At 41.1% G+C, this 121,896-nt stretch overlaps 1 protein-coding gene across 1 annotated transcript; it reads left to right on the top strand.

The window, feature by feature from the left end:
- Positions 1-32,025: 32,025 nt before the first annotated feature.
- On the top strand, positions 32,026-112,882 carry fgf11a (fibroblast growth factor 11a). The gene is made up of 5 exons (XM_072688781.1): positions 32,026-32,218; positions 73,112-73,222; positions 84,542-84,645; positions 111,482-111,680; positions 112,746-112,882. Exons 1-5 carry the CDS (start codon positions 32,026-32,028, stop codon positions 112,880-112,882), a joined length of 744 nt encoding a protein of 247 aa, XP_072544882.1.
- Positions 112,883-121,896: the final 9,014 nt, after the last annotated feature.

The raw sequence follows: 121,896 nt of genomic DNA on the forward strand, positions 1-121,896 counted from the left end.
CAGATTTTAGATGATTTCATAGTGCAAGCAGAATCAGCAGTGTTTCTGTATCTAAAAAGTTCTTTGCAAGTTGTTCTATAAGATCTGAACTTTGAGAGGAACCTTCCCGGTGAAATACAAAAGAAAAGTACATTGTATCCATATCTCTTCAGAACACATTATCTTTTCATTCCAAATAATGCATTCATAGACAAGTGGCACACTAGCCAGATAAGGCCCTGAAGCAGTTGTAAATACAGTCTGCATGCTTTATTTAGAGAGGAAAGCTAACGTTCATGTCTGACTGTCTTCTCTCTGACCTCTGCTCAGAGATCCAGCCCAACTGACATGAAAACTGACATCACTTGGCTCCATATTGATTTATTTAAGCACTGGTGGATGTAGAGGGCATGGCTGCATCCCAAAATGCCTCCCTTGTGCCCTTGTCTCCTGTAAGTGTGCATCACCCAAACTGCAGTTATCGTCTATGTAGTTAATACTGCAATAGCCAGTGAGCATAGACCCACTGAAGGAGACATCGGAAAGAAATGAACTTCCTCCTTGGCTGTTAGGGCTGAGCTGATCACAGCAGATTAGAAAACACTTACAGGTGACAAAGGAGACAAGGAGAAGTTAACTTTGTTGTCTTTTTTTTCTTGGAAGAGCAATGGTATATAAAGCTAGCCTTCAGAAAAAGAATGCTGGTCTATTTTATCAGCGTTCAAGTCTAGAGTTAGGAGCAAGGTTGTTTATATAGAGTTTATATAGTATTAAATTGTAATAACTGCAGAGTTAATTACAAAATTACATATATTTCATTTCCAATTGTGTATTTGCCCTTGAAGACTGGAATGTAGAGGAGAACTCAGACTCTGAATTTGCCTCTCCGTTCCAGTCTTCAAGGACAAATACACAATTGGAAATTGAATATGCAACTTTTTGCGCTGGAGATTGAAGTGCCATCTAGGTAGGTGCATGTAGTCCCTCTGCGAGAGGGGGGAAAAATGAAGGGAGGAGACGGGAAACAGGGGGTGCAAAGTTTTTCATGATGGAGTGATGATGGAGTGAGACTGAGGGTTCATATAGGGTTGAGTGGAAGTAGTTTGGGGTGAAAGAAATGTTAATTATGTCATAGCTCCACATAACATAGTAACATAATTACTTACTAACACAAACACTGATTACAGACTAACATCTAAAATCAGTCTATAATCTAAAATCTAAACCTCTGAAATGATTGCTTCACCTGAAGAACTCCACATAAATACATTGTTTTTGTCAATGCTGGCTGTGATGATTTGGGACATTACAACAGTTTACAGTGATTTTCTGTAGTAGACAGGCTACATAAAAGCACTATGTAGAGGAATCTGTGTCTCAACAATGGACTTCCGGACCTTATGGATCTTTATTACTGAAACCCAAGGGAAGTGGAACAGCATGTAGAGCCAGAAAATGAAGCTTAAATAAGACCACCTAAATCTGTCTGATACATCCAGCTCCCTGGGCTGTTAAGTTTTGCACAAACTGATGATGGATTTTCGATCCTTAAGCTGAGCCATAGACATAGAGTTGTGCTTCCTGAAGAGTTATGGGCCACATATCCTCATAATGAAAATGGTAAATGTGAGGAAAAGGTCAGAATGAGTTTGCTTTGATTGACAGTTTTGACTCAAATGCTGAACACTTGCTGAATTTGAAACGAGGGTCTTTTAGCAAACTAAAAGAAGCTGAATTTACTTGACTCTAATATTTGAATCTATTTCATGTTCATTAAAAAACATATATATTACATAAAACATTGTTTTGGTGTAATGAAGTTAATTTCTATGGAAAGTATGTGCATGTTTCAATCAAATATATAGTGTGCAAAGGTTGTATACACTGTGCATCCAGTGTTTCATCTTAAATCAAGGGTATTCAAAATTAGCTAACCCTTCCATTGCAGTACCAGCCTTTACTAGTCTGAGAAGATTTTCCATTAGATGTTGAAACATTTCGGTGAGGATTTGATTGTATATAGCCATAAGAGCATTAAACAGGTCAGGTGCTGATGTTGGATGATTATTTCTGGATCACAAACTCCTCTCCAAGTCATTCCAGAAGTAGTGGATGGAGCTTCATTACGCTAGAGAACTAGTAACACTGATCCACAACCCAATGCTGAGGGTGTTTTATCACCCTTTCCAATTCATCCCACAATTAGTGGCTAGAGCTCAGTAACTCCAGAGATCTCCACTGACCTCCACTGATCCACAACCCAAAGCTGGGGGACTTTATAACCCTCTCCAATCCATCCTGAAAGAAGTGAATGGAGCTTAGTAACTCCAGAGAACTCCACTAAACCTCCACTCATCTACAACCCAATGCTAGGGGGTCCTTATAAACCTCAGCTTGTCTCCAGAACTTCCCATTCCACTGGCATCACTTTTCTAGGGAGATTATACAAGCTGCGTGTTTGCGATTGAGCACTTGCATCATCAACGGTCACACCTTCAAGTAGCTACATTACAAGGGCTGTTGGGATACTTTTAGACATAAAGTGCCAATGCATGAACTATGAATACAAAACAATATGAAAACAATGCAGAAACAGAGATGAAGTACTCAACCACGATCTAAGGAAAAGGATTCTTGTGTTTTTTATTTTCTCCTGCGACACTCCAGACTCCTCAAACACAGAAGACAGAGCTCGCTGACATTTGTTCTTTGTACACTTTGTTAAACACTGTCTGTTGGTTTTAAATATTTGCCATGCCTGTCTCGCATATTTTCTGAGGTAAAGCTGGCAGCCACGTCCTTTCAGAGCGCTTGAGATAAAAGTGTCACCTCGGTTAGTTGCAAGAAAGTTGCATCTCAAATTGGCTGTAACGGCTAGACCTTGCATCATTTCCAAGCATTTCACAGCTTTCACATTTTATAACTTCGTCCGCAGCTAATGCTGCGTCTTAGCCTTGGGTAATGCTGGTCTGCGTTCTATAGCACTTTAAAAGACGTCTCTCCAAAACAGATACGGTTCATTTACTCCTGACCTTACTCAAAAAATGACTATATTTTGTTTTCTTGCTTCAGAGTTTTCATGCATCACTTTGACCAATCATTGTCAGCCAGAGTGTGCTGAGAGTGTGTATGGAGAGAATTAGAGAGAGAGATGCTTTGGCAATATTGTATCAGTGGTGCTTTAACCTGCCCATGGGACCTGGGGCTACAGGTGGTTGTGAGCCCTGGGGGTCAACGTAACCCCTTAAAAAGCCCATGACTCACTGAAGTTTGTGTTATTACAAACTTACTCTACCAAAGAAAAGTCCCAACAGTTTACACAGCAGTCCCGGTGGTTACTAAATAATACATATAATACAAGCCTTAGACTTAAGGAGTTAAAATCCATAAAACCAGTCTAACGCAGCTCCCTCTTGACTGATGTGGACTAACATTACTAACATTATCAGATCACACATTTCTTGAAAAACTAGCCTTTTTTCTTGAATGGAGTCGGAAGTCACCAGTAAATGACCTAAGTTACTTTTACCTAACCAGTAAATTAACTAACCACTAATTCTTTGACTTGGCTACTTGGGTTTTAGCAAAGCACTTGACATGGCTGGTGGAAGCCCTAGGCTAGTCATATGTGTATTTCTGAGGACAAGAAGACACTGTTCCACCTTCTTCATCTTGGACTGTTTGGATTATTCTTTCTGCTATTCTATTTGATTTCAGAAAGCCCAAACTTGAAAAAGTCTAGGTGATGCCCTCTTACCTATTCTACAAGAAATAGAAAGAACAGAAATTGATCACTGACTACTTCTCTTGGAATGGCATGCCTGGCAAACACAGCTTTTATCTTTACAGTCCCTGTGTGAGTGAATCTTTCCCCTAGTGCCTCTGTAGCCTTGTAGCCTCCACTGCATAGATAAAATCCATTTGCATGGATGTGGTCTTTCACGACCTCTGCCTTGTCGTAAGCTGGTGTTACAGTGTCTGCCATAAGCATTTCTTTTCCAGGAGTGTTCTTGATGTGAAGGTCATAACATTGTAAATGCAAAAGCATTCCTTAGAGCCTTTCAGGTGCCTTCTCAATGAGCTCTATAAAAATGGCTTCGAATGGTTTGCGATTTGACTGTCCCTGGAACTGGGACACCAAAAACACAACTTGCAGATTTCTCTTTTACAACATCCAGAAAATTTGACCCTTGGTCTCACAGTTCTTGATCAGTCCCTTGTCATTTCAAGACTTGACTACTGCTATGCACTTCTGGCTGATCCTCTGTGTACCATCAACTGCCCTTGCAACTGATTCAGAACATGGCAGCATGACTTGACCTTCTTGCCATGTAACTCTTGCTTCTAGAGCTGGCCTACAAAGCCAAAAATGGACCAGCACATCCCTATGTGGTGGCAATGGTCAAAACCTGTACCCATACCAAAAGCACTTTGAGCTTTAAGTGCGTCTCTGCCTGACTCAGTATCTCTCCTAAATGTATGTTAAACAAAGACGTCCCCTAGGTGTCTGACTGAAGTCCTACTTGCTAGCCACTGCAGACCTTCGATCAGCTGGAGATGGCATATAGTGTATGTGATTGCTTTCACTCTGTCAAGCAGCACACCCTCAGGACCCATCACATGACCCATGTACGGTATGTTTTACAGTGTGAACCTTGAACTGCACTGCACTGAATTTCACATCCGTTTCTCTTGCTCTCTGCATCACCTTGAGCACAATCTCAGCATGTTCAGCAATGATCATGCCATCTGCTATGACATACACACCCGGAATGTCTTCAGAAGCCTCACTGTTTTGCCTGGAGCACTTTGTTGGCTGATTATAAGCCAAATGGAAGATATTTGAATCTGCGGTTTGGTCAAGTATGTTCAGTATCATCCTACCCTCAAGCTTACTCTGAACAGTTGTCCAGTTACCACTTAACTGAACCCAGCTGGTTGGCTCGCCACTGGAGTTATGACTTCTGCCTGATCAATAGTGGTTACTGTCTTCCTCTATTTATGCATGACTGCAAGCCGAATCTTTTAACAACCATGAATAATTGGAGTTACATCAGGGTCAACGTGAATGTGATGTTCTCCTGGGAACTCACCAAGTCCATGAGCCATATCAGGATACTGCTTCACAGGTTCCTCCTTTGTTGATGGTTAGTTCCTGAGTTCCTCTTTTGTGGCTGGTGAGTTCACTGTTATGTCTTCAATGCATCTAATGAGGTTTAGCTCCTGACATGCTGCTCTCCCTAGTGCTGGAGATTCTGTCGGCCTAGAGATGAAAAACAGCAACCTTGCTTCTGAGCATTCGGTGGTGCATTTTAAGCAGGCACACCCTGCTGGAGTGATTTTTGTCCCTCCATAAACAATGAGCTTTGTGCTAGTGGATGCTAGATGCACAGTTTCTGAATGCTTTCTCACCTATGGGTAGAAGACCAACGCTCTGAACATCACACCATACGTTTGATCAGGCTTTTAGTCTATGTGCTTTCCCTTCTCCTGCTGGGAATGACTTCCCTTTGCAAACTTTGACTTGCTTGGCTTTCATGGTTTCATTTTCTTTCTATAGGGCAGCAATTGCACTAATTTGCTCTCTGACAATCTTTGCTGCTTTGCAAATGTCGATGGCTTTGGTCAGAATTAGCTTGGTTTCCCTAAGCAGCTTTTCTTTGATGTCTTGAATCATCTCCCTTTCTGCAATCCTAAACCCACACTCTTTAATCTTTAGTTTCAACTGTTTGACAAACTTAACAATATGCATGGGCGCCTGCATCTCATAACCAGACATCCCACCTCTCCAACAATTTGCGGGATTCTCTCACATACTAATAGCTGCTTCCTGATGACTGCAATTTACATACAATGGGAACAAGAAAGTGAAAGAGAGTTAGTAAAGATGTAGAGAGAGAGTGACATAGAGAGATTGATTGGTATCTCTATTTGCTCAGTAGACCTATCAGTGTTCTCTGTGCGTGGGATTTACAGTTGACCGCTCTCATTCATTGTGAATCAGTTCAGGTTGGTGTCCTGCAGCTCCGTGGCAGAGTGTTCAAATCATAAAATAATGCATTAGCCCTGCCTATAGGGTTAAGAAACGGACATATCATGTGTTGCTGCCATTCTATCATTAGCATAGCTGATGTTATATACTAATTAGCTAGCGTCTAGCTGCACCATTGATGTCTTTCATTTTGCAGGGAGGGATGTCTGCATAAGACCAAAAAACAGTCTCAAAAACATGTTCTTTGGGAAATAGTAATAATTTCTGAATGCTGCCAATATTCCTCTACAGCTGGATCACATGGCAATTGCAATTTCAGTTGTGTTGCACACTTATGTATCTTAACTTAATGCATGCCATAAATTGACAACCTGAACTTTCCGTGATCTTTCTTTTTGAGTTCGTCTGCGGCTCTGACTATTTGCTACTTTCATTATTATTATCACCATTAACCATCATTATTTTCATTATTCTTACTGTTCTCTTGTATGTTCTCTCTATATGATTATATTAGTTAAATAATATTATGCTTATATCAGCACACCTGAGCAGAAGTCTTATGTGGGACTACAGTGACTTTTTATCAGAGCTGGGGATTCTTCCCCCAGCTCTAAGGGAGTTTCCTTGCCACAAATACAAAAAATTGAATTTGATGGCTCCATGTAGGTAAGTTTAAAGGTCAGCACACAAACAAAAATTGGCAAAATGAGAAGCAAACTACAAGCTGACTACAAGCAGTACAAGCAGTAATAGAATCCTAGACCGCAAGATCATAGAACTCTCCACACCATACCTAGCTCTACCCCAAACCCTCTGCTCCCTCTCAAAATGAGGTAAGTAACTACACTAATTTTACCCCACTAAACCTTTCCTATCCCTCTCATAGGACAAACCCCATCCCCTTACCTGATGGATCAAACCATTCCATTTAACAGGGAATCTTATCTAATCTATGCCTTTTTCCTTCGGTTTTAGGTACATATCTATAGCTATAGCTGAGGACCCTTTGGCTAACCCCAAAGTGAATGCTGCCTATTCTGCTTCCCTGTTAGAACTACAATAGGGCACAGATCACAGATAGGTATGACAGGTAAGTATCACATTGTCCCTTACCACATGACACTCTCATTGTCCTCATCATAGATGTCAATGTCGAAATGTAAACAATGTAGAAATGTAAACAATGTAAAGAACAACTGCCTTAAAACTGAACAGTACTCAAATGATGTTAAAAAAAGAGAAAGTAGTGGTTTTGCAGGACAGTGACAAAATACAGCCAAACTAGTAAGTTAATGGCAACTAACCAAGCTAACAATATCTAGAACACTGGGAAGACTATAACAACTAGAATGTGAATGCTCCCTATCTTCTACAGTATCTAGAACAGTTTCTCTCTATGCACTGCCAATAGAATAGGACTCTCTGGATCATACAAACATGAATCTGTTGGCTCCATGCCTATTGCCAGGCATGGTGTGGAATGGTGGAGCTCAATCCAATACTTTTGGGATGAGTTGGGGAGTTGAGGATGAGGTAGGGCTGTGATTGTCCAACATCCTCACTTGACTAATGCAGAATGTAGAAGCTTTCCCTGGGAAGTAGAGACAGTTACTCCTACAATAACATGATAAACTGAAAGCTGAGACGGAGTAATACTTTCTCCTTCACTTTCTCCTTAACTCAACAGCCGATCTCTAGACTGAACAAATGCTTACATAACTGGAAAAACTATGCTTTATTCTTGGAAAGGGGCAAACAGCTTTACTCACTGGCAAATATTTATCATTATTCCATACCCAGAGGGACAGTGGGTAGCTACTTTTACACCACTGACCTGTAACACACTCATCATTATGCTTTGGCAACGTTATACTGGATAGTGGATATTGTCATGCTAATAAAGCTATCGTGAACTGAACGGAGAGACAGGGACAGAGCTGGCAACTAGTGTGAACAGTTCTCTATGGAGCCATCTTCTTCATTTCACTGAAGGGTGAACCAATTAAATATCCCACCATCCTAAAAGCCTGCACATCTCTCTCTCTCTCTCTCTCTCTCTCTCTTTCTCTCTGTTTGGATCATATGCAGTTAATCTCAATCTGTTTCAGAGCGATAGGACAACAGCGCTATTGTTACTGTTCTGCCAGCTGATTGGTCGAGCAGCCCAGCAGCTCTGCACCAGAAAGCTCAGCTCCAGCACTTGAGCCACTTAATTGCTATTGGAGGTTTCCACTTAAACATCCAGTTATCCTTTTCTCTCTCTTTCATCTCAGTCTCTTGATATATCTTTCTTTCTCCCCCCTTCAAACCTTCACTCAGAAATACTGTGACCTGTACTGCACACACACTCTATATTAAAAAGGGATTACACCATATGCAATATTTCTACATACAGTCATACCATGTCTGTTACTTTATTATTTGCAGTTTTTCACTGTCTCTGGTTGTAAAATGTGCTATACAACCCAATTATGACAATTTCTTATTATGTTATTATTATTATTATTATTATTATTATTATTATTATTAGTAGTAGTAGTAGTAGTAGTAGTATTACACTGTAAAAAATGTAAAGATGTTATAATTTAAGGTAAATTTTTAGATTAATTGTAGAAAACATTGATGCTGTGGTTTGTCAAGTAAGTATAGTGTTTCTACAGTAAAAGTGCAGCTCATGTAAGTTCCACTACAACTCAGCTACTCCATGTACTGAACAGAAAGGGCGCCATGCAGGTCCTGCAGACAGCCAAGCCAAGACTGCCAATCATTTCATTCCTAAGTGTAAACCCGCCTTCTTACAATATAGCAGAGTAACAGTTGGATAATGTGAATGTAATGATTTAAGGTCATTTTTTAAGTTGAACCAATAACTGGAGAAAACATGGACACCATGGTTCCATTCCTTTCCGTTCTATAGAAATGAAGCCAAAATTGTCTGCCATGGTGTCAAATTTGCAACCAGAGTTTGTGTAGTCGAGACCAGAGGCGGAGCTAGACTGGCCTACTCATTTGGTAGACCCGCCCCCTTCTCCCAGACCAGGTGTGTCTCAGAACGCCTTCACTGAGCTTACAGTGCAGAAGCAAAGTGGATTTTCCCCCTGGATTCCCAGTTTGTCCAGTTAGTGGAATGCTTAGTGCAAGCATTCCACTTTATTTCTAAGTGTAACCCCACCTTCTTAAGATACAGCAGAGTAATGTTTGAAAAACATTCAAGAAGAGAATAAAAAATTGCCAATATTAGCACAATGAAAACAGTTGGAATTACACATTGGAGATGGATAGTGGGCTGTTTTGAAACAACAGCCGTTACATTTAACTGAATGGTGCAGAGGGGTTAACACATATTTAGGTTCAATACAGTCTTGATTCTACAGCCTAAATACTACACATATTGATTTGGTAAAAAAATATTGATTTTTTAAAATATTATTATTTAAAATAATATAATCACCAATAATTCCATATTGAAATCATGTATGTTAGCGTAATTTTGGCATTGATTCAACACCCACATTTACAAGATGAACATAATAAACATATTTAAAGCAGCATTATGTGAGAATTTCTTGCTGCCATTCTATCCATGCCACTCTATTCTACACTGCCATAAATACAAATCCCGCTTTAAGCTTCCCCTCATGGCACACATACATTTGTGCCAATCTGAGAGATTCAGAACCAGTATTGAAAGTGAAAGGAGCATATGGACTGACTCCACCAGTATGTATTCCAGGCAGGAGTGGCAATGACAGAGACACTATTCTTCTTATTACAGTCAGTAGAGCTGCTTTTATTATGGTTTGCTTTTATCATGTTTATATTTGTAATCTAAAGTACATCTTCTGGCTTCTGATTCTTGTGCTGCTTCACAGGTCACGTCTGAACTCACCTTAACTTTAGCTTCCGAAGTATTCATCACCTTGGCCAAAGTTCACCCTATGCCTCAGCATTGCCCTGAACATATTACTGTTCTCTCTTTCCTTCCAACTCTCTCTCTCTCTTTGTCTCTCTCTTTTATCCATGTGACAGACACACTGTCTTGCAAGCAGCTTCGAGCTGGCCTCGTGCTCCTGAGGTGGGATTCATCTTCTGGACCCACAGTCAAATGCATGACCAGTATGAGTGTTTTGTTTGCTAGCTGGAGTATAATAATGAATGTATAGAGGTCACCATGCTCTCTTTGCTGGCATCCAGGCGTGCAGACAGGCTCTCGCTGTCCACTCTTTCTCTCAGCATGCCGTCTGTTTATTTCCACATTCATCCGTCGTCATCCCTTCATCTCCACGTGCTGCTGGGGTTGCTGTGACTGCCTCTCTTTTTAATCGCCGCCTGAAAAGCCCATTCCTGCTAAGCCTGCACCAAAATTAAGCTTTTATGTAACGCCTTTGGATGGCTTTAATTAAAAATAAAGAAATAAATCAAATTTTTAAATGCTTCCTACTCAACAGCTCATGGCCGGGGCTTTTTGGAAATAGAGTATAGCTTGGGAAGGCGGTTCAAAGAGGGAGAGGAAACTCAGCTTTTTCTTTTTTTCCACTTAGACCCTCTTTCCTCTGTGTTTTTCTCTCTTTCCTGTTCTTGGAGTAAATATTCAAAGGAATTTTCGCTGTTATCCCAGAGGCTGCATCGAGTCAAAGCACTGCTCAGTATCAGATGTGTGTAGAAAGTAAAAGTTACTTCTTTTAAATATTGACTCAGGTAAAAGTACAAGTCACTTTCCAAAATCTAATTCAGTAGGAGTACATCTTTCAAAAAAGGTGTTACAAAGGGTAGCCGGAGAGCACAGCCTATTCTGCTCTCTCAGACTCTGGCTGCTGATGGCAAAGCGGCATGGCTTGTGAATCCAACTAGTGCCCCCTGGGCCATGGTGGTAACCACTGAGCCAGGCCATAGCGGTTGCCACTGAACATGAGACTGCCGAGCCACTCTGAGCCCCCAACCAGGTTTGTAGGTGATATTCTTTACTGTGGTCAAGCACAGAGCAGTACAGATTCAGCTTTTACTTATCTAACAAAATGAACATGAACGCAAGAAAGCAGCACTGCATGGTGCATCCTTGTGGATTCATAACTAATAATAATGACTAATGTGAAAAATAACTTTTGAGTAATATAATAACACTTGAATAAAAGTATTGTGAAAATCTGAAAATATTCTGGAAAGTGCAAATTCATTAAAACTTTCCACCTGAGTTCATGTAACTGAATATAACTAATTACTCCCCTCCTCTGTTCAGCATGGCAGATATGCTTCCTACAGCTGGGATTCAGGTGTGGGTCCAAGTGCCGCTGCTGGCTAGAGGTCAGTGAGGACGCACTACAGTGCTGCGTTCTCACTGTAGAAAAGACATAATGTAGGCTTGAGCATCCCTCTCTTACTAGTCATTATCTGCCCCACTCTCCCCAGTCATTAGCGGAGTCAGTCATCAGCCCTGGAGGGGAAAACTCTAATGACTCCCTTTAACCCATAGAAGTCAGTGTTATCATCATCATTTTAAAATAAAAGGGGTTGTTTTTTAATGGGATGACTAAAAACAAAAGTATTTTTAATCTAACAGTGAAAAACAAGAAGTAAAAGGATTTTGTTAATGTAAAATAACAGTATTTAATAGTAAAATGCTGAAAATGCTAAAATCACTTTTCACACACTTTTAACTTGAATTTATACATTTTAATTAAGAACATATTAGTATCTTTCTACGATGATTTTTATTTTAATATTTCTATCATGTGTATTGTGAATTTTCAAAATGTACTTAAATAGAAAAAAAACATGAAAAAATTAAAAATTTGTGGTCTTTGTTATCAAAATCAACACCATCATGTGCTTATATCAATGGAAGACTCCTTATCTAAGTTTTGCCCTCCTAACAAAAGCATTTTGAAGCTTGATGTCTTTAGCTCAAGTTATTGTCTTATTGCAAGAAAAATCAGGAATTCCTGTTCAGGGCAATTGACCAATTACAGGTTTGACTCGTTCGCTCGTTATTTTATGACAAATTATATAGATAAAAGAGTTGATGGAGTTGATTGCAAGTGTTGAATTTGCATTTGGTATCCATTCAGAGGAACTTAATATGCAGTCCAAAAAGGGAAAACAGGCGATCATTAGACTGAAAAACAAAACCATTTAGAGAAATAGCAGAAACATTCATGTCCAAATGCACAATTTGGTTCATTTTTAAAATGAAGAACTACACTGATGAGCTCAGCAACACAGAAATAATGCAAACTATGCGTAAGGTCAGATTACAGTGATAGTGACATCTATGAAGGCAGCAGCATTAAAAAACAGGGATTGAATTCTTTATTTGGTGATGTCCATGGGTTATAGACTTCAGAGTCATTCACTGCAAAGCATTTGCATCCAGGTATTGAACAAAATCCTTATATTTATACTTATACTTATGTTTGTTTGTGTCACTGTCCAAATACTAATAGATTGACTATAATTACATTTACATACGTTCTTAAAAAGTGGTTCCTTGAAGGTTCTTTAGTCAAAGCAATGGTTAGAATTATGATTATCCAGTTATTAATCATAATTCAATGTCAATTTTGATGTGGATGTGTCTTGTGTTGTCCCACAGGGTTCAAATTTGGTACCTATGAAACTGATGTTACTTATGGCAGTAATGGAGAAAATGATGAAGTGTGGGCTTACATGCAGGGTCTAAGGGGATAAAGGGTTTCAGGGATGGAATGGCTATTTGGAAAACCAAAAGAAATTGAGCTCTGTGTGTCTGGGCTGCTGAGCTAGCGGAAAAGAGAGAACCGCATCCTCAGTGTGTGACCATCAGCCAATCATGCAAATGCCACTGACAAGAGTTGAATTCTAAAAAGCCTTTGGTACTCAGCACACCAAAACAAAATACCCCTGTGAGTAAAACCTGGTTTAAAGCCTGTGTTGTTACAGTACAGTGGTTGCCACACTCACACTCTTGACACTTGCTGTGTAGAGAGAGATTTTTAAGGGTCTTTGTGTTTGTGTTTTGAAGAGAAGAGCTCATCCACTGCCTTGGGAGATTTCTGTACATGCACACACACTCTCAGACAGCTAAAGGGCCCTCAGCTGTCTGCCCTTTCCCTCTGTCTGTTTGAGTGTCTGCGCTTCTGTTTGAGTGTATCTGTCTCTTTCCCTTTCCAGCCAGCTGACGTCCTGTCCTGCCTTTCCACTCCTGTCCTCCTCATCTGCTCTTCTTAGGGTGGGCAAAAGGGTAAAAATATAACATCAAAATCTTTAAGGACAATGGTGTAAAACCGCTATCCCTTTAGTTGTGAAGGATTTGAAGAATATCAGGACTTGAGATGTCAAGTAAGTGTTGGCATCATTAGGGATTGAGTGTTTCCCTGATAGGCCAACACAACACCTCTAGAGGGTTCAGCAGTAATTCCTGGCACCCCCTGGATAACCCCTTTGATGCCATCTATACATGTGGGTAGTCAATCCTCTTCATCTAAAATAATAAAGTCCACTCATTTTTTTAGACGCTCCAGGAATCTCCTTTCACTGGTTGCCAGCATGATGGGCTGTAGTTACAAAGCCCCTACAGCTTACCTTCACTGGCCAGATCTTGACTTTTCAAGTTATTGAGCAACAGCTATTAGCTATTAAGGGTCCTGTATTCATAGACCTTCTCTACTGCATCCTAGATTTAATTATGTAGGTATGGGGGAATTTTTCAGAAATGTCAGTATTGTATGTAGATTATTTTCATTTCATTTGTTTTAGTTTTAACACATGTTATTACATATGATCGAGTTGATTCTTTAAGCACGAAGAAGCAAAAACGACTACCACATAGGCGAGAAGTAATGAGGTGGACCATAGGACGAGGTGTTGTCTAAGGTTGACAGAGACAATATCCACTGGAACAAAAAGTCTCTGGCCCAAGTCTACCACCATTTTCCAGTCCCGTGCCCCACTTAGGTGCCTGGTGTCCCGTCTTGTTATGAGGAGCCTGGCTTGGCCCTTACCTTCCCAGATGAATGTTATTTGCAGGCCATTGATTCTTGTCCTTCAACTTTCCAACACTGCTCCAAGACGCTGTACCTACCACAAGCCCACATTGCTGAGATACTGAAGCCTTGTTCCAGGCTGGCATACTGGTACTGAGGCCAATGCGGCTCCTGGCTTACTGCGCTTGGCCAACAATGTCTATGCCTAAGTGCGTCCTTTGCTAGCAGGGCTAATCCTGATGAGGTACACTTCGTCCCAGTAACAAATGCGCAACAAATGAATCTCAAGGCTGTCATTTCCAGTCTTACTTTGGCACAATTATATTCCTCTGAGCAAATGGAGAAAGGTAGCCCTTTGGCATAGAGTCCTATAGTGCTCAAGCATCTAGGAAGGCCAAGCCATTTCTTTCTGTATGAGCTGATTAGCATAATGATATCAGTGCTTTTTAATCCATTTCACTTGCACCCATTTGTGACACAGATGTGCAAATGCACACATTCAGCTTGTGTAATTTCTGTAGAGAGGTACTGCCAATAGAATAGGACTCTCTGGAGTAGATAAACATGAAGCTATTGGCACCATGCCTAATGCCAGGCATGGGCTAGAGGGGTACCCCCCCCAAGTATTGAGCTGTGGATCAGTGAAACTGTTGGATAGTTGAAGATGAGCTGGGGTGGTGATTGTCCAACATCCTGACCTCACTAACGCTCTTGTCACTGAATGCAATTAAATCCTCACAGCAATGCTCCAAAATCTTGTAGAAAGCCTTCCCTGGACAGTAGATACAGTTCATCTTTATATTTTTAATACACTTGACTTTAGAAGAAACAATGAATGAGCGGGTGTCCCATAACTTTTGTCCATGTACTGTATGTAAGAAGGAACAAAGAAGGAACAAAGAACCCAATTGGAAAGCACTGTTGTTTACTTTGTCTTTATGATCCATAAAGTTGCTCAGTGCTGTAAAAATACAGATGATACTCATGATACCATATTGTCCATTTAATCGTTCTCTGTTCCACTGAGTTGCTCCTACTCACAAGGTATTCACCACCCTTCTGCAATCCTCATGGTTTCTAGTAAGGGCAATGATTGTATATAGAACCACGGCATCTCAAAGACCCTTTGTGTTATTATTATTATTATTATTATTATTATTATTATTATTTATCCTCCCTGTCATTGTCATCCCTCTTTTCATTCTGTTCTTTCACATTCCATTGTCTCTGTGACACACATTTATGTGGTTGAACTGAGCTGAACTTTGTTTAACAGGGGCTCTTAGATTGCTGAATTCTTTGGAGTGACAGTTCAACAGATGGGATTTGCATTAACCCAACACTCAGGGACTGTAATTGCAACAGCTGGAGCTCACACACACTCACACACGTGTAAACAGCTGGAGAGCAGGACTGGAGGTGCTCTGTGATCCGTGCAGAGTTTCTGTAGTTTGCCGTAAGGCTGTAAAAAATGACCCTCCTCTCCTCTCCTCTCCTCTCCTCTCCTCTCCTGTCCTGTCCTGTAGGCCTGAGCAGAATTGAGTTGTGTGCTGGTTGCTGACCTGTAACACTCAGTGCTGATGGTCCCCCCAGTAAGACTAAAATATCACTTCCATAGTAATATCTCTGCTTTTACAGTGCCTCTGAAACCCCTGTTTTCCGGGTGACTTCAGTCACTAATGCTATCTTACACCATTGCCTTGTGAGCCAATGTGCTTTCTTCCTGCTCAAGGGCAGAATGCATAAGGCACACACAGATGCTTCTGTGTAGGTCATCACATCAGAGGAGCACTTCCACTTCTGGGAACTGGGAACAGCGGCCATTTGGGGGCATATAGCTACAGTCTTAAAAATAAAGGGGGTCTTCAAGTGATGCCGGAAAAAAAACACCTTTGTTTCCATAAAGAAACATGTTTGTGGGTGTGAAACGTGTAAAGGTTTAAAGAACTTTAACTTGATCTAAAGGTTCTTTACCAATTTAAAGGTTCTTCCAGAGATCAGAAGTTTTTTTCTGGTGATGCCAAGTTCTACCTCTCAAACCCTTACACTCAAGGCGATGCAAGCCAAAGTGGGCATGCACACACACAGAATGCTGGCATAACTGTGTGAATGAACCTCAGACGTACCAAACACACAGATAGCTGGATGGCTAGCTAGCTTATTAAGATGCTTACTAGGTTAGGTTTAGCTAGCCAGGTTATCCTTGTGGTTTGTCAGGGTGATGCTGATGTAAACCCGACCCCTTTTAGGAGAGCAATACTGGTAAAAAGCAGCATATATTTAGTAGACTTTGGGAAGGTCCTTATAAGACATGCTTTGTACATTGACACTGGGGGTGCTGAGAAGCCAGATTATCTTAATTAGAAAGAAAACTCAGATTTAGATGCCCATGGGCTTTAAAGAGCCATCCATTTGCTAAGCTAAGCTAAGTCAAAGGTTTGAAACAAGTGGCTTCTCAAAGCAGAGACGGGCAACTCATCAAACACATCCACTAATCCTAATAGTTCAATAATGAGTTGATTCAGGTGTGCTTGAGCACAGACATCACCAAACTGAGCTGGACACTGGCCTTCAAAGAGCAGAATTGCCCTTGCCTGCTCTATGGCACTATTCCAAAGAATTCTTCTCAGCACCTTTTTTATTTTTAAGGGTCCACATTTCCAATTGGTGGTAAGCTACTCTGTTCTCATAACTCCAGTTCAAAACTAAAGAAGCAATTTGTTCTCTTTAGAGCAGCAAGGCTAGCTCAAGACCCCTGTCTGTGTGCTGAGCTGAGCCAGCAGTGTCGGGAATAGCAAAGGAGCAGTTCCTACTGAAACTTTCATGCTGTTTTTATTTCATTCAGTGGATCTTGTGTTCTGTATTAGAAGACAATAAACAGGAGTCAGGTCCTTGTTCCCCTGAGGCTGACACTTTACAAAGCAAAACCAAGTCCAAGGCTTGGTCACACTGAGAAATAGCTTTATTTAAGCTGTATGTGAAATACAAGCAAGAAAAGAACTCCACTTACACAGACATAATCCAAACCTACTTAGCCCACTCAGTGACAAAGATATTGTATAATGTCGCTGTCCAATGAAAAACATGTACCTTCAAAACAGTTTCTTTACAAGAGAAGGCAAAATCTTCTTAAGGAAGTCAATGTACAATAAGAGTTTTTAATAGTTTTAATAAGCATTTCTATTGGTCTATTCATCCAGAACAATGTACACAGCTACATGCAACTCATCCAGAATGCAGCGGCACGGGTCGTCTTCAATGTCCCTAAATTCAGCCATGTCACTCCACTGCTGCGTTCTCTTCACTGGCTTCCAGTAGCTGCCCGCATCAGATTCAAAACCCTGACTCTGGCCTACAAAGCCAAGAACGGACCAGCCCCTCCATATCTGATGGCAATGGTCAAAAGCCGATCCGCACCAAGGGCCCTTCGAGCTTCAAGTACGGCTCGGCTCGACCCGCCATCCCTCAAAATCCGCGGAAGACAAGCGTCCAGGCTTTTTTCTGTCCTGGCACCAAAGTGGTGGAACGAGCTGCCCCTGGGTGTCCGAACGGCCGAGTCGCTCGCTGTCTTCAAGCGCAAACTGAAGACCCACCTCTTCTGAGAGTACTTGGACGAATAGTTCTATGGTCGCCTTATTGTATTGTGTTTAGTAATGTCTAAGCTTAGAGGTATCTTTTGAATTATTAGTCTATTCTAACTAGCTAAGGCTTTTCTTGGGTAAATAGCAAAGCACTTTGTAAGTCGCTCTGGATAAGAGTGTCTGCTAAATGCCGTAAATGTAAATGTAAATGTACACAGCAGCTACAGGGTTTAAATCATGGAGAAAACTGAAAATGGACAAAAACAGAGATACTTGTTTTTTATTGGACCGCAGTGATATACTATATTGCCAAAAGTATTTGCTTGCTTGCCTTCATACACATGAACTTGAGTGACATCCCATTCCTAACCACAGGGTTTAATATGATTTGCAGCTATAACAGCTTCAACTCTTCTGGGAAGGCTTTCCACAAAGTTTTAGGAGTGTTTTGGGGAATTTTTTACCATTCTTGCAGAAGCACATTTGTGAAGTGATGTTGGACGAGAAGGCCTGGCTTGCAGTCTCTGCTCCAATTCATCCAAAAGGTGTTCTATTGGGTTGAGGTCAGGACCATGAAGGGGCCATCTCCAAACTGTTCCCGCAAAGGGGCCAAACCCAACTCCTGAAAAACAACCCCACACCATAATCCCCCCCTCCACCAAACTTTACACTTGGCACAATGCAGTCAGACAAGTATGTTCTCCTGGCAACTGCCAAACCCAGACTTGTCCATTAGATTGCCTGACGGAGAAATGTGATTCGTCACTCCAGAGAACATATTTCCACTGCTCTAAAGTCCAGTGGCGACATGCGCTCTGTCATGAGTTGCTGTTGTTCCCAATCGCTTCCATGCTATAATGCTATAATACCACTGACAGTTGACTTTGGGATTATTTAGTAAGGAGGAAATTTCATGACTGGACAAGTGGCATCCTATCACGGTACCACGCTGGAATTTACTGAGCTTTGGATGGATGAGTGAATACTTAGCGTAATATAGCGTATGTATTTTTTTGTGGCAGTGTGTCAGTGACTGTGACATTGTGTACACTGGTGTCTTACCAAGACAGTATTGCTATGCTACTCCTGCCATCTCAATGTCTAAAACATGGATAACTTATAACGAGTATAAGACAGCTTTTTGAATTAACTGCAGAACAGAGCAGCCAATCCAAACAGCGATCATTTACACACTTGTGTCTTAAATGAACACTGTAAATCTGAGGTTGGAAAATACACATGTAAAAACCTATTACGACTATGGGCAGTGGTGGCCCGGTGGTTAGAGCTCTGTGCTATTGATGACAGGGTTGTGGGTTCGATACTTGGGCTTGGCAAGTTGCCACTCTTGGGATCTTGAGCAAGGCTCTTCACCCTCTCTGCCCCCTGGGCACTTGAGTTGGCTGCCCACCACTGTGTGTGTGTGTGTGCTCACTGCCCCTGCTTCACTTGTGTGTGTTCACTATCACAGATGGGCAAAATACAGAGGATACATTTCGCTGTACATAGTACAGTGACAAAATGGGCACCACTTTTAACTTATATTTAACATAAACCAACAGAAACATCATAATTGGCCCACAGACAAAATGGGCCACTTAAATGTGAAACACCGTCTGTTTAGTCATCATATTTAATTGATTAACATTTATCATTATTATTATTAAGAGAAAAAAGATTTTGCCTTATCTACTGTTAACCCCTTCAAGGTTTATTATTTAGTTATTAATCCTAAATGCAGAAACTATTGTGAATTATTTGGTAACCGGTTTGGTTTAGCATATCTTGCAGAGTCCAACAGGGTTCTATTTTGGGGCCTATGAAACTAATGCTTCATTTGGCAGTAACGTAGAGAGAGATGAAGTGTGGGCATTACATGCAGGGTCCAAGGGGTTAAGTGTATTTGATTGGCCCAAAAGTATAACTCACCAAACCTCAGCTCTGACATAGCACACTCTGCCAGATGTTGTATCATGTAGTTGAGATGTAAACTACTCTTTCTATCTCCCGTTGCTTGTGTGTGTGTGAGAGAGTGTGAGTAATGGAAAACGCATGGCACGTCTTCACTGAGTTATGCAGTTATTAAACGCTCCCTGGAGGGCTGTTTGCAGTATCAATCCTCGTTCCCTAGTGATTCATATAGACTGGTCGCCAGTTAACAAGCTCTGACTGACACCCAGTCTAATGCACTAGTAGCAGATTTGAGCTTGCAGAGTGTCTGGGAGCTGTAATTTACAGAGCCCTGTGTGGAACTAAAGTGCTGTGAAAAGGTATTTGCCTGATTTCCTCTATTTTTGCACACATTTGTCACACTGAATGGTTTCAAAACCATCATACAAAATGTGATATAATACAAAGAGAACATAAGGAGATTTCTAAACGTTTACAGCAATTACATCATTATTACTCATGTGATGAAGTATCTGTCCCCTACCCCTGATAACTGGCAGTGCCTTGTTTGGAAGAAAAAACTGCAACCAAACTAGAGATTAATTCATCTTGGTGGGGCTGATGTTCTTTGGCAGAAAACTAAGGCACGTTTTTCAGCCCCTGAAGCATAAAAGCATCATTGCACAACCACCACCATGTTTTACTGTTGGTATAATGTTGCTGAGATCTTTATATTAGATATAATGAGGATAATATAATATCCAACGTCCACTTGCAATTCATTTGTCTCTTTGTCCAGAACATTATTCCCAAGGGCTTGGGGCAGTTTTATAAGTGCCTTTATGTTACTCTTGGCTAGCAGGGGATTTCCCCTTACAACTCTCCCATGCCCAGTCTCTATATAATGATGTTATCACGAATGCTGACCATGTCTGAGGCAAGCAAGGCTGTGGTTCCTTGTGTTTGGAGTTCTTTTGAGACTTTCTGGATGCTAGCGTAAGGTTTAGGGTTTAGGTCAAAGTTAAGCATTGGATTAGGGTTGGCTTGACAGCTAGATTGATGGTCTATCCATCCATCTTCTTATCTGCATTTTTCTGGTTAGGGTCACCATGGGCTCTGGACCTACGTCGAATTGTTGGGTGCAAAACAGAAACACCTGCTTATTTGCTTCAAAACATGATCACCTCTTTTCAAATATGAACATTATTCTAAAAGGATTGGGGCATCATCAAAAAAAGTAATACAGCTTTCTGAATTGTTATGGTGTTGCAAGTTGGATTGGAGCAAAAATCTGGACATTGTGGTGTGAGAACCACTGCTCTACGGCATGTCTACTTTTACACATGTAGATGCAACATGTCTGGTTTTATAACATTGAAATATGGATAAAATGTGTGAACATGCATGTACAGTGTTTAAGTTTCTCACTTAGTAGCTCAAGTGCTTTAATAACTAGGTTTGTAAGTGTATGTGAGTGTGCGTTCACTTGATGCTGGAAGCTGAGTGCAGCATTTCCAGAAAAACACAGGAAGTTTGTAGACTTGAGGCGATTCGCAGACCCACTCGCTCTCTCCCTGCTCCATCTTTCTTCCTTCCTCTCAACCCACTGTGTTATTCCCCTTGAGCTTTCATCAGCTCTGTCAGCCTGGTGCCCTATCCACCTCCGTTCCCATCCCTCGCTTTCACAACACTCGTTTAGGGCTAAATCGCAGACTTCCAATGGCTCAGCACTTTCTCTCTCTCTCTCTCTCTCTCTCTCTCTCTCTCTCTCTCTCTCTCTTTCTCTCTCTCTCTCTCTCTCTCTCTCTCTCTCTCTCTTTCTTTTTCTCTCTCTCTCTCTTTCTCTCTCTCCATTGGCTGTAAATCCCAGAGATGTGTTAAGATGAAAAATTATGCTAATCACTCCCAACCAACCTTCCCTATCCTCTTCTCCTCTTTCCTCTCTCTATCACTACTCTTCCTCTTTGCCTCATTTGCCCTCTCTCCTCCTGGAGTAGGTTAGCTCCTACACTCCTACTGAGATGGCGAGTGGCTAATGACAGACAGAAAACAGATCTGAACATTTATGAGGTTATAACTGTGCTCCGTTGTTCTGAAACTTGTGGATTTAATGTGTTAAGCATCTAAATGGCCTCGATTTATGTTGGTTTCTATTTAAGCTCTCTGTGTCCTTGGGGTTCAAGGCCTGTAACAAACCATGACTTGTAATTTGAAGGTCAAGGTTTTTCTGTGAAAATCCTTAAACCTTAAATGCATTCACCAACTATATATATATATATATATATATATATATATATATATATATATATATACAGCTCATATATAAACCTGGCAATACAGTTTATATACAAATAAAATACAGTTTCCACAATAAAAGTATATCTTTACTATTTTCTTTTAATAATAGGAGCTGATTATTATTATTGTTAATAATAATAATAATAGTAATAATAATAATAATAATAATATAGTGAATAATATATATTTAATAATATATTGAATAATAGTATAATAAAAATAGGCCAAGAGCAGCATCTGAGCAAGGGTGGCAAAATGGTCCAAATAATTCTGTCACCTATAAGAAACTTGACCATAGTACATCATTTTACCAAGCTCTCTGAGAGTACGCTCTGAGAATGGACTGACTGACTCCGGAATGGGTCAGCTGGTGTTTAGTAACACCTCCTAGTGGATTTCCTTAAGGGAAAATAGAGACACAGTCAAATAGGGACATTTCAAGAGCAGAAAAATTTTTACAAGCCTACCTTTTAGACAATAAGCAAGTACGCTTATGACCCCTGCATAAATGCGTGGGAAACATTAGTGTGTTGATGTGCACACTTGTGATCCAAAAGTAACCCCAAACTGAGGACACACTCATAACATTCTAATCCTAAGTCACCCTTAGGGTGTGTGTGTGTGTGTGTGTATGTAAGCGTGCTGTAGGGATTTAAAAGGGGAAATGAACCTGGATGTAGTCTGTGTTGGTTGAAATGAGGTTTTTGGCTGAACAGCTTCTCCTCTCTAATCTCGCAGACAGACACGGAATCTGCGCTTCTACACACAGCTCTGAAGACCTCTAACACAGGCAGCAATGTTTGTGTGTGTGTGTGTGTTTACATGTGTAAGACATTCAAATCCCAGTATTTGAATGAATTTCAAGCAAACAAATTTTGAATTTCACGTGAGGAGTGAGCGAGAGAGTAACTGCATGGTGTGTGTGTGTGTGTGTGTGTGTTATTGAGTGTGTATCTCAGCAGGAGTTTGTGGCTGCACGGTACACACTCTGAAGGCTTCCTGATTAAAATGGAGCAGCTCCTTTCCTCTGCAGCCCGCACACACCTTTTCCTTTACTCACATTATTCACACACTCACTTCACCTACACTGCTGCTCGCCCTCGTCAGCAGCCTCGCTTAAAATTCATTCAGAGACAGCTCAGGGGTTTTAACCTCTTACACATGCATGCACTCTCTCTCACACACACATACACACACACACACACACACACACACACACTGGAAATTCAATTGGTTTGAAACGCATTTAAAGACAGTTCAGGGGTTTTAAACTCTCTCTTTCTCTATCTACTTTACATGCACACACACACACATACACTTGAAAAAAATCAATTTGCTAAAATGTATTCAAAGACCCTTTAGGGCATGGGTGCTGTCCTGGTCCTGAAGATGTACCACCCAGGAGAGTTCAGACCCAACACGCCTGCAACTATGGCCCTGTTCATACATGTCCAGATAGTTTTGTCCACAAATCCTTACAAAAATGCAATTTTTGGCCAAATGGAGTTTTTTCGGAAATGCAGTCCAGTTTATACATTTTAAAGACTTTTTGTACAATTAACATTCTCTGCACAGTAAATAAAATAAAAAAAAACACAAAAAAGACTTGGGGACTTGGGGAAAATGGACTCCTTAAGCATCTACACAGAGACAGCACTAGATTTCAGATCTCCACATATGAATAGATGTAAATGCTGTTCTATTACAGATCTGTAATTTTAACATTTACATAGAACACCACATAGAGGGTAGTGTGTAATTTGGGAATAAACTTCTGTGTTTTATTCCTTCTTCATGGTGTTTCAATGTCCTTATGATGGTATCTTTATGGGGTGCTATGGCCCTGTACAGGGCTAGAATGCTCATGCATTCATTCCACATGTCTCTGTGTGGACAGAAATTGACAATCAGATGCTTTAGGGACTTCAGGTGTATTAGATTAGGGATGGACCTAACTGTGTGTTGTGGTAGACCACCAGGACCAGAATTTGCCACTTTTAGTTTAGGGGGTTTAACCTTATACATCTGAACGCAAAAAGTGAGCATTTGGTTATACTGGCTATACTGGTTATTGGTTATACTGTATATAACATAAAATTGTATTGTAAACAATGGGGGGGGGGGGGTCATTCACAGCTAGTAAATATTAATTTATATATTTGGAGACAGCAGAGAAATATCATACTAGATTTTTTTATTTTAGGCAAGTGACTTTCTTTTGCTCTTGAGCCTGCTAACGGATCCATCATAGAATTTGATTAGTGAGATGAGATGAGAACTATAAATAATACTAGATGTTCTAATGAGCACAGTGATGTTAAATCAGTGTTTTCTGTATTAGTATTATATTTTATTTACTTTTCAGTTTTACAGTTTTTCCCAAATGTTAAAACACATTTCTACCAGACGATTCTCGAGACATTGGGACTCTTGCAGATCCTGCCAAACTTAGAGTCAGGGGACGGAGCCTACCTCCGGGCAGCCATCGGGACCCAAGTGGTGGTGGTCGGGAGGAAGGAGAGACATGATGTCACTTCTGAAAGCAACAACAAAAAAAAGCATGTAAGTAGAGGTCTTTTAACACAGATGGAGGCTGATGATTGGTGAAGAAACTGAGTTTCCTGGTAGAACCATCGGTAGAGCTTTCATTTCCAGAAACTTTGTCTAGTTTCTTAAAACATTTTATAACAGAGCTGGCCAAGTAGTTGGGACAGATTTAAAATAGAATTGAATTACTTAAATCACATATTATACAGAAAATAGATATTCTATACAACTGATTTCATAACTTTTATACATATTTTTAATAACCTATAACTTAATACTTAACTTTATATCCATAAAAAAATCAAGTTGAATGTATGAATCAGGGGGCAATTAATGTGTGAGTCACAAGGTAATATTGGGTGTATTAACTGTGTCTAAAATATACACCAAATATTATTAATAGTGAAAGTTTACTTTGATTGATTTCATTTCAAACTAAACATTGATTTTAAATATTTTTAAACTTTTTAAACTTTTTCATATAATATAAATCTGGCAGTTCTTCTTTACATTGTGTCAGTATTTTATGATGAATGGACCAATAGAAATGCTCTAAGGTCATTTAACATGACTTCCATTGAAAGTTAAGAAGGATTTTCCTTTTTTCTGTGAAGTTCCCATTTGGGAGATTCAAGCTTTTTGCGTGGCATAGACGATATTTTCCCGCGCTCTATCCGTACTTTAATATTTTTCAAATGTGTGGTGTTAGGCTAACCCTCTTAGTGTGGCGTGCTTATCATAGAGGTCACTGGGTGAAAAAAACCCTCTGCTCCCGCCTTCGTGCAAAGTACCATTACAGTATTGCAGTCCAAAAACAGAAGGACACTTCACACCATTACATAATGAGTAAGGGATTAAATGCAAAAAGCCTGTTACCTCAGCGGGGTGTTAAACGGAGCGAGAGAACGAGGGAGAGAGAGAGAGAGAGAGAGAAAAAGAGAGTGAAATACATGGACACTTGTGCTGAGTTGTAGCGGGTTCGATAAGAGCAGAGGTGGATGAGCGAGAGAGAGAGGGGAAATAACTGAACACACACACACACACACACACACACACACACACACACACTCACACAGCAGGGTCTCAGGGGTCCTGGGATGAGTGTAATCTCTTTAGACGGACAGTACGACCCGGTCACATCATGTCTGGGGGTTTTGACGATAAAGAATGCAGCTCATGTAAGCGTTTACGTCATTATTATATCATACAGACTGTCCTCTACACTAAGATCTAAGATCCAGCCGTCAGCTCGCTCAGATCATTTCAGGCAGTGTTGAACATTACGTCTCTGTAACACGTGCAGCACATCCAGGAGAAATATGTGCCAAACTTACTGTACTGTCCACAAAATACCTGATTTAACATTATTAAGCACTGATTTACCAAACCATGTGTTGGATGATAATACTAGACTAGACTAGACTCCCATGAGGAGACCTTTGGAAATGTTTCAGTGAACACAGTGATGTAAGACCACTACTTTTTGTGTTATCCTTCTCTGTGTTTTACTAAAAGGTTATTTAGTGAATTTTTCACAGGTGCCTACATTTTTTTTTAATTATTTTACCAATTTGTCTACCAAATTTGGATAGCCAATTACCCAATGCCCATTCATGTGAACTCCCCCTATCACTAGCAATGCCCCTACACCAGGGACAGAAAGACTAGCACATCTCTCCTTAGACACATGTGAAGCCAGCCACCTCCTCTTACTCTTTGGACGTGTCAGTGGAAGAAAGCATAGTTCTCCAGTTCTGATACTACAGACACCTGTACTGACCAACATCACACTAGGAGGAAGTGCTATCAACCCACCCCCAAAAGAGGAAGGCCACCAATCGTATTTTCTCTGAATCCGACAAGCAGCATGACCAAGGATTCAAACCAGCCATCTTTGAATCACAGTGGCAGCACCTTAATCTGCTGGACCACCTGGAGCCCAGGTGCCTTAAATGTTTGCACAGTACTGTATGTACTGAATTTGTTCCATCCTATTAAACATGATGTAGCAAATCTAAACTCTGACTTAAATGTTTCAGGTGGAATGAGATTTATTTCCGGCGCTCCCCCAATCTCTAAACATTCACCACTAAAGGACACATTCATGGATGGAGCATGGATAGGTTGATTCTGTCTCATGGAGCCCAAGTTTTGGGTCTTGCAATATACATGACTTTAGCATCTTTTAGCCCTGCACATGTGCTGCCTCTGTTTCAGGACTGGATGTCTCAATCTCTGAGAAGCTGTCTGGGCCTCTGTGCTGTGTGGGTGTAATAAAAGCTCATCCACACTAGTCGGGCTGCCAGAGGCAGAGCAGTGCATGAACAGCTTCTGACTGTCTGTGCCTGATGAAAGCTCACTAAGGCCTGCAGAATGAGCCTGACGGACATGAGGAAGTGTAGTACTCTACATTAGTGTTTTTCTGAGTGCTGGCGGCCTCATATCTAAATGTCAACACATCGCATTGAGACAAAAGAGCGAACTGGGAGAGACGTGAATGTCAGGACTGGTCTGGCAGCGGTTTAAGAGCAGATTTCCAAGCCATACTGTCCTTTTAAAGTGCAGTACAAAGCAGCCTGGCAAGTTTACTACACTCTCTTGTCAGTCTGAGAGATTATCTGTGAGTGTATGTGCATATCCCACTGATGATGCTTATGTTGCTTTAATGTCCCATTGATGTCATTGATGTGTGAGTCAAACTAATTCAGTTGTGTTGTTTTAATGAAGCACAGTAGGCCACATTTACCTCAATATCTTACATTCTAAATTTGTTCTTGAGTCCTAAAAAAAAAAAGTCCTAAGTGCTAGTCCGCAGCGTTAGGTTCTGTTCTCAGTTAGTCGGTTGTTTGCGGCTCTGCACTCTGCATGCTGGCTTCTATGGCCTCACAAATTGAACAAATCCAAAATTTGTGAATGTCAGAAATTTGTGAATGTCAGAAACAGCTTTGTGAAAACTGCTCAAGAAGAAATTTCTTCCTAAGAACAGTTGGTGAATAAGGCCTTTTCTTACCAGATTTCCCAGAGTTTAAAATTCTGTTAACTGCCTAGTCATGCTGTTGTTGTCAAGGTACCATCTATAATGCTGCTTACCATGACCACTTTTCCACTACAGTGCCAAACGGTCACGAGCACAGAGTGTAACCGGTAGCTTTGGCTCCACATGGTTCAATGGACATGTTTCGACAAATGCTTAAAAACTCAGCTGAGTGCGATTTTCTCAGCACAGCCAGCTAACCGTACTTGGAGCCACAGAACCATTCAGTGGGACGGCTTAATGACGTAGCGAAGAATAGTTGTTCCATTGTAGCACTTTAGTGCACTGTAGTTTAGAATACTTAGTTCAGCTACAGGCCTCCTCCAACAACACTAACGTGGCGTTTGCACAGTTAGGCTACAGGGCTCGTCCAAAATTGCTACTGCTGTGTTAGCATGGCCTGGCTACTGGGCTCCTCCAATATCGCAAGTGGAAACCAGCATTCCCAGATTACACAATGCTAAAAGATGAATTATGGCTTCGGTTAGTTAGCTAGTGTTAGATAGCTACATTTACATTAGCCTTGTAGTTGTAGTACGAACAAAAGGGTGGAATAATTATTAATTGGAATATCATTGGATATTAATAATGGAAAAAGAAACTGGAACCGGTCAAATGTGTCCACACCGGTATGGAACGGTATGGCATGGTCTTAGTAACCATTTGGCTCTGCAGTAGAAAACAGGCCCATGTTTTTACAATGGCTATGTGAGGAAATGATTTATGTAGGACTACATACAACCAGTCCTGTTTCTCAGAATTCTTAAATCACTTTGTGTAATTTATTAAAATTCATTAAATAAATGGCTGAACACTGTATCTGGAACATTACAAATACACGGTAAGGCCTCCCTTTGCTCTTTAAACATAATTCTTCATGGCATGATGATTCCACAAACTGTTGGACCACTTCCACCAGCCTAGACTGTCAAGCCAGGTTGGGTCTGGTTGGACTCATGCTGTTGGTGCCAAATTCTGACCTTACCATCTGTGTGCCTCAGACCATCAGACCAGGCTACATTTTCTATTCTTCAACTGCCTGTGCTCACTGCAGCCTCAGCTTTCTGTTCTGCTGTTAGCGTAGGTTTGTATTTCTAAATAACCTTGAAATAACCTTGTGTCAAGTAACCATAAGAGGCATTTCTGCTCAACGTTACATACGGATACTGACAGAATGTTCAGTGCGAACTCTGCGTTCAGTTCTTCCCATGCTCTGTGAAAGCTTACGAGTACAGCTGGAACAGAGTAGTGCCACCTAGCTAATAGTTCAAGTGCCGTTTACACCTGCATCTTTCATCTGTAATGTACTAACACTCCACCGTCACCGCGCTTGCTACTGTCAGAAATCTTAGACTCTAAACTGCCTTCTAATGGCTGTATTGCTTAACATCAATGCCAACGTAAAGGACGCGTAGAAGTATGTGGGCAGTGAAATGGACATGTTTACTTTCGTGCATAAAGGGAGTATAAATGATAACTGGTGTCTGGACTACACCTTAATAATGTGTGATCTTATGTGAACTTATAACTGTACATAAATCATATGGACAAAAGTATTGGGACACCTGCTCATTCATGGTTCTTCTGAAATCAAGGGTTTTAAAAAGAGTTTATCCTGCTTTTGTTGGAGTAACTGTCTAACTGTTTCTACTAGATTTTGGAACATTGCTGTGAGGATTTGATTGCAGTCAGCGATAAAAACGTTTATGAGCTCAGGATGATGTTGGATGAACTGCACTCCCCATCTTATCCCATCATTTCAGAGAACACATTTACACTCCTCCACAGCTCAGTGCCGGTGGGGCTTAACACCCCTCTAGCCCATACCTGGCATTAGGCATAGTGCCAATTGATTCATGTTCATCTTGTGCAGAGAGTCCTATTCTATTGGCAGTACTTCTCTATAGGAGCTGGACAAGCTTTGTGTTTTTGCATTTGCACATCTCCTGTCACCAGTGGGTAACCCATGAAGTAGCTGAAAACATTCATTACAGAAGGGGTGTCCACAAATATTTGTAAATGTATGGAATGCTTGTGAATGTGTGTGTGTGTGTGTGTGTGTGTGTGTGTGTGTGTGTGTGCGTGCGTGTGTGTGTGCCCGTGTCAATGTGTGTGACTCTCCCTCTTGTATGCGGGGCGGTTTGTCAGTATAAGGACTACAGAGAACACAGCAGCTGCTGACAGTGTCTCTTTCTCTGTCCCTTTAAGCCAACATCAGGAGGCTTTAATTTTTAACGCTCCACTCCGCACCACAGAGCAGCCAGAGAGAGAGAGAGAGAGAGAGAAGGAGAGGGAGGGAAGGAGGAGAAGAGGAATGTGGAATAAGAGGACTGGAGTGAGGACAGTGGGAGAAGGAGGGATTGTGAGCAATCAACAGAAAAACGAAGGATATGAGTGACGGAGAGGGAGGAAACAGGGGAGGGAGGAAAGAAGGGGGGAGGGTTTTAAGAGAGAGGGAGGAGGAGAGACAGAGCAGCATGTTTCCTCGATCATACAGGAAAGAAGGAGAGAGGGGGAGAGAGGAGACAGTGGGAGTCACACGCTCACACATTCCCTCAGTCACACACATATACATACACACACACTCACTGTCAACTGTGGGCGCAGAATCAGCGGTGCCTTGCTGAGGAGACTTATCTTACCCACACACACACACACACACTCAAGGAGAGGCAGTGATAGAAGCTGGCATCAGTGTTTAAAGAGAAGCCAGAGGAGCCGGGACAGAACAGTACAGAACCGGGACAGAACTGTACTCAACCAGAACAGAACATGACATACCTGGAACAAAACTGTACAGAACCAGGACAGAACCAAAGCTAAACTGATCAAAATCAAGACAGAACCAGGACAGAGCAGTACTGAACCGGACCAGAACCAGGACAGAATTATACTGTATACGAGTGAGGAACTCAAAAGGAAGAGTACTGGACCAGGGAAGAAAAACTACTGAACTGTATAGAACCTGGACAGAACAGTACTCAACCGAGCCAGAACCAGGACAGAATTATACTGAATGAAAAAAGAACACAAAAGAAAGAGAACTGGACCGGGGAAGAAAAACTACAGAACTGCGGAACTGGACCAGTCCCAGGAACCAGGACATATTTGCATAGGAAGAATACTGGACCAAGAAGTGCAGAACTGTATAGAACCTGAACAGAACAGTACTTAATTGGAACAGAACCAGGACAGAATTATACTGGACCAGGAAAGGAAAAGTAGATAACTGTACTGAACGGAGACAGTACAGGACTGGGACAAAACTATACTGAAATGGCAGAGGAGGACTAAACCAGTACAGAACAGTACTGAACCTGAACAGAACCTGGGCATACAAATACTGAACCTAAACAGAACAGTACTGAACCTGAACAGAACCTGCAACAAAGACTACTAAACCTGGATGGAACAGTTGTGAACCAGGACAGAACCATACTGAACTGGGACAGGCGAGTTTCTCGGGACCTGTACAACACAGCAAGTATCCAGCGATGACTGACACGTACGAGCAACAGCGATCTCCATAGCGAACAGATACCTGCGCCCTCCGTCCTCTCCACACCTCCCTCTCCCTCCCGTCATCCCTCGTTCATTCATCCTTCTCTCCTGTCTCGTGTCTCAGTGTGTGTGAAGGACACAGGACTGCCAGAGCTGAGCTGTACACCACGCTGCTCTTCTCTCCTCCTCTCACTCTCACTCACTCTCTCTCTTTCTCTCCCTCTCTCTCGTTCTGTATCCGCTTTCCCTCGTTTATGAATGTCACCCCTGTGCAAGGGAGCCTGTGAAATTTACAAACCCTCTCCCAGGGGCTAGAGATGGAGGGAGTGCATAGGGGGCTGAAAGAGGAGGGAAGCCGTCCTCCATCTGATTCCTTCCATCTTCGCTTCTCTTCTTCTAATCCTTCACTCTGGACGTGAGCTTCTGGGACAACCGTACCAGGTTTAAATTTTTAAAAATATCTTTCTTTGCATTTTTCAAAGCAGTTGCTTATGTCAGGTCCTTTTAATGTTAATAGAGGTTAAAGTAGATTTCAGGTAAAAACTGGAGTTGTCTGGTCTCAGTTGACAGGTCAGAGAATCTGGGCGTTGTGATCTGCTGTTTATTTTGACGATAGTGTAGTGATTTCTACTCTAAGCTGCTTTTGAGCATCCAAAGTCGATAAGAAGCTGGGGAAAGTGCATGGGGTGTGGGGGCTTGTCCGGGACAGACTGGGACAGGACTGCAGAGGAGAGACTCGAAGAGAGTGAGGGAAGCATGCATGAGCAGTGCCTCACTCTCTGCTACCAGACAGCAACAACATGACTCCGCTAATCACCCACTGCCACACTCGTGGTCCAACGATAGCCTATCGGCGCGGCATCTGAAATACCACACCAGCAACTGGACTTGTCACTTCAGCAACTGCAAGGACAGCAGCTGTCAAGGAACAACCTCAATCCTATGAAAACAGACCCTTTGCGTTTGTTTATTTGCTTTTGTTTTCTTGAACCAAAGAAAACTTTGCTGGGACTTTATTTGGTGTGAACCACACCCCTTTGACTCATAGATCCAGCCCCCTTTCCTCTCTCTCTCTCTCTCTCGCTCTCTCGTTCTCTCTCTGATATTGTCTCCCCATCTGCTGATTGCCTTGGGAGACCCTGTACCTCTCCTGCTGTCCGTGCTTCCCTCTGCCCGTTCCTGTCCGTTGCCTTGGGTGACCGGACGGGCTGGTGGCCTACTGACAGGTGATCCTGGCACGACAAGATGGCCGCCCTCGCCAGCTCGCTGATCCGGCAGCGCAGGGAAGTGAAGGACCCACAGGCCAACCGGCAGATCGCCAGCAAGCGCAAGCCTTGCCCCAAGAGCAACAAGTCTCTCTGTCAGAAACAAATCCTCATCCTTATCTCCAAAGTGCGGCTATGTGGCAGTCGAGGGAGGAAACTGGAGAAAAGACCGGGTGAGTCCAAAAAGGTTCCCTTTCTTTCGGCCTCATGTTAACTTCTTGCCAACGTCACTAAGGTCAACATTTTATACGAGCTACCCTTCATTAAGGTTTTATCAGTGGGAGTAAGGATTCAACAATGATTTAAAGAACTGACAAAAATCATGATTACCTTGAGTGTACAGAAAGTCCATTTGGGCCATTGAGTTTCAATGTACCAGTTGTCCCACCTGATCTGATCTTCCTGTCATTTGATCTTCTATGTTGCTAAGGCCAGATCGAATTAGCCTGTCCTTACGCTGGACACAGTGCTGGACCAAACACTAACCAAAAGCAGTTTCTTACACTAGGCCTGAAGTGTCACTGAACCACAGTTGAGGGAGGTTCTCCTCAAGTCCCCCCTCCCCAAACGACATCAATATGCTGTCTGTTGGTGTCTGCTGTCTGGTAGAGAAGAGTGGTTATTGCTGTGTAATTGTCATGATTATTTGCTGGTGTGACACTGCAGTGCTTGTGACAGCACCTGCTAAATTACAGGCGATGGTTGAACTTGGCACATGTCGCAATCATTCAGGCTCATGTAAAAACGTCACGACTGCATTTACAAGTCTCCCTCTCTCATGTCCTCACCTGGCAACTACATGCATAAAGACAGCGTATGGATTTGTGTATGTGTGTGTGTGTGTGTGTGTTTTGGGCTGACTGTGTGTTGTTGTTGTTTTTTTGTTTTTTTTGTAATAAACCACAGTGACAACTTTACTCTGTCACAGTAAATCGATCAGATAGCTGATGAGTTCATGTCGGGTAAGTGGTAAAGAATCAGAAGCAGAGGCTCTTCAGAGGTTTATAACATCATAAGAGAATTGGCGTGGAACTGAACCAGCTTCAACAGATGTGCTCCTTTCTCTCTCCTGAGACAAGATAATGCGGTGTTTACTATTGGAAAAGCTAGAATGCATTTCATCAGGCTTTGTGAAAAAAAGATAGCTGGATGGGTTTGGTTTGAAGTTTATAGAATAGAAAAATGTGTGTGAAATTAATTCAGCATCACTTATTTATACTTGGCATGATTTACATGAATACACATTGAGATGGGAATGATAAAATATAAAGCTGATTTAAAAAGCCTTCGTAAATAACAGTGAATCCCAAAAATGTTTCTGATTTACAGAAGAGAATGTCTAGAACAATGTCTAGGACAATAGAACAAATTTGCAACACATAAAAAAAAAAAAAGCAAAGGGTTCTTTGAGGGATGCCATAGGAGAGCCACTTTTGGTTTCAGAAATGTCTGTAAAGGAGCTGTGAATGTGAAAAACCTTGTTTAAAAAAAAACCCTCTATGTGGACTTTTTAAACCTTTACATGTTACATGTTTTTTCACACATATGTCCATATATATATATATATATATATATATATATATATATATATATATATATATATATATATAAATGCTATATGGTATTGAGGGATGCCATAGAAAAAACAAAAATTTGGTTTGGTTCCTCTATAGCTCAATCACTCAAAGAACCCTTTCTAGTACCTTTGTTGTTAAGTGTATGTCTGTCATTTGCCTTCAGAAAGAAACATGACCTTCATTCAAAATCCTCAATCCATTAAGTGCCCTTGCCAGCAGAGGGAGCCACGGAGGCGCATGCTGTGGAAGTGTCAGAAATGAGTCTGAAGCATGAGTAGCGAAATGGGTCTCCCTCACTATCGGGCCCCTCTGGTCTTCTGCTCTGAGAAAAAAGCAAAGATTCAAAAATTGTAATCCTGCTATTTATAAATGCATTTCTCTCCTTTTACAATTTGCATGTGAATGTCCTTTTAACAACTGAGAAATACGCTCTTGGGTAATTTACATTAAAAATGGGATGGTTTGGAGAAAATGCTATGAATATGTGCCTGTGAAAGATTTAACCTTATCCTCTGGTACAGAGGTGACGCGGGGACAAGTTGTACAGTGGATCCCGAAGGAACAACACTGGTGATATAATTCAGTCTCTTACAAGCACAGACTCTTTCTTTAACCCCTTTTGAGCTGGATTAGATTTTCCTCAAACCAATCTAAATTCTATGGGTACTGTAAATTTAATTATTATTGATGAGATTTGTGGTTTTAATCACAAGGATTGATCTGCAGGATTTTTTTTACAATCCTGACAAGCAATATTCCTGGAGTGATTTATGTACTTGTAATTTCTGTAATTTACTGAACCTGGAGCTCCCTCAGTCATACATATTTGAGGCTGTGCTTCATTTTGTAGTCACCAATGTCCCCAAATAAGCAGGTTCGGGATCTAAGCTCTTTTTGTCTTTACAAACAATTGTACTGACACTCTTCAAAATAAAGGTGCTTTAAAGGGTTCTTTCAGGGATGCCACAGAAGAACTGTTTTTGGTTATCTAAAGAACCATGGTTGTAATAGAGTGTGAAGAATCTTTCTGTGTAAGTTCTTTACATTTTTACTTTACGTTATTTATGAAACCAAAAGCACCTTTCTAAGTCTAAGTAACAATTGTTTCTAAAGACAAAAACAGAACCCAAACCTGCTTATTTGGAGACCCTAGTACCCTAGTAAGAGTGTATTTCTATCTGTGGTAAACAAAGATGTTACAAAGCTCATATTGTTGTCGCTGGCCATAAAAATTATTCACGATGTGTTCTTAAATCACAGAAACCTAATCCAGCTCAAAAAGAGGATTCACACACACGCACACACACATCCAGCTATGCACTTGAGCGAGCCCCATCAGTTCAGAGGGCTTGCCTACGTGCACGTCATCACGTTGGGATATTGATGACAGGCGTGTGCCAAGTTCATCATGGTAATTACCAGGGAAGGCATCCTCGCGTAGCCCAGCATCTGCCGCGGCACAGCGCCGGCTGCCCAGCTGTAATTACGTGGTAAAATACAGCATCATTCGACCGCAAACAGGCCTGCTTTGCCTTTGGTTCTGTAGCCGTTTGGATCTCGGGATGCAGCTCCAAAGTGCTGTGCTTATTGTTTTATTATGGAAATGGCAAGGGGTCTGCCTCAGCTTTGATGGGAGAGAATCAGCGGCTGACGGTGCTCAGAGTGTTGCCTTGTCATAAGTGCAGATTCGCCTGTCAGCACAAAAACCCTGGGAGAGAGAGAGAGAGAGAGAGAGATGAAGATGGAGTGAGGGAGAAAGCCCTTGGTGTGTAATTTTGCAAAGGAAATACTCCTTAGAGAGTGCTGAACTCTCTCTCTCTCTCTCTCTCTCTCTCTCTCACTCATTTTGCCTTCACTTCGTTTCCCCAGGGTGAACAAGAGAATTTAGGCCTGTTTTACTTCGGAAAATGTACCCTATCAGAACTTAGGTAGAGCCTTTCCTCTTTCTCCTCTCTCTCCCCTCTCTCTCTCTCTGTCCTGTCAGAACTCTTTACAGCTTTAATCCAGCTAGTTTACGTGGCATGTTCTTTTCCCCTTTTGTTTAAAAAAAAAGGAGTAATTAAATAACACATTGCATGTATATTACTTTAATTTTATATCATGTTTGATACATCCAAAATGTTTTGCTCACAGCAGTTTTGCTGTAAACAAACTACAACATATAGAACATATAGAAAACTGTTTAAACTCTGGGTTGCATTTAAAATTGTAAAAAAGTTTAGGTGAAAAAAAAAAGATTTTTGTGTTCTAATTTATGCAATGATATATATATATATATATATATATATATATATATATATATATATATATATATATATATAATGGATGGAGACCATAATACTCAACAATACACTTCACCCAAGTACTCTCAGAAGAGGAGGGTCTTCAGTCGGTTTTGACAGCGAGCGACTCCGCCTTTCGGACACCCAGCGAAAGTGATCAGGACAGAAAAAAGCCTGGATGCTTGTCTTTCATGGATCTTAATAGATGGTGAGTCAAATCGAGCCATACTCTAAGCTCGAAGGGTACTGATTAGCTTTTGACAATTGCCATCAAGTATGGAGGGGCTGGTCCATTGTTGGCTTCGTAGGCCAGGGTCAGAGTTTTGAATCTGATGCGGGCAGCTACAGGAAGCTAGTGAAGAGAATGCGGCGTTACCTGGCTGAACTTTAAAGAAACATTAAAGACGACCTGTGCTGCTGCATACTGAATAAGTCGTAGGGGCCTGATGGTGCGCAAAGGGAGACCAGCCAGAAGAGAGTTGCTGTAGTCAAATCTGGAAGCACCTGGGTGGCCTCTCTAAAGAGGAAGGGTCGAATTCTCCGGATGTTGTACAGGAGAAATCTGCATGGCCGAGTTAGAACTGCAGCATGACTTGAGAACGATAACTGATCATCCATGACTACACCGAGAGTGAGTAGTATACTATGCTCAGTTAGAAGGTGTCACAGTAAAAGAGAAAAATTCTACTTGAGTGCTGTTGAGTTAGTATAGTTAGCTAGTTTATGATCCGTGTCAACAGCAGCAGCCTACTTTAGACTGCATTTACTTTACATACGAAAAACCATTCGAGTTTGTTTCTTCTGCCTTTGTGTAGAATTTCTGCTCATGTAGTATCAAATATAATAAAACACATACAATATTTCTGTTTCTTGGCTTTCAAGGATTAAGCAAGTACAAGTAAAGCTAGACTACATATTACAGATTTGTAATTTGCATGTGTTTAACAGGCTGGGTGCTCAATGTTGCTGTTGAAACAAGGCCTCATTTCTCCAAAATGATAATTTTTATATTAATAGATAATAATAATAATAGATACTACTACTACTACTACTACTACTACTACTACTACTACTAATAATAATAATAATGTGATTTTGAACATTTGAAATTTGTCATGAAATTTTCACACAATGGAAAAATTTTAAATGACTTCTTGCATGTTTACTCACATATGTTTAGGCAGATAATAAATACCACATGCATAACACACACGCTATCATCTAAATATGTGTTTGTGTTTGTGTGTGTGTGTGTGTGTGTGTGTGTGTGTGTGTGTGTGTGTCTTCATGCCTTCTTCTTACTAATTGCAGTGTACCTGTCTGATGCATGACAGTTTAAGTGCGTGCCGTGTCACATGCTGTCATGTCAAATTGAGTCTGTGCTAACGGACACTAATGAACAGCAGTCACAGCAGCCAAGTCAGCGTTTAACAAGGTCATCACGCCCCCCAGCACATACACGTAAAACTCCCACAGCTGGAGGGCAAAAGAGACTTCACACACACTTTAAATCCCAGACATACGTACTGGATATCTCTGTGGATGTACAACATCATGCAACGAGAGACCACCCCTCTTTCATATTTCATGTACACTCAGAAACGGCCATTAGGTGCTTCAGTTTTCAGGAGATGTTTCTGAGGAGATAAGAGTAGGGTAGTAGGAAGGTAAGGAGGAGTATGAAGAGTAGAGTCAGAAAACAAAAAGTGAAAAGCAGGAGGTTCCTGAACTGGAGTTTAGAAAATGCTTCAAAGATATAGAGAAAGTGGGACCCCTGACAACTCTGCAAGACCTGGAAGACCCTCAGAACGGTCCTCATTAGATAAACAGCAATTAAAGCTTTAACCTTTGATAGAGAGGAAAGAATCAAGCTCCACTCTCCAGTCAGATCTGACAATATCCACAGGTGTTCATATTACCATTGTGAGAAGACCACTCAACACTAAACCTGGCTTATACTGACCTTTGAGCTCATTAACAAGCTTTTACTGAGAAACGCAAGCAGACAAAATAGAAGAAAATATGATCAAACCCAACTACTGAGGCTGACTGATTACACCAGAGTCCAGACCTCAGCATTGTTAAATGTGTTTGGGAGTATTTGAATGGTGAAAGGCAGGAACTTTCTACACATTCCGACAGAAATACAGAAAACAAGTCTGAAAATAATAGAAGCTGTAATCAGGGATTTTGGGCCCCATGACATCACACTGGGCCCCACAACTCTGACTATCCGACAAAATATTCATTTACACATATTTTAGGGCCTCTGTCAGTCACAGACCCTTAGACTCATCCTAACTCCTACCACCACCATTGCAGCACACACTAAATCAGTGTTTCTCAACCCTGGTCCTGGAGGAACCCTGTCCTGCACATTTTAGTGCTTTCCCTTCTCTCATCACACCTGGTTCATCGAATCAGCTCATTAACAAGCCCATTCAGAGTTGCAGGGGGGTAGTAAAGCAGGGAATCCAACAAAATGTGCAGGGCAGGGTGCCTCCAGGACCAGGGTTAACAAACCGAAACATCTAATATTATATTTAGCTGTTGAAGCTTCTGTTAATAATATTTTCTATGCTAAAAATCTTGTGGACTAAATGGACGTTTTGACTGAAAATGAAGTAAATTAGGAGGCGTTTGCACAGTAATGTTGATATCAGAACTGTATGGATCAGGATATAGTTTTTCTGGTGTTGTTTAATTTCTATTGTTATACTTCATCTCAATGTAAGGCCTGTTTTGCCCACTGAGATATCCTGCTACTATTTGACACATGCATTGTCACATTGCTGTTTGAAAGAGACCTGGTAAGGTGCTATTAAAATTAAACATATATATTTTGAGAATGTTTATTTCTTTATGTTTTTTTTTCAAAGCAAACTGAGGATAAGGCATGGTTTGCGTCCTACTGTGAGCCTCTCTGTGTGTGGTGTGTGTAGGGTGGTAGATAGACAGGTAATTGATCAGAATGCAGTAGAGTACAGTGTGTGTGTGTGTGTGTGTGTGTGTGTGTGTGTGTGTGTGTGAGTCCGTGTCATTGAGGCACTTCATTGTTGCTGGGTGATTCATTTGTCTGAACACTCTGTTTCTCATTAACACTCTCATTTCTCAACAACCCCCTCCTCTATTTCACTCTACCCCCCCCCCTCTCTCTCTCATTATTTACTCCTCTGTTCTCAATAAGGTAGTGAGATGTCCTTAACTCTTATCTAGTGAAGGACATCTGCTCTCTTGTTAATCTTTGCACCCCCCACCCACATTGTCTTAGGACCCTCTTGATGTTGTCCTTAAAGGAGAATTCCACCAGTTTTAAGGTGTGAATTTGTCCTGCAAAAAAAAAAGCTGTGGTCAGAATGTCAGAATCTAAACAGACATGTTTTTCCTCTAATTGAGTACATCTGGACTAATCAGAATTAGTGTGAGGTAGTAACGTGAACTGGAGAACTGTGCTATAATCATAATGATGTGCAAGGCAGCTGCACTCTGCTTCTCAGTCAGTGCTGAGCAGTGCTGAGCTCTCTACTTGTCTGTCTCTCTCCACTCCTTGTGTGTCTCTCTATCTAATTCTCTTCCCACTGTCTCTCTGCCTTTTTCTTTTCTAGCCCCCCTCTCTCTTCATGTGTGTGTTTGGGGGGGGGATGTGGTAGGTCACTGTGACGGCCCAACACTCAGTGATTCTATTGATTGAGGTTTTGATCTTTCAGTGAACAGATTTATCTTCACCTGAGGACAGGAGTGTGGGTGTCTCAGCACAGAACATGCCCTGTAAGGAATGAACTGTGAGTGTGTGTGTGTGTGTGTGTGTGTGTGTGTGTGTGTGTGTGTTGGTCCCAGATGCTTTGACTGGCCTGATTTGAGGTCACATGAAGAGCATCAACTGCAAACACACAAATATAGATGCAAGGTTCCAGACATGCTTCTCCACCAGTGCCAAAAAATAACCAGCATAAGGATGGTCCCCAACAATTAAACACACACTCACTCACACACACACACACACACACTAGAAAGGTGATGACATTTCGGTGACATTTACACAGTAACAAAATACAATGGAACACTTGAGTCACCTCTGCATAATGCAACCAGAGGGCGACCTGTAACCTACGCACCACTCCTAACTTTAAACTCGACTCAATGGCCAGAACTCTTTCAGCATCACCCTCTCTCCCTCTCTCCCTCTCTCTCTCTCTCTCTCTCTCTGACCTCATTTACACCTGCTCACATGAAGTATATGGATTGTATCTTGAAGATGTGCTCAGATTACAATTATGTTTAGGTGTAGTAGGTTATGTTTAGGCTTAGGTGTAGTAGGTTAGGTGTAGTAGATTAGGTTTAGGTGTAGTAGGTTAGGTTTAGGTGTAGTAGGTTAGGTTTAGGAGTAGTAGATTAGGTTTAGGTGTAGTAGGTTAGGTTTAGGTTAGAATTAGGTTTAGGTGTAGTAGATTAGGTTTAGGTTAGAATTAGGTTTAGGTGTAGTAGGTTAGGTTTAGGTGTAGTAGGTTAAGTTTAGGTTAGAATTACGTTTTGGTGTAGTAGGTTAGGTTTAGGTGTAGTAGGTTAGGCTCAGGTCAGAATTAGGTTTTAGTGTAGTAGATTAGAATACGGTTTAGGTGTAGTAGGTTAGGTTTAGGTTAGAATTAGGTTTAGGTGTAGTAGGTTAGGTTCAGGTCAGAATTAGATATTAGTGTAGTATATGAGAATATGGTTTAGGTGTAGTAGGTTAGGTTCAGGTCAGAATTAGGTTTTTGTATAGTCGGTTAGGTGTGGGTTAGGTTAGGTTTAGATGTAGTAGGTTAAGTTGAAGTTTAAATTTAGGTAATAAAACTTCGCAGGTTGTAACATTCTCTTTTCAGATTGTTTGATTTTGTGTGGCTGGGTAGTGTCAGTAGTTTGTGCATGTGCATTCTACAAATCCTGAAATGATATCACATGAGTCACATATGTACACATTCCTCCTGAGACCAGGCTGTATAGTGGTGAGAAAGATAGATTTGAAGTTTAAAGCTGTAAAAATCCGTACATAGAATGCTTGTAGAAGCAACCACTGACTTCAAATCGAAGCAAACTTAGAAACCCCAGCTGGACGCATTTTTAGATCCCAAAAAGAGGACATGTCTAGGAAAAAGAGGACGTACGGTCACAGTAAGTTCATGTGTCTCGAAGGAAGCACATGCTTGTCTTCATCCTCCCAGAGCTAGTAATATTGTGTGGTAGGGGGAGTCATAGCTAGTGAATGAAAACAAATTCTCTCTCTTCCTCCACATGCAAACACACATACCTGTTTTGCATCTATCCATGATGGCGCCTATTTAACCTGTCACCCACTCTCACCACAGTGAGCGTAGCAAGTGTGACGGCCCAGTGCAGTGGTGTCATTGTGTTTCAGTTCAGGGTATTAGGTTTAACCCAGAGGCTCAATTTCAAGCTCATACTGGGGACACACACACAAACCCAGCCAAACGTTAACACCTGTTGGGGTATTAATACCAGCCCATAAAGTGGGAGTATGTGTGTATTATAGGGGCTTTGCCAATTGGGAGAGTTTTACGAGGAGTGTTTTCATGGTGAAAACAGGTGTGTGTGTGAGACAGAATGGAATGGCATCCCTTTTGTATTACAAAAACTCACACACACTCACACTTTGGCTTTGAAGCATCTGGGCGAGAGCTTTAAATACCCACCGGCCCTTTCTGAAGAGTGAATAAACATATTCCCAAGAGAATCTCTGGCACCAGCACCATGTGTGCGTGTGTGTGTGTGTGTGTGTGTGTGTGTCTGTTTGTGTGTCTGTGCATGAGAGACAGAATGTGTGAATCACTAAGAGGTCAGCTCTGCCCTCCAAGGTCTTTTCTTTTTAGTTATGACCTCACTGCACTTCATTGACCCTCTTGTAATATAGAATTTTGGAGCATTTCTATTGGTCTGTTCATTACGACATGTTGGCATGATGTAAAGCGAAGCTAGGATGGTAAATCTTGTTATCTTTTTTTTTTATAACTATAAAGAATGGAGGCAACACAATGTGATCACTGTTTAAACAGTAAACAGGGCAATTCAGTTGGTTGAAGGTAAAACAGGTGGATTTATTAATGATGCACAATTATACTAGTTGTATAGTAGAATTATGATGATAATTAGCTATTCCACACAATGTATATTGTAAATGTACATTGAGAGAGAGAGAGAGAGAGAGAGAGAGAAGGAATTGCTACCTTTACAAAAAGCCCTTTGCGATTTCTAACCTATTCATGGGTTCTCCTCCCTCCCAAACTCAATGTTTTTTCCCTTTTTGTCCAATCTAACTGTTATCATCTGAAACCAGAGCTGACCTAACCAACCAATCCATGTTTAAACATCCCCCAACAGACCCCCAACCCCCCCCCCCCATAAAGTTTTATAGATTGTATTTCAGGTGTATTTTTGGATTTACTTACATTATTGCTAACATACTTCTGAGAATAGTTTTGGGAAGGGGCTTTTACCATAAAATCTCTGAAGTCAATGATACACTATGGCCAAAAATTTATAAATAAGTCTCATACATGAACATATTTTTGTCTAGAATCATATAGACATGTCCAGGCATTCAAAATGCATGCTTGATGTAGTTGCTAGAACCCGTGACTCATTCCCTCTCTTTCCAGTCCATCTCGGTGTCACAGCAGGCCCTTCAGCTCTCGTCTCAGACGTAGCCCTTACGTGACCGATCAAATCCATGCTGTCAGGGTTATGAGTTGTGTGAGGGCAGCATCAGTGCAGGAGTCATGTCTGAGGACGATGACATAACAGCATGGCAGTTTTGCAGGGTACAGCACTTTTTGCTTTAGCACTAGTTAACTGCTTTATCACTGGTTTGATGGTGTGTTGTATTATTATTTTACTAACTTGGATGAAACAAAATAAAGGTCATAGGTCAGTGTGTTTACATGTGTATTAATTTTTGGTTATACATGCACCATGAAACCCCATTTTATGCATTTTATCTCCACTGGGTCCAGATGTCCTCATGGGTCCAGATGTGCACCGGGTCCAGATGTCCATTTCTCACTACTGTAACTTAGAGTATGGGTGAAAAATACATAATAAAGCTTAAATTAGTGCTGGGCGGTATGACGGTTCATTCAGTATATCGTTTCTTACATTTAGCGCTGCGTAATTTAGATATTTCGCAAACAGCCCAAATGCTTAGCATTGTGTTGCTAGTGACAGTAGGATAGCACACAAACATTCTTGAAAGATCCCTGGGCTGTTTTCACATCTGCCTGGTTTAAAGTAAACCTGCTTTCTTCTGCTGGTGAACTTATGATTACAGAGAAGAGGCTGACGTTAGAAGTCCTACACCTTCCTCCACAGTTTTAAACTGAGGAACCCCTCAAGGTTCCTCAAGGAACGTATACTTTTAACAGTGTACACAAATAAAGTGGTCAGACCAACTTAAACTCACCATAGTTTAGTCAAATGTTCTCCTAACTCAGTTCTGCATCTCAGTTTGGTCAACAATGCATATTAAGTTGAGCCTTAAACACATTGGTAAATGAGCTGCAGCTGAAACTTTACTGATTAAATATTCTGTTAGATGTTTGATCTGGTCCACCACCCCACCTCCCCCCAATTTGTTTACTGCTTATTCTCATCTGTAGAAACACATCGGTGAAAGGGAATGGTTTCTATGTGATAGCTCAGAGAGAATTTCAGGGTGATGTATAGTTTCTCTGTTATGGTAAAAGTGTAGACTTGACTCTAGCGTTTTGAACAGCAGGGCTGGTCACATTCAGCTAGTTAGGCCTTAAGTAGAATAATGTAAAGAACAGTATAAAAAAGGGCAAATTTGCTCATTAACATCTGTAATTTTCATCACAGCTTCATGATGGCGTCTCATATAGGAACATAAAAATCATGTTGTGTAGTCGTGTAGTGTAGCACATTAGCCTGCAGTTTAAGGTCTTGATCAGCGCAATAAAGAAGACCTTATTATATAATGACTTAAAACCTCATTAGATAACAGTTGTGTTAAAAAGGGCAGTCATTAGAGGCGCATATTTTCGGTGCTGAGTGTGTGTGTGTATGTGTGCAAGAGCAGTAAGCAGGCCATGTTCTGAGTGCTGATCATTTTCAGTATGCACAGTGTGTGCTGTAGCGCTCTCTGGATGAACACACACAACACGCCTTCATCTGTGTTCATATGACTGTTTCATTTGTTTTTCATCTTTGTGTGTGTGTGTGTGTGTGTGTGTGTGTTTTCTAGGAATAATAAGGTTATAAATACAGTCAGCATAAGCATGTGTGTGTGTCTGTATTTGCTCCATGTTATAAGAGACAAAGTGTGTGTGTCTGTGTGTGTGCGCCTTTGTGTTTGGGTGATCTGTCTGAAGTGTTGAGCACCCTGGCATGTCTCCAGTGTGTGAGATTGATGGCACATTAAAGTGAAGGACGAGTCGCACACTTGGGCTCCTCATCCTCAGGGAGAACACACACTTTCTCACTCTCTCTCTCTCTCACACACACACACACACACACACATCGCACACACATAGATGTAAATAGGTAGGCAGGGTGCTTCTGACACACAGCAAGGTATTTCAGACACACACATTGCTACACATGCTTGATCTGTCTCTATCTCTGACACTGACACACACACACACACACACACACACATGTTCAGCAGTAAACAAATCATGAATAAGCTCAAAGCTCTGTAGGAAATCTTCTGCACTTATGTGTACACACACCAATACACTCCAGCTCCTTTCATTCCTACACACCCAATTGAGCAGCCCCACATCGCGAGGCAACCCATGAGCTTTCTGTTCATTCCTCACTGAAGAATTCATCACACACGCTCTCCCTCCCTCTATCTCTCTCTCAGGAGGAGGCAGACAACGAACGATGGATGACAGGAGGATGACAAAAACAGAAAAACAGTCTTTTCATCCTCCAACATGAATACAGCAGAAATATGCGTGTATTGATCTTGGAGGAAAACAGGAGGTGTTTTGCATTACTGTAGACCCTGCCATCTCGTTTCAGGGCAGCCATCATACAGGCCTGACTGCAGTGTATAAAAGGCAAAAAAATGCAAAAAAATAAATGTTTCATTTTTCCCTCTGAAATAATTTTCAACAAGTTTGATGTAGTACACTTCAAAACATGCTGGATTACAAAACATCCCAATTTAGGTCACTTCCACAACCCAGCACTGGGTCACTATATAACAGAGCACACACTGGGATGAACTGACCCAGAATCACTGGCTTATATGAATAACCCAACATGCTGGGTCATGAGTTACCCAACTCTGTACCAGGCTTTTTGTTTGTTTTTAATTTATATTGTATGTTATATATATTTTTTGCATATTTTACCTCCTTACTTGAATTAAATACATGTTTAATTGGTCTAACAGAAGTACTCATTAGTAATAAAACTGTGTAGTTACAATACTGATTCATATTTATGCTGTTTCTCAGCTGCAGATGCATCAACCAGCCATAACACTAACGCCACCTGCCTAATATTAAACAAGACCCCCTTGCCACAACAAATCGGAGCATTCGAAGCATAGACTCCACATGACTTCTGAAGGTGTCCTGTGGTATCTTGGACCAAGATCCTTTAAGCAGCAGATTCTTTAAGTCGTGTAAGTTGGGAGGTGGGGCATCAATGAGCCTTAGCTGCCCAAGACCCTGTTGCCGGTTCACATGTGGTTCATTTCTTGATCCACTGTTGGTAGGTACTAACCACTGCACTGCACTGTTCTGACCCAGTTGTCTATAGCCATCCTATAGCCTTGGCAGATGCCACTGTAGGTGAAGATAATCAATGTTTTTCACTTCACCGGTATTAATGTTATTAATGTAATGGCTGATCTGTGTATACTGGCATGTTTGTGCCAACCTGTAAAGAGAAGATAAATACATGTGGAAAAGACACACACATTAAAACACAGTAGTGAAATTAAGGCTAGCCTCAACAGGCTTGTTTGGTAAGCTAGGTTAGCAGCATAGCTGACCTTGTAGGCTAATGTGAGCCAATGACATGATTAGACATGATTCTAAATATTTCTTTAGAAATAACTGAATATTTAGCTAGAAATTGACAAATATCATGAAATAGGCTATAGCTATCAGTGATTCTCCAGTAGGATCGTGAAACCAAACATTATAACTTCATAGTATGCTAATGTTTGCTAATCCTGACAGTCCCTAATCAATACCTCAGACAAATACAGTTCGTAATATAGTTTACTTAACAAATAATAAATAAAACACACATATTGATTAGATTATTGTTTCACTTGATAATAAGTAGTAAAGCATCTGGAATATAGAAGCTGACTCTGCGCTGCTGCCTGAGAGAAGCAGTTTACCCCTCACTTCAGGTGCTGTAAATTATTCAGACTTTCTAAAGTGCTATTAATTCATGCTGATTAATCCACTGGTTAAGTTGTTCTTGTCAGACAGTCAGTTACCCAGCTGCTGGGCCACACAGAATCTACCGACTAACTACCCAGCGAGAGAGCGGCAGTTTTGAAAAACACCATTTATTTTTCCCATTGAGGAAAAAACTGCTTAGATCTGGAGTCCCTTATTTGGGCACATCACTACACAATGGCGACTTCAGGGGTCTACTAAAGCACAGCTGAACGCCCAGGTTGGTTAGATAAGCAACCATACAGAACTGCAGGGACGTTTTTGAGATCATTTCTTCCGGGCCAGTGGAGTCGTAATTACGAGACTCGTTTATGTTTTGTTTTTCTGTCAAGCTCTTTTTATTAGAAGGAGGGAGAATGATCAGCTGAAGCAGAAACAGCTTGGGCTGGAAGGAGGAAAATGACAACAGCAGCGTCTTAATCCAGTACAAGAGGAAACATTTGCTCTTACTGACTGTAGGCTCTCCAAATTAAACCAGTTAGAGTGTGGGAGAGTGTCAAATGCTGCTATACACCCATACAAACACACACACACACAGAGGCAAGCACATGAAAGCTGTCACTGTTAATTATATAAGTAGTCTCAGCTATTCCAGTTTATAATTCAATGCAACTTTACTGTCATTATACTAATACAGGCTTGTTCAGTACAACCAAACACTGTTAGAATAGGTACGACATGCAGTAATGCAAGGTCAATAGACAAAACACAAGACAGGGTGCATAGACAATAAATACAAAGACAACAAATACATAAATATACAACTACAAATATGTACATGAAGGCTGGGTGATTAAGGTCCAGACTAACTAACAGTAACATGTAAAAAATATGTAGAGCAGAAATGGATGTGCTGTGTGTGTAAATGAGAAGTAAAACAAGGGATTTAGAAGTGTATGCTGAGGTAGACCTTTGTACCACAAACAATAAAAAAATACAACAAACCATTTGTAGCTTTTCCAAACATACATAAATTAATTATTTATGAATGTTTAATAATTTTTTGTATAGGTTAAAGGTAGATGTAACATTCCATCTGTGTCTAACATGCTGACACCGCATACAATGGTGGTCGCTTTTGTCTTTGGCAGAAGGGCTTTTTAAAAAATATATATTTTTAAACACATGCATTATATGAGAGCCAACTGCTGATTCATCAAAATTTGAATCATTTTAATCTCTAGAATTTGCTTTAATTAAGTAATTCCGATATCTCCATCTGTGTGGCCACCACAGAACAGGTAGTATTTAGGTGGTGGGTCAATCTCAGCACTTCAGGGACACTGACATGGTGGTGGTGTGTTGTGCTGGTAAGAGACACAGCAGAGCTGCTGGAGTGTTTAAACACTGTCCACTCTATCAGACACTCCTACCCAGCTGATCCATCTTGTAGCTGTAAAGTCAGAGACAGAAGCTCTGCAATCTGTTGCTGCACAGTTTGTGTTGGTCATCCTCTAGTCCTTCATTAGTGCTTAAAGGACGTCACCCACAGGACGCTGTAGGCTGGATATTTCTGGTTGGTTTAAGGTGTGTGTGTGTGTGGAGGGTGTGTTAAGAGTTTTGTAGTGACTGTGGAGGCACAGAGAGTTTTTTAGAGAGTTAGAATGAAAGATAGACTGTCAGAAGCTCATGTCTGGGCTCTGCAGGCTTTCAAATACAGTTACAGATGCAAAGCAGTTAATGCTGAACATCACTGTATTATTTATGATGTTGAAAGCCCACTGAGCATGAAATGAAAAGGTTTTCTAAATCTTAGTGTGGAGGACTGGTAGAAGTGTGGACTGTTTGTCTGCTGGTGTTTAACTCACAAACACCTGCTCAGAATCTTGTCCGAAACAGCAACCTAAGGAAAACTGCACATACGTCACAGAAGCGTCACTTACACACCTGTATTCCAACCATGAGTCTTAGTAAAACTCTCCCAAGTGGCAAAAGCTCCTCTAATGCACACAAAGTCTCTTCAATTAAAACTTTTTTTATTAACTGTGTGGCTCATTCTTCTGATTTAATGCTATTTTTCATGACTGACATTCTTTACATTGAGGAACTATTCTTCTTATTCTTCTTCTTCAATAAATATTATTATTATTATTATTATTATTATTATTATTATTATTATTATTATTATTGTTACTTTTTACAATGATGATGATGATGATGATGATGATTATTATTGTTGTTGTTGTTGTTGTTGTTATCATTATTAATGGTCAGGACCCCAGAACAGGTAGTATTTAGGTGGTGGGTCAATCTCAGCACTTCAGGGACACTGACATGGTGGTGGTGTGTTGTGCTGGTAAGAGACACAGCAGAGCTGCTGGAGTGTTTAAACACTGTCCACTCTATCAGACACTCCTACCCAGCTGATCCATCTTGTAGCTGTAAAGTCAGAGACAGAAGCTCTGTATCTGTTGCTGCACAGTTTGTGTTGGTCATCCTCTAATTCTTCATTAGTGCTTACAGGACGTCACCCACAGGACGCTGTTGGCTGGATATTACTGGTTGGTTTGAGGGAGCCACAGGGTGGGGGCACTGTGAGTGCTCATTCATTGGTGATATCACGCTCTGAAATCAAGTGGGGAAAAACCAAGCCACCATAGTTGCCAAAACTGGAAGGGGACCGGAAGGGGACAGGAAGTCTACTCAAAATGCCGGAAACAGTCAAAAATAGTCTAAAATAAATCTAGATGCATGTGTGTGTGTGTGTGTGTGCACACACACTGTCAGGATCTTCTCAGAATGTTGTAATTGCTGGTATAACAGACACAAGTTTGGACCCTGGAGCTCTTTCTCTCTCTCTCTCTCTCTCTCTCTAATTGCACCCAGCCCCCTATGTGATGTCTGTGCTGATGGGAGGCACCACTCTGCACTTTCAAGGGCTCCCTAGTCAGCAGAAAGTATGATGCAGGGAGCGAGAGGTAGTGAAGGTAGAAGACAGAAGTCTGGAATGGATGTGTCTGGGGTGCCTCTTTGGGATTGGATAAGAAGATCTAATTAAAAGTGTCTTAATGGATCTCTAAATGAATGTAACATCAAAGTGTGAGACGTGTCTGTGTGCGAGTTTGTGTGCAAGGGAGAGAGAGAGAGAGAGAGAGAGAGAGAGAGAGAGAAAGCAAGAGAAAGAGAGAGAAAGAGAGAGAGAGCACCTGCTCACCTCACTCGTGCTTCCATTTGGCCAGCATAAATTAATATGCCACATTACTCCCTCTGGAAGAGTTTGCAGGAATATTACAGGCTGCTAAACTTTTAATGAACACCTTGCTCTGAGTGTTCCCATCTAATTGATGTTGACCTCTTTGGACAGATCAGAGGAAGACGCTACAAAGTTAGAAATTCATGATGTCTGGGTCTCCAGATACTCATAAAAAGAGATGGGAGTCTGAAAATGTACAGATTTGTAAAAGCGCTACATTCCCTGTGCCACTGCAGGAAATTCCCTCAGGGAATAATGCTGACTCATGATTTTCCAAAAATGATATTGGAACTACTGAAGAAAATCTGCTGCTTTTGAAAAGCCCATCAAAGAAACATGAGGACATGAAAACCATGAGAAACCGAACAGCCAGCAGGCATACAACCTCATATCAGAAGACAAGGCTGCTTCTAGCTGGCCTCAGTGTGTGTGCTTGTATTTCAGTCTCTCTTTCTCTCTTCCTTTCTGTCGCTATCTGTCTTATAATAATAACCACAATTAGTCCTACCCCCTTAGCAACATGGCCTTACACACACACACACACACACACACACAGCTGATCTCCACAAACAGACCCCTACAAATAGCTTCATCACACACGAGACAATTCTCATTTGTTGGCTGAGGCACAGATGTTAACATACACACACACACACACACACACACACACACACTCCAACTTCCACTGCCACCAAAACAAACCCACCTCAGGCACTGGTCATCCTTAGTAAGTGCCATGAGTGGCATCTGCCATTTCTAGAGTTCTCGAATCTTCATCTTGTTTGTGTGTATGTATGGGCTTTTACATTTATTTAGACAGAACAGTAAATTGATATTTACACTACAAATGGTATGACATCATATGCAGCCCTGATCACCCTGATTATTGGTGAAAAAGATCACAAAACCCACGGTTTGAATCCGATCCTGTTTTTTGAGTGACGGATTGGATCATTTTTCAGATCGGCAAAAAAGAAACGACAGAGACAAATGTAACAATAATTTAAGCTTTCAGTTTAAATGTATTTTGTGTTACTGCTTTATTTGTATTAATAGCTTTTATTTTTTAACATGGTCTGTTCGTTTGTATTGGTGACTAATTTTTTGTCTGCTTTTTTGTCTGTATTAATGATTTTTATTTTGACAGCTTGTTGGTTTGTTTGTAATAATGGCTTTTATTTTTAACACGGCCTGTTAGTTTGTATTAGTGACTTATTTTGACACAGCCTGTATTTGTTGGTATCAGTGACTTTGATTTTGAGTCGGTTTGTTCGTTTATATTTGGGACTTTTATTTTGACATGGTCAGTTGGTGATGTAGTGGTTGAGTGGAGCGTTTCCCTCTCTCTCATACTTTGTTTTTTTCTTTTATTCTGTTCCACAGTAAAAGTACTTACTTAGGCACTTACTTAACTCACTTGAAGGTTTGTCCTGTTTACACTAAGCCTGTGTCCATATGAGACTCCCACTCCTCACACTAATAGAACTCTGCTCTCCAGTCACACACCAGACTGATGTGTGTTGCCAAGGTTGAGCATTATTATTAAGCTCTCATGGCTCAATGTTTGCAAACCGTACCGGTTTTATCCACAAACTCCATTTAATTAGGGATAGAGATAAAGTCTACAAAAGGTAGACATATAGGAGCAGCCTAGCAGGGTACGTGACCACTCATGCAGAGCATACTAGTTGTAGTTAGCAGTTGTAGCACGGTGTGGAATATCTGGAGCACTGTGGTCTTAGCAGTGCAGCTTTTATATAGCATGACTGGCTCTGGGGAGCGTAATGCCATTAGTGTGATGAGTTTTCCTAGGTTGAAGTGGTATTGTGGGTAGCAGTAACAATGCATATACTCCGAGGCATCTGAAATGAAAGTAAGAAAGAAAAAAGGTTGATTTTAAAGATCATTTAAGGGTACAGATCAGGACTGGTCACAGTGACCTTGACCTTTTTCAAAAAGATAACTCTCATTTCCTTCTGATTAAATCACCTATGATAAAGACATTGATCTTTTCATGCCTGTTCAGTGAATAAACTCACATTAGGAGCCGTGAAACTGTTACGATCATATAATAAGCGGATCGGTCAGCCCAGTCAAATTCTTGCTTACCCTTCTGACTAAAATGAACACTTCAATGAATACGGAACACAAACCAGATTTGCTCAGATAAAAAATAAATGAAGGGAGGTACATTAAGGTCTGTTTTTTTCCCCTTTGCAAAGCCGCATGGAGAATCTGAGATACGGCCAATCCCATTATCGAAAACCCAACTCGCTCTCCCTCTATCTCTCTCACTCTTATCTCACATGGAGAACCATTTTTTATGTACACTTACAAAACCCAGGAGGACAGAGTGAAGTAATTAAGTGTGTTTTCTCCTAAAACACCCTGATTTTAATTATTATGGTGATGACCCTCATTATTCTACAAACACAGTCAGGAGCTGAATCTTAGCAGGGATCTTCGTAAATGAGTTTCTGAATTTGCTTGAGCTCTTAAAGATTTAAAAATGTATATAGATTCAAAGAAAGGCCTGTATTTGTAGTCTAAGGCTGGTGTCTGTATATGTGTGTGGGGGGGGAGGGCTAGAATCACCTAGGAAGATTTATTGCAGTGAATCAATTTGAATGAATGGCCACTGAGGAGAGAGTGAATGAGAGCGGGGGGAAAGCCTGATTGTGTGTGTGTGTGTGTGTATGTTGGGTAGGGGTGTGGTTAAGTGTTTTCTCCTGTCCTCTGATTAAATGAAAGCATTGAAATAATAGCCAGGGACCACAGCTATAATCAGCAGTGTTTGCCCCTACATCATCAAACTGATGAAACTCTTCAAACTGTAGGTTTAGTTTTCAGTTTTTAATCTTGAGGCTTATTATATGATTCTGATACATAAAATCCTGGTTATCGGAGTTAATAATTGAAGATTTTTTTGTTTGTTTGTTTTTTACTATTTTTGTGGATGACAAGCATACAACAGTTCAAGAGTGTCATCAAATATTGCATTTTGCTATTTAACCAAAAATGGCTACCAGGGGGTCTAAGTTTAAATAATTTAAGTAAGGTTGTAAGTAACACCTCAGCAAGTGTAGAAATAAAACTGCCCAGTAGTTTGAGAACCTTTAACAAGACCGAAACATGTGATACAGTTCAGCAGGATCAATACCGCACCCAGGGCGGTATGGGCTGACCTCTGGATAGGTGCTCGCCAGTTTAGCATTGCAAAAATAGGCCCTATGCACTAATTTGAGTTGCATTAAATTCAGACACCAGCACACAAAAGAAAGAGTTGTTCACAAGTCTGTGCCCACCAGTCATCATCCAGCCCCAATGTTGCCTCCCAACCAGCTATAATTTTGGAAAGGTCAACACCAGAAAAGTACAATAGTATTGGATCCCAGTAATAATGTTTAATAGTTTTGGACTTTTGGGGTATGAACTCCATCCTCATGTTTACAGATTAACAGGAGGGGATCTTGGAGGACGGCATTTAGTTTAAATACACTGATGTATTACAAATATGAGCTCAATGGTTACATGTGAATATAAAAGAAAAGCACAGAGTGTCATATTTTTGTAGACATGTATTAGGGCCCTGTTTTCATGTGAGCATTTTATATAATTAGAATTAGAGTTAGAAGTTAGAGTTAGAAATGCCTTAATTTGCACGGACAAGCAGTCCACATGAATATGAACCAAAAAATTACTAAAATCTGAAATGCACTAGTTTAAACACAACAACACAACACAACAGTGGGACTGACTGCCATAAGTTAGTGAGGAACTGAAGGTATTAAAATGTACTGACTTATTAAAGTCTGTATAAGATAGCTAAGTTATCTAGCTAACCAGTCACATATGCACATATCACTATTTATCATGGTAGCTACCTTAAGATTATTGGCTTGATAAGGACTATCAATTCACCAGTCCAATGCAGACTTTAAGGAGTATTCAAGGAGCCTCATTCTAGCCTGTAGGTGCCATGAATTAAACCTCTATGTGTTTGCGGCGTGGACCTGTAAGTTGGCATCTTGTTGTGGTGAAGCTATCTTCAAGTCTGGTTCTCAAGGTAGTCCCATTACGTCGCGTCCAGTTCATGATACCCAGCGGATCTAGCTCACGAGGCTGTTCCACGGCACACTTAAGTTAGGCTTGCCCAGTTATCTCGTTCAGGTAGCCAGTTTTCCAGTAACCCTGGATTCATGCAGAGCATTGCTCTAGTACTCAGTTCTAGCTTCCCCCTAGTATCGCCCAAGCTTGGCTTGTGGCTGTTTTGAGTTCTCCCTTTTGTTATGCCAAGCTAGGCTTGCTTTTTATGTTTCCTTGTTATTCCCCAGTATCCCAAGCTAGGCTTGTGGTTTTCGTTTCTCCCCTTCCCTTGTCCTAATTCCTAATGCATACCATTGCCCTTTGCTTCCTGCTCCTCCCAGTCCCAGGTTTGTTGTGTTCGCCATTTGGTTTGTCACCAACCAAAAAAAAAAAGTGTTTTAACCTCTTGACTCTAAGGCTGTGTTCAGACCGCAGGCAAATCGGATTTGTTTCTCAATTCAGATCTGTTAAGATGACCGTCTGCACTTATTATGTGATCAGTGATCAGATCGGATTTGCACGTCCAGACATCACAAACCTATTGGCATGGGTCGTCGTGGTAACAACATAAGTATCAGTGACTAGTCTGTGGCACTCTGGAATTGACATGTTTGTTGTGTTGCAAGTAACGCAAAAGGCACTTCGAAATCTGATTTGAGGGGCCACAGAGTGCAGACTTGGACTCATCTTTACAAATTTGATTGCCCATCGCCTCCAAATGTGGTTTGGATCCGATTTGCAAAAATCAGATTTCGTGTGGTTTTTGGCAGTCCAGACTATCACAAATCAATCGGGACACAATATAGAGATGCCAAAAATTGGATTTGGGCTGGCAGTCTAGCTATCTGCTGTGTGTACATAGCCTAAGTTTATTATTCAGTTATTAGCCCTAAGTGCAGAAACTATTGTGAATTGTTTGGTTACTGTTTGGTTTAGCATATCTTGTGGAGTCCCACAGGGTTCTATTTTGGCACCTATGAAACTGAAGTTATAATTTATATATAAGTTATAATTTAATAATTTAACAATTTATTATTCTCTGTCTGTACTGTGTTGTGTTGTCTGTCCGCACTTGTTTGTGTTGCACTTGCGTTTTGTATGCACTGTCTATGTTGCACCATGGTCCTGGAGGAACGTTGTTTCGTTTCACTGTGTACTCTGTATGTAGTTGAAATGACAATAAAACCCACTTGACTTGACTTATGACAGTAATGTCATTATGGGAGTGACAAAATTGTGGGCTTGGGGTCAATACACTGAACCTTAACTGTTGTGATGCCACTATAGCAATGGGAGCCTAAGTGATCCTGTTTCTTTCTGAGTCTGGATAAGTCCAAAGTGATCCAGGGGAAATGGGAGCCTGTAGGGAGAAAAGAACTGAATTGGAGCATGTTCATTAGTTAAACATGTGAAGTGTAGTGTTAGACGTGTATTCGCAAACATAATTACCAGAACAGCTGTGACTTTAATATTTATGTGTATGGAAGCTGACAAAGCTGTCGAAGTGGTATGCATCAGCTCTTAAGTGAGAGGGGCCACCTGCTTAAGAGGGGGAGACAGAGGCATTGGGTTTTCTTAAATAGTCAGATTTCAAGCTGCTAGAATAACAGCCGTAGGTTGATCTACACCTAATGAGGTTATTTTCTAGCTGCTTTTTTTGCTTCTTTTTATTTCTTTCTTTTTTTTTTTTTCTTGCAAGTGTAAATACTTTTCTGTGTCTGAAGCCTTAATAAATCAAGAGCGCTTTTGGGACTGGAACCATGATGTCATGGTGATGCTTCTGGGACCTGGAACACATTCAGCCATTTAAACCACCTAGAGTATAGCACTAAATTATGCTTTACTGGATGGGAAGCAGCAATTGCATGTCTTGTTTAGGACCACAGTGTTTCCTTCATGGTGTCAGATCCTGGGGTTTGCAAAGGGATTGGGTTTACCTAAGGGCACAACAAGGGATAACCAGTCAGTTCTGGCACTTAAGCCCATAACCTTCCTCTTCTGGTAGCTGGCTCACTTCTCTTAGCACTAATCTTCCAGCCACCCCAAATGTTATTAAGATGTATTCCTAAAAAGAATGCCAATTTTTGAAAATATGGCAGAAAGGATTGGAGTCAAATTAAACTCTTTGTATAGTGAACCTAACTCTGTGGAAAAGATCCAATCAGAAATAGTGCTATTCCTAGGGGAATACTTGGTGTTTGTTGGAATATGGGTACATAAGCAGACCTTGCCAGTCTGTTTAGTACGACATGAGTCTAGATCCATTGGCAGTGCATCGCTGTTCAGTAAAACAATGACCCAAAACATACTCATTACAGAGGCAACCAAAGACCTAATGAGGGGAAAAGAACTGGAAGCTTTTGGACTGTTCAAACTAGTTCCCTAATTTATGTCCAATCAAGCGTGCACTTCAGCTGATGAAACTCGAATCAAAACCTCATCTATGCAAATTATTGTGAATTACTGCAGGGGCAGCCTTCCAGAGTATCTCAAAGGAAGATGATTGAAAGATCAGAGGGTCATTTATGGTTCTTTTATTTATGGTTAGCTTAAAAAAACAAGCCTTGCCCAACATTGCTACCAATGTGTTTTCATTGCTTTCTCTGCATTAGCTTTGCTATTTGCCCAGCACTGCTACAGCACCGACTGCTGGCCTCACCCTGTATCTCTACCGCTGTGTTAGTCACAAGCCATGTTCTGAAGGTCTTGTACCTTTTACATTTAAAAACTAGTAAATATGTGGTCTACATCTGAAGGCTCTGAGGTCAAGGCACGTGAAATGGTACAGCACAGAACCTTTTTTCGCAATAAAGAGCAGATATTTTGGTCCCAAACTCCCGTTGTTGAAATGCCATTGACGATTCTATGCAGTCAATGGCGGGCTGGCAAAACTAGGCTTGCCTGTTTTTTCTTGTTTAATCCAGATAATTGAGTGCCAGCGCTTCCACTTTGTCTTTGAGGCTGTAATGACCCTGTTAAACTGAAGAATGTGTCACTTCTCCTGTTTCTTCTTACTTTACACTGCTTCATGATGACAGGACCTCCTTAGGCCTGTCTGCCTGCCTCTGTTTCCTTCCAGTTTCTTCTGCTTTGGCCTGTGCTGCCTCAAACAGGTCTGTTAGACCACAGCAAACGACTTGAGGCAGAAATGAAGAACTATAGCTGCCATTGGGTACGAGCTGGAGAGAGAGACAGACAGAGAGAGAGAGAGAGAGAGAGAGAGAGAGAGAGAGAGAGAGAGAGAGAGAGAGAACAAAGAACAAATCAGATTAATTAAAGAGTATCGATGCATGAGATTAGACTGCAGGCTTATGCTGTAAAGGATATGATTACACAGAGAGAGAGAGAGAGGGAGGGAGAGAGAGATAACAGAGCGGTGAAAGACATTAAGGGAGAAGGAGAAACATACTAAGCAGCAGAAATGTCAAGTATGTTGTATTTAAGCCTGGGCGATTTTACAAAAATGACATTTCCATGATATTCAATGCATAGCACTATATTTTGACACATAGACACAATGCACCAGTTGTCCCTCCATCCAGCCATCCACCCATCCATCTTCTTATTTGTCAGGGTTGCAGTGGGTCCAGGGCCTTTCTGAAATCATTGGGTACAGGGCAGGAATCCGTCTATCACAGGGTACCATACACACTCACACATTCACAACTATATAGCAGGGGCAAAGAAGCATAGCCGATTTACCTACCATGTGTATGATTGGGAGGCGGGGGAAAACCTGAGCATCTGGAGGAATCCCGCATGGGCATGGGCAGAACACACATATTTAGAAAACTTCTCAGAGTAAGAATGCTGATCTGTGATCAGTTAAGGTTTACTGCATTCAATTAGACAGCTGATAATCTTAGATAATCTTAGATCTGTACTTAAATTTGATGATTGGAGCAGGGATTGAACCCACAATCCCGACATGTTCACTGTGATACATATGACCACAGACAAAATGCATCAGTAGCCACAGATTCTTAAGAACTACTGTTCAAATACTCTTCCATACTTTGTACAGTGATTTTTATTCAATGTGCTGCACTTCATCCAGTTAAACCAGACTAATAACACTGCTTATAATGAAACATGCAGTTTATATTTATATTATAGTTCTTTAAGCACTGACAATAACCTTAACACTTAGAAAAGCATATTGTGTCTCATAATACGATAACATATTCTCATATTGCCCAGCCCTAGTATACCACCATTAAGTTTAGCCTAATGGTTTGTATTGTTTATTATTATAAACTGTAATCAACCCTCTTGAGTCTGCAAATGCACCAGCGTGTTAAATGTGAGGTTTCTAAATGTTTCTATTAATATCTTTACTATAAACCCAGCGCATTTTCTGAATCTGTAGAGCCCACCTTTTCCATTGTATCTCATTGTTAGATCGTACGTGACTCACATCGAGAGTTACTAGGGCTATGAAGGTAGGTCAAGATACTTGTCTCTGCCTCTCGCTGTGTCTAACTGGTGGATTTGTGTGTTCGTCATCTGGCTTCTCATCTGTAATTGCTGTATTTGTGCGTCCGTCTATGGTTTAGTGTGAAACTGGCCAATGGACACTCAGAAACTCATCTCCTGCCTTTTGCCCTTTATGTACTATTTTATTACTATAAAATCTAATGTAATAAAATCTAAATTTTTCAGGTTTAGGGTCAGATTATCTCTTCACACAGTGCTCTAGATCACATAGGAGTCTCATTGTATAAAGAAGAGAGACTGTTCTGAACATTGTAATATAATATGTGGGTATTATCTTTTATGCAAGGCAAATTTAGAAAATTGAGAAAATGGCCTTAGACTCCAGAGGGTTAAGAGCTCTTGTAGTGATACTGAGTATTCATCTTTGAGTATTCATGTTTCAAGTTAGTCAGTTATAATTTAATCTTTATGGAGTCAAATCAATATTAATATTCAATAAATCAATAATTTAATTCACACATTTAACCATCACTGATCCTGGTAACCGTTGTTGGGCTGGGTTTCTGGAGTAAGGATACACAGTAATCAGTTACTTCATCATATCAAGTTGGACTGACTATGTAGTGCATGACTGGTGTATGATTAGAATACATATTAATATTTCACATATTAAATATTAATTGAGTAAAAGGAAAAGATCAGGCTTTAAGAAAGATTTTCAGATTTTTTCTTCTTGATTGGCGCTCTTGTCTTTTCTCAGCCATGTCTCGTATTTGTTACATTCTACCAGCGGCTCACCTGATTTAACTTAATGAAGAACAACTTAATGAAGTATTGATTACATTAGATAGTTACCATCACATGTGGGCTTTCTCAAGGAGAATTGCTAAGATAACACACTGGCATGCATCAAGGCTTTTTCATCCAGATTAAATATAGCATCTCAGTCTTCGACTTGTATTCAGTGCGTACTGTATGAGACCCAACAGAATACAGACTGGGTTGAAAAGAAAAGAGATGGATCACACAGTAAAAATAAAGGTGACTGTTCTAGTGGCTGGTTAGCTCTTAGTTGAAGGTACTGTGGGTGTGAGCGCATCCATATGTGTGCCCTGTCGCTATGGCTTTGCTGGTACAGTGTGATGATCATGAGGAGTTCTGACATCTCCAGCTGCAAGCTCTGCGTGTCCCACTCAGCTTAACACACACACACATACGCCAACTCAACCTCATACACACTCCTGCTCTCGCCCCCTTATTGAAGAGTGCCTGAGTTTGTATGTGAACAATCCTTTTCTTACTGAGGCCTCTTAGCATGCACACACAGACACATACACTGCATGCGAAACTCTTGTTACTGTGAAAGCTTTTACATGGGTTCAAACTTTATTTCTTTACTCATACAGTCTCATTACATATTCCATATTATCTTGCATATTAGATTGACAATAAAATTGTTAGATGAACTGTATATTCTTAATAAAGTGACAGTGATTAGTTGCGATCTGCATGATTATACTGCTAGTTTCAAAATTCTCCAATGTGTCTTTCGTTAAGAAGCTTTTTCTTCTCCTGTGAAGCTACCATTTTATAGATTATAGATAAGTTTTATTATTATTATTTCATTTTATTCATTTTTTTTGCATGACAGTAACCATATAGAATACTATTTTTCATGGTATTTATGGGCTTCCCAGTTTCCCCTGAAATTTTGCAATTCTAAAAAATAAAAAAGACAGACAATTCTGTGCATGGTTTGTTACTGTTGTGTTAAAACTCTGACCAGTTCATTAATTGTCCAAAGGATCAGTAGATACATTTCCTAACATAATCAATAGTGACAGCTCTAATTACCGTATCATTTGGGGAAAGAAGAAGAATGTTTTTGACACTAGAAGACTAGACTTAACACGTCTCCTCTGATACACGCAAAGCCAGCCTCGCTTGGAGGAAAGTGCCGGATCCCAGGCTAAATCGCTTAAGAGTGATGAGGGGAGAGAGCGCCATCTACACACCTGGAGAGAGCACAGCCAATTGTGTTCTCAGATTTTTTTTATACACTAAATGGACAAAAGTATTCAGACACCTGCTCATTCACTGTTTCTTCCGAAAACAAAGGGTATTAAGGAGTTTATCCTGCTTTTTTTTTTACTCTACTGCCTAGAAAAAGCGGTACCAGATTTTAGCGCATTGCTGTGAGGATTTTGCATTCAGTGACAAGAGCATTAGTGAGGTCAGGTTGGTGGATGATCACCATCCCACCTTATCCCCAACTCCTTAACTCATCTCAAAAGTACAGGATGGAACACCACCATCATTCCAGAGAACACAGTTCCACGCAATGCAGGGGGGCTTTATACCCCTACGCCTGGCATTAGGCATAGTGCCAATGAGTTCATGTTTATCTGATCCAGAGAGTCCTATTCTTGAGTGTGTGTGCATTTGCACATCTGTGTCAGCAATGGGTGTATGGGTGCAACTTAAAGTAAAGCATAACACTCAAAGTAAAGTAACACTTTAGCACAACACTCTTTACAGTAGGACATGAGTGTGCAGTGGAGCTGTGTGTGTGTGTGTGTGTGTGTGTGTGTAAGAGTAATTAAGCTAAAAGACACTTAAAGAAGTCATAAATGTGTCAGCTTGCTTGTATTTGCGTCTGCAGCAGCACTGCAGGCAGATTAGCCGGGCTTATGAAGTATTTCTGCTCTTGAGTGAACGAGCGAGGGAATGAAAGTGAAGGAGAGAAGAGAGACGCGCCCACCGCTGTTTGTTTGCCTTCATAGCTCCTGACATCACAGAGAGAGAGAGAGAGGGTGGAGGCTGATTAGCATTGTGTCCATGTCCCACTGCCGTGACTCTGCTGTGAGAAAGAACAAGGGAAAACAAGAGTGAGAGAGAGAGAGAGAAACAGCCTGCTCAGCGGATTTCTAGAGGCCAGGGTGAGGAAGAGGAGATGGTGAAGAAAGGGATGGGTGGTGAACTTGTGAAGAGAAAGAAAGCAGATGAAAGGACACATCCTCCCTCTCTCTAGCTTACTTCTTCTCTTGCTCGATCACTCTGTCTTTCTATTTCTTTTACTCTCTCTCTTTCTCATTTGTTCCTTTCAATTTTTTGTCCTCTCTCTCTCTCTCTCTCTCTCTCTCTCTCTCTCTCTCTCTCTCTCTCTCTCCTCTCTCTATGTCTCCCAATTTCTCTCTTTTACATCCTCTCTCTATTTCTTTTTCTCTCTCTTCTTTGTCCTTCCTCTCTCTCCCCCCATTTCTTGTTCTCTTCTTCTCTTTCTATGTCTCTCTCTTACTCTTTCTTCTTGTATTTCTTCCCTCAATCTCTTCCTGGTCATTTCTCCCTCTCTCTCCTTCTCTTTTTTCTTTTCCTTCCTTCCTCTCCCTCTTCTTTTCTCTCTCTCCTCTCTCTCATCTTTCCATTCTCTCTCTTTCTCTTCTCACTCACATGTTCTCTTGCTCTTTCGCTCTTTTCTCATCTTCCCTGTCTCTCTCTGTTTTTTCCTTTTTCCTCCTTCTTCTTTCGCTCTCCTTTTCTTTCTTCTACCCACCCCCTCAGCTACCTTTACTGATTGCCCGGGTTAGAAAAGGCACTGGCAGCTGTTTCAGGTCTTGTTTTTGTTGTTTATACATTGCTCTCCCTCCGTGTCTCTGTGTTTGTCTCGTCGCTGTTAAGAACAGAGGAACGTCGGGCAGCTTACAGCAGCGTAGGCGTGCGGCTGGGCCAGGGAGGAGCGTGTTCAACTCTTTCTTCTTAACAAGCATTTTTTCTGCCTTCCTCCCTCCGCTCTCCCTCTGCTCTGCTTCAGGTGGTTGATCTGTCTGAAGTGGCGCTGCTTTGCTTCAGAGGAGTTTATTTTCACCTTTGCTCAAAACTGCACACTCATGCAGACACACACACACACACAGATGCACACATATACACACACACACACTCACAGAAACACAGATGCACATACACACTGACTCAGACAGCACAGTACAGCAGCTGAGGCTATTCTATAGCGCGTGTGCACATTTGAGGTGGGGAGAGAGGCGGAGTAGGTATAGTGCCAGTGGGGGTCAAAGGGTCAGGGGTGTTGGAGGCAAACACACACATCAGTTTATGTCCACATCCACACACACCATTCATCTCTGTCACACCACATGCCAAAACACATAGTACACGCACACACACACAAAAACACACACACACACACACACAGTGTTGTGAAAGTGTGTTAGTGTATCAGCTGAGTTTTAATAAATAAATAAATAAATAAATAAATAAGCTCGATTTGCATTTCCTGGAGGAACTGCAACAGTGCTTGAAATGTGGCAAGTAGAAGGAATGTGAGCTGGATGTTGAGACTGTATGGTTGCTATGGTGCTGCCAGGAAGTTGCTATGGTGTCACCGAAGAGCCCCGGTTCCAGAGTCACTGGATCGGATTGGGGCGGGACGTCCTTAGTAAGTGTGTGTTTATGTGTGGAGTGTTCGGCATTTGGGAAACGACAGTATGTTCACATTGACCTGTCCTTTAAAGCTAGGTGAAGAGTAATTATATCAGCTTTAAGGTCAGAACGTAACTGTACAGTTGTGTGTGTGTGTGTGGGATGGGGACGGAGGAGGGGATATTAGAGGGTGAACATGTAGGAAAAAGACAGAAAGATATAAGAGAGAAGGAGAGCGAGAGATGGGGAGAGATACGGGGTGAGCAAGGAGAATAGAGAAAGAAAGATGAAAGAGAGAGAGAGAGAGAGAGAGAGAGAGAGAGAGAGAGAGAGGGAGAGAAATCATTAAGTCTGACTGTTATTTTTTTTGTTTTATGTTGCACACTGTTTACACAAAGCTAAAGCATTGAGGATCCTTACATACACTCTCTCTCTCTCTCTCTCTCTCACACACACACACACACACACACACACACACACACACACTCTTGCCCTGGCCATCAGGATGTGGGAACAAGCCAGAGTGAGGGGCTTTGTTGCTTTGTTGGATCGTTAAAGTAATTAACAGATGTAAAAGGTGCTCACTGGAAACCTCAGCAAAGGCTTCTCTCTCTCTCCTCATGTTTCTCCCTCTCTTTCTCTTGTTTATCTCTGCTTCTCATCTTTTTCCAGCCGTTTTTCTGTCCTCAAAGTTCTCACCTGGCGTTCTTTCTTCCCCTCTGTCGGCTGACTTTAATCATCCCCTTGTTCGTTTAACCACTATTCATTAAACTTTACGGAGAAAAAAATACTAATTAGTCTGACTTTAATTAATCTTGAACTACCAGTCTGCTATCACAGTGCTATCTGTGTGTGTGTGTGTGTGTGTGTGCGTGCGCAATATCTACCTTCTTCAACCTGAAAGAATTAAAAACCCACTTCACAAGCATTGCACAGCAAAACAGCATAATTCAACCTCCACATTTAACACATCTGTGGCAGTGAACACTTACACTCACACTAGTGAATAGATTAGTGAGAACACACACTCACAGCAGTGGGCAGCTTTTGGGGGGTAAGATGGTTTGCCCAAGTAGATGCATTGCTGTACATTGAGGAAGGAGAAAGTGCCTACTGGTTAAGAGGATAGAACCAGCAACCTTCCAGTCCCAAGGCTGCTTCTTCTTTAACCCTAAGGCCACGACTGCCATGCACATTCTCCATGCAAGAATACACTCAGGCCTCTTTTCCACTGCAGAGCCAACCGGTTCAGAGCACAGAGAGTAACCGTTCTGGTGCCATTTTGGTTCATCATGGGCTGATTACAAATCGGGCCCAGTTTTTTCAACACGGTTAGTTGAGATTGTCCTTGGGGCCACAGAACTGTTTGGTGGGAGGGCTTAGTGACACAGGGATCCGCTAATTGGCTCCACATTTACATCACCTTCGTGCCACAAGATCCAGGGTCACTACAGATAATGGAGGAGACTGTAGCTTCATCTTTGAGGCTAATATAGTTAACATGGCTATAGTTATCCGTTAGCATAGTGCTGTGTTAGCATCTATATGCTGATGTCATCACATGCTCATGTCAATTCAAGCTCATTAAAAACAGATTTGTTTACATAGATTCCAACATTATCTGGCTCTACATCTATAAAATGGCCTCTTTGACATGGGTCAAGATGAGTGTGATTTATGCATGCATGTTATATGATGCTAATAGATTAATTACAGCTTTAGTAAGTTATCTAGTGTTAGCTAGCTATGATCAGCTTTGTTGTTGTAGTGCTAAAGACTAAATATCAAATGTTGCATAATTATTATAAGACTCTGTGTACTTCCTGGTCCTGATTTAGCAAAACGGATATTGGAAAAACATACCGCAACCGGTCTAAAGGGTCCGCACCGAAATGGAGCGGTAACAACACCAGGCTACACCAATAAGTGTTCTTGGCAAGACTGCACACACACTACTGAATAGGGCACATACTACAAAATAGGGCACATGCTAAGGCACACATACACTACTGAATATGGCACATACTATTGAATGGTGCACACACACTACTGAATAGGGCACACACATGGCTGAATAGGGCACATACTATTAAATAGGGCACATACTATTGAATAGGGCACATACTACTGAATAGGGTACATTTTATTGAATAGGGCACATACCATTGAATAGGGCACACTAAATAGGTCACATACTATTGAATAGGGCACATACTTCTGAATAGGTCACATACTATTGAATAGGGCACATACTACTGAATAGGGCAAATGCACTACTGAATAGGGTACATACTACTGAATAGGGCACACACTACCGAATAGGGCTCACACTACCGAATAGGGCACACACACTACTAGATAGGGCAGTGAGAATATGCCCACAGAGTAGTGGGCTGTCACCCCAGCACCCAGGGAGCAGCCATGGATGTTGATGGATAACGTTCCTTCAGTCCCACCATCCCTCACTTCCTGCTGGTCTAGGGGATAGAACCAATTGCCTTCTGATCCCAAGCCTGCTTCTCTAACCACGAATACACTGAGCAAAACTAGTATGACCTTAATTTCCATTCAGTAAAAGGTTTAAGAGTCTTCAGCTTAATCTAGACTAGCGTCAGCATTCTTATTTGATCGTAAAATGTCATTGCGGTAAATTCTTGTTTGTAACTCAACAGTCCCCATGGTTCATTTCCTAGTGTGTTCATCAGATGAATTACAGTAATATTAATGTATGCATCACTGTTTAATATTACTGTTCTTTCTCTTGTGTGTCTGATTTGATCCCCAGTGCCAAGAGCTTAATATTGTCAATGTGTTTCTTGCATATGACGGACTGTGTGCTTATTAACATTAATAAGTGACTTATAAACGCTAGACGTTAGACGCAGCATTTCTATAATACATCATCATTGATTTTCCCAAGCGCCCACGCCTTCAGCCCATCGAGCAGAAGCGAGTTTGTTTTAGGGGTGTTGAGCGTGTGTCTGCGTGAGGAGGGATGGTAGGGTTTTCCATGGGAAGATGATTGATCGCCCAACTAAATATTGCTGTTCCAGCACGGGCTCTCCCTCTCTCTCTCTCTCTCTCTCTCTCGATTAGTCACAGTCAGATTAGGGTAGCGGGAGCGCCCACTGTAATTTTATGCAGTTTAGCTGCTCACTTCTCATGAATATGAAACAACACCTGCATGCTTCTGCTGCTGCACAACCGTACACACAAGCTGCATTGTTGTGCTGGCTGTGGGCACTGGTGGTTTTCCTGCTGGAGGAGCTGTCCCCACTGTTCATGCATTGATGGCTTGGTCTTACTTGCACATATGGTTTTCTCAGTAATGGGATCTGTGGTTTGAATATTTGAATGTGCATATGTGCAAGGGGGGAAGAATCACTGGATCACCATTCATGTTGCACAGGAGTTTGACCTCTGCCATTAAAACATCCATAGAGTGAACACGTACATACACACAATAGGGGAAGTGAGCAAACATGCCCAGAGCAGCCACTTCAGTTGTGTCCTGACGGTTCAGGGGGTCAAACCGGGGGAAAAAAACTGCTATATGTAAATATATCCATCTGTCCTGATGAACTTGACTGTGTTATGCCTCATTCAAAAATCAGTCAGAGACTGAAACACTCCTTATAACTTCAATGTGAATGGGTGGCCTTAACTGCTGGAGACTGAACCATATGGTCTGGGGTTTGAGTGGTATGTTTTGAAACCTTAACCTCTTGAAGTGTAATTGAATTATTTAGTTATTAATCCTAATCCCAACACTATCGTGAATTATTTGGTAACCATTTGGTTTAGCCTATGTTGTCGAGTCCCACAAGGTTCTATTTTGGGGCCTGTAAAGCTGATAATTGTGACGTGAGTAATGTGTGACCAATAGAAAAGCTTAGAACATTCAGCTGTATTATATTTATCATATCGGTTCTTAACTACATGATTATTGCCTATTTAAAGCCCAGTCTAGTTTTTCCTTTGTTAGGACTATTATAGCACCTGCATTTTATCAAACCACTGTCATTGAAGTGACCTTAACAAACAGTATCCACAACATGTGGCAATGAATTTTTAGAAGACAAAAATGCAGATCATTCGCTTGGTAATGTATGTATAGTAAATATTACATGCATAATAAAATATACAAAAAATCTAGGAATAATCTGTTTTGTAATTTTTTACCTGTTTTGTTTCACTGCTCCACCCCTCTAACATTGGCGTTAGTGACCTTAGGCTTACATGTGCCTCCTTTCTATGGAGTTTATAAAAGCTGTGCACACAACTGAATACCTCTGTCAGGTGTAAATTAGCTGAATTCACTAAATGATAAGATATATAGTGTACTTCATGCTAACTATAGTGCATTTATGGTAATTAGGGTAATTATGAACATTTTAAATGGGTTTTTACTAAATACAGTGTGCATCTCTATTATCTTAACATCCAAAAATTTGGTAATACACACATGCTGAATATTGGCATATACTCAATATTAAATGATTTGGTCCAGATAGAGGGACAGAGGTCTGTTCGCAGTAAGGTCTCCATAGTGTATGTGTGACAGAAATCCATCGCCAAGCCACAGAAATCCACTCTAAACCCCCAAATCCTCATTGGCCAATTATATTAATGCCCTGCGCAAGTGGTTTCTACATCCAGTTATGGGTGTCATGTGAGATTTTAACACTTTGAGTTTGAAAGCTGTAGTATCTTGTGTGATCATGACTGAGTAAAATCATAGGCCAGAATGACCCGTATGTGTTCAGACACACCCTTACCACAGCTTCCAACTGTTGTGATGATCAGTGATGTAGTTTGTGGGCACGGTTTCAGTGATGGATGTTCTTTAGTGAGGAATACAAATGTTCTAGCTGGACCTCGGAGTGGATCCGCTGGCAGTTCTATTAGGTAAACAAACAGCGATTGTAAAATAAACTGTCCATTTTCAATCAGTGTCTTATTTGTGACTCATTTCTTTGAGAGTTCAATTGTATAACTGAACTGTCAACGTGGGAGTCCACAAAACAATGTTGTTAGCCAATAGAGCATCTGGATAAATGACCTGCAATAACGTGCCAACAGCAGGAAAGGGTTTAAGTGTGGATGTCCGGGCCTTGGTGATGGATTTACATCACACTTGCTCTAGCTTTGGGACGATAAATGACAGTACTAAATATGGCAGTAATTTAAATTTATGACTATATCATGCACATTGTCTTTTGGTTTTCTGTTGTGTGTCACTGCCAGGCATGTCATTTGTCCCTTACAAGCCCAGTTCCAACAGCATTTTAGTTTTAAACCAAATATACATGGATATCCACTAGATGTCAACAGATCATGACCAAAGGTAGTAATACTACCAGTTGGCTAGCACGTTTAGGAAGACCTCATCCAGCTCAGCATTTTCCACACCTTAAAGTTTCTTGATGATTCGGATAAGTTGTAAAATGATTTTGCATGCACTCAGTGTGATGTCATTGAGGAACCTATGTTGGTTCAATAAAGAACCATATTTGAAACAGAGATGTGAAGGTTTTTCACACTCACACCTCTATTACAAATATGGTTCTTTATGGAACCAAATGAGGTTCTTCTATCTTGTTCAAAGATAGCATTTTTTCAGAGTGTTAGGAATCTATTGCAGGATTCTATTGCAGAAAAGCCCAGGAAGCATCAAGCACAAACTTGAGCAAGTGGAAATGTAGTGTTTGGTGTTGCAGTGTGATGTTTCTCCAGCATGTCAGCTGCTTTTATGTGTGTTATTTTAAAACTTACTGAATATGAATCAACAAGAGCTCACAAACCGTAAAACAAAAATGTAAAGAGATGGAACGAAAATAGATGAGCTTGTCCAGAGGGAAGGTGACAATATTCCGGCTTCCAAAATGATCATGGAGATGGTAACAGTAGGTGAGTTTAGCGTAGGGAGTCATGTCACTAATCTTTACTGTAAAGTGTTTCCCAGTACTTTAAATCAGTAAGTAGTGGGAACTATACACACACTACATGTCCAAAGGTTTGTGGACACCTCCTTTAATGATTGCATTCAGCTTCTTCAAATTGCAACCTTGTGCAAATGCACACACACACATTTGTCTAGTCCCTGTGAAGAGGTATTGCCAATAGATTAGGACTTTTCAAAGTAGAAAAAACATGAATCATTGGCATCATGCCTAATGCCAGGCATGGACTAGAGGGGTATAAAGGCCTCCAGCATTGAGTCTGTGGAGCAGTGGAGCTGTGTTCTCTGGAATGATGGTGCTCCACTTAGTACTTTTGGGATGAGTTAGGGATTTGGGGATGAGGTGGGGTGGTGATCCAACATATTGACCTCACTAACATACTTGTTGCTAAATGCAATCAAATCCTCACTACAACGCTCCCAAATCTAGTAGAAAGTCTTTCCTGGACAGTAGAGACAGTTTCTCATTTAAAAGAATAAACTCTTTTTAAATAGCCTTGATTTCAGAAGAAACAATGAATGTGCAGGTGTCTTTTATACTTTTGTCCATATGTCTTTTTTTCACAATTAACATTCGCTGTCTCTTTTTTTAAGTTCCCATCATTCTTCTACAGAGACTCAATCAGATCTTTAAAGTGGTGGATGCAGCCTTTAAGAGCCCATACTGCTACAAACAAGGATTAATGGATACAGGGCCAAAAAGGCCACAGAGACGTTCCTAGATGGCTTAGTGTGCTTGTGTTGCAAGCAGAAACCTCCATGCTGCCAACCACTTCAAGAACTGCCAGCTAATGTGTGTATGACTCTTCCAACATGGCATGGTGTCTCTGATAGTGACGGTGACTGCAGAGATGATTCAGCTACTGTTCTTCTATGAAGACACAGTGCCTCCGCTCGCTTGCTCGCTCGTTCTTTCTCTCTCTTTCTCTTTCTCCACTCCTTCAGCCTGTGACATATGGCTGGCTTCCCCAGTGGAAGGGCAAGTTTTTGTTAAGCACCGTTGCGCTTGAGCGTTTTATCGACGCCTTGTGTAAAAGTATGGAGCGCCTCCACTTTTATTTAGAGTGTGAATCTCCTCTAATGAAATAACCGTGTCATCTCTCTATCTCACCACACCCTCCCTCTACCCCCCCTCTCTCTGTCTTTCTCTCTCTCAGCAGAGAAAAGTAATGACTCTGTATCCCCTGCTGATTGGTTGATGTATGGCGTTATTCCGAGCGATGCAAACTCGCATAACTCAGTCTCCTGGGGTTTGGAGGAGGGAAAGGGAGGTGAAAGAGAGAGGATGAGAGAGGGAGAAAGCCTAATTTTGAGAGAAGTGAAAGGTAGCCTAGTGATACCCTCCTGAGTGAATGATGTCCATGTTCTGTTGAAAGCTTGGGTCTTGGCTCAGCAGCGTCTTTAACATCAATAGACGTAGACATACACCCAACATATACAAAACATTGTGGCCTTAACACCATCTTCAGCTGGAGAGAAATGTGCAGCAAGTGAGCAAGTAAGCAGTCAGTTCTTGAAGGTGATGTACATATTGGCCAAGCATAAGCATCTGAGCCCCTTTAACAACAGGCCAAATTGTGAACATCTCCATAACATCAGACAGGTCTTGTGGGTTTTTTCTGGTATGCAGTGGTCAGTACTTACCAAAAGTGGTTTAAGAGAGGACAACCGGTGAACTGGTGACAATGTCATGGGCACCTAAGACTTATTGAGGTGATCCGTGGAGGCCCCACCTTCCAAATTTCAGGACGTACAGAAGCTCCTGCTAACCTTTTTGTGCCAGATTACACAGGACACCTTCAATGATGGTGCTTTTGGGACGAGTTGTTGAGTTGGGGATGAGGTGACGTGGTGATCATTCAACATCCTGTCCTTACTGCCTTTTTAATCTACTTTGGACATTTGTGGCCTGAACTGAGGGCCTAACTATAATAGTTCAACCACAAAATGAATCTCCATGTAAAATGTAAGATTTTTGTGTATGTTTGCATTGTCTAGTGCTGCAGAAAAGAGAGGAGATGTCGTCTCAAAGACCAGTTCTGTGCATGAATGCAGTCTGCTCCAGTTTTAAAAGAGCTGTGGCTTGCAGTTTATATGTATTCAGTTTGTGAACAAGAGAAAAATGTGCTCCATCAGAGAAACAATAACGTGAATGAGTTGCTGGACCAAGCAAAAGCATCAGCCCGCTTACATAACTTATAACTTTTATATACGTGTACAGGAGAATCCATGCGACAGGATGGAAAAGGTTGCAGAGGTAATGTTTACTGAAGAAGAATGAGTGCAACAGAAAGATGGACACCTCAAACGATGAGAAGGGTTCCTAGCTAAAGAGACCAGATGAGCATGGGAGAAGAAGAGATCATAGAATCAAGGATAAAGGCAGACTGGTCAGGGCAGGAAGATGCAAGAAGAAAAAGGAAGAGAGCAAGTGACGGAGACAGCCTGGATAAACTCTCAGAGACATAAACACTGATATTTTGACAGAGTATGCTTGTCAGCTTCAGGCCCCCATCACTTTGGTAGAGAAGCACACAAAGCTGTTCCTGTAGCCTTCACTATAAATGTGTGAATGTGCTCAAACAGCTGTGTGAGGGAAGATAGCAATTGGGGTAACCAGTAACTAGTAATTGTAATCAGTAGTGAAGATCATCTCTTAACTTGAAGGGACATAAAGTAGTATTTAGTGTTTAATTGCAGGATTGCATTCATTAAAGAGTTCATTGCATTTAAGAGACATTTAGTTGAATGTTAGTTGAATGTCAGGTGAGCATCTACTATAATGGACCATCCAAGTAAAGTGTTACCATAATAATAATAATCCAATAAAGAAAAAAATATGTTTTACAATGTCGGTGTTGATTTAGAACTTTCAATGCAGTGTATTATTTTATTATTTATTTATTTCTAGTTTCACACACCCATTTGCATTCAACAGAAATTCTGCTTTCCACATTGATTTCACACTGATGCTACAAGCATGGACGATGTGGACTCACATACTACAGGATGTAATCTGGTGAGACAGACCAAGCTTACCTAAGAGAATGTGCTTGCTAAAAGATTAAGATTTTCTCCTTCAATTTGACGTTGCATCACAGCAAAGTAAAGTGGAGCTGCATTACATAATCCTCTTCACAGAGTCAGGTTCACATTCAGGAGCCCATTGGAACATGCCACTGCTTCCGAAACCATCAAGCATCCTCAGAGTAGCTCCTGCAGGGGGGGAGGAGCCTTTCTTCTGTCTTTGCAGCTCTATATCATGTTCTTCATCTTTTCTTCTCTCTCTTGCCCTTTATTGGCCACACAAAGGCAGACCTGTAGTAGCAGACACCTGGAAGCAGCCCCAGAGCTCATGCATATTTGATCCATCCCATTAATGCTTTAATGTAGTTTCGTTTCTAGTAGTTTTTGGATCCATCTCTCTCTTACTCTGTCGCTCTCTTTCTTTCTCTATTTCTGCGTCTCTGAAGGCCTAGAGTTAATGATTAAGTCTGCCGTTCAGCCGGGCGGCGACCACTTTTCAGCAGTTGTGAGCTGCTAGCCACTGACATTGCCAAGAGCAAAGCAAGACAAACTCATGCTTTCAAGCTGGAAAACAAACTCTCCGACATTCTCCCTAAACAGCTTTTCTCCTCACTGCTGGCTTTTGTAAATGTGGCACTCTTGTTTATTTGACAGGTCTAAAGTCTGACTCGTTTCTAAGGCGAGGAATGAGGAATTGAATTTACAGGAACGTTCATGTTGATGTCTTTTGTCTCCTTACAAACTTTAAAGCGGAGCCAGGGCGTTCAGGCACATACACCAATCCGTCATAACATTAGTACCACCTGCCTAATACTGAGTAGGTACCGACCAAAAAGGATCTGACCCATCGAGGCATGGACTCCACAAGACCTTTTAAGACGTCTGAAGGCATCCTGTGGTATTTGGCACAAAGATGTTGGCAGCAGAAAGTTGTGAGGTGGGACATCTAGGGTCCTTAGGTGCCCCTGACACTCTCAGCGGTTCACCGGTTCTCCTTTTTTGGACCACTTTTGGTAGGTCCTGACCACTGCATATCAGGATAAACCCCACAAGACCTGCCTGATGTTATGGAGATGTTCTGACCCGGTCGTCTAGACACCACAGTTGTCCTTGTCAAAAGTGGCTCATTTTTTCTGCTTTCAAAACATCACCTTTATCACCATATCACCTTTGACAGAAGCCACTGTAAATTAAGATAATCAATGTTTTTACTTAATGTTATGGCTAATTTGAGCATGTTATCTATTCGCACAGTCACCATTCCTAGGGGTAGCATGTGGTAGTAGACATGAATCTTGGTCAGTAGGTAGTAGTGGTTCTACTCAGGCGACTAAGGTCAGCCTGATTGGCTTGATAGTGATGCTATAGCAAAGCATTAAGCGTTTTGATCCATGCTTGCTGCATCATTGATTGTCTCTTGCCCCAAGAAAAGCTTCAAGAACCATATAGCCCCGCCCACTTATATGTTGACTATGAATACGAACTTGTCTCTGGGATTTCACCCAGGATGCACACAATTGACCTTAATGGAATCACAGGTCACTAGTATACACAACAAAGTAACCCATGAATGACTGTCTTACTCTAGTATTTGCTGATAGCTATTTTGCTTTCTCTCTCCCCCTCCAGAGCCTCAGCTAAAAGGCATTGTTACACGCCTGTACTGCCGGCATGGATTCTACCTCCAGATGTTACCAGATGGCACCATGGACGGCACAAAGGACGAAAACAGCTCCTTTTGTAAGTCTCCATAAACGCAATGTGCACGGCAAGAGACAGCTCCCATCAACCTCAGCTGAGCTCACACTTACACACAATTCTGCACCAGGAAAGAAACAGATGATGGAAGTGGAGCATCCTGACTCACTGTATATAGCCTATATAGAACCATCAACTTTGCTTCAGCGGTTCTTTGCATGAATGGTTCTTCCGATACAAGCAAAGCCTTATGTAGATAGCTCTTCATAGAACCGTTTGTTGGTTCTATTTAGCACCAGAAAGGATGCCACTTTATCTGTCTTATGTCTTTCAGGATTATATCTGGATAAAAGTACAAGTGTGAAAGCACTTAAAAGACACATTTAAACCAGATACAAATCTGATCACTCAAAGCACTTCAGGAGATGGGTCTGAGACACATTTGTGCCACATTATGTAGCAGAGTAAGTGCATCCGTCTCTCTGAAACATGTAAACAGGGTCTATATCACCCATGGAAAACCAACCAGTTTACCTAAATCAATTGACAATTGGGTTCAGTTTTACTAGCCTCATCCAGGTGTGATCACTGCTAGACCTGTTGAGTCTAAATGTGACTAAATAAAACCTTTCTGGCAACATGAATCAGGCTAAAAAAAAGCAAGAAATGATGCCATATTCAAAAGAGACTCAAATACATATGTCAAACAACGTCACTGGAATCTACCAGTCTAGAAAGGGTTATGTAACCATTGCTTAGGCTCTGGGAATCCAGCAAACCACAATGAGAGCCATTATCCCCAAAGGAGGAAACTCAGAACAGTGCTAAACCAATTCTGCAAAGTAGAGTAGGAGCTGAAATTCCTCCACAGTGATGTACCTGATGGGAACCTGCTTTTTCAGTAATCATCATTACAGCCTAAGGGCAGTGGTGGCTCAGCGGTTAGAGCTATTGATGACAGGGTTGTGGGTTCGATACATGGGCTCGACAAACTGCCACTGTTAAGCCCTTGAGCAAGGCCCTTAACCCTCTCTGCTCCCTGGGTGCCACAGCGATGTCTGCCTTTTGCTCTGAGCATGTGTGCTCACTGTCACTGTGTGTGTTCACTGCACGGATGGAGGATAAAAAATCCATCTGTGTCCCACACAAATGGTGAATATGGTTGTCTTGTCTTGTCTTGTCTTGTTTTGTCATTTGTCCCACATGGGGAAAGACTCTCAAAGCCGAGAGGTATTTCTGTCCTTTAATGCTTTTTCTGATTAGAAATGAAAACAATATTTCAGACGCTTTTAACACCAACAGTGTTTTAAGAACCAATGTTGCTATTGTGTTACCCGATGAAACAAATTCAGCCATGGTTTCAGCTCGAGAGCACCTCTTTTGTAGAAACTGTCAAAATGGGAGCAGACAGCCTCAGAGAGAAAGCTCTGGCCACACAGGTAAGCTTCTGAATGAGTGCTCCCTGAAGAGCAGTCATATGGTGTGTTTAATGGAGGGAGGTATTTTGGAGTGTTTTCCTGCAGAGATGTGGCCTCGAGTCCAACCCCGAGCACAAATTTAATGACTTCAGAGTTGACTTGGCAAAACAGCGGCATGCTTTAGACAACCTAGCAACTTAGACTTGTGTGATGTGTGCAGAGAAAGCCCATATGTCATAAGCCGAAGTTCTAGCTAAATTTTTTGTGCTGTATTTGTTATTTGTGCTTTATTTAATAATCAACTATTGCTAAGCCTTACACAAATTTGGTAAATTCTGTAGGTAATATAAGATAATTATTACCATTAATTAATTGATAATAGATTGATTGAAACATTGATTATCTTAATCTATAGTGGCATCTGCCTAGGGGTGGGATATATTAGGCAGCAAGTGTTGGCTAGACCACTGGGTCAGGCAGGTGTTGTGGGGTGTTTCTAGTAAGCATTGGTCAGTACCTACCAAGAAAGAAGAACCGGGGTCATGGGCAACTAAGGCTCCTTGAAGCGATCCAAAGAGGACCCACCTCACAAGTTACAGGACTTAATGGATTTGATGCTAAAGTCTTGATGGTAGTTCCTAAGAGTTCTTATCATCTTATCATTCTTATCATCTCCTCGGTTTCTCAAACTAGCTACTGTGTTAGCTTTTGCATTAGCTTAAATCCCTTCTCATTAGACAGAATGGCATGCATTAATGTTGTAGCTTTCCTCAAACACCCATGCCTGCACTGAACATCTGTAAAAACTGTAAAAAACACTTTCAGATGTACACTGAGTAGCTTCGTTGTGCTAATGAGCTGTATAATCTGTCAGCACAAGTGCAATAGATGCTACCAGGTAGCCTAAGTTGAAAGTTTGACAGACATAACAACAGTACCAAAAGGAGCCAGGACAGTCAGAATTTTGCAGACCTACAAGGTAAGATTTTTAAATAAAATGGCCAGTGAGTATATATTCTTACAACAACTGCTTCCCTTTTAAAGCCAATTCAACAGGATTTAATGAGGGCCATGAGTTACAACAGTTTCAAGTGATTTAGTTGGTGCGTCATTTTTTTTTCCAGTGTGGCAACAAAAAGTTATTGTCACAGATCTTGTTCCAGGCTAGAATGGTAGCAATGCCCCGCCGCTCACCTTCAGGCCCATCACTAACAGCAAGCCTGTCAGGTGTCTGTGAGATAAACCCATTATAGAGATAAGAGCCCAAAGCTCTGTGTACTAAACATCACTGTCTCAGAAGCTGTTATTGTCACCTGGGACTTGCCCTTGGATTTTACGTGCTTTGAGTCGTGCTTTGCTCCCATTTCTGTTTTCGGACAACAAATAAACATTAATGTCGAAGACAACCTAACATTCAACTCATTAATGGATTAGAATGACATATTCCCTGATCACCCAATTATCCGGCTCCAGTGGCATATGTAAAGGGGTGGGATATGTTAGGCAGCAAGTGAACAGTCAGTTCTTGAAGGTGATGTGTTAAAAGCAGGACATATGGGCAAGTGTTAAATTGTGATGTCTAGACGACTGGGTCAGAGTATCTCCAATACATCAGGCATGTATTGTGGGGTTTCCCCAGTATAAATGGTCAGCACCTTCTAAAAGTGCTCAAAGAAATGACCAGCAACAGGTTCATGGACACCCAAGGGTCATTGATGTGATCCATGGATGCCTCATCTTACAACTGACAGGACATAAAATATTTGCTGCTAATGGTTTGGTACCAGATACCACAGGAGTCCATGCCTCTACGGTTCAGAGCTGTTTTCGCGGCACTAGGGGAAACCTACACAATGTTAGGCAGGTAGTTTTAATGTTATGGCTGTCAAAGCATGTCTGCAGTGTTAGAGGTCTGCCTTCTATTTGAACTTAGGAAGGACTGTTGTGAAAACAAGTGTGCATGCACACACACACACACACATGCACACACACACACACACACACAAACACACACTTTGCTGTTCATCTCATATGAAGCAGTCTCTTTCTCTCTGTGGGAGGTGTTAGAGGTGTGTGCCCTCTCTTCAGCAGTGTGTGTGGCGGGGGGGGGGGGGATCAGCCTGCTCATTATGCGCTACACTGCGGAGTATGCTAACGAGCTCCAAAAAAGCGCTGAATCAGCAGTGGGAAGGGCTAAATAATTAACACACACAGTCTGACTCGCATCTGGAAACTGCATTTCAGATGGTCTGTGGATCAAGGCTTACGTGTTCTATGGTCTACAGTTCCACAGTTCATTGGCTGTAATGACGATTATCCTAGTTTTATGACCAGCATCAGACCACACGCAGGTTTCCTTCTAAAGGCACCAGTGTCCTCCCATTACTCATAACCATTAACTGCCACAAAAAACAGTCACACCAGAACTGTGAAACTCATTACACTGTGAAAACTAATTCATTAATTAATTATTAAAATCTTGTTATTAACAGACATTAAAGTTACTATTTCAGAGTTAATAGACATCTCTCCCTCTCTCTCTCTCTCGCTCTCTCTCTCTCTCTCTCTCTCTCTCTCTTCATCTCTCTGTCTTTCTCTTGTTCACTGTAATAACTAGATATAGATACAGAACAAGAACAAACATTCATGACATTGAGGACTATTAGAAATAATTTGATGTATTAATAATAAAAACAAAAATAATAATAATAATAAAGATAATGATGAGAAAATGTCATACTAGTAGCTTAAAATAAAAAATATGGGCTAAATAAATAAGTAAATGAATAAATAATCAAACAAGTAAAGAAGTAATGAATAGAAATAATATTTCTGTCACTACTGTCTTTCTTTTGCTAAATCTTTTTCTTTCCCTCCAGGTCTCTCTCTCTCTCTCTCTCTCTCTCTCTCTCTGTCCAAAACCTTAAGGCATTTGTGCTTGTGCTCTGGCTGCTGGTTTGACCCCAGTCCCTTTCCCAGAGATACTTGTAACCTATGTGTTTCTGAGGCTGGGTAAGCGAGGGGCAGCCTCGCTCCATGGGAGGCCTACAGAGGTTACTCTGCAGCTGGTGAACCTGTGTTGTTCAGAGCTGTATGAAAGCTCTTTATTTCCATGAGCTGAATGGAAGACATGACTAAAAGTGGAGAGGCATCTCTCTGTTCCTGAAGGTATGCAGACTTCTTGGAGGTACAAAAACCGTCAGAGGACTAGACAAGCTGTGCGTGTGCATTTGCACAATTCTGTCAGCAATGGGTGTAACTTGAAGTAGCTAAATGCATTCAATAAAAGGCTTGTCCATAAACATTTGGACATATAAACCCTTTACCTACTGTTGCTACTCTTGCCCTCTTTCTCATTTCCTGCCTTAAACTCCTTCTGTCTACTTTTGTCCATTCCTTTCTTTTCTCTCTTTCTTTTCAGTTCTCTCTCTCCGTCTTTCTCTCGCACACCAGACGTCCACCAGTAAGGAGTCACAGCCAGCTCTTCAATCCACCTGTCAGGAAGGATATGTCATCTCTTTATTTCTTTCCCTCCCCCTCTCCTGTCTCTGTCCCTGTATGCCCCCGGCTGCCCATCCAATCTAAATAGAGAATCAAGCTATGAAGCCCTGCCAAGCCCAAGGCCATATGCAGCCACATACACACACGCTAGTTCAACAAACTCTTCCCAAAGTACTGTTGACCGTTGAAGTTGTCTTAAGGACACCCTGTAGAGATGAGAACACTTTCTCTTTTTTTACCTCCCTGCCACAATTAAGCTGAGAGGCCGAAGCTGGCTGGCTGTGGCCTGGCCTCTGTCCAGAGTGATTACACGCTGCGGTTGGCTCATCCCGGCCAGTTAAGGGCTCATTTTACTACAGCCGTCCTGTCTTATTGACCCCTACAGCTCTCCCGGCCCCACCCTAGCCCATGACCTTCGCAACCTTCCGATTTTGCACCTGGTATAGCTGTTGACTGCGACCTCGCCCTGAGTGGTGGTACACTCTCCAACAACAGGAATGCTAACCTTTACCTGAAAAAAGTTCCCAAATGAGCAGGAAACTCTGTATATATTTTTTCCCTTGTTTGCCATGAATTTGTAAATGCAGCTTTGCAGATCCTAACTGGGCTGAACAACTGAACGTTCACGTTGCATAAGCCCACAAAAGGTGGGACAGAATGCAAGCTGCAGTGGTCACCAAACTGTGCTGGGTAATTGATCATAGGGTTGTGGTTTGGGTCTGCTAAGCTGCCATTGTTTGGCCACTGTTTGGGCCCATGAGCAAGCCCTTTTAACCCTCTCTGCTCCAGAGACTCTGTAGTTTCTCTGGCCTTTATTGTACTGTATAATAGTAAGAAAGGCACCTTTTGTCTCAGTGTTTTTTGTCCCACTAAGGATTTTTTAGAAAGTCATTAAAAAGTACAATCTTCGTAGACGTCTGTCTCTTTATGGTTCTTGGATCTGCCCTTTTCTCTTTGAAGACTGTGGACTGTGGACTTTGAAGACTGTGGACTGGGAAAAAACATTTGGCTTATTTTAGCTCTACCATGTTAGTTACTGTTTATTTGACAGTTTTCTTCTTAATTATCTGGACGTTTTACACCGGGTAACTTGTCCCCCAGTTTCCCCAGAGATATCGACATCTCCAGATTATTCGGTCTGATTGTGTGCAATTTCTCCCCATGGGAAACAATGGGGTATAAAGTTTGTGCACCCTTAAAACCCTTTCTAGTGTGTTTGTACCATGTCACAACTGACCAACCATATAGGGTACCACAGCAACCACTTGGCAACACCTGATTAACCACCTGAATCACCATAGCAACAATCTGGGATAACATAGTTATCATCCTGCAACACTGAAGCACCGATATTTTAAGCATGTAGAAACATCATAGCAACCACCTGGGATACCATAGCAACCACTTAACAACACCATAGCAACCACCTAGCAACCACGTAGCAGCACCAGGGCAACCATCTGAGATACCATAGCATAGATGGCATGGGTGGCATGGATGGCAGCCCATTAACTAAAACGGAACCCCAGGAAGCTGCTGTACATCTTTAGGCCAACATGAATTCACTGGTTACTCTATCTGCAGAAGCACAAAGCTTAGATGTAGTTGTGACCAGTTATCATTTTCAACCTCAAAGAATTCTTCTTATTCTTACCATCAAGGCCTGGCAACTGATCCAGAATATGGTTGCATGACTTGTCTTCAGAGTTCCTAATTTCAGCCATGTGACTCTTCTGCCGCATTCAGTCACTTGCTGTCCCCAACAGCCAACTGAAGACCCTCATCTTTCATGGTACCTAACTTAGCACTTATCTTGTCTGTATTAAGGCAAAGTGTAGTATGTTGAGTACTGTGTATCTAGGTCTCCGTACCGAGTTTTGTATTTGCTATTAGTTCGCAGTTTCTGGATTCTAGCCTACACAAACTAGGATCTCAGTAAACAGCGGAGAACTTAAGTTTGGCGTGTCATATGAATAGCAACAAATAGTAACACTATAGTAACCACCTAGCAACCATTTAGCAACACCATACAAATCACCTAGATTACAATAGCAACCATGTAGCAACTGCCCAGCAAGTGCCTAGCAGTGGGAACCCCTTTAGCTGTGCAACCACTGTGCATTTCCTTCAGGAATAGGAGCAGTTACCACTGTTTTACTTTCTGAACATAACACTTAGTCTCTCTGGCCCCTCCTAGTGGCTGGGCTTTTGAACGCTTTCCTCTTGTTCCCTCTTACAAGCGGCCCTGGCTTCAGTACTTTTAAAGTTGAGTGCAAAACTGACAAAAGCAAACTTCAGACTAAGAATATTTCTTTCTGATTGGTTTACATTTGTGCAAATCTGATATTTATAGAATCTATCACTGTAATTCCTAATTAGGTTTGTATCTGCGTTTTGCTTTCTGTGTGTCTTTGTGATGAGTGTGAATCTCTGTGTGCTGAGTAATGTTGCACTCTTCTCGGCTAATTGAGAAGCGTGTGAAGATGTGCAAGTAGCCGAGTGCATTATTTAACATTTAGGATTGAAGAAAGGATAGAGAGTGGAGAAGCATACTAAAATGCTCCTTCGTCTTCAGCATGACTAATTAAGGATCCAGTAATGATCCAGTGTTCTCCAGTGTTTGGTTACTAAAACCCTGTGAAATAAGCCCCTCCAGGAAACAGCAAGTGTAGCAAGTTTCTCTGCAAGTGTAGTCAGTGTGACAATGCACTCCCAGACAGGTCCCGGATTGGCCCGTGGCGGGTGTAAGGGTGCCGGGGCATGCCAGAGGAACAGCTGGCATGGTATTGATGGGTGTTCAATCACAGACTGTGTCCTGTCAGGCAGGGGACTGGCTCTCACCCTGCCAGTCTCCACCCTCTGGATGAGCCGGCTGCTGCTTATGTAATACAATAATGAAAAGGCAGAGGAGAGAGAAGAGCAGGGAACAGTATGTGAGTCTGGATGTGCAAGTTTGCATTTGAGGGAGTTCTTGGTAAATAAGGGGGAGACAGAGAGAGCGGAGGGAGAGTACAATTTGTGCCAGAGAGAGGGGAATAGACCTCAAAACGGACTGATCTCTCAAAAAGTTTTGTGAAGAATTATAAGAAGACTTCATTGTGTGTGTGTGTGTGTGTGTGTGTGTGTGTGTGTGTTGGATGAATGAGTGGATGGGTGAGCAGCTAGATGGATTCATTAATGGATGGATTTTATAGGTGGATGGAATTATAAATTGAAGGATAGATGGAGGAATGTATAAATGGATGGATGGATTTATAAATGGATGGATGGATTTATAAATGGATGGACAAACGGATTTAGAAATTAATGAATGGATGAATTGGTTTTTAGATGGATGGACGAATGGATGGACGGATGGATGGTTGGATGGATTTAGAAATGGATAAATGGATTTAGAAATGGATGGATGGATGAATTGGGTTTTAGATAGATGGGTGAATGGATGGACAGATGGATGGATGGATTTAGAAATGGATGTATGGCTTTATAAATTGAAGGATATATGAATGGATTTAGAAATGGGTGGATGGATGGATAAATTGGGTTTTAGATAGATGGTCGATTGGATGGATGGATTTATAAATGAATGTATGAGTGGATGGATTGATATTTAAATGGATGGATGAATTGATTTTTAGATAGATGGGTGGATGGATGAAAACATTTATAAATGGATGGATAGATTTATAGACAAATCAATTCATAAATGTATGGGTGGTTGATTTATAATTTGATTTATAAATGGAAGGATAGATGGATGGGTGGATTTATAAATGGATGGATAGATGATAATTGAAATCAACAAATTAATTTATAGATGGATGGATGGATGGATGGGTTTATAAATTCATTGATGAATTATAAGAGACATAACATAACAGCACAAAAAGGAAAACCCTCTTCAAAAAAACAAAGAGAACCTACCTAGACAGGCCAAAGTGAGCCATAACCACCCTAAAGACCAAGTCAAAGAGTGTCTTTTAACTTTTCCTTCCTCAAAGAGACCCATTAAGTTCACTAATCCCAACTAATCCTCTGTAGACTGACAGCCTCATTTGCGTACTGATCTAATGTTTACTTCAGACTGAGAGGATAATGCTGAAGCTAAGAGACAGCAAGACGTCTCAGCTCAGCATTTCACACAGAGGAGAGCTGATGTCAGTTTCAGAGAGTGCAGAGATCTGGTGATCTGTGGGAGAAATAAAACTGAAATGATGGAGACAGAGAAAGGCAGAGACAGAGGGAGAGAAATGTCAGGCTGGCTGAGACTGGTGCTGTGACCTTCCATGGCCCCTCTGCCGTATCCCAGCAAGCTGAGCACAAAGAATGCTCCCAGAGGTGGATTCTAAGCAAAGGCTGCCAGGAAGACAATCTATGACCCATTTACTCTCTAGAGTAGGCAGATATTGCTGTTGTCATGCAAAAAACTCATATCTTCAAACTGGTAATTTTACAGGAGAAGGAGATTCAAATTATGTCAAAAAGAAGTGAGAAAAAAAATAAAAAAATGGTGTGACAGTGATAATATTTAAGTATCTGTATGTAATAAGAATACACATCAATAAGCAAAATAAATGCTTTTATTATTCAAGGACAGTCCTATTTTGCTGTTCCTGATATCTTGTTTTCCCACAGGAATTTCAGGAAATGTTTATGTATGAAAACCTACACACACCCTTACACACAACCTCTGACCAACACTTTAAACCATATGAGTCAGTGCAGCTTCACTGGTGTCCCTTATGACAGCAGTGTGTTTATTGATAGTTAGATGAATGAGCTTCTCATTGACACACTGATGACGATGCTGCTCTGATGCGACAGTGCTGACACACACCTTAATGTGTATGTGTGTGTGAGGTGACTCAGTGGCTGCTATTGACCCCTCTGCAGTGATCTTAGAAGGAGACATTTTTTTCTGCTGTTTATCAATCACTCTGCGTACTCATGCTGATTTTGACATTTCACATTTCCCACAGGTACAAGAGCAGGGTGTGTGTTTTACAAATCATTCATTAGATATTAGCCGCGCTTTTCTGCCTCACAGTGTGTGAGAGTGTGTGGATGTAAGTGGTTGAGTGTTTTACAAATCAAATGCTAACATAGCTCTATGTATCTCCAGGCTATATATCATCCAGTCATACAACATTCATCTATCAATCCATCCATCCTACCAACTATCATCCATCTGTCATCAATCCATTCATTGTTCATCCATTCATCCACCTCAATTGTATATCTCTACAGGTATCAATCTACCATTATCCCTCCATTATCCACACATATCTGTCCATATGCCATTCATCCATCCATCATTCATCTATCCACCCATCCATCTATCATCCATCTGTCATCCACCCATCCATTATTCATCCATTCATCTGCCTTTACACCCATCCATCTATTTATCTCACTATCTGTTGTTCATGCATCCATCGTCCATCAGTTTATCCATCCACCCATTCATACAGCCATTATATGTCCATCCATTGTGCAATGCAGGCCCCAATTTCTTTTGATCTTTCACACTCACATAAACACTCATCCGCCTCCTTATTTAGCTGATCATATTTTTTACACCTTATATTAACGTGCAGAATTGCTTTGGTCGAGTACCACCTCCCCCCACACATCATTTTTCAGAGGACTTCAATGAATGTGGTAGTTGCTGTGTGCTGAATGCAATGTCTTGAAAATGAGGTGAAAGAAGAGAGATTACTTTTTTCCAGCCCTTTTTATGGCAAGGTGTAGCGCTGTGAGGAGATTTGCAATTAAAGAACACAGACAGAGCTGTCCGTTATATTTTGATGGTGTTTCCTGATTTCCTGCCACAGGATATGGGAGTTCACTTAAGGTCTAAAGTCGTCAGAGGATTGCTGTGAAAAGTCTCCAGAGCACTGCATCGCTCCCATGGAGATGCGATGCTGAGGGCAATCTGGCACTACCACTCAAGTCAACATGTCAGTCAGGACTTTTCTCATGCCTTACAGCTCCAGTCAACATTCTTGAAAAAAAAAAAGGGGCGCAACACTCGCAGTGTCACTGAAACAGGCTTATGAATACACACACACGCCAAAAATGTCACAGCGAATTCAGTCACACACTAAATTAAGTCTCCACCTCTGAGAGACGTGAAATCCTATAGGCCACGGCTGGAAGAATTACCGTCCTACAAAGCTGGAATGTAAGAAAATCGCAGCGTTTGTGTGTAATGTGTGTCTTACAGGATCAGGAGCTTTGTTTCTGCTCACGCTGACGCGTGGATGATGTGAGTGGTGACCTTATATGGCCAGGAGAGTCTCATTTTCCCAAAGCTATAAAGAAATAAAGGACTGACAGGATAATTATTAGAAATTTGAGTGATCTCCCAATGTAGATGGCAATGACTATAATCTCTCTCTCTCTCTCTCTCTCTCTCTCTCTCTCTCTCTCTCTCTCTCAGTGCTGTTCAACTTGATTCCTGTGGGCCTGAGGATAGTGGCCATCCAGAGCACGAAGACGGGTCTCTATATCGCCATGAACAGTGAGGGCTATCTCTACACTTCGGTATGTAAGAAACATAATGCTTCTTTGTGCCACAAACGTCATAATAGTAGTTTCTACTTACTGTATTTCAATGCTGACTCCTAACGCAGCAGATGTAGCACTTCAAAGGTCACATAGGATAGTCATGGTGATGTCGCCACATCCCTCTTACTAGCCCATGGATCCACAAGGTGGACAAGTCAGTCAAAATCTAGTAAATGATGTTCATCAGTGAAGATGCAGCCAAAGATTGTCAGTGGTTCGCTTCAGTAGCATGACCCGGGGAACCTGATGCCTAATGGTAATAGGTCAAAGTCCGTCCAATCAACTGGCAGGAAATTCGGGTGGTAAAGAAGCAGTGATTTCTCTTTCTCTTCCCGCTCTCCCGCTCTCTCGTCTTAGAGCAAGGTATCTAACTCTAATTCCTCCCCAGGCGCTGAGGTAGCTGCTTTTATTACTATACATTATTTGTCATAATGTTTGTGGACACCCCTTTTATAGAATGCATAGAGCGCATTTCAATTGGGACATACTAGCAAATATACTGCAACTCCCTATATTCCAATCAGACCATGCACTGCTGTAGTTGCCAAGTAATACATTTAAATATATATACAAAAAAACCCGTTAAATATGTATGTTGGCTACTTTCCATATCCATTCTTACTGGAAAATGATATATGCATAATGAAATGCCACTCAAAGGACCCATTAATCGTTAAACAAAAACTCAAATCTGAATGTTTTGAGCACTATACAGGTACGGAAACAGATGTTAGCATAGCCTTACACTCTTACGAAGTATAAAATAAGTGCCTTTCCAGAACAATTACTGTAAAATTAGTATTTGGAATCCTTTTTGTGTTACATACAATGCTAAAGCTCCCAAATCAGGAATGTGACCAATTACACACTGAATAATAAGTCTTTCTAAGAATGCCAAATACAACATTTTCAAGTTGACCTTAGCACTGGTCCCATTTGCAACCTTGAACTCAGTCACTAGATAGCTTTGTAAATAGTCTGAGTGCATTCATGCCAGTGCACCATATTGCTGTGCAGAGATTCCTACCTGCAGTCCTGGAGGCCCACAGGCATTCCACAGCTTTATCTTTTCCCTGCACCTGAGTCACATCATTAGCTAATGATTAAGTCCATCGTGTGCTGAGTCAGGTGTGTTAGAGCTGGAAAAACACAAAACTGTGCTGTACAGGTGGGCCTTGGGGAGTTGGTAAACACTGCTCTCTACTCAGACTGCACAATATATTGTTTGTTAATCGTCTTAGCCTTGTCCTTTGCAATACTTATATTGCTGAAGGCCAAAGTGTGCAATTAAGCCTATACATGTCTAGTTGTGTCTTGTGAACGTTTAAGGCATTCACATAATAGCACATGTATTTTATTTCCCCCATAATAATGCAGGCCAATCTAAACCATAACATGACATTAATGATTAACTTAGATTTTTTAACATTTTGTAAATTATGCCTTATAAAATTGCAGTAGTACATATCAATGATTTCATGCAAAAAAAGAAACAAAAGCATGTTTCTCTGATAATAAAAAGTCAACGTCTTTACAAACTACCGCTGCAGCCAATGCGTTCGGAGGAAAGCGCTGGATACCAGCTCTGATAAATCAGACAACAGCATCCCAATAGGAATGATGAGGGGGGAGAGTGCCATGTACTCACCCAGAGAGAGCAAAGTCAATTGTGCTCTCTCAGGCTCTGGCTGCTAATGTAATCATGACCTGGCATTTGAACCTGCAATCTAGAGACATAATGTCAGCTCCTTAGTCTGACGAGCTACTTAGAACACCACTTTCAAATCATATCAAATGATTGTGATCAAGTGAAAAATGGCAAAAATGAAAATACAAAGTAAATTTTTGAGTGACTGTGTTTTAAGAATTTCTATTAAAGATTCCTTAAAAGGATTGACTCAGAAGCGTTTTTACATATATACTTCAAACATTCTCAAAATTAATCATGCACAAATGGATTAAATTTTCCTACCACGGTCCAAAACATTTACCCATTTATTCTTACTGAGCTTTATGTTGAATGTAAGTGTTTGCTTGTGTATTATGCACTCAAATCTTTGTGCAATTTCTTAGTGCAAATTTCCCTGCCATTCTTTACCCACCTTACACATTTTACAGACAATTCAAAAGAAAAAACGCCAATAAAATAGATTCAAACTTTTTCCACCTACCCAAACAGCAGTAGTCACCCAGATCTTTTTCGTAAATACATTCCCACACCTTTTCCTTTACCCACTCAAACTGCATCCAAGTCTTCATTAAGGTCTCGCAGACTCGTCAATATATTGTGCACACAAAGGGAAGCCGGATTCTGTGGGGGAGTCAAGATTTGGCACAGTGCTCTTCTGTGTGGAAGCTCTGCCTCCGGCTCGCCTACCCCGAGAAGTTTTGTTTATTTTTATAGTTTGCAGAAAGTCACACTGTGCACAAAACCATGTCAACACATCTGCACAATTATAATTAATGTAGTAACGGCTGGAGTAGGAAAAGCCTTCACTGTGGCTCTTCTCTTCCTGTGGTATTCCACGTGAGCTTGACACAGGTCCTCCTGTAGAGGTGCTGAATAAGAGAGAGAGTAAAGAGCAGACAGGAAAGATGTGAGTGCAGAAAAACATCCTGTTCCCTCTCTCGCCTTCACACGAGCGAGTCTTCTGCCTTTTGAAGCAGATCCTCACACACTTCAAAGCAGAAATACTGCCAGCGTGCACTTCTGTAGCAGTCGAGGCAAAGATGGGACACATGTAAAGTATGGACACCTGGCACACACACTTGAGCACACCATCTTTACTCTAATCTGTTTCACCTTGTATTAGAGAATGGTACACTACTTTGGTCCCTGTCCTTATAAAGGATCTACAGAGAGTCTGCAGAGGACTCCTTTAGCACATCTATCACTCTGCCAGTGCTGTTTCATCCACACCCTGTGTTTGTGTGTGTGCGTGTGTGTGTGTGTGCGTGTGTGTGTGTGTGTGTGTGTATGTGTGTGTGTGTGTGCGTGTCTGTGCGTGCATGCAGGGATGCTGGAAGACTATCTGTGCACACTACTACTACTAATAATAATAATAATAATATTATTATTATTATTATTATTAATAATAATATTATTTTTAAATGATTTAATGTTTAAATATATCCCATGTCAATGCAGATCAGTTTAACACTGATAACCAGCTGAAGGTCTAAAGGAGCTCCATGTTAGTATTTCTTATTATTAGTTAGGAAGTTAGTATCTTATCAACAAAACTTAGACGTGTGTGTGTGTGTTTGTGTGTTTGTGTGTGTGTGTGTATGGTTCAGGTACTGCTGCTGCATTGCTAAAGTTGGTATGTTTGATGGTATTCTGCTGACACATCTTAGTGACTGAACGTTTTCCCTCTTCCTGAGTGAAGTGTGAGATGCTGAGGCTGTATGTTCTTGTCTTAGTTCCTCAGTGCTATTCCAGGCTGGAGCTGCACACAAGCTCACAAACCTCTGCTCTTCTTTGTCTCCCTTTTCTTTGTTTATTTGTTTGTGCTGTGTGTGTTACTGCCAACACGAGTGTTTATCCCTTTAGCATGATGGAAGAGAAAAGAGGATGGATGAAAGTGAGGCCATTGGAGTGCAGGTAGAACAGGGTGAGGCTTTCTTCACAGATGGTGAAAGGAGGACAGTCTCTTTCTTTGTGGGGATTTTCTCTCTTTTTCCCCTCCCTGTTCTTTTTTTCTCCTCTCTGATGTGGTCCTTTCCCATAGTGAGAAACTAGGTTGGCTTTTTCTACCCAGAGTGTGCATGTGAAAGTAACCTCTTTACAGCTCCTCTTTTACTGTGTGTGTGTGCGCGTGATAGAGAGAGAACAGCTATATACTATATGGCAAAGTAATATACAGTAAACAGTGTACAGTATAATATACAGTATATAGTTAGACTTTGTGAAGGAGTATTAAAAATAAATAAGGCTCTGAAAGCTCCTGCAATTATTTTATAAGGGAGATTGTCAATGATCATTGTTAGCCGTAGAAGGCTGTGGTTCCCTTTTAACTGTAGAAGGCTGTGGTTCCTTGTTAGCTGTAGAAGGCTGTGGTTCCTTGTTAGCTGTAAAGGTCTGTGGTTCCTTGTTAGCTGTAGAAGGCTGTGGTTCCTTGTTAGCTGTAAAAGTCTGTGGTCCCTTGTTAACTGTAGAAGGTTGTTTATTTGTTTGTGCTGTGTGTTTCACCATCCGCGGAAGACAAGCGTCCAGGCTTGTTTCTGTCCTGGCACCAAAGTGGTGGAACGAGCTGCCCCTGGATGTCCGAACGGCCGAGTCGCTCGCTGTCTTCAAACGCAGACTGAAGACCCACCTCTTCAGAGAGTACTTGGACGAATAGTTCTATGCTCGCCTTATTGTATTGTGTTTAGTAATGTCTAAGCTTGGAGGTATCTTTTGTATTAGTCTATTCTAACTAGCGAAGGTTTTTCTTGGGTAAATAGCAAAGCACTTTGTAAGTCGCTCTGGATAAGAGCGTCTGCTAAATGCCGTAAATGTTGTGGTTCCTTGTTAACTGTAGAAGGCTGTGGTTCCTTGTTAGCTGTAAAAGTCTGTGGTCCCTTGTTAACTGTAGAAGGCTGTGGTTCCTTGTTAGCTGTAAAGGTCTGTGGTTCCTTGTTAGCTGTAAAAGTCTGTGGTCCCTTGTTAGCTGTAAATGTCTGTGGTTCCTTGTTAGCTGTAGAAGGCTGTGGTTCCTTGTTAGCTGTAGAAGGCCGTGGTTCCTTGTTAGCTGTAGAAGGCTGTGGTTCCTTGTTAGATGTAGAAGGCTGTGGTTCCTTGTTAGCTGTAAAAGGCTGTGGTTCCTTGTTAGCTGTAAAGGTCTGTGGTCCCTTGTTAGCTGTAAAGGTCTGTGGTTCCTTGTTAGCTGTAGAAGGCTGTGGTTCCTTGTTAACTGTAGAAGGCTGTGGTTCCTTGTTAGCTGTAAAGGTCTGTGGTCCCTTGTTAGCTGTAAAGGTCTGTGGTTCCTTGTTAGCTGTAGAAGGCTGTGGTTCCTTGTTAACTGTAGAAGGCTGTGGTTCCTTGTTAGCTGTAGAAGGCTGTGGTTCCTTGTTAACTGTAGAAGGCTGTGGTTCCTTGTTAACTGTAGAAGGCTGTGATTCCTTGTTAACTCTAGAAGGCTGTGGTTCCTTGTTAACTGTAGAAGGCTGTGGTTCCTTGTTAACTGTAGAAGGCTCTGGTTCCTTGTTAGCTGTAGAAGGCTGTGGTTCCTTGTTAACTGTAGAAGGCTGTGGTTCCTTGTTAACTGTAGAAGGCTGTGGTTCCTTGTTAGATGTAGAAGGCTGTGGTTCCTTGTTAGCCGTAGAAGGCCCTGGTCTTAAGAGGAATGTATGTGACTTAAAGACCATTTCAGGATTTGTACAATATGTACTAAATATAGATCTTCATACCCTCAAAAAATATGCATAAAGTACCGACACAACCCAGACAAACAAAAATCGTGCAGCCTAACCGTAATGCTAGACTTAACCATAGTACAATTCCTAAAGTTTTTACTGGAGTTTCTGTACTTTCATTCCCTTTTTTTTTCTCAAATATATGGCAGACAGGTTGTGTGTTCTCTGCAAAACTGTGCCACCAGTGAATGGGTGCTATAACATGAGTCACAAAATGTTGGTGAAATATCTGCAAATGTTACAATTCTTTGGGGATATACTTTAAACTAGCATATGTATAAATGTGTTGACCTAATGATTCATGAATAGCACAGTTCTGTAGTTCTTCATTAATAATACACTTTTAAGTGGTATTTATTTGATATTTTGATTAAATTAACATAAATAGTAATATGTTGTACATATCTGTCACATTTTAGCCTTCCAATGAATAAACAGATTAATAAAAAACTCTTATTGATTCCAACCACACTCTGCATGAGCTTGCACACAATACAATGCATCCAACAATAAAGGAAGCCTTGTGTGTTATTCAGTATGCTGATCCATTTCATTATGGCTAATGTGGACATGCATTCTGTAAATGAGTTGCTGGCAGGATGTTCGATTCAATAGTGTTAATACAGACTTCTGTTGACTCACACTTCATGTTTGTGTATACTACAATACTATACTGCCAAAAGTATAATTACCTATTGTAATTAGTTGGTTCAGCTATTTCAGCAACACCCATTGCTAACAAGTAGATCAAATCAAGTCCAAGAAATCTCCATAGACAAATGCTGGCAGTAGAATAGGGTGCACTAAAAAAAAGCCCGAAAAGACCATGAAGTTGCACCCATCGCACACACATTTGTGCTAATGCACACACACACATCTTGTTCAGTTCCTGTAGAGATGTATGGAATAGATAGAATAGGGCTCTCTGGAAAAAATAAACATGCCTAATGTCAAGGGTGGGCTAGAGGGGTATAAAGCCCCCAGCATTGAGCTGTGGAGCAGGGGAACTGTATTCTCTGGAATGATGGATGGTGCTCCATCCAGTACTTTAGGAATGCTTTGTGAGTTAAGGATAAGGTGGGGTAGTGATCATCCAACATCCTGACCTTACCAACACTCGCATGAATGCAAAAAAGTCCTCCCAGCAATGCTCCAAAATCTCAGAAGAAAGCCTTCCCTGGACAGTAAGGCAGTTAAAAGCAGAATAATCTAGCTCTCTGTTTTTTTTAATACCCATGATTTTGGAAGAAAAGCTGAGCTGGTGTCCCAATACTTTTGTCCATACAGTGCATAATTGGAAGCCAGTCCCTGCTGGCTTTCTGCTTCAGAATGTAGTGTAAAGCCTTATGAAGAACAGACGCTGTTACTGCAGTGAAGAGGAGACCAACTGCATATGAACACATGGATGTGATGTCCGAGTGTCCACGTACATTTGGTATGTAGTGCATCCTGTTACCAGCTTTGAACGTGGCTCAAACAATCAGATTTTAGAACAGGAAATATTTATTATCAGTAAAACATCATTATTATAATAGATCATTAGGGCAGTACAGCACTGTGCATCGTGTCAGATATGACAATTGCAATTCATCAGAGGGTGAAACGCCTTTCGTTTCAGTGATGCGTCGGGATTCTGTCAATATTTGAATGGCAAACATTACTATGCCTCTCTTCAGAGGGTTTGGTGCATGAGTGTGTATTTATTTGCACTTGTGTGTGTGTATATATGTCCACACACACACACTTACATGGCCTCTCTCTCTCTCTTTTGCTTTCTCTCTCGATGGTATCTAACTTCATGCCCATCAATTATTCATGTTTCTTTGTGGTGGACAAACTCAGACATGCTGTCACTGCGTCCTCCACAGAGACCACACACACACACACCCTTTTGACATCCTGACATGCACAAGCACACAACCACACACACAATTTCTCTGTCACTGCCATTTACCATGTGTTTTGCTTCTCTCTATATCTAATGAATGTATTGTACACTGTCAGTCAAAACAAATTGTACAGATACACATATACACTACATGTCCAAATATTTGTGGACACCCCTTCTAATGAATGATTGCTGACCAGTGTGCATACACAGCTTGTCTAGTCCCTGAAGAGAAGTTTCACCAATAGAAAAAAATGTTGGGATGCACTAGGCTACCTGTTTAAGCTGCATATATGCATTAAAAATTAATACATTTTAGTAATCTCAAATTTATTAAAGGAGCATCTATGTGAACTACTGAGCATTAATGTGTTGCATGGAGCAGAAAATATCATCAGTAGTTGCGTATAAGTATTGTAATGGTGCAAAAAGTCACTTCAGAAGAAGCATGTTATCATGTCGGCTGAAAAATTACTTGACACCTCCTGTGCTCCATCCAATACTTTATGGATTGGTTGGGAATGCAATCAGATCATCACAGCAATGCTCCAAAATCTAAAACTGGACAGTAGAGATGATTACTTCAACAAAAGAGTTATTATTATTAATATTTTTTAATAACCTTGACTTCAGAAGAAACAACAAATGAACAATACGTATCCATATAAGTATTGTCCATATAATGTTGTCCATATAGTGTGTAAGAAAATGTTTAGCAATGTTTTAATGTGTTTGAAGGGATCTGTCCATTTGGTTTACTGAAACCCAGAACAAAAAACACAAAAATGACTGGATATTCCACCAATACAGTGCACCAATTTAATGACTTCAGCACTTATGTAATGAATTGTTATATTTTAGTATGTAAATTGATTGATATGGAGTAGTAGGATAACACTACCACCCTCTATGTGCTAAACTTGTTTACTCCATATAAATCTTGATTCACACAGCAAGCAAACCAATAAGAGCTCTAGAGCAAGACTCCTAATGCTACATTCACCTGCTTCTGTAGCGTGGTTCTTCTACTGTAAATAGCTAAGGATAAGAGCATCTGCCAAATGCTGTCAACAGTCCAGGCAGGTGGACTTTTTTTTTTGCCACACGTCAGGTCTGTTAATACCAATCAGTCATCGCTCAGACTATTTGAATACTGTTGCTGAACATGTGCATTCCTTCATGATCCCGGGTCAGTGACCTCCTAATGCCTACTTCCAGCCTGATAATGCATCATGTGACAAAGCAAAAGTCTCTCAAGCTCTCAAGTCTCTTTACAGTGGCCTTCCTAGTTATCACTGGCTCTAAAATCCAGTAGAACCCCTTTGGTATGTGGTAGGACAGGAGATTCAGAGCATGAAAGTGCTACTGAAACTCCTGGAGAATCACTCATTAACATCTTATGGAAACCATGGCAAGAAGATTCAAGGTTGTTTTGAGAGCAGACAGAAGGCCTACCCAGTATTTGTGTAGTGTCTCTGGTAAAGTGCTTGGTGAGTGTGTGCTCTTTCTCTCCGAAGACAGGTGTGTAATGGACTGGTATGAAGCAGAGGAAAGTTCTGTGTCATTGGTGTGTGCTTTGCAGGCCTCTGTCCTGTGCTGTGCTGTACTACCTGTAGGGGGATGCAGGAAATTGCTTTTGATAAAAATAGTGCTCAGCCCTGTAACCTGACCCATTTTATTAACTCTGCTCCGAGTAGAACTCCACCTGGACCTGCGACTCAGGGAGAGAAAAGTGGAAGGGGGAAATATTTTACATACACTTACTCACATACACACACACACCCAAACACCCATACTCAGACATCCACAGATGCTAGCAAACACTTCTGCTTACATGCATACATGAGCATAGGCATATGTATACATGCACAAACACGCAGACAGGTCCAAATACAAACAAACCCCTTCCCTCCCCCCCCACACACACAGGCACACATTTGCCATGATCGAGGTAAGGAGTGTAACCTGACAGAACTGGGACAGTTTCTCATGATGGAGTTTAGAAAGTTGCTGTGGAGGAAAGTTTGAGCTGTAGCATGGACATGACAGCGAGTGATGGGAGGAGACTGACGTCTGAAGCAAAGTTATACACTGTTCTCCTTTACAGGGAAACAGGAGTCCTGAAATTTTCATGAACCTTGATACATGAACTGTATGTCCAAATGTTTGTGGACATCCCTTCCAATCAATGCATTCCAGCTAATTTAGGTCACACTCAGTGCTGACACAGATGTACACAGGCACACATATACAAATTGCCTAGTCCCTGTAGAGAAAGTCTGCCAATAGAATAGGAGCAGATGAACATTACTGTATTGGCACCATGCCTAATGCCAGGAGTGGGCTAGAGGGGTATAAAGCCTCCCAGCATAGAGCTGTGGAGCAGTGAAACTGTGTTCTCTGAAATGATGGATGGAGCTCCATCTAGTACTTTTCGGATGAGTTGGGGAGCTTGGGATGAGGTGGAGTGGTGAGCATCCATCATCTTGACCTCATTGGCGCGCCAATAGCTGAATGCAATCAAATCCTCACAGCAATGCTCTAAAATCTAGCAGAAAGTCTTCTCTAGATAGTAGACACAGTTACTCCAACAAAAGCAGGATATTTTTTGTAATGAATGAGCAGGTGTCTCAATACTTCTGTCCATATAGTGTGTAAGAAAATTATGTTTAGCAACTGTTTTTAGGAGACATGGAGTTTTTTTTTTCTTTTTTTCTTTTCCAACAACTCCATGAAAATGGACTGTCTAGTTAAAGTACAGTGAAATGCTTCTTTCAATAGAAAAATATTAAATTACCTGAATTAAAAGACAAAATGAATGGGAACAGACTCAGAACACAAGCTAAAAACAAAACAAAGGAAAGAAATCACAACAGCAGTCGAAATAAAAATAAACTAGAGGAGCATACAACATCTCAGAGCAGTGTTGAGAACTTTAGTCTCGATCATTGGGCTGGATAAAGCTAAAAGCTAAGAGAGGAGCAGCTATGTGTGTTGATAAGGGAGGGTTGAGAGAATGTTATAAGTTAGTTATATAAATAAAGTATAATCTACCCTCTGAGCTCAATAGGAGAGACGCTTTGTTTACATCTCTAAATTAATCCACTAATATGTCACTAGGCTCTGTAAAGAGAGTGACCTACAGGAGGAAGTTAGGGCCAAACTTGGTAAGATGAATAATTTGTGTTAATAAAAAAGGTTAACATGCTAAAGTTTGCAGATTAATCATAATTATAATAATTAATGTTGACAACATAATAATAATTTTTAAAACATTTTTTTATATTAAATATAGAACAACAAATGATCTGATCAAACATATGGCTAGTCCTGGACATTTTTAAAATCATCCTCCACTACACGCCACAAAAAACAACAGTCTGCAGCTAGTCTCTCTGATGATGAATGGGGGTTCTATGAGGCTAATGCCTTAGCATCTTTAAGATTTAAACTCATGATTTCCAAGTTACTTGGAAATACATTATAATGTGTATTTGCTGTTAATTTGCTTAATTTAACATGGTGTAACAGGTGTCTTTGTGTTGTGTTCTTCCTACCTTGTCTGTGTCTCTGTTTTCCTTTGCCATGTGCACATTACAGGGCTCTGTTTATTTTTTCTCCGTCTCCGCCCTATAACCCCGCCTTGTCATTAGTGTTCCTACCTGTGCCTTCTTTGTAGCCCCACACTCTTGTTAGTTTCAGGTGTTGTTTGTTTGTTTTTGTTCCAGTGTTTCTTTGTCCGGTCTTGTACATGTCCCATGTCCGTTCATGGTGTGTTAGCTTGGGCTGTTTGTTCTTTTTATTAGTTTCACAGTGTTTGTTTTGTTCTCCAGTTTCTTTGGATCCTGTTTTGTTTTGTTTGGCTTTGTGTTAAGTAAATTACCTGCATTTACGCCCCCCTCCACCTCCAAGCTCCACATACCATGACAAATGGTACAAAAGTAAAACATGAAATTTTCTGCATGCAAAACTACCATCACATTAAATAGGTTATGTTTTATTATTTTGTTATGTTAAATTAGCTAAATAAATAGTTGTGCCATAAACTGTACTGGAGAATATTCCACATCTAGTTTATTTCCTTTTTACTTCACTACTTAAAATGTCAGCTTCATTTGACCAGGGGCACCCCAACCTTTTGCCATTAGACTGTAAATAAGAACTAAAAATATAAATTACCACAACAGTTTTAATTTGAATTTCTTGAACACCTGCAGTTAGGCATGATTTTGTGTTTCCAAACAGTGTTGATTGCCTCCAAGTACTAATTAAGACAAATGCAGTCTTTATTAAGCTGGCCGTGCAGAAATGTAAAGCAGAATCAATACAAAACATCATCAGGGTAACACAAAACAGTTTGACTTTGTACAAATTACAAATAGTGATTACTAATAGTTGTAATTGGCTTCCATGAGCATCAATACGCTGTATTCTCCTGGAGACGGTTTTCAAACTAATTGCAGGCTTGTTTTCCCACAACACATCCAACATCATTACCAATAGATGAAGTAGCAGTGATGCTGCTGTATCAGCTCAGTCGGCATCTGTACTTCCAGCCTGATGGTAATTTCATATGCATCCCTAAGAGAGAACGTCAGGCAGCAGAGAATTTTCTTACGTTTGTAAAGTTTCAGCGAGACAGAAAAGCTGTGGGCGGTGATTTGCATTCCGAGACACACACTCAGTGTAAGTGATAAATTCTTAACCATATGAGAGTAAGTACTCCTGAGACATTTATACAAAGTGAGCCAGCAGCTAACACTAAATTCCTTTCGCAAAGTGTTTATGAGCGCACTGGTGGAAGATAAGGCTGCTGGACTGAGTGTGGGGGAAATTTAGCAGTTGGGTTTTACTCTGAATGACACCAAACCCTGCCTCATTGTGCCAAATAATCTAGATGGTTGTTTATTGAGGACCAATATTCTGCATCTTTCTTGTATCTTTTAGTCACAAGTGGGTACCATACAGTTGAGTGTGACCTTTGGCACCCTTGGCCAAATTATATATATATATATATATATATATATATATATATATATATATAGTATGTAAATAAAACTGTAAGTGTGGTTCTCTGATTCAAGAGTGATACACCATTCCACTGAGCAGTGTTGCTTAAACAAGCCTTAAGCCTAAGTAATGTGAAGGAAACCCTACCTGTTAAACTAATCAACAACAACAAAAACAAAACAACCCAGATGAGTTTTGAAAACAAGTGCCGTGGTCAAGGTGCAACTCGACAATAAATAAAAACCTTGCCAACTGTGATGCATGTGGGTGAATCTGCCATGCTTTGGGGTTGTGTTGCTGCCAGTGACATTGGTGATATCGCATTATTAAAGGGAAGAATCCTGAATGCATATGTTCAACCATCTCTTAAAAGGCTGACACTGAAAAAGAGGATGGCTTTTACAAGAGGATAGGTATACAAAACAGAAACTGAAGGGATGCATGTTTTTTTTTTTTTTGGGAGGGGGGGGGGGGGGGTTACAAATATTTTATTAATACTACAAACATTTCCCTACTAAAAACTGTTGTTTTTTTTAAATAACAGGCATTATTATAAAATTATAGGTTATTATTTTTGCTTATTTTGGATTGCAATGTTAAGTACCTTTGTCATTATACACTTGTACAATAAAAATACATTCTCTTCTTTTAACCCAGAATGCAGCTGCTAGAGTTCTCTAGAGTTCTAGAGCTGCTAGAATTCAATTCAGTAAGATTTACTGGAATTACCATATTTAGATAAAGCATCATCAATCAGCACATGAGCATTCTGAACATTAGGAATAAAAAACATGTAATTTGTAAAAACTAATATAACAATATAGGAATAAAACACAAGAACACATCACCCCCATCCTTAAATTTAATTTGTAAACAGTACATTACAGAGTAGACTTTAAGGTCCTATTACTGGTCTATAAATGTCTAAATGGTAAAGGACCAGCATATGCGTTTAGCTACTATGCTGCTCTTAAATGGAATCAGTTGACAGAGGGTATTAGAAGAGCCCAGACACTCCCAGACTTTTTTAAAGCCCAGTCTGATCATGGTCCTGTTTAAGCAGGCCTTTAGCTTAGTTTTAAACACTCTTTATAAAGCACTCTTTGTTCAAATTCCTATGTTAAATTTTCTGTGTTTTAAATATACTGTTCTTTTAATTCTGCTTTTGCCAAATTTTAAAACTCGTATGTCCTTTGATTTAATTCCATGTTCTTAATTTTTAATTACATTATTGTTTATACATATGTCATCAAAATCTTTCTGTGGAGGCTTTTGAAAGTTTGCAAGCACAAATACCACAAGGCTTGATTAACAGCTTAGAGATTGGTGTTAGCTCAAAGTGAGATTTTAGGCAGTAAAAGTAAAGGTAAAGTTATGGCTGCTATTCAACTAATCTTTTAATAATCTCCCACACCTGGGGTGCTAGGAAGGACTGCTATTCAGTAACTCTTGTTTATCCCTCACACTTTGGGTGCTGGGAATGATGTTAAAGCGTTAACTATTGGCCAGTTATGGCTGCTTTCCAACTGGTGAAAGCTGTAACTCTATTGCTCTTCCTCATTCAGGGTGCTGGAAATGACTAGACTCAATTCATCTGAATCTTATCCTAATCTGCGTCAACACCTTTTGGAGGTTTTTAAAGAAGTTTGCTAGCACAGATATCCCAAGGATTGTTAAAAAAAGAGTTTTGTTTCTGTTCCACATTTATTGTGCTGGAAATTACTTAAGGACATTTAAATATTATCATAAACTGTATCAGCTCTTGACAGTTAAACATTTGCTAGCAGGGGTTTCCCAAGTATCAACTCCTGGACGTTTTAAGATGATGCTGGCTTGGGTATCCCAAGGATTGATTAACATCTTAGAGGTTTGTTACTCTTCCTCACTTGGGCTGCCCATAAAATAAAACTGCTGTATTTGCATTGTGGAGCCCTAGTTCATATCACCACAATTCTTCAGACACTGTTTACATCTTAAGGACTGAATTATACAGAAATACTGAAAAATGAGCGGAATGCTCCTTCATAAGTGGGAAATAAGAGAGACTTATTTACCAGCTGTTTTGTGGCACAACACATCCAACCGATACAATCAGCTGCCATTTACAAAAAGATAGGGATCACCATAGTCACATGACCGGCCAGAGTGAGGGATGAGAGTGAGAGAAAAAGAGAGAGAGATGATGTTAGAAAGGATTTTAAGGAAGTCCCAAGTATGCTACACTTGCACACTGAAAATCTGCTACCTGGGAGGTTTAAACAGCACTAGTCACATTTAGACTCTGAATAGGACTTGACATCACAGTTCACACATATGAACACACATACACACAGCACACACACACACACAGATGCACACACACACACACACACACACACACAAATGCACAGGCCTTTCTGAATCAATTTACTGCCCATTTATTTCTGATGATTCAGTATTTAGTATTGTGCGTAATGTATTCAGCTGCAGATTGGTCCCAGAGCAGACAGCTGTGTAAAAGCTGTAATATGTATTCAGACAGTGTGGTGTGTATTGGTTGAATGTAAATGATAATGTGTGTCGCCTCATCCGTCTCTGCTGCAGTGACATTGGGGAGTGGAGCTGGAGACTTATCAGCTAGCGGGACTGCATGTCAATAATGACGGAGAGGCTATGAATGTGTTCGCAAATACAGCTTTGTAAATGGTGTTCTCTGTCTGCATGACTTTGACGGTGCATGGGACGTGTCTTTCCTTATGTATGTGTGTGTAACTTTGTTTTTATTCACTTGTGGACCAAACTGTCCTGGGTTTGTTGGGAAAGGGCCAACAAAATGATATTGACATCATTTTATTTTACTAAAACCATTTTTTAACAATGGAGTAAAGTTTAGAGTTATGACTATTACAGACACTGTATGTCCAAATGTTTGTGGACACCCCTTCTAATGAATGCATTCAGCTACAAGTTGCATCTATTGCTGATACAGATGTGCAAATGCTCCCAAACAGCTAGTCTAATCCCTGTACAGAAATTTTGCCAACAGAATTGGACTCTCGGGCAGATAAACATGAACCTATGAAACATGCTTTAACATCCTGACCTCACTAATGTTGTTGTCGCTGAATGCAATCAAATCCTCTCTGCAATGTTCCAAAATTTAGTAGAACGCCTTCCTTACTGCAACAAAAGCAGTATAAATCACTTATTAATACCCTTGATTTAAGAAGGAACGATGAATAAGCATGTGTCCTAATACTTTTGTCCAAATAGTGTATTAGCAGGGCTTGTTTGAGAGGGAAAGCAAGGTGCCAAATATATATTGTATATTCTATATACTGTGTATACTGTATATTTTATCCATTGCCTTGAGTGTGTTGGGAGTAGAACCCTAACAGCCTGGTCATCTGAACACATCGTCCCCTGATTACGCTTTTAAGCTAATTGTTTTAATGTAATTTGTTAATTATAGATTTTCTCTTTATTCAATTTTACATTATTTAGCAGAACCTGTATTTACTACAGTAGTCATTCACTCTAGTAGGTGATTTGAAGATGACAAATTGACAAGTTGTTTTTCTCTTGTGTTCTTCTCCTTCTCGTGTCTCATTTATAGCTTCTTATTCAGATTTCCTATTCCACCTTAAATAGTGCAGCATGTACAGAGGTTCTTTTTCTTATGATGGAATGGAAAAGTTGAATAAGATGTCAACTTCAGCCTCATCTCAGTTCACCACAGCATACCTGAGTCAGACCTGGCTAAACAGGCTAATTTGTTTAGCTGATATGAAATATCATCTCTATAAAGCCATACTTCATATTAAACCCTGGAATTTCAAGCTGAGCCATTAATCCTAAGCAAGATTTGCCTACCGATGTTATTTCACACAAATTGAGCTTTGATTAGAGCAATAAAACATTAACTTGGCTGAGAATTTAGCAAAATGACCAACTACGAAAACATTGCTAATCAAAAACTGCAGAATATTCATATATTGAACTTGCCTTCATAAAATCAGTGCTATGTATGTCACCTTAAATTCTACTGTTGCTCGCTCTGGATATCTGAAATAAGCTGTAATGATACGTGAACAGTCTCAAATACAGTATATCTCTGCATTTTAAAGCATTTGTCATTAAGTGGTGAATAAATGTGTAAAAAGTTAATCCTGCTTATTGTTAGATTTGGATTTGATTGATAAAAGAAAGTTACTAATAAAAGGAAATGCGGAGTTGCCAGCAGAGGGCACTGTAGGGCCCAGGAGAAGGAAAATTCCCAACATTGGTGCTGCTTCAGAGTTAAGCAAATAATCGTAAAGCAAAGCTAAGGCACTGATATATCACGCAATCCTAGGTGATATGCTGGAATCTGCAAACCTGATAGATTAAACGTTATAAGAACCAAAATTGCAATGCTCCAAATGTTCATCTAATTTTCTACTAACCACAAAGTTCAAGATGTTGGATGATCACCGCCCCCCCTTATCCCTAACTCCCAAGGTCACCACAAAATGATTGGATGGAGTACTGTCATTCCAGAGAACACAGTTCCACTGCTCCACAGCTCCATACCCATCCATAGCCACGTCTGGCATTAGGCATGGTGCCAATAGGTTCATGTTTATCTGCTCGGGAGAGTCCTATTCGACGGGCAATGCTTCTTTACAGGAACTAGACAGCCTATGTGTGTGTGCATCTGCACATTGCAGAGTGCCCACCAATTTTTGGACATATAATGTAGCTTGATCATGACGATGGTTGTTTGGTATTAAATAAACTATTTATAAGATGAGGATTTATTTTGCAGTCAAAGTTGCTCTGCTTCACGTTGTGCTTGAGAAGACCCTTACCTGCGGTAAAATCATTGTAATGTACAGCCTCTCATGACACATACATATGACAGACCTGTGAGTGTGTGTGTGTGTGTGTGTGTGTGTGGTTTTGTACTTTTGACGGTGCAAACACTGTGTACATGGTGTAATGTGTCTCTCTTTTGTGTGTGTGTGTGTGTGTGTGTGTGTGTGTGTGTGTGTGTGTTTTCAGCGGTATGTTGGCAGGGTGATTACTCACCTCAGGTACTTGCCGCCTCTGCTCAACCCCTTTGCCCTGTTGTACACACGTACACACACACATGGATGCATGTACATAGATTCTCCCTTGGCCCATACACACACTCATACGCACACACAGACACTGATGATGTAATTAGTCTCTTGCTGTCGACCCTGAATGACTGCAGCTAACTGAGGGGACCACCCTAAACCCACACACACTCTCGCTCTCTCTCTCTCTCACACACACACAAACACATACACACACACACTCACACACTTCTGACCTTCCACCCACTGTTGAGAATCACGTCTTTCATCTTTTCCCTAAATCAGCACTTTCTCTCCTCCTGTCTTTAGCCTCACTCACTCTCTCTTTCTCTCTTATCCTTCACTCACACACAGCTTATCCCCTCTGCTTAAACGGCCTCGCTCCATTTTCCGGCCCATTCTGAGAGAAAGTTTGTTTGTGTAAACAAAAGAAAATGGAGCCAAAAAGCAAAAAAAGGTAGGAGGGGGGGACAAGGAAGGACGGTTATAGTGAGAGGACGGATGAGAGTGAGAGGGAAGGGGGACAAATGGCAAGATATGGAGAAAGAGACAGAGTGAGAAAGAGTCAGAAGAAAGAGAGAGAGAGAGAGAGAGAGAGAGAGAGAGAGAGAGATGGGGAAAGAGAGAGAGAGAGAGAGAGAGATGGGGAAAGAGAGAGAAAGAATAGGAGAGAGAAGAAAGCTACGCTCTTCTTCTCTTGTTCTCTCTGGAAAATCCCCAACCCCCCTGTAGGTTGTGCTGCTGAAGGTGAGAGGCAGAGGACAAACTCCGCTCTCCAGCTGTTCCTGGGTCGGCGGTGCAGAAACGTGCAGGTGTTCACACAACCCTGCCCCACTCCCCTACCTGACCTAGGGTCAGCCTACAGCTCCTAACACTGGGAGGCTTATTTAGTTTTGCACTGGAACTGCAAAACTAAAGAATTATATGGACAAAAGTATTGGGACACCTGCTCATTTGTTGTTTCTATCGAAATTAAATATATTAAACAGATTTATCCTGCTGTTGTTGGAGGATCTGTCTCTACTCTCTATTGTTGTGAGGATTTGATTGCATTCAGCGACTATATTTTTATTAAGGTCAGAGTGTTGGATGATGTCCTCCATAGCTCATCCCAGATGTATTGGATTGAGCAGCATCATTCCAGAGAACCCAATTATGCTGCTCCACAGCTCAATGCCGGGGGACTTTATACCCTAATAGCCCAGGCCTGGCATTAGGCACGGTGCCAATGGGTTCATGTTTATCAATTTCCAACCATTTTGAGAGTGCTGTTATTGCTCAAATACTTAAGTATATGTAGAGGGATGCTATGAATTCAGGTTTCAGGTAGTTATACCTTCTAACATTAGCTTCTTATCTGCAGGACAGCTCTGTAGGAGTGAACGTAACTGAGGTATTTTTATTCTGGATGCACTGTGGGTATATCCCAAACATACACTGTAAAGCGCACATGGGCCACATGAGGAATTTGATGTGTGTTGGAGTATAAATGCTGGTAGACTGTATTTTTAGGGGGGTTACCTCTTGCTTGTACAGGGGAAATCTCTAAAACTGTAATCATGTTTTTTTCAGTAATGCTTATTGACATTTCTTCACAGACTTGCATGGAATCAATTCTTCTTTTTTTGTGCTGCACCGATGCTCTTATCCAGAGCAATTTACGGTTAGGTTGTGTAGGTAGGAGGTAGGTTAATGTAATGTTAGGAGTCCTGCCCAAGACTGTCATTATGTAGTGTGCTTGCCCAGGTGGGGAAATTGAATTCCAGTTTGTCATGTGTAGTGTAGAAACGAAGGAATAGGGTACACGCTATACCATATACTACACACCTTTCTCAAAGCAACATAATATCACAATCTCACCTTAAAATTCAGGAGAACTGTGTCTCTTTTGTCACCAGACCTCTGATGAGAACTGCTTAACCCAAGTTATATTTGTGTAAAAGTCAAGTCAAGTCAAATTTATTTGTATAGCGCTTTTTACAACTGTCGTCACAAAGCAGCTTTACATAAGGAAAGGAAGAAAGGAAGAAACCTTGGGAGGAACCAAGACTCATAAGGGGAACCCATCCTTCTCTGGTCAGAACTATTTATAAATTATTCATAAAAGTTACCAAACCACCTAAACTGATAAACTGCTCTGATCATAATCATAATATATTAATCATGGTAATGATAGTTAATAGTGGTGATATTAATAGTGGCAGAAAGTTAAGAGTCCATTTAGGTTTTAACATGGTCATTAGGCAGGTAGCAGTGGTAGGAGGGTGTGCTGCTTGTCTGACATGGGTGGTGGTGGGGGTGCTGCTGGTCGGACTGTTAGGTGGCAGCTGGTCTGTTGCAGGTAGAGGGGACCTCAGCAGGCAGTCTTCCAGCAGGTCGGGCTGGGTGAGGAGGTCGGTGTGCTGCTTGTCTGGCATGGGTGGTGGTGGGGGTGCTGCTGGTCGGACTGGTAGGTGGCAGCTGGTCTATTGGAGGTAGAGGGGACCTCAGCAGGCAGTCTTCCAGCAGGTCGGGCTGGGTGACCATTTACACGGAGAAGGTAAACAGACAGAGTTAGTTCTGAATCCTTTATTATAGCTAAAATCCTTTAATATTGCTCTGCCTCATCAGCCCATGTGCTTTCATTTCAGATGTCAGCAGAATTTGTATCTGTGGCAGTGGTGTAAAAGTAAATGACTCCCCAACTTTAGGAGGAGCCCTGGAGCAAAAACTAACACTTCTTGCATAATCATCCTTTAAAGTACCCATGAAGTCACAATTGAATTAATAAAAACTGTGTGAATGATAAATCATTAAATATGTTGATATATAATTTTGCTGAGCAACCCCTCAACCCTTACACTTATTCCAGAATGCTGATTTATAAATATGTGTACTTTGTAATTGGCAGCACTTCTCTACAGGGACTACACAAGCTTTGCAACTTAAAGTAGCTGAATGCATTCATTAGAAGGGGTGTCCACAAACATTTGGCCATATAGTGTAGGCCATCTAGGAGTAGTTACCCGTTTAAAAAAACATGGATGTTAATGCAGGGGGTCTTTAATAACTGATGAACACAAGTGCTGCATAATTGCCTTTCTTTGTTATCCTCAAATGCTCTTCTCTTTCCTTTTCTTCTTGTGTTTCCTCCTCCCACTCTTCCCTTGCCTTGTCTTTGCCACTGGCCTGATCTGACCCTGCCTTTCTGACAGCCTGACAAGACCCTCATAACAGAAGAGTCAGTTCCACCCTGCAAGCTGCATCTCAGTTAATTACATAACATGACAGATGTAAACTGGACAACCCCAGTACAATTGGCCAAAAGTCACTTTTGGGAGAAGGGGCGGAGGCATGGGAGTGGATCATTTGAAAGTGTTTATTGTTATTTACATATTCAGTACATTTTATGCAATAAAAATAGTACATACAAATTTACTGTTTCTTTTTCTAACAATAATTATAATGTCAGATTATAATCAGTTTTATTATTATTATTGTTAGAACTGGTCATATTTTTAAATGATATATTCAAGTGTATGGTTAAATTGACAGGCAAGGGTTCAGTCCTGTACCACTAGATCATTACTTTTCTGATGGCTGGTTGAGTGTTGTGTGATAGTGCGACACCTGCTGTTGACTAATGGTAATGCAGCGTCCTTTCAGAAGGACCCTTAATAAAAAAAATCTTCCATTAAGGATCCTTTTGAACGGTTCCTCAATGTCAGAGCAAAGCAGAACACAGTAGAGCATCAGTGAATGCAGAGGGAGAAAGAGAGTGATGGAGAGAGCAGGACTGCAGGGGAGGAAAAGGAATGAGGGAAGAGGAAATTCTAAGTGAGCGATGGGGCCCGAACGGAACAGAGAGCTGGAGCGAGAGAGGCAGACCAGCACAGAGGGATGTAGGGAGTCAGTAGAGAGAAAGATACTAAGCACTACTACTATGAAGAATACATCGATCAGCCATAACATTAGGTCAAGTGAAAAACGCTGATTGTCTTCATCTACAGTGGCATCTGTCCAGGGCTGGGATAAATTAGGCAGCAAGGTAATGCATTAATCTGAGAGACTTTGACAAGGGCCAAATTGTTATGACTAGACGTCTGGGTCAGAACCTCTCCAGAACACCAGCCAGGTATTGTGGGGTGTTTCCAGTATGCAGTGCTCCAAAAAAGGACAACCAGTGAACCGGCGACAAAGTCATGGGCACCTAAGGCTCATTGATGTGATCCATGGAGGTCCCACCTCACAACTTTGGGACTTCCAGGATCTGCTGCTAATGTCTTGATGCCAGATACAACAGGACACCTTTAGAGGTCTTGTGGAGTGACCATGCCTCAAATGGTCAGATCTGTTATGGTGGCTCAAAGGGGACCTGCTTAATATTAGGCAGGTGGTATTAATGCTATGGCTAAACTATGCATGTTAGGAAACATTGGCTTTCTTTTTCACTGCATACAACAGAAATGTTGTGCCCTGTTCTGAAGGGGTATTAAAAGGAAGTATAATAGTCTCTACACATCTGCGAAAAATACTGTACACTAGCGGTTGGTACATTGCTGTGAGGTTTTAATTGCATTCAGCCACAGGAGCATGACTCAGGTCCGTTGCTGATGTTGGATAACTAGTTCTGGATCACAAACACCACTACAGCTGATCCCTGAGGCACTGGATGGAGCTCCATCACTTCAGAGGACACAGGTTCAGAGCTCCAGAGAGGATTTATACCCCTTGGTCAACACTTGGCATTGGACATGGTGACTTTAGGCTCATGTGCACTTTCTCCAGAATGCCCTATTCTATTCACAGTGCTTTTCTATGGAGAATGTACAAGCTGTCAGTGTGTTCAAGAGAACATCTGTGACATCTATGGGAGCTCCTGAATCCACTCATTACATTCATGTTACAACATTGATCATGTTGCAGATATGCAAAATATTTTACTAAGTAAAAAAGTAAGTAAAATAAAATGACACAGCACATCTTGCTCTCTCTCTCTTTTTCTCTCTCCCTCTCCCTCTTTCTCTCAGGGAATGCTGTTATTTATTGATGGTCTCTGAGGGGCGGCTGGGCTTTAAAAGACCGTGCTAGACCCTTTAGTGTTTAATGAGAAGGCACTGGGTAGACGCCTGTGTAGAGGGTCCTAATTACTGCCTAATTGAGAGGCTCCCCATGTCTGGAGTTAAAGCACACACACACTCACACACAATTACACACACACACACTTTCTTTCGCTCTTGCCCTCCCTATCTTGCTCCCATCCCGCCCAATCCTCTGGGAGCTTCAGTTTAATTCCGTTAATTCCTCAATTAATTAATTAAAGCTGGAAGAAGGCTTGGCTCTAAGCCCCCACTGTTTGCTTCCAAAGGTGTTTTACTGTGAGGGCAAGATTTATTAGGTGGACAAATATCTGCATAAGGCTGCATCGTACACTGTATTTCCAAATGTTTGTGGACACCCCTTCTAATGAATGCATTCTGCTACTTTAAGTTGCACCCATTGCTGACACAGATGTGCAAATGCACACAAACACACACACAGTTTGTCTAGTGTCTGTAGAAAACATGTAGATAGACATGTAGACATGTAGATAAACATGAACCTATGCCATGTGTAGCCTAAAGGGGTTATAATGCCCCCAACATTAAGCTGTGGAGCAGTGGGACTGTGTTCTCTGGGTCGATGGTGCTCTATCCAGTATTTTGGGATGAGTTAGGGAGTTGGGGATAAAATGGGGAGGTGATCATCACTAACACTCATGTTGCTGAATGCAATCAAATTCTCACAGCAATGCTTCAAAATCTAGTAGACAGCTTTTTACTGGACAGTAGAGACAGTTACTCCAAAAAAGCAGTATAAACTCTTGTTTTAATGACTTATGTGTAATATTTTAGCATAGCTGTTAACTACTTGAAACAGAAAATCGGAGCTTGCAGAGCTTGCAGGGACTTTTACTAGTTAACTTACTGCTGTCTACAAGTTGAATGTATTGCCATGCAGGTCAGCACTTCATTTGGACTTGTGTACTTCTGCCATCTGCAGTCTAGGAGCTGCCCTTAGACCGGTAATTGCCAGCTAATGGAAACTCTGTGCTTTAGGTATAAGGCTTAAGGCTTAAGCATGTGTTCTACTGTGTGTGTGTGCGTGCTCATACACAGATGCACAATTCCAAAAGGAAATATTAACCATAAATATAAATTGCAGCAATTTTGTTTCATCAATTTATTAAAGAAACTCTTCTCAATTTATGAATAACACCCCGTTCTCCCAGCTGACAGTGTGTATGTTCCAAACACCATGAGAGAGAGAAAGAGAGAGAGAGAGAGAGAGAGAGAGAGAGAGAGAGAGAAGGAGTGAAGAGCTCCTTATTCAGCTGCTCAGCTCACCAGTCACACCAAGGATTCCAATCAATCCTGAAAATTGGTTTGTTCCCTGACAAGGTTACAAAATGACGGGGGGAGTGGAGGGGGGAGTTAGGGATGTAGGGAGCACTTGAGAAGGAGAGAGAGGAGGGATGGATGGATAGAAAGAAGGAGCAAGAGAAAGGGGGGAGTAAGAAGGATGCGGGGAGTGAGATGTTAGTCTTTGCTTACTGACAGGCTCCAATCTCCTGCAGGGATTTAGAGATTGAAGGTGTTTGCTGCTTTTTGGGTAGGAGGGTAAGATTAGGCTGCGGCACTGCTGTCCACCGAAAAATGAGCTGAGTGAGTGCACTAGTGCGCAAATACCTAATGTACGAAAAGTAGTAGATATAAACTGTGTGTATGTGTGTGTGTGTGTGTGTTTTTGTACACTGTCAGGACTTTCATGTTTTTGTAATAGTCTTTTCAGTCTTTACAGATTAGTGAGTTTAAGGTTAAGTTTACTTAAGCTTAACCTCACACCTGCCCGTCTCTCCCACACCCAACACCTCAACTACAAGAACAGACTGTTCCTCTCGACTGTTATTCACATAATCTGTGATTAAGGTCATAATGTTTTGGCTAATTGGTGTGTTTGTAATATATATGGAACATATTATATATAACCAAATCTGCTGAATCACTGTATCTCCTAGTGTTTTCCTTTTATATTATTATTATTATTATTATTATTATTATTATTATTTTGTTTAAGTTTTTGCCAACAGAATAGGATTCTCTGGAGCAAATAAACATGAACAATATTAAGCTGTGGAGCAGTGGAACTGTGTTCTCTGTGCCGATGGTGCTACATCCAGTATTTTGGGATGAGTTAGGGAGTTGGGGATGAAGTGAGGAGGTGATCATCACTCCCACTCTTGTTGCTGAATGCAATCAAATTCTCACAGCAATGCTTTAAAATCTAGTAGACAGCCTTTCCTGGACCCTCTTTTTAATACCCTTAAAAACATCTGCTTGGAGGAAACATTGAATGAGCAGGTGTCTCAATACTTTTGTCCAATGTAATGTTGGGGTCCAAGCTAATTTGCCAGTTCCCAAGTCATTGATGCATGTGGGGAGCCAAGGCTTGCTTGTCTAGTCCAATCTAATAGAACTTTTCCTTTTATAGAAGTAAGAAAAATACTGCTATTACAGTAGAACTAAATACACTGTTAATGTCCAATTTAAAAGGACTGCTTGCAGAAAATATTGGTCCATATTATTGGATGAAATGTAAAGAAATAAATAAAAAGAGATGGTGGATTCAGACTGGGTGGAGGCAATGGTGCCCCTGTCCCAGCCAAGGCACATTAGTGAGTGTAAATCTCAGTATTTCAGTTGTTTTTAGTGCAGTCACTTATTTAAATTGGGTGCAATATGAATGTGATGAAATATGTATTAGTTAATAGGCATCTTGTGTGTTATTACATAAAGCAACTTTATGTTGCAACTGTACCTTAAAACAACAGCTTCAAGGTCATTTCGGACCTGGAATACAGAAAGGAGTCAAATTTGGGTCTTCAATGTTGACAAGAAAAGATTATCACAAATTTATCGCAAATTATAGCAAAAATGAGGTCACACTGAGTCGCAACCACAATTAAATAAAATTAAATGATAAAAAAAGGACAAATCTTTTGCAGTGCTATTCTTTCTTTGCCTTTCACGTTTTACACTCATACTTATTTTGTTTGTGCGTCTTTTTTTTTTTTTTTTTTTTAAACTCTTTTTGACGCGGGGGGATGTGGGAAGAGGAGACAGGTGAGGCCAAGATGGAGAGGCAGGTTTCATTTCATTAGCTGAAGCCTCCGCCGCACAGGCCGCTGTGCTTTCACAGCCTGAGTCACATGACTGGAGGACCATGTAGGGCCTAGAGAGTGGTGGCTATCACTCTGTGTCTGGGAGGTTAGCATCCTCTCTACTGGCTTACACTGCTTAGCCAGGAGGCTAACGTCCTCTCTTTCCTGCCAGGGAGAGCTGAGCTTTTAAAGCTACTGGGAGCTGTCCGTAATCAGGGAGCAGGCTTCCAGCATGAAATGCCGCCACACCACCAATTCAACTAATGCCAGCATAGTTGACAGCCGCTAGTCAAGCTGGTCCACAGGTATCAGTCCAGTGTTGTTCATAAACGTTCTAGCTGGCTGCAAACACTGCAGAATTTAACTGAAAACAAATCGAACAGATTAGATCACATGCCCATTATTATCAATTAATAACTTGTAAACTATAAATACCCGTGGTCCAGCTTGTTATGATGGCATTAGCTGAATCGGTGGGCTGTGTGGTGGCAGCTCCAGCTGAAAACGTGAAACATCCATGACACTTTGCCATCTTGGCCACTCCTCTCCCTCTTTTTCCTATGTTAAAAAGAAGTCAAAACAGATGCTCAATCGAAAAAGAGGAACGTAAAGAGAGAAAAATGATATGAGTCAAAAACAAAAAGCAAAAAAAATTTTTAAAAATGTGGAAAAGTGAATTTATCCTAAATAAAATATTGCAAGATACAAAAGGCACCGCCATTTTTCTTTGTTTTGCAAATGAAAATATTTTTTGAACAATGTGTCACCATTAAAGATCCCATTTTGACTTTTGTAGAACTGCTGTGTAGAACTGTGGAACTTCAGTAAAACTGCACGGTACCTGTGTAATGCTGTGCAGCCAGCGTCCAGCATAACATTATTCTGTAACCTTGTCCACAAGCATTTTCACTCTCAGTGCTATTTGTGTATCTCCCAGCTTATCAACAAATTCACATGTACAGCTGTCCATGAGCAGAGCTTACATTACACTCTACGCCTGTAGGGGGAGCCCAGGAGCAAAGAAAATCACATAATACTGCTTTAACATTACTTTAAAGGGTAAAGAGAGGGGGCTGGCAGTTTTACATCGGGATGGTTTGTATCATTTTCTCAATGGGGGACAAACACCACCCTCTGCAATAAAATGCTGAAAATATCTACAAATCTGAAATACAAGTGGTACAAAAATGATGAGCAGCTGCAACACGTTTCTATACTAATTATCTAACTGTGTGTGTTTTGTGTTTTGTGTTATAGGAACACTTCACACCGGAGTGTAAATTCAAAGAGTGTGTGTTTGAAAACTACTACGTGACATACTCGTCCATCCTGTACCGGCAGACACAGTCAGGCAGAGCCTGGTACATCGGCATCAACCGCGATGGACAGGTCATGAAGGGCAACCGGGTCAAAAAGACAAAAGGAGCCGCCCACTTCCTGCCCAAACTCATCGAAGGTGCGCTCGCTACTCTACTCTCTGCGTGTAAAACACACACACCGCTGACAGAGCACTGATAATACTATGTTTAAAGGAGCAGTGGATGCTCTTGCCAAAATGCAGCCTATTGAAGGTGCACCATTCATTCTGTCTGAGGTTAATCCGGGGGGGGGGGGGGGGGAAGACACTCTTTGTTGCTGGTAATCGAGTTAAATACATTGGGGGGTCATTTACAGTGACTACAAATAATCAGAAGTGCTCTCTCTCTCTCTCTTCCTGTTATCTCTCCCCTTCCTCTCTTTGTTCCTCTGCTCTTTTTTTACTCTTTTCTCTCTCTATCACTATCCCTCTCTCGCTCAATGTCTCTCTCTTTCTTCTCTCTCTTTTCCTTTTTGCCTGTTTCTCTCTATTCCTCATTTGCTTGGTCTCTGTCTTATCTATCTCACTCTCACTTTCTCTCAACGTGTCTTTCTCGCTCGCTCCCTTAATGTGTTTTTCTGTTTCTCCTCTTTTTTGATCTGGTTTTCCGTTCTTCCTCTTGTTCCTTTTTCTTTTGTATTCTCTACCTCACTCTTTCTCTCTGTTTTGCCCCAATTTTATATCTTCCGTATTTTATTGTCTTGTTGTCCTTCATCTTTCTTTCCTTTTCTCTTCTTCTCTATTTTATCATCTCTTTTTTTTCATTTCTCATATTTCATTATTCATTTTTCTCTCTATTTCCCTTATCTTTTCTCTCTCTCTCTCTCTCTCTCTCTCTCTCTCTCTTTCACTCTCCTTTTTTCATCTTTTCTCTGTCTGCTTCTCATTTTCTGTTTCTCTCTCTCTTTTTCTGTTTGTCTTTTGTACTTTATTCATCTCGCTTTCACCCTTGTCTTTTATTATCTCTCCCTTTCTTTCTCACTTTCTCTTTCACTCTCACGTTTTCCTCTTTTCACTTCTGCCTGCTTTTCTTTTCATTTCTTTGTTTCTCTCTCTCTCTCTCTCTCTCTCTTTCTTTTTTTAAATTTTGTATTATTATTTTTTTTGCCTGTTTTTTCTTCTGTTTCTCAATCTCTCTCTCCCACCCTCTCACTCTCTCTTCAGTGGCCATGTACAGGGAGCCTTCGCTGCATGACATCGGTGAGCAGAGCCCGCCTCGGAAAACAGCCAAAACTTCAGACTCTCCCGTCCACAAAAACGACAAGAAGGACCCACCACCGCCCAAAACTAGCGCCTCCTAGCGACTGGAGGAGCAGGGACTGGCACACAAAGGGCATCGGAAACGGGCATGATGGAAACAGTGATTGTAGTCCCACTACTGACCCTGAGAACTCCATTACCCTTGATGCACCAGGGCTTAGTGAACCTGACAGTCCTGGAGCCCACTGTACCTTCAGTCTCTTCCAGTTACAGTCTTCCTGTTTGAACCTGGGAATTTTTATGAGCAATAAGAACGCTGGGCAGCCGGGGGTGCATCTCACAGGAGAAACGAGCCGCATCGGAAAGAAAAGTAGAGCAGAGGAAAAAAGGAAGCCTTTTACGTTTCACCTGACACACACATGAGTTTCGTACATATCTTCTGTCTCTGAGGGACTTCTCCCTGAGCGACTTTGAAACCTGTCACCGTGGCTCAAGCAGAACATGACATTGAAAGGTCCAGGATCTTGGCAGATCTTGCCGGTCGCATTGTTTTGGAAGCATCTGCTCGTGCTAATCCTGTGTGATAGCTCAGCAACCTCTGCAATCCCCTCCTCCATCTCTAAACCCAGCGTAATCTCCTCTTCTTCACCTTCTCCGCTGTTTGATTAGTTTGTGACACAGAGTCAATTTTCCACTCCACGGCACAGGAAAAGCCCAGCATGCTCTCCAGAGGACCATTACAGCACATACACACACACAAATACACACACACTCACACACATGCACACACATCCACATGTATACCGCCAGACAAGAAAACAAATTTAGAAGTAATGCACGCTCCCCTTTCTGTATGATAATGCTGAAAGTTAGACACCCTGAGGAGGTAGAAGTCTTTTCTCTTTTTTTGTTCATACACAATGATCCCAAAACCCATGAGTGAGTGTGTGTGCGTGTGTGTGTGTGTGTGTGAGAGGTGACTCATAACTGCAGGAATTGAGGTATATTATCGCTTTCTTTTGATTAGTTTTCCACTGCACATTATGCCCCGGGAGCAATATTTTTCTGCTGCTGCTCTCCTTTCCTCTTCTGTTTGGCTTCATTTTGTTTCAGTGCTGAAGGTTTTTTTTTTCTTTTTTCTTTCTTTCTTTTTTCAAAGTATAATTCGCTAACCAATGATCTTGCAACTTTCTTCAGGTTCACGGCCTTATATTCAATTTAGTTCTATCACATTTGGCCAAAAGCAAAGGCAAATATTTCCAGCAAAACGGAGCCACGTAAAAATACGATTTTCTCCCTTTCATTTTCCTAATATTACAGCACACATGCCAGGCGCCGTAGTATCGATTTATGAGAAATGACTTTGAGATTCTCTGCTTCAGGAGGTTATTTCCAAATTCCAATTTTGCCACTCACTTCTGACAGTGGTTTCTTTAGAGGGGTTCGTCAAATACGTTTGAGCATATTGCATATCAGGCCTTAGTATAAGCATATTGGAGAAAACCAGCCATCGTTCAGTCAAGAACGTCCATCCTAATTAAGCTTCAGCTGCTCATGTCTTATTGATCTTCAAAGGGATCTGATAGCCCTTTTCTAGAATAGTCGTATGCTTGAATCCAGCAAATTTAGGAATAAGAGCATATAGGAGTGAGATTAAGGCAGTGAGAACACACTGAGGTTATGGGGAAACACCTGAGAGGAGGGTTCCTAGTGGTCCAGCAGACTAAGGTGCTGCCACTATGACTTGCGGATTACTAGTTTGAATCCCTGGTAATGCTGTCTGCCATCAGCAGCCGGAGCCTGAGAGAACACAATAGGCCTTGCTGTCTGTGGATGAGTAGATGGCTCGTGCTCTATTCCCACATCGCTTCAGTGTGACGCTGGCCAGAACGGGTCTCCACTAGCTGATGCATCAGAGCTGGGTACCCGGAATCTTTCCTCTAAGTGCATTGGATGCCCAGCGACGTTGTATCAGTGGTAGTTTGGTGGCTGGTTGTGCATGTGTCGGAGGAGGCATGTGTCAGTCCTCATCCTCCCGGTGTCATGGGGAACAGTGCTAACGAGTGGGTTGGTTAATTGGCTATCTAAAATCTTCCCTTCAGTAATCATCTCTTCAGCAGGGAAGAAAAAGTTGGCACTTCTGTCTTCCACTGATGGAAAGATGGCAGATAACTGATCGCTTGATTAGGTTTTAGGATTCACTTCCATTCATTTGTCTCGCTGTCTTCCAATGAATGAATTGCATATCTTTCACTTTAACTTCCAGAGAATGAATACTCCACAGAGAATGTTCCAATCAAACAGGAAACGCTGATTCTGTACGTGTGGAGAATATGCAAATATCTCCGTCTCCATGCTCATGCTCTATCATTGTATGTCCAGGAGCCTTATAACAATGCATCTTAAGGGCTATTTTACATGGTACAGCCCACCATAAATAAAAACATTAAGGCAGGAGAATTTCAGAATAGGGACAAGAACATTGGGACTATGGAGGCTTTCAAAACTGAAGGTAAAGAGGGAGAGGCCTAAAAGAGGTTAAGCCTTAAGTCTGATTAAGACCCTCTGGCCCGTGCTAGTAGATGACTTCAATTAAGCCACTAAATTGTTCTCTTAGTCTCTCAGACCTTCGCCACATCTCTCATCTCGCCTCATCCCATCATCCCCCCGAGGCAGAGCCTGCTCCTTACGTATACTTTCACAAATCGGACCGTTCAAGTCACAGGCCGACTCCTACCACGGCCAATTACAGAGACAATTTGCAAAGGTTTCCTGGGCTCGGAGATCTGACTAGCTGAAATTCAGGGCTGCTAATTATGAGGCTACAGACACGAACACTGTGCTTTGATTTTGAAAACACTGCTTAGGCTTTCAAAACGTTGATTACTGTACATTAACTGATGGGTCTTTCCTTTTCATAGGTTTTATTCTGATGAAAGTAGCTGCTAAACGAGCTGCTGTGTGCTGTAATACCCATTCATAACCCATCTGATGGCAAAAAAGCGAAAGCTGAATCTGAATCGATTTTAGCTATGATATCACTTTACATATACAGCATCTCTGTTTGTAGCATGCGTTCTTTACACAAGAGTGGAAGCTAGTGAGTTAAATGATTTTAAAAGATTTGAGGGAGGGGGTCATTTCTGTGAACACTGGAAAGTTCTTTGCTTTGTTAGTTATTTACATTTAGCCATACATTTAGAAAGCAGGAGGTGGAAGTAAAGGGCTAAATCTAAGCTACATGACTAGCACTAATAATACATTTTACCTTAGCCAAACACTTTTAACATGTTTATCTTTTTCATATGTTTAACGCAAATAGCTACTGAGGTATGGCCATAATACACTGCAAAACAAATGGCCAATTCAGCCTAGACAAAAATACTTCAGGTGGTTTTATTGAGAAAACATAGTATAGAGAAAACAAAAAAAAAATGGATTAGTTAAAACAGCAAAAAATACAAGCAGTTTCCACCCTGTTCTTCTTTAATCATTCATCTATTTGTCCTGGCCCTGGCTGTAGTGAGTCGCAAGTCTAAATGGCCCCTGAACAGGGCACCAGTCCACTTTCTGCAGTGTATTTTGCTCAAATTTAGTGAATTTGCTAATTTACTAAAATTACTAAACAAAAATTCTTACAGTGTGTTGGTTACAAATATTAAATAATGGTGGTGTTAGTGATGGCAGTTCATTTTGTGTTAGCAAAAGTTTTGTGTTTGTATAGTTGATATTTGCATCTGCATTCACTGGACTTGAAGGAAGTATAAAATCAGACTATACAAGCTAAAATCTAATTAAAGTGCAGAGATCATCCCAAGTAACTTCTTATTAGTTTGCTTGTGGATACTGTAACTTTAAAATATGATTCTAAATACAAGATGAAAGGGTTAAGCAATGCTTCGTGGACTTTTAACAGAACCGTTTGTAGCACCTTTAGTTATATATAGAGTTTTGGTACACTAAATGGACAAAAGAATTGGGACACCTGCTTATTCTGTTGAAAACAAGGTTATTAAAAAGAGTTTATCCTGCTTTTGTTGTAGGAACTGTTTTTACGGTTCAGGGAAGGTGTTCTGCTAGATTTTGGAGCATTGCTGTGAAGATTTGATTGCATTCAGTGACAAGAGCGTTAGTGATGTCAGGATAGTGGAGGATCACCACCCCACCTCATCCAAGACTCCCAAAAATATTGGATGAAGCGCCATCCTCTTTCCAGAGAACACAGTTCTACGGCTCCACAGCTCAATGCTGGGGGGCTTTATACTCCTTTAGCCCATGCCTGGCATTAGGCATGGTGCTAATACTTTTGTGTTCATCTACTCCAGAGAGTGCTATTTTATTGGCGGTACTTCTCTATAGGGACTAGACAAGCTGTGTGAATGCGTGTGCACTTGCACATTTGTGTCAGCAATGGGTGCAACTTAAAATAGCTGAATGCATTTATTAGGAGGGTTGTCCACAAACATTTGGACATATTGTGTTAATCGAACCGGCCGCTGCCCTGCTGTCTGTCTGTCTAGCTGTACTGTGCAGCTTTTTATGCGAGCTGACAGCAGTGATTAGTTTCTTCTGCATTTGGTTTAAAGTCAGTGTGACTGACGGAAGCACACTGTGGCTGACGCATGAGAACGTCAGACTGCGTAAGTTTGACACGTTGCCATGCACTGGTGTGAGCTGTCTGTCGACACATCGCTCTCATTAAAATAAATGGCATTTGTGATGCATACAAAAATACCTATGTGAACAAGACCTTGAGTAGAAACCCTTCTAGAGGTAGAGTTCTCTCCCCTCCTGCAGTCGTCCAGTTAGCACTTCCAGTGTTAACTCTCGGTTTAGCACATTTCTCGACAGCACAGTGTGTTTCCTGGCCCATGGTGATGCAGTGTGCTGACCAGCTTCGTCCATGTTGTTCTAGGAGTAAAGGGGCATTAAGGAGATGGGGTGGAGAGTAATGGGTTGTTGAGGATACAGAGGTGGAGTAATGGGGCAATGACTGAGAAGATGGGGTGGAGTAATTAACATTAACATTAAACAACCACATTGAGGGGCACAGATGAAATTTGGCTTCTGCATTTATCCCATCCGTGCAGTGAACACACACATACACACCAGTGAAATACACATAGTGGACAGTGAGCACACAAGCCCGGAGCGGTGGGCAGCCCGGGGAACAAAGAGGGTGAAGGGTCTTGCTCAAAGGCCCAACAGTGGCAGCTGTCATCAAAAGGGGGTGTTGAGAAGATATGGGGGTGGAGTAATGAAGTGTTAAGGATACAGCATGGAGCAATAAGGTGTTGAGGAAAGAGGGATGGAGTAATGGGGCGCTGTTTCTCAATCAGGCCCCTTATACAAGTGTGCCAGTGCTAAAATAATTATTTTACTGAGTTCAACAGATTCACAGTTTTGAATTAGTCAGTAGAGAAAAGTGATTAATGGTTATTTAATGAATTTTAAGATATTGGGAGACAGATATTGGGATGTGTTCCCCTCCAAAACTTTGAGGGAACCTATGCAGCTCAATGAATGCTAGAAGCAGCTGTCTGTGACATAAGTGAGAACTGATTAGGTCTTTGAATCATTTATTCAGTGATTGTAACAATCATGCCACCATTGAACAGTACTAGCAAGATTCCAACACATCATTTGTAAACTATTGGAGCGAAACTGTGACTGTAATGAAGTCTCACCATGAGCATCAAAAAAAGAGGGGCGACACTAACCTGAATCTCTAGATTGATATAAACCCTTCAAAATCCCCTTAATCGTGCAGTTTTATCTCTTCCTCTAGCCTGTTTAATCCATCTCTTGAGGAAGATAAAACTACCTGGCCTTGTTTTAATGGATCATTGTGATAAAATGTTGTAAGAGCTGCAGTACTCTTCTGTCTGCTGAGGCAACACTGAGGCAATCCATTGTTATTTGCAGTGATTTAAGTTTAGGTGCGCTGAGCGTAGTTATGTAAATGAAACCTGCGTAAAGTGAGATGCCCTACAGGTATAAAAGTGAAAGGGAATATTTTTCTATTTATATGAATTCAGAATTTTGCTCTGAAATGTAATCTGCTTAGATATGTTTATGGTTTGGCCTGTTTCAGTATTAGCTTTTGAATGTTATATCGCTGTGTTGATTATTTACAAACAGATCGATATCCACTGATCAGTACAAAGGGCTCTGTATGGTTGTAATGGACCTATCCATGCTACACCCACAAATATGTTGTTTGTGAAAAGGCTTTACAGAATGCTGGCAAAAATGCCATTCAATCTAAGTGTTAAAGAGTTATGAAATAACTCACGCTCAATCTAACGTCCCATAAATTCCATCTCTACTTTGGTTACATGTTAACGTCAAAATATTCGCTACCCACTACCACCCCGTCAGCTCCCTTTAACTCAGCCATATCTCTCATTCCTAGCTCCACTAGGTCTGGCCTGCTACCACAAAGCAAAAACTGTGCAAACTCCAGGCAAACTTCTCTCCCCCGTCTCTTAGAGTCTTCTCCCGTATCCTCGTACTCTGAAGGCATGGTTTGAACTCGCAAATGAGAAATTATAGTTTCCTTTTGTCAAAGTGCAGAAATTTACCAGCCATTATTATTTTGGAGTGTAACGACTGTGAATATTCATAATTTGTTTTGATATGATAGTGGTGTCTCAATACAAAGCAGTTTTTAATACAGAATACGTAGAATAAGAATGGGTGCCTGAAAGTCTGCCTTATGTTATTAAGTTAATGGTTTGTAATTTCAGCAATGCATTCAACATTCAACAAGTACAAGATTTTGAAATCAAATTAATATGTTTTTCCAAAGCTTGGTATTAATATGTGTTAAGATTGAGCCGATCACATATGATTGCCTAAAATGCTTCAAATTCTGATCACTGCTTTTATTTGAACACTACAGTTTATTGTAGCGCACTCAGCCAATTCAAGATGCTTTGGCGTTCACACTATAAAAATAACGCAGCCATATGCGTCTCAGAATGTGGTTTAAGTTTTTGGATTATTCTGTGTCCTTGAGACGTGTTCACACCAATGCTTTGTGCTGCGGGCCACTCATGATCGGTCAGGACACATGTTAATGCCAGGTGTGGACAGGGCCTAATATACACGCTACATTCATCAGGTTGAAGGGGATTTTGCCAGTGTAAAGCTTGTCCAACTGCTCTAGATTTGTACAGCAGCTGTAAAAGAACACATTTGTGGGCGGAGTTTGGAGAGTCTGTTGTATTCTGGTCATTTATGTGTGCTGTGGTGTTGTGTGGTTTGGTGTTATGTGCAGTTTTTGTTCCTTCGTGGTTGCGTGTTCTGACAGTTCTCCACAAATTATACGTTTCTAACAAAGAATTATTGGGATTATTGAATGACCAATACAGGGTATTGGAGCATGTCTGTAGTTAGTATATAACTTGTTTAGGGCTGCCAGGAAACCCATCTTTTTTGCAGTCAGCAAAGAGTAAATGCAGTACTACATGAACAAATGTCATATACCTCCTCCGCTTGCTTTATGGCACTGTCATAAAGTTTCCATGTGTTCACCGAAAATAATTTAAAAATTAATATGCTTGATTGATAATCTTTATTTTCACATATAATTAGTTGTAACACAATCTCATATATTAAATATAAAGCAAAATTACCTTAAGAAGGAACAAATCTGTACTTATTTTTATTTAAATTGATGTGATTAAATGTTTTATCCAGGTTTTAGCACATTTCTCTGGATCCACTCACTGTGAAGCGTTCCCAAAATCTAAACGGCGTCAAATGGCTTGAAAAACTGCAAAACAAAAATATATATAATAGGAATCATGACAGTGGTGATATGTTACAACAACCCAATTTCATCCTGTCAGTTGATTTACTTTTAGCAGTGATTGTGAAGATGTATTTTACATATCGTCACTGGCACGCAAAAACCTGCTAGTGCCATGGCAATTTTCCATATGATGTAAAAAACCTCTAATTAAAAGAAGTAATTACAAATTAGTTTAAAGTAAAAATATCTTATTCCAATTTTGGAGCATTTCTATTGGTCCATTAATCATGAAACGTTTATGCCAAAAACGTCCATTATGCCAAAAAAGTGAAGAATGGCAAAAATGGAGATACAAGGTAATATTTTTGGTGACAGTGACGATTTATGCTAGAAATTACTACTTTTTCTAAGATGATTTTGTCATGCTTTTCTGTGTGAGGTGGGGTGTGTGAGTGTGTGTGAGTGTGTGTGTGTGTGTGGGGGGGTGAGATAAATGAAGCACATGTAATTACAAAAGACAAATCTATACCCTGATGGCGAGCTGAATATCCAGCAGATTGAATAGATTACCTACAAGTGCATTCAGGTGATGGAGAAAACGTGCCCAGTGAGAGTAATGCCCTCAGCCAGGCATGTTGCTTATTGTGTGTGTGTGTGTGTGTGTGTGTGTGTGTGTGTGTGTGTGTACGTGTGTGTCACTTTGAGGTGTAGTCCCAACCCTGTATCTGCAATGCAGCAGAAAAGACAAAAAACCCAGCCCTCCTCACGTGGCCCAAGCAAAGGGTTATCCCCTCCACGCCTGCTCGCTTTGCAGCCCTCACTGAAGCGGTTTGTGCCAGAGCCACCCTGCCTTGAATGTCATTACCCCTGTCGATTCCCACTGTAAGGATGTGTGTGTGTGTGTGTGTGTGTGTGTTCTGTCTGAGAGAGACCCCTGCTGCATTTTAAAGGTAGCGACTCTGGGACACATCTGCATTGCATAAGCAGTAGTTCCGCGTCAGTCCCTGTGCACAGATGTGGGTGGCTAAAGGTGACCTTTAAGACTGGAGGCGCTCAGAGCTCTGCTACAGTAATTATAGCACTTCCCTGTTGTCCGTTCACAGCAGCTTTACTCTTTCTTTTATGGATGTGTTGGTGTCCATTCTGTTTCAGTTGAGCTTTGATTTATTTAGCCTGGGATTAATTGCAATGCTGTTTGTGTTTTACTATTAAAGATTATATTTTGTCCAGGCCGAGGCTTATCTCTCTCTGGCTCTGGGAAACTGCTCATGTACCTTTATTGTCATATCAAAACCTCATAAGCTTGTCCTTTATGCCATTTCTTGTGTTGTTCTTACACCATTTAAAGACACCAGC

This window comes from Salminus brasiliensis, chromosome 9 (genome assembly GCF_030463535.1).
Source record: "Salminus brasiliensis chromosome 9, fSalBra1.hap2, whole genome shotgun sequence".
Lineage (NCBI taxonomy): Eukaryota > Metazoa > Chordata > Actinopteri > Characiformes > Bryconidae > Salminus > Salminus brasiliensis.

Bases quoted from the DNA above. Each gene is read 5' to 3' on its own strand.
- fgf11a (XM_072688781.1), top strand. From the start codon at position 32,026: ATGGCCGCCCTCGCCAGCTCGCTGATCCGGCAGCGCAGGGAAGTGAAG. The intron at 32,219-73,111 runs GTGAGTCCAAAA...CTCCCCCTCCAG, and splicing joins GAAACTGGAGAAAAGACCGG to AGCCTCAGCTAAAAGGCATT. The intron at 73,223-84,541 runs GTAAGTCTCCAT...TCTCTCTCTCAG, and splicing joins GGACGAAAACAGCTCCTTTT to TGCTGTTCAACTTGATTCCT.